We start from the raw sequence: 119,996 nt of genomic DNA, 5'->3' as shown, positions 1-119,996 counted from the left end.
AGACAGGACACCCTCGCCCTGTTAGTGTCTTAGTTAAGTTCAGCTGTGTTCCCGTTGGCACGTCTTTCCCCGCAAATGCTTGGCTACCCACCAAGAGTAGATCTGACTCCACACCCAGTGACTGTTGAGGGCCCCCCCTCAACGGCCTTCCTGGCTGCTGAGATTTCAGGGTAGCCAATACAAAAGGACACCTCTTCCCTGCCCGAGGTCTGGCCCAACTATGAGGCATGCGAATCAGAGAAAGGGAGAGAAATTTACCTCCATTCTTTCAGTTCACACAGTCTTTGTTGGAGAGCATGTCCTAAGGCCTGTGGGCTTGGTAACACCTCTCATCCACCTGCAGTCACCCAGCCAGAGCCAGGGAGTCCCGACAGCCAGAACACTTTGCCACATAGGGATCCGCCTCTTGAGTCTAAGGGCTGAAGCAGCTGAGAATGCTTTCTTTCTCCAGGCTCTTCCCAGAGAGAGAGAGGAGCATGTGAGACACACACATCTCCCAGAATGGCTGAGGTTCCCCCTCCTTCATTTCCGTGGAGAGAGCCCATGGGACTAGTCCATGAAAACACGCTCCTGGTGGAAACAAGAAGTCCCCATCAAACACCTAGACAGACAGGGGTAAGTCTCGGCAGGTACCAAACCCACACAGACACACGCATGGCTACTGATGCTGTGGTTATGTTTTGTCGTGCTGGGATTTGTGACAACTTTGAAGTCTGAAGGGCACGCATGCACTCATGGAAAAAATCTCCCAGGTGAGGACTGCCCTCAGCAAGGGCAGTGTTGATCGCCAGTCCCATGCGTCAGGATCCCAAGTCCCTAGCCCAGCAAGGACGTTAAGCAGCCATAAAATTATCCCAGGTCTCCTAGCCACCAGGTGTTCTGTTCCCGAGGATGCACCTGCTCCTGTCCTGGCACATGTGTAACATGGGAGGTGAACTTGGAGGGGTCCCTGAAAAGCTCCTGTCCATGTCACAGAGGCCCGCAGATGGGTCCACCTTAAGAGAGGATATGAGTGTTTTCCTACAAAATGGAAAAACTGTGGACCAGTCTTCTGTCGCCACGTAGAACTTCTAGCATCAGAGGATTCATCTAAGAGTAGACCTGGTGAAAGTGAAACAGAAGGGTGGAGTGGCGAGCTGAAGGGTTGGGAGTTACTGACTCAACCTGGACAGCACGTAGCCAGGGGCTTCATGACACCTTAGTGACTCAGTGCACTGACCACTCTGGGACAGATGCCCCTTCTCTCTACTGTCTGCTCCCCGTTCGCAGCAAGGAGCCGGGCACTGTGACAGAGTGACAGACACAAAGACAGGTGACTCTGCCTCTGACCCTCAGGGAGACTCCAGCAGGCTGGGCAGATGCTTGGATACGGGTTGTTACATGCAATGAGAGAGGTGCTGAGGTACATAGAGGGGCAGGCGTTACGATGCAGTGTGGGATGCTCAGAGCCCACACTAGAGTGCCTGGGTCCCAACCCTGGCCCCTCTTCTCATTCCAGCTTCCTGCTAATGCTCCCCCTAGGAGGCGGCCGGTGATGGCTCAGGTACTTGGGTCCCTGTCAACCACATGGAAGATCCTGGCTTCATCCAGGACCAACATCAGCTGTTAGAGGCATTGGAGTAAATCAGTGGATGAAAGATCTCTCTCTCTCTCTCTCTCTCCCTCCTCTGCCTTTCAAATAATAACAATAACAATAACAATAATAAAAAAGTATGGGTTCTTAAGCAAATAAATACAAGGAGCATTCAAGGAGCCCAGAGGATGGAGTGCTAAGTTAGGGAGGGAGGTAAGGGGTCTCAAGGGGCTCCTCTGCTGGGTCCACAAGAAACAGACTCAGAGGCAGATAGCTCTGTGTGCCAGAGATTTCCTGGAGAGTGCTCACTTGTCAGGGATGAGGGATGACGGAGTGGGCAGAGGGAGGGATGGTGCTGACAAGAGGCCTCCGCTGACCCCAAGGGGAGCTGGCTCTGAAGCTGGCTTGGCCTTTCAGTATCATCCTTGCTGAGACAAGGCCAAGCCTGCCCCACACGGGAGAGTGTTGTGGCTTTGGGCAGCGTTGCTCCCTTGAGCAAAGGGCAAGTCCAGTATGGGAGCCCTCTATGAGCCAGCAGCAAGCAGTACCCCAGTACTGAGCAATGAGTATATTGGGGCTAAAGGGGCAGTTGGGGCAGGATGCCACAGCATCCACCACGGGAAGCTTGCAGAAGACAAGTGAGCTGAGCTGTGTTCTGGAGTGTGCAAATACAGACAAGGAGAGAAAAGTGTCCTGGGCCAAAAAGGCAACAGTGAACACCACTGGAAAACTGCCAGTCATCCAGCAGGACTGGAGGGTGGGGCCAAAGGAGGAGAGTGAGGAGACGGGCCAGGAAAGAAAAGCCTACTGCCAGCTAAAGGCTCCGGATTCTTATCTTGGAATCAAGAGTAAGGCCAGTGAAGAATTCTCACCATCACTTTAAAGTTATTTTCTGTTTTTTTTTTTTTTTAATGTTTGTTTATTTGAAAGAGAGAAAGACAGGAAGACAGAGAGAGATCTTCCATCTGTTGGTTTACTCCTCAAAATCCTGCAAAAGTCAGGGCTAAGCTTGGTGGAAGCCAGGAGCCTGGAAATCTATGCAGGCCTCCAACATGGGTGGCAGGGGCCCAAGGACTTGAGCCATCATCTGCTTCCCCCGAGGGTGTGCATTATCAGGGCTCTGGATCAGAAGCACAGGAGCCGGGATTTGAACCAGGAACTCCAGTATGGGATGCAGTTGTCCCACGCAGAGCCCTAAAACGCTCCACCACAACACCCACCCTTATTTTCTAATTTACATGGTTGAAAATGTGGAAAATGAAGTAAGTACAAAGGTGAAAAAAATGTACCTATAATCCTGCTACCCAGAGTAACTGTAATTTTGGTTTCCTTCCGGTATTTTTCTATTTCAGAGATCTGTATCTAGGCAGAGAAAGTTTTTTTAAAAACTCAGACGGATTTTACTATAGCACCATTTGTACCTTGCTTGTCTGATTTATATATAAGTGTCTTCATGACAATAAATATTTTTCGAACACATGATTTAAATAATGGCAGAGTGTTTTATTATCAGATTTACCTATTGCTTCCCTTATTATTGGACTATTAGATTTCTTTCCAAGTCTTTGTCTACAATTCTTACTATATTCCTAAGATAATCTTCAAAAAAGAGAATAATCGAGTTGAAAGAGAGGAAGCTTTTAAAGCTGAGAACACCAATGTAGAAGGCTGAAGAGATAAAGCAGGATGCAAAGAAATGGATTTTCTTTATTTCTTTTTGGTTGTTTACTCACTCCTCCATCTCTAGTAGAGAAGACGGGCAGAGATCCATCACTGATGGCTGTTTCAGTTAGCCGAGGCATTGCGAAGATCATGTAAGGTATTGTCTAACCTGCTTATGAAGCTTAGTCTGCCCTTACCATCACAGCTGGAGTATTCAGATTTCAAGTTTCCCTCCCTGCCGGAAAGGCTCTCAAAGCCCAAAGCCTGGCATCAGCTGACCTTTGGGGTCCCTTCTCCTAAAATCCTTGCACACTGTCTCTGCAGGTGTCCCTCATAAGCAAGCAACATGATTAGCAGGGCTCCCAGCATAAGGCTCCTTCCTCTAAGGCAGACAGAAGGAAGACTCTTTAAGCCTCCTATTGACATAACAGAAATTTCCCCAAATGCTCTCAAATTTATCTTTATTTGTGCGGCTGCCTATAAATTACTTTCTCATGGGATGTGGTTTGAATTACAGCAACAATTCCTTCCTTCCTCCATGGACTGCCAGCTCTTCCCCAGGGTCGCGGGGTGCTTCTTTTTGATGTTCATATCCTAATTTTAATCCAACTGTTATGTTCTGTCAATAGTCCCTGGAGCCTCCATCAGACATAATTCTCGGGCAACAGGAAGCTAGGTTCCGGTAATGGGACCAGTTCCGTTCGTTAGGACCCTTCTCATAACAAGCTCTCGTTGCACAGCCTTCTCGACATGTGTTTATAATCACTCGGAGCTATCTCTATGGCAGTGTGAGTTCCCCTCCCTCTGAAGCTGCCCGTGGGGCAGTGCTCAGAAGTTTAACCTGTCCCTGGGTTTGGTTTTGTTTTCTAATCTGGCATCTCAGGAGGCAGAAAAACAGAAAATCAGTATCAAGAGGTCTAGATTCCTGGCAGGGTTCTGCCACTAATGTCCAGGAGGCATTTGCCTTCCATGCACCTATCCCACAGACTCGTCCAGAGGATAAAACAAAACGGGACGACTCATCGAAACAGAAAGCAACACGTACGCTTGCATGGATGCAGATGCTGTCGGACTGCAGTAATCTTGTTTATAGGAGTAGAGTGAGCAATAATCTAGTCCTTAAATGCATTCATTCAAAAAATATTTGTTAAGCCTACCAGGGACAGCAGCAAGCACTTGGAGAACAAAGGAAAATGGAATACATCCCATGTGTGCCATCCAAGGGTGCAGAGACCAGAGGGGTAGAGCAGACAGAAAAAGCCAATGTAGCAATGAGAAGGCACGGCCTGACCTTTGCAAGGTCACGTGGGAACTCAGAGAAGGAGGCCACTAACCCTGCCTGAGGAGGTCAGCAGGAGTAACAGGCTACAGGTGATGTCTGAACAGACTCTCAGAGGACCAGAGAGATAATGCCCAGGCAGAAAAATGAGGAAAGAAAGCATCACTTGCAACGCCCCCAGAAAGCAGCAGCAAGAAGCATATGGCACAGTGAACTTGATCGTTTGAGAAGAGCTTGCTTATCAAGGGATCATGTTCAAAGGTAGGGGCAGGGTGGAGGGAAACCACAAGGGGCCCTGTTGTCTTCCTTAGGCTTGGAAGGGAAAGGAGAGAAACATTACTAACACTTGGAAGAGAGGGCGCGTGGGGAAGGCGCTCGGCTCGGAGCCATCAGCATCACAGGAAGCAGCCAGCCTGCGGTGACTCTGGGGAAGGAGTTAGGGGGAGACGTGACTCTACCGGCTTCCACCTCGTTGGTCAAACCCAGTGAGAAGACAGAGGGCAGAAGGCTTCTGGGGAGAAGGAAATGGAGAAGGGCAGCCCTGCAGGGACAGGGCAAGCTGTCTAGCCCTAGACAATAGTGCCTAGAAAGCAAGCAAGCCTCGCTTCCAGCCTTGTTACTTCCTGACAAGACTGACCAGATTGGGACTGCATGAATCTCACTAGAAGAAAGGGAGCTGCAGGAACAGCTGGGGGCAGAGGAGGGCGGTGAAGGCGTGATCCAGGGGAGAAATGCCCCAGGATGGCATAAAAGGTGGCAATGAGGAGGAGGAGTGGATTCAGAGAACACAAGGCAGACACAGTCCAAGGGGCTTCCTGGCTCTCTTCTTTCGTTCATGTTGAGCCCATCAGGTGATAAAACAAGGGACCAGGGTGACTCTGTAGGACAGATGCTGATATGTTTGGTGTCTGAGACACCTTCCCTTGAGCAGGTCATTCAGGTGCTACCCAATCCCTGGATTTGGAAGCCAGGACCCTATGACAAGCGGTTTCATCCATGTCAATTATGTCCAAACCCATCATCTGACATGCAACACATGGCGACGTGCAGATTGGATGATGGCTTCAAAAAAAAAAAAAAATGTGTCCAGCTCCCAGACACTGAATGAGACCCCATTTGGGCAAGCGGTTTTTGCATATGTAATTAAGTCAGGAACCTTGAGATAATTCTGGATTATCAGGTGGGCTCTAAATCCAACAGCAATGTCCTCATGAGAGCCAGAAGAAAAGAAGACACAGACATATACAGGGAAGGAAGTCAAGTGAAGGTGGAGGAAGAAATTAGGGCTACACAGTTCCAAGTGAAGGAGCTACTGAAGCCACCAGAATCCAGAAGAGGCTGGAAGGATCTAGAACATTCAGAGGGAGCACAGCTCTGTGACAACTTGATCTCAGACTCCCAGCCTCCAGACCAATGAGACAATACATTTCTTTTTTTTTTTATTTTTTTACAGGCAGAGTGGACAGTGAGAGAGAGAGAGAGAAAGGTCTTCCTTTGCCGTTGGTTCACCCTCCAATGGCCGCCGCAGCCAGCGCGCTGCGGCCAGTGCACCATGCTGATCCGAAGCCAGGAGCCAGGTGCTTCTCCTGGTCTCCCATGGGGTGCAGGGCCCAAGCACCTGGGCCATCCTCCACTGCACTCCCGGGCCACAGCAGAGAGCTGGCCTGGAAGAGGGGCAACCGGGACAGAATCCGGCGCCCTGACCGGGACTAGAACCCGGTGTGCCGGCGCCGCAAGGCGAAGGATTAGCCCAGTGAGCCATGGTGCAGGCCGATGAGACAATACATTTCTGTTGCTGAAGCTATACAGGTTTATGGCGCTTTGTTATGCCAACCCTAAGAGACTAACGCAGCCCTGAACCAAAGAAAACCACATTCTGGGGACCTGAGGTCTGGGCTCTCAGGGAAATGAGGTCCAACTTCATGCACTATTTTTTCACTGGTATCATGGCTGGGGTCACAGCTGGCTAAAAAAGTCCAAGTTTTAGGTCGACTAAAGCAAGGTAGCAAAGTATTCAAATTCCACGTGAATACACCTTAGGTGTGCACAGCACTACAGGACATGCACCACACAGACAAGTGAAACCAGCTGAAACTGCAGGAAATTTTTGCAGCTCTACTAACCTTCACCCTTACCCACACCCAAAGCAATCTCACTAAAACACCAGGAAAGACTCTTTTTAAAAAATGATTTATATATTTATTTGAAAGAGTTACAGAGAGAGGGAGAGACAGAGAGAGAGGTCTTCCATCTGCTGGTTCACTCCCCAGATGGCCGCTATGGCCAAGACTGGGCCAGTTCACTCCCCAGATGGCCGCAACAGCCAGAACTGCACCAATCTGAAGCCAGCTTCTTCCTGGTCTCCCACATGGGTGCAAGGGCACAAGGACTTGGGCCATCTTCTGCTTTCCCAAGCCATAGCAGAGAGCTGGATCAGAAGTGGAGCAGCCGGGTCTCGAACCGGTGCCCATATGGGATGCCAGCGCTTCAGGCCAGGGCTTTAACCCACTGAGGCACAGCGCTAGCCCCCAGAATGACTCTTGACCCCACACAGTTTCCACCAGGCTTTGCCTAAAAATTCAGCTGCCTCCATATCACACAATCATTCGCCCTAGAAGAAATATATAAGAACTAAACTTTTTTTTTTTATGTCTCATGTTCTGGGTACTACAGTTGGTCCAAATAAAATAATATTTACAAAAAAGCCAGGTAGTCATAGACACCTTGAAATAGGCTGCAAGGTGATTATAATTATGTGGATATCAGCTTTCAGTTTGCCAACTAAGCTTCATGCCTTTATAGGAAAGAATGTCAGAGATACCCTGGCATACAGGATGCTATGGTTTAGAAGCGGTTTGTCTCTGCCAAAACTCAGGTTGAGACTTGATCTCTCATGCAGAAGTGCTGAGAGGCAGTGGGGCCTCTAAGAGGGATTAAGGTCTTTCTTGCACACTGGATTAATTCTAGAGGGTTGTTTCTAAGGGAGTTGAACTTTCTGGGCTTTTTCTGATTTCCTGTCTTGTCATGTGAATGTCTGCTACTTCACAACCTAACAGGAAGGCTCTCACAAGAGGCTGCACAGATGTGGGTGCCATTCTCTTGGACTTCCTAGGCTCTAGACAAGAGAAAGATCATCGTGCTTTCTTTATAAATTGCCACTGTGTGTTATTTGGTGACGACAAGAGAAATTGTACACAGGTATTTGGTTGCAAGAGATTGCTAGAAAAGATTTCATGCCGTTGCTTGGGTCTCTTTGCTTGGATGGTGTCATTGAACAAACAGGAGGACCCAGTGGAAGAGCATGTTTGATGATGTTGAACTAGTAGATAATAGGGATCATTTTCAATTATGATGAATTTAAAATAGCTGAGGTCACCAACTACAACTGGAGCTCAAGAGTAAAGTTTCAGTGATCATTCCAGCTAATTGTTGCTTTCCTCTGCAAAAGCAGAACTTATTCACATTCTTTTGCTGTCTTTCCAAAAATCATTACCCTATGAATCACAGATTCTGATTTCACTTTTTTATAACTCAGGGTCAGTCCTTACCAAAAATCAAGGTTTCTGTTTGAATACACCTTGTTCCCCACCCCCACTCATGTAGCTAGTGAAGCCCATTCCTAGCTCCCAGAGTATGCTCTTGGTAGTCTAAAGTTATAAGAGTAATTGTATCCTCCTGTTAGGGATAAAATTTGCCTTGTGACTCAAGTCTGGCCAGTGAGACAGAAGGGCTAAGCTGAGAAAGCAGGTGCATTGCTCTTTTGGAGAAGGATTGGACACCAGCTCTCACACTCTCTGGACTACAGCACTGGCGATCATCCTAGACCTCCTGGAGGGCCTGCCCCAGGATCGAGTCAACGTGGAGAGATACAGACAACCTGGTGCCTACAAGCATCATTAAACCACCAGATCAACCTCTACCGAGCCTTACTGCCTAGGCATTTTCACACATTCTGGTAATCGCCAGTGCAAGCACTCTAGCCCCATGAGTGGGTGTCTTTTGAAACCACATTACCTAAGACCTCTCCTGATAAGGTTCCTGTCACTTGTCAGTTGTCACTTCTCAAGGACTCGTGAGACCACACACATTAAAGCCTCTGGCCACTGCTTAGCGCACATTAGGTACTCAGAGAAGTAGTTTCCGTTGCTTTGTCTTGCTTTTCAGTTTGAGCACTCTCTCTCCCAGATCCCCACCACTGCTTTGAAACATTTTGGTGTAACAGCCAGGTCCCAGCAGGCCTCCAACAGTCCAGTGGTAGGATATCTCACCACCTGGGGGTTCCTCTGCCTGGGAACCCCGCGACCCCCCAACCCGGTGGATGCACTCCTTGCTTAGTGCACTGCGACCGTGGTTCCTCACAGAGGTTCTCGCCGTTCAAAAGGATTCGCGTAATGAAGAATAACAGACACCTGTCTGACTATAGGCATGTGAAATGCGGTTTCCAATCACTCAGGGGCAGTTCAAGGTACTTCCAGCCTCAGTCATCATTGCCAGTAGCGGGCTTCACGCTGCAGCTGTACAGAAACGCCGGTGACTAGAGATTTCCACTACTAGATGTGAGATGAGCAGGATCCGGTATTACTAATGAAGGCCAAGAACTCTGAGCAGTAATTTGCTAGAAAATAGGAGACCAATGGATTTCCCCCTCTCCTTCCTGCTACATGGCCTACTTCTGGGATCTGGCCCATCAGAAGATGAGGGCGGGCGGGAAGGAGAGGGGAAGGGATGGAGAGTCGTAAACGGAGTCAAACTCTCCCAGGCTCTAACACTGCCCATAAAGGTCTGCTCTATAGCATGTCCTGAGAAATCCTCCAAAAACACACTCGGGCTTCTTCTGTTGCCTTTAGGGTTAAAATCCATCCCGATCTGATACATCCTGGACTACTGGGCATACAAATGCAGGTCTGAGGCCAGCAGCCTGGCTGGAACACTCCCTCCCATTCTTGCTGGTAACTCATGACGGTGATTCCGGGCTTGTCATGCAGAGATCCACGGCGCCTGTCTTAGCTCACCTTCTTCTGCTTCTTTGGGGGGATGCAGAGACCCACGAACACAGAGACAGATAAAGGATCAATATGCTTCCAGCCTCTCCCCTCCCCACACAGGCTATATACACAAGGCCCTGTCACTTCCCACGTGTCAAGGAGCATTGACATTCAAGAGAGAATTGACATTCAAGAGAGAATGGGAGGGTGGGACACTGGAAAGGGGTGTCGTACTTTCACAAAGTTAACTAAAACTGAACGCCCTTAACAAGGCAAAGAAGACTTGGAACTTCATAAAATAAGAGACTGCTCTGATTATTGTCTTAACTACCAAAAGTTGCAATGTTCTGTGAGCTTTAAAAAAATGTTGTGGCACAGCAGGTTAAGCCACTGCTTGAAATGCTGGCATCCCATGCTGGAGAACTGGTTTGAGTTCCAGCTGACCCATTTCCAATCCAGCTTTCTGCTAATGCCTCTGGGAAGCAGCAGAAGATGGCTCAAGTCCTAGAGCCACTGCCACCCACGTAGGAGACCTGGATGGAGTTCCGGGCTCCTAGCTTCCCAGATACTGCAGCCATTTAGGGAGTGAACTCGTGGGTGGAATATATTTTCCCCACCCCCACCCCATCACTCTGCCTTTCAAATAGATAAATAAATCTTAAGAACAATCTTGCTATGCCTGTCCAGATCTTGGTTTCAGGTATACTGAATGCCCTTTCCCCCAGAAAGGCCTTAAAATAGCCTGTAATACTTAAATAGACGTTTATCCCTCTGTGACATAGTCACTTCCACCTGGACTTTAGGCAGTGCGAGAACACTTCACACATAAAATGAACCCAAGCTACTCACAGAAGGGAGACCTACAGCATCCTTGGTTACTGCGGGCCAAAATCTACCAGCTGACCAGAACCCGGATACAACCAGCCCAGCCAGCAGTCAGGAGTTCCCTCACAAGCACACAGAACGCTAAACTCATTTGGAAAAAGATCCCATGCACATTTTTCTTTGACAAAGGCCCCTTGGTGACCCGGCCTCCACGTCCAACAATGGACACTCAGCAGATCCTGCCTCCCTCGAGTGCTTAGTGCTTAAGAACTCCAGTTTCAATCCATGTTGCCAGAAACAATTTGATGGCCTTTCTGAACAGTCACCAAAGCTCTTGTAACCACACAGTCATTTTAAATTAACATCCTCATTTAAAATAATTAAACCGTATTCTTGTTTGTGATCAAAATTGATATTGGAACAGTGCATTCACCCTAGGCAGGGCGCTGACAGACAAACGAGAACTGCAACAGGAGGTGCACGTCCAGATGCGAGAAGGCAAGGCTGCTGGCGCCAAGGGAACAGTTTCTCCACACTGCTAATCACTCTGGATTGAACCTAAGTCTTGACTAGACAGAAGAACCAGTGGTAAATCCTCCTCCTTCAAAAGACTTCCGTTGCCAGCAAATACCTGCTAGGAAGTAGAAACCTGGACAAAACAGAAGAGGAAGGCAAAGATTATTTGTTAAGCCAAAAACTGGAAACCACCAGAACAGCCTTTAGGAGGCCAATGGGGGTTCACCCATCCCGTGGGAGAGGCCCCACCCAGCAATAAAGAGGATGGAACTGTGGTCACACCACTCGGATGGGCTGCAAGGTTTTATGCCGGAAGAAAATACAAGCCAGTCTCAATGACTCACATGCTGCACAGTGTCACTTCAAAAGCATTATCACAACAACAGACGTGTAGGTTCTAGAACAGATCAGTGGTGACCCAGGGCTGGGGACTGTGGGAGGGTATGACGACAAAGGGGCACAAGAGGAAGATCTGTGTGGTGGAGAAGGAGCTTTCTCTCTGGATCGTCCGTGTTTGGGATGAAGGGGCGTAGTGTACCAGTGTCCACTTCCTGGCTTTGATGCAGAACAACGATGACATAAGAGTAATCACTGGGGAAACCAGGTGAGGGGGTCCATGGGACCACTTAGTACTATCTTTGCAGCTTTTTGCAAATCTATAATCTTTCAACATTTAGAAGCAAAGAGAGAGAGGAGGGAGCAAAAAAAAAAAATAAGGGAGTAAGAAAAAGAAAGAAAAGGAAATAATATAGTATAGATATTGACAACCCCAAAGATGAAAGGTGACAGAGAAGATTTCGAATAAGGAACAGCAGAGCAAATATTACAGGTCACAGTCAGGCAAACTGACAGCCAGAAACTGTTTAGATTATAAATTGTGAATGAACTCAGTGGACAGCGAAAGGGAAACATGGTTGAACTCTTCCCCTGAATGACAAGGGTGGAAGGGAGGCACAGTGAGCAAGAAGACACGGAATAAATGTGGCAGCTGTAGCCGTGGGGAGGCCTGGTGGGCAGGGGCAGGGGCAGGGGGGAGGGCACGCTCCTTAGGATGTGACGTGCATCACAGGAGACGGAGAAGCACAGCTGGGGAAACTGTCGGATCTATGCAGAAATACTGGAGGAGGCTGCGCCATCGAAATCAGAGGTCAAAGGAGAAAAGGCAAAAATGCTTGGGCGTGAGCAGAATTACTGATGAAATCATGATAAGGTCATGAGGGAACATCACTGTCAGGTAAGTCACAAGGAGGAAGAGCTATCTCAGGTTTAGAAAAATGACAGAAAGAAAAAAACACGGTTCTTCAGGGAAGAAAAATGACCTGCGACAAACCTCAATGACTTCTGGAAACGTCTTCCCTATGCGAGCCTACATACATTTCCCAGCTTTAACAAGTATCTTTGCTATATCCTAGCACATACCAAGTGTACAGCAAGCCCAATTTTCGCTCCACAAACATGATCTTAATGAGCACCATTCTTGCAAGAACAACACAAAAGTTCATGAGACTGGACTGCAGTAGGAAGGAAAGCATTGATGACCCAACTTTTGAGCAAACATCTCGCAGTCCTCCAGGACAAAGGACTGTGGTGCAGGATCCCATCCCAAGAGCATATGCACCCAACAATATTAAAATCTGCACACCGACGTAGTAATTCTAGGGGCCAGTGCTGTAGCATACAGGGTAAAGCTGCCACCTGCAGTATCGGCATCCCATATGGGCGCCGGTTCAATTCCTGGCTGCTCCATTTCCAATCCAGCTCCCTGCCAGTGTAGTAATTCTAGGATCTTGAAGTCTGAGATTGAGTGTCCATACCCAGTGCAAACCCAGGTTCTTGCCCTCTCAAGGACAGTAGCCCCTAAACAAAGGGAACAAAGAAAGGCAGCTGGCCCTCCTCCTAAAAGGAGAAATTATAAAAACAAAGCCCCAGTTTCTCTCCCAGCTCTGGAAACACCAACTCCAGATGCTTCAGAAACTTTCACTTATTTCACTGATCCCATCCCCAACATGTGGCTGGACAGGAATCCATTCATCTACACTGCTACCGAGTCCAACCTCTAACCTTAGGGAAGACAGCAAATCACCTGAAAATGAAGAAATCCAAAGCATATGGTAAGCTTTGCCAGATATTATTTCCTGGTAAATTATGTTCCTGCAACAACACAAAGAAAGCCTTGTTATTCTTAGCAGTTGTTACACAAATCCCTTGCAAGGAAAGGTATGCATTTTGGGGTGATGCTTTGAGAAACCAGATCTGATCTAAGAATGAGCTTCCAAGTCCTGTGGATAGCTTGGTGCCAAGGACTGACAAGGGGGGCAGGAAAAGCTAAAATTTTCTGCAAAAGAACCATGGGTGGGTTGGGTGGGGGTGGATATTCTAGAATGGAGAACTTAAGATGCTACTTGTGTTTTTCCTCTGTTCTGTTGTTGCTTCTTCCTATGGGATATCCCCTGATAATAGTTCTTCTCTCTGCAAAATATGTTGTTTCACTCTTTTACCAAATCACCAAAGGATCTCATTGCCACGACTTAAGATGCTGTATTTTGCAAAAAGGTTGGCCAGTGTAGCAGGTGAAACATGGAAGTGATATCTACATCCCTTTGCAATTAAATTTTTTGAAAAAGGTTTATCTATTTATTTGAAAGGCAGAGTTACAGAGGCAGAAAAGCATGTGTGGGGAGAGAGAGAGAGAGAGAAAGTCTTCAATTGCTGGTTCACTCCCCAAATGGATGCAGGGCTGGAGCAGGGCTGCTTCAAAGCCAGGAGACAGGAGCTTCTTCCAGGTCTCCCATGTGAGTGTGGGGGTGGGGGGGGCAAGGACTTGGCCCATCCTCTGCTACTTTACCAGGCCATAGCAGAGAGCTGGATCAGAAGTGGAGCAGCCAGGACTTGAACCAGCGCCCATATAGGATGCGGGCACTGCAGGTGGTGGTTTTCCCCGCTACTCCACAGTGCAGCCCCTGCAATTAAATTCTACTGTGGAGACGGACTAGATCTACATGGTCACTTATGCTGAATCCAGGCTGTAAGTATGCTTTGTGTTAGAAAGCAATGTAGTCGACCACACACACATATGCACATGCGTACACACACACACACACACACACAAAAGCAATAGGTGGATACAAGTCACACTGGTTCTGTCAACATGTGCATCTGTGCGCCTGGGTGGGCAGTGCACAGAGCGGCTTTCCCGCAGGCCTGCAGGCAGCCTGGGAGGGGGATGAGACGTCCAGGAGTGAGGAGGCCTGTCCTCCAGTCCTGGCTCTGCTCTTACTGCTGAGCACCCTCCAAGGTATCTCAGCTGCCTGAAAAGTCACGGCAACAGAAGGAAGTGCGCCTTACAGACACAGAGACAAAAACATGAGGCACACAGCGGATGTTGAATCCAAGTCGCTCCTAATTCCCAATCACGTAAATCTTCATCGATCAGAAAAAAAAATGCTAATGACACTACTCCCCGTTTAATCTACTTTTTCGCTAATCCCTGTGTCATAAAAATGCTGTCCTCTCTCCACTCAGCTCTGTCCTCTGGTGTTTCAACACCCCCTATAGCATATCATACTGCCCAGTTCTCAAAGAAACAACATGACAGTCATCTGTCGTCATAACCATGAGTGCCAGGGCACCTGATCTACGTGGTACAAGGTCACTGAGGTTATTGGTGGAGGACGGATGGCAGGATTGGGTGTCCAGTGCAGGACACTGACCCCATCGGGGCAGACAGCCCATTATTTTCCCACTTATCAAAGTGGCTTTATGGGGCCGGCGCCATGGCTCACTTGGTTAATCCTCTGCCTGTGGCGCTGGCATCCCATATGGGTGCCGGGTTCTAGTCCCGGTTGCTCCTCTTCCAGTCCAGCTCTCTGCTGTGGCCCGGGAGGGCAGTGGAGGATGGCCCAAGTGCTTGGGCGCCTGCACCCGCTTGGGAGACTAGGAGGAGGCACCTGGCTCCTGGCTTCAGATCTGCATAGTTCCGGCGGAAGCGGCCATTTGGGGGGTGAACCAATGGAAGGAAGACCTTTCTCTCTGTCTCTCTCTCTCACTAACTCTATCTGTCAAATAAAATTTTTTTTTAAAAGTGGCTTTCAATGTTCCACCCTCTCTCCCACAATACCTCCAGAACAGTCTTGGTAAAATCTCTTTTATCATGCTCTTCCCACTCAAAAATGTATCAGTCTTTGAATCCACAAATACCTATTGGTTGGTACTCAATTATCAATACTGGTGATGGGTGCTTTACCCTTACAACACGAGACAAAAGCACACATGATGCCTCAGGGCCCCCCTTTGTGTCAGAACCTTTAGTTTGCAGCTCCAAGGGCATCTCCAGGGCTCTGAAGTAGAACCCCCTTTGCAAGAGGGGGACGTGCATTTGGTGCAGCAGTTAAGACACCACTTGCAACACCTACACCCTGAATCGGAGTGCTGAGATCAAGTCCCAGCGCCTCTACTTTGGAGGAGCTTCTTGTTACTGCACACCCTGGGAGGCAGCAGGCAATAGTTCAAGTACTAGGGTCCCTACCTTTCACACGGCAGACCTGGAGGAAGTTCCAGGCTCCTGGCTTTGGCCTGGCCCAGCCCTGGATATTGTGGACATCTAGGGAGTGAACCAGCACATGCTTCTCTCTCTCTACCTTTAAAATGAAAAAAAATAAAATAAAAAGCAAAAAACATCATTAAAAAGTTGTAAATTTTTAAAAAATCACAAGAAAGAACTTTTAAAATATCAATCTGCTTTTCCATTGATCTTCAGCCAACTTTGGGCTGTGGCCCTTCCTCTGCTCTTGCGCTTTCTCACCAGGCACAATACTGGTTCCATCTCCCACTGCTGTGAGCACAGACCTTCACAAATATGTGGGTCCAAGTTAGACATGTAATCTTGATTCGACTTCTCCTAGGATCTCCGCAGCTTCATTGGCTTGATTTTTAGGCCTTTGGGTGACCTGATGGATAGAGCTGCTGGATCTAGCAGGTGAAAATCCGGGATCCTCAGGCGAGTGTTGTGGCACAGAGTTATGCCGCTGCTTGGGACATCAGCATCCCATGCCAAAGTGCCTGGGACCGATTCCCACTGCTGCTTCCAGTCCAGTTTCCTGCAAATGGACACACTGGGAGGCAGCAGGAGATGGCTCAAGTACGTGGGTCCCTGCTATCCATGTGAGAGACACTGGAGGGAGTTCCTGGCTGCTGGTATCAGCCTAGCCCAGTCCCAGCTCTTGTAGGCATTTGAGGAGTAAATAAGCAGATGGAAGGTTTCTCCCTTTCTCTCTCTGACACTCTGCCTTTCTTTCTGAGAGAGAGAGAGAGAGAGAGAGAGAGAGAGAGAGAGAGAATGAATTTATTTGAATAGTAGAATGACAAAGATAGAGATATCTTCCATCCACTGATTCACTCTCCTAATGGCTGCAATGGCTGAGACTGGGTCTCCCACATGGGTTGCAGGGGCCCAATTACTTGGGTCGCCTTCCATTGCTTTCTCAGCAGGGAGGGAGCTGGATGGGAAGCAGAACAGCAGGGATTCGAACTGGCGATCTGATGTGGAATACCGGCATTGCAGGCAGTAGCTTAGCTCACTGAGCCACAGTGCCAGCCCCCACCCCCTCTTTAAGGATGTACTTTTCTCTGAAGGGAAGAGAGAACTTCTACTTTACCTATGTCCCTGTCTAAATACTGATGGAGTTTGTGGACTCAAAAAGCTTCCACAGCCTTGGCAGCTCATTTCAAGAGCCCTGGGTGATCACTGACATCATAAATAGGAGTGTCAATTGTTAAATCAACAACAGGAGTCACTGTGCACTTATTCCCTGTGTAGGACCTCTGTCCTTAATGAGTTGTGCTATGAGAATTAACAGTAAATCTTGTTTTCAAACAGTACTTTATACTTTGTGTGTCTGTATGGGTGCAAACTTTTGATACGAAATCTAAGTAAATTTTTACTTAGTATAAAGTTCATTTTCTGTATATAAAATGAATTAAAAATGAATTTTAATGAAGAATGGAATGGGAGAGGGAATAGGAGGTGGGACAGGAGTGGGAGTGGGAGGGCAGATATGGGGGAAAGAACCACTATATTCCTAAAGCTGTACTTATGATATTTATATTCATTAAATAAAAGCTTTCTTTAAAAAATTGACAAAAAAAGATTTTATTTGAAAGAGTGACAGAAGGAGAGAAAGAAACAAAGACAGAATGATCTTCTACCTTTTCCCATTGATTCACCAATCAAATGGCTACAACAGGCAGGGCTAAGACGAGATGGAGCCAGGAGCCAGGAACTCCATCCGCATTTCTTTTCTTAAAAAAAAAAAAAGATTTATTTTATTTATTTGAAAGGTAGAGTTACAGAGAGAGAGAGAGAGCTCTTCCATCCACTGGTTCACTCTCCAAATGACTGCAATGGGCAGAGCTGGGCCGATCTGAAGCCAGGAGCCAGGAGCTTCACCCATGTGGGTGCAGGAGCCCAACCAGTTGGGCCATCCTTCTCTGCTTTCCCAGGCACATTATCAGAGACCTGGATCAGAAGTGGAGCAGCTGGGTCTTGAAACAGTGCCCATACGGGATGCTGATGTCCCAGAAAGTGTCTTTACCTGCTACCTCACAATGTCGGCCCCTCCACCCGGGTTTCTCACTTGGGTTCCAGGACCCCAAGTACTCGGGCCATCAACTGCTGCTTTCCCAGGTGCATTAGCAGGAATCAGAAGCAGAGCAGCTGGAACGTGAACCATCGCCACTCTACGGGGTATCACAAGCAGTGGCTCAACCCACTGCACCACAACACTGGCCCCCAACTCTTCCAAATTAATAATTAAAAAAATACAGGATGCTCAGTTAAATCTGAGTTTCAGATAAACAATGAGTAGCTTTTATACATCTCATCCAATATCGGAGGCATATTTATGTGGGAAAAAAATCATTGTTTCTCTGAGCTTTGTCTGGAAGCCCTATTAGTGAGTCACCTGAAACTGAACAAAGGGTTGGTTTATGTGCTCAGTGAGTGACAGCAGGACACCAGAGATGGCTTCTGCACAGCAAAACTGTGATAGTCACCAACTACAGGGAAGGGGAAGAGAGAGTACAGCAGCCCTGGCAACCTGTGTGGGAACGGTCTATCTGACACAGGAGGGCTTTGCCCCTTGCTGCTGAGTTAAGCTACTGATGGCATCTCAAGTGACAGTGCAAAGTAGTGGGATGGGATCAAGGAGGGAGAAAATACCGCAGAACAGTGGCAATCAACAACTGCCACCCTTCTGAGAAAGTGAACTGCCCCACAATGGTGTCACCAGCCCTGTCTTGTACACCTGTCCTCAATCCAGGTTGAGTACAGGCGGGAAGTATGGTCCAGTGGGCTCCCAAATCATCACTGCCCACTAGGCCATCCAGACCCTGGAGTCATAGCCCTGGGCATTTTGGGACAACTGAAAAATAAGCACCCACTCCCGTCTCAAGATTCTGAGCAACTCCCACAGTATTCAAGAGAGTCAACCATGTGTTTTTCTACCTGGAGAACGTGGGCACCTTTTCTTTGTAATATGATTTCTTGGCTGGAGAGGAACAATTAGGTACCCTGAGATGCTCTGTAGAAATGCAAGATGATATTGTATTGTATTAATGTCACTTAATGGTAGCTGTCAATGATAGTGATGGAATAAATATGGAAAAGGAAATTACTGTAATTGATTGACAGCCTGGAATCTTCCATATTCGACCTAATGAGAGCAACCCCTGAACAGCAGCTTCCAGTGCAGGCTATTAATGCAAATCATATGCATCGTACTGGTATGCTGAATTATGCAATGCCATGCGAATGTCTAATCCATTTCACCAGGCTTGTCTTTATCCAGAAAAAAAATATTTCACTGACATGCTGATTAGTATATTAGGAGAGTTTAAGAAGTTTGGTGCTAAAGTAGGTGCCATCGTAGTGTTATTAATTTAGTTCAGAACAAGACAAACAGCTCTGTGCAGCCATCAAAACCGCTACGTAAGTCTACAAGATAACTTTGTCAAGACTGATGGGAATTTACAGAAAAGTCTTGTGATTTGTGGAAGGAATTAGCAAACAGATAAGGAGCACATTGTTCTTCTAGAAAACCACTGTCAAGGATTCGGTCCTCATGCAGAACCAGACACCTGCCAAGATGTCGACAATGCCTGTGCAACCGCTGTTTCTCAGATGTTCAGAAACTTGTGGAAACTTCTAATGGAACCAGATGTGGGAGGTCAAGGCACCAACATGTACAAATAAGGTTTAGGACCTACTTTGGAAACCCCCTGGAGACTTAAGTACTGCCCAGACATCATCATCAATAGTAAAACCCTGCCTGTTGGAATACACTTTATATGGGAAGAGGTCTGTTGGGGTAGAATAATAAGTTACCAATTACCCATTACACATCTCGAGAACTTACAGCCTTGAGAATTCAGAACCCTAAGCTCTTTAACCCCTGCTCATACCAATCCTTTAAAATTCGGATCAATCGACGAAGTGCCTGGACTTCAAACTAATGTATCCTACACCTTCCTACAAATTAGCTCTAAAACACTGGAGTGAAAGAGACAAGGTAGGGAACACTGCATTTTTCCACGACTGGTCTCAAGAGGGTCTTAGCCAGTGTAAGCAAATAATGAAGGATAGAATTAAAAGGGAGAGAATGATCCTGCAGGGGAAACAGGACACACAGCAGACTTATAGAATGGCAGCACTCCTGCCTCAGAATCAACCCTTGGGACATTCGGATCTGGCTAAAAGGTCCATGGGAGTCTCACAGGCATGGAAAGCCATGACACAGTGGCAAAAAAAACAATCTAAATGAAAGATCCTGGTGAACAAGACCCCAGCAGAAGGAACAGGCCATCAAGGAGAGAGGCACCTTTCTCTGAAGGGAGGAAGGAACCTCCACGGTGATACGGCCTTGACTAAACAAGTTCAGAGTTGGTGAACTCAAGGGGCTTCCATAGCCTAGACAGCTCATAGCAAGAGTCTCGGGTGATTGCTGACGTCATAAATAAGAGTGCCAATTGTTAAATCAACAACGGGAGTCACTGGGTACATGCTCCCCACGTAGGATCTCTGTCCTTAATGTGTTTTACTATGAAACTTAAAAACAACACTACTAGTCGAACAATACCCTATACCTTGTGTGGTTGTGTGAGTACAGCCTGTTGAAATCCTTGCTTAGTATATACTAAGTTGATCTTCAGTATATGAAGGTAATTGAAAATGAAACTCGATGAAGGGCGGGATGGGAGAGGGATTGGGAGAGGGGAGGGCCACAGGAGGGAGGGAGGTTGTGGTGGGGGGAGCCACAACAATACAAAAATTGCACTTTGTAAATTCACATTTATTAAATAAAAAAAGATTATATAACAAACAAAAAAGAGGAAAAAAAGGAACTTAATACTTTACCCTTTTAGTATTTTTTATGTTCTACTTAAAACTATTGGTTGAACTCTGTAATTAATACACAATTACTCTTAGGTGTTTAATTAATGCTATAACTAGTACTCAAATAGTATTTTACACTTTGTGTTTCTGTGTAGGTGCAAACTGTTGAAATCTTTACTTAATATATGCTAAATTGATCTTCTGTATATAAAGATAATTGAAAATTAATCTTGATGTGAATGGAAGGGGAGAGGGGAGGGTTGTGGGTGGGAGGGAAGTTATGGGGGGGGAGCTATTGTAATCCATAAGCTGTACTTTGGAAATTTATGTTCATAAAATAAAATAAAAGAGGGTCTTAGGTTGGTATACAGATGAACCTTTCATCCTACAAACATTTTTTAATATCTTTCACATGCTGGACCCTGGACATAGAAGCACTAATCCTGTCCTCCTGAGGCTTCCATTCTGGTGGAAGAAACACACACGAGGTGAGAATTACAAGAGGGTGGGAAGAGTGTCACGAAACAGGAAGTGCAGTTCTACGACAGAGGGGTTGTCACTGAGGAAGGCCTACCCTAGGCAGGGCTCCATGGATACTGGGGGTATTTTTTAACTGACAAATAAAAATTGCATACAACATGGCATACAACATGATGTTTTGAACTACATAAACACGTTGGAATGGTCAAGCCAAACTCATTAACATACACATTATCTCATATACTCACCATTGTTTTGTGGTGAGAACACTCCAAGTCTGCTCTAGGAACAACTTTCAAGCACGCGGTGCCTGATCCTTAACCATCATCAACATGTACAATAGGCCCCCTGAGCTTGCTGCTCCTAGCTGAAGCCTTGAACTCTCTGACCTACATCTCCCCTCCTGCTTCCCTGCTGGCCTCTGGGGTCCCCCGGTCTGCTCTCTGCTTCCCTGATCCTGCATATAGCTGATGCCATGCAGTGCTTGTCCTCCGGTGCTCGACTTATTTCTTTAGTAAAATGTCCTCAAGGCCCCTTCATGTTGCTGCAAGTAAGAGGATTTCCTTCTTTTTATGGATGAATTTTATATACAAAATGCAGAGAATGGTCTATTATTATATATTTTCTTTATTTAGTCATCCAGTACTTGACACTGAAGTTGATTACATATCATGGCTATTGGCCGGCGCCGCAGCTCACTAGGCAAATCCTCCGCCTTGCAGCGCAGGCACACCGGGTTCTAGTCCTGGTCGGGGTGCCGGATCCTGTCCGGTTGCCCCTCTTCCAGGCCAGCTCTCTGCTGTGGCCCGGGAGTGCAGTGGAGGATGGCCCAAGTGCTTGGGCCCTGCACCCCATGGGAGACCAGGAGAAGCACCTGGCTCCTGCCATCGGATCAGCACGGTGCGCCAGCCGCAGCGCGCCAGCTGCGGCGGCCATTGGAGGGTGAACCAACGGCAAAAAGGAAGATGTTTCTCTCTGTCTCTCTCTCACTGTCCACTCTGCTTGTAAAAAAAAAAAATCATGGCTATTATGAATAACACATAAGTGAACATGGGGCTGCAAGTATCTCTCTAACATATCGACTTCATTTCCTTTTGATGTATGCCCAAAAGTGAAATTGATGGATCATAAAATAGTCCTATTTTGAGGTTTTTAATTTTGTTTGTTTCAGAAAACTCCATACTGTTTTCTATAACAACTATACCAGAAACTGGTTTTATTTTTTAACAATCACATAGTTGCATATAGATATGCATTCAAACTAGACAAACTTATTTTATTGTCACAATGTATACCAATACAAGCTCTTCTTAAGTAAACCATCTTAAATGTGAAAAGTGAGTCGACTTAAAGAAGATTTTTTTTGACAGGCAGAGTGGACAGTGAGAGAGAGAGAGAGAGAGAGAAAGGTCTTCCTTTGCCATTGGTTCACCCCCCAATGGCCACTGCGGCCGGCGCATCGCACTGATCCAAAGCCTGGAGCCAGGTGCTTCTCCTGGTCTCCCCTGCGGGTGTAGGGCCCAAACACTTGGGCCATCCTCCACTGCACTCCCGGGCCACAGCAGAGAGCTAGACTGGAAGGGGAGCCACCAGGACAGAATCTGGCGCCCCGAACAGGACTAGAACCTGGGGTGCCAGTGCTGCAGGTAGAGGATTAGCCAAGTGAGCCACGGCGCTGGCCAACTTAAAGAAGATTTTAAGCAAATCATAGAGCAATTAGTATTCAAAGATGGCGCAGGTTGTGAACTTGGTATATGAATGACTGAAGTTTGGGAAACCTAGAAGAGGAAGGGAAACAAGAAAAGGGAGGGGCAGCCCCAGAGGAAAGGGGCCAGGGACACAGGCAAAATAACAGAACCAAGAAGACGAAAGTCGGTTCAGAAGTTTCCTCCGTGTGCTCTCACGTGCACTACTTCCTTCTTTCCCGCCACCAGTCCCCGGTGGCGTAATGTGGTCTCGTGAAACTTTCCATAGAATAATTGAGGGCCTTGCAAAGTTAAGTAAAACTCTAAAGGTCACCCTGCAAATTAGCAGTGCAGGTAGAGTTACAGCCCAGGCCGGCCTCCCCTCGCCCAACTGGGGGCTGTGTCTCTCGCCTCCGAAGTGCCCAGTGTGTGGCAAGCTGAAAAGTGAAACTTTATATAAAACAAACTGAGCAAAATCGGACACTTCTGAGGGGATGAATAAAGGCTGCAGCTGGCTTGAAAAACATAACCTTGTTTTCACTACCGAGAGTCCTTTGAAATGACCCAGCCCGAAGGTCCTCAGAGCAGCTTATTGAATATAAATTCTGTCTCCTTCCAAAAAAAAAAAAAAAAAAGTATGTTCTGCCTCTGTCCCTAAAAAAAAGCAATGTTGGTAACACTGGAGGAGGCCATGTCCCACCGAAGCTCTCCCAAGAAGTGACTCCATGGAAGGTGAGTGTGCCCGTCTCAACACCACTTCACACAGCCATGCACGGTGCTATGACATTTTGGTCAATGACCATCTGAATATACAACAGTGGTCACACAAGGTGATCACAGAGCTAAACAACAAAAAATCCCAATGGCCTAGGGGCATGATTGACATTGTGACATCATATTACTGTCTATTACTCATGATTGTGTGACACTGATGTAAACACTCCCACTTGGGCTGTCACAAGGAGGATTAGCGTGTACAATTATGTACAGTACATCATACTTGATGATAATAAACCACCACATGGCTGGCTCTTTCATTTATTCTACTAGACGTATCATTATTTTAGCAGGTACTCCGCCCGCTTATAAAAAAACAAAGAAACATTCACTCTGAGAGTGTGCTGTGTCACAGCCACAGCTCGTGTTTACCGCATCTCTTGACAGCATCAAGAGGCCATGTGGAGTGATTGACCTGCTTCATCTAGGTTTGTCAAGTGCACTCCAAGTTCACACAATAATGAAATCAACTAATGACGAAAGCGCATCTCTCAGAACGTGTTCCCCTCACTAAGCACTACATAGCTGCAGCGTCTCCATCTTGCCCCCAACTACTCTAAAAACCCCTGGAAAGGCAAGCCACTATCTTGGCTTGTCTGTGCATCACAGGAGAGTCACCTTTATTTCCCAGTATCTAGCATCAAGGGAATAATGCAAGCCTCAAGCCCATTCCCTGCGGTATAAAGAGCACCGAAGGTTCTCCCAGGATTCTGCACACCGTGCTTGCTTGGGCTGCTCAGCCTGGTAGGACCAGCCACCATCTCCCCTCTGCTGTCTCTTCACCAACTCCTTTCTGTCCCTGTCCCTGCCCATCTCTGCATTTCCTTCCTTCTATCTCTGACTCCCAGCTCTTATAGATTTCCAGTTTCAAGGTTCCTGATTCATGCATGTACCCAACATTTCTTTTAAGATTTATTTTATTTATTTAAAAGTCAGAGTTACAGAGAGAGAGAAAGAGGAAGAGGGAGGGGGAGAGAGAGAGGTTGATTGATTGATTACATATTCTGCCCATTCCCCAAATGCCCACAACAGCTAAGGCTGGGACAGGCTGAAGCTAGGAGCCAAGAACCCCATCTAAGGTCTCCCATGTGAGTGGCAGGGGCCCAAGCACTTGGGCCATCTCCTGCTGCTTTGCCAAAGGCATTCACAGGGAGCTGGATCAGAAGCAGAGTGGCCAGGACTCAAATCAGCATTCATATGGAATACCAGCATTGCAGGCGTGGCTTAACCCGCTGCACAACCTTGGCCTCATGTGCCCAACATTTGGATGTGAGCACTCACCACACACCAGGCTCCATTCTGGATCTTGGACAACCAGACCCACTCCTTGCTCTCACCAAGCCTGTACTCTCAAGGGAGGAGAGAAACAAATCAACTAGTAGGTTAAAAAAAATTCAGCAGTGTCAAAGCTGTCCATGCAGGAGTATTTTTAAAAGACTAAAGTGAAAGGAAGTGAACATGGAATACTCTACTGTCTGTTAGCCTCTCTGAGACCACATTTAGGTTGAGCTCTAAACCATGAAGAGCAAATGGACAGCATTCCAGTAGAAGAAAGAGATGATGCTTAGATGCTAGGTCAGGGACAATGTTCACAGAATCAAATGGAGGCCACTACGGTGTAGCGATGCTTCGCGAGACTGTCCCATGGAGTGGTACTGTGGCATAGTAGGTTAAGCCTCTACCTGCGGCTCCAGCATCCCATGTGGGTGCTGCTTCCTGTCCCGAGTGCTCCTCTTCCAATCCAGCTCCCTGCTAATATGCCTCAGAAAGCAGTGGAGTGGGGCCAGTGCCATGGCACAGTAGGTTAATCCTCCGGCATCCCATATGGGCGCCAGTTCTGGTCCTGGCTGCTCCTCTTCTAATCCAGCTCTCTGCTATGACCTGGGAAAGCAGTAGAAGATGGCCCAAGTCCTTGGGTACTGCACCTGCTTGGGAAAGCAGGAAGAAGTTCCTGGCTCCTGGCTTCAGATCAGCGAAGCTCCGGCCATTGCAGCCATTTAGGGAGTGAACCAATCGAAGGAAGACTCACTCTCTGTCTCTCCCTCTCACTGTCTCTAACTCTACCTCTCAAATAAATACATAAAAATCTTAAAAAAAAAAAAAAGCAGTGGAGGACGGCCCAAGTGCTTGGGCCCCTACACCCATGTGGGAGACCCAGAAGAAGCTCCTGGCTCCTGGCTTTGGCCTGGCCCAGCCCAGTCATTGCAGCTATTTTGAGGGACAGAACAAGCAGATGGAAGATTGACCTCTCTTTGTCTTTCCTTCTCCCCCTGTGCCTTTCAAGTAAATAGATAAATCGTCTTAGAAAATGCTGGGAAAGCTACTAGTTCTAACTACCGAAACTGCATGTGTGTACACACACTCACTTTTCTCAGTGCTGTTTGGGTAGCTGAGGGGCTGAACCTGCCAGGAAACACTAGAACACAGCAGGTGTTGTGCTGTTGTGCACAGCTCAAGTGGAGTCCAGAGAGGACGGTGAGCCCAGCTCACACCAGGTTACACAGGAGTATTATTTTCCTAACAAAGTTCCACGCTTTCCGTGACTTGAATAACCACAGTGTTTCCACTCACCTTTCTGGAGACTGGATGCCCAAGATCAGGGTGCCAGCAAGTTCTCCTGGGGGGTGAGAAAGAGGATCTGTTCTAGGCCTCTCTAGTTTTCCATGGCGTGGAAGTCCTGTCTGCTTACCTCTGCAAGTCTGTCCACCCTGCTGACCTCTGCCTAACTTGACCATCAGCAAAGACCCTCTTACCAATAAGGCCCCATTCACAGGTACTTAGAGCCTCTGCACTTTTCTGGGAGGGCACGATTTAACCCCTAATACAGAGCAAAGAATTTGGCTTTTATCCTAAATGCGATCTCTTGAAGAACTAGGGAAACTTTCGTCTTCCAAGGGCCATTTGGAAACTTAAACCATCATTCAGAAGCCATCAGAAAAAGATCAACTCAAAAATTGGCCTGCTACAGGTTTATTGAATTTCAAGTTCCGCCCATGGTTGTCTTAATAGGGCCAGACCCATTGGTTTTGGGCATTATATGGGCCTCAGGCCAGACATTCCCCACCCCGTTAGAGGACTCTAAGCAAGTGAGTGATGTGATCTGATTTCTGCTTTTCAAAGATTATTTGGGTTTCCATGTGGGGAATGGTTTACTGGAGTCAAGAGCAGAAGCCAGGACAAACTCAAGGGGTGCTGGGGGCCTGGACGGCAATGTCCTGGTAACTGGTCAGGACTACTCAGCATTTGGCCAGGTGGGGCCTTGTGGGGAGCAACTCGGACTAGACTAAGTTACTGGAATTAAGACTTATTCTATGCATCTGCTTTCCCACAATATGGCGCTGAGAAGGGAAACAGCTTCTACACAGCTGCCTCCAGTTCAACCAATAAACTGTAGGACTTGCTCCTGATTGGAGGAGAGCAGCGTACTCGGCGTGTGGGTAGCAGAGTTGGGATTGGCGGAGGAGGACTATAAAGGAGGAGAGAGACAACATGCACCAGGAACATCTAAGGGGAACACCTGTGCAGCCCCCGAGAGAGCCGGCCAGTGGTGTGCCGCTCCCCCGCGGAAGTGGGGAATGTGGCAGGGGGAACCGCCCTTCCACCGAGGTGGAAGGGTCGGTAGCCAACCCGGGAAGAACCAGCAGCAAACCTGGGGAGGGCCGAGAAGACGAAAGAACAGCGCAGGGTCCTGTGTCGTTCCTCCACGAAGACGGGGAGCGACAGGGCCTCCCAACTGGGAAATGAGCTGACACTGCATCCAGAGGACTTGCTCACAGACAGGGAAAACTGGGGACAGTTCATCTAACAAGGAAACTATGGAGAGACCAGAAATGACCTGGCCAGCTTTCTGAGGGCAGAGGGTAGAATTTGATGGTTTCCCAAATGCTTGTCTGCCTACAGGAGTGCACAGTCCTAACAATTTCCATGCTGTCGGTCAAGACAAGGATTGACCTCTACCACTTCGGTCAGCTCAGGCCGAGAGGACAACAACACCTGTGCCTTGTCCTCACTCCATGCCTCTCTCCAGCTGCTAACGGTGCACTCCCGGGCCACACACTACCACTTCCTTTCAGCATGGTAGCCACGTGCATCCCTTCCAAGGAATGAACACTTCCCTCTCGGTGAACAAGAACACTGTGGGCTACCTTCCAGGGTTTGTCTGCTGACAGATTCGAAAGTATGTTAGCCGGCGCCGTGGCTCAATAGGCTAATCCTCCACCTTGCGGCGCCGGCACACCGGGTTCTAGTCCCGGTTGGGGCGCCGGATTCTGTCCCGGTTGCCCCTCTTCCAGGCCAGCTCTCTGCTATGGCCAGGGAGTGCAGTGGAGGATGGCCCAGGTGCTTGGGCCCTGCACCCCATGGGAGACCAGGAAAAGCACCTGGCTCCTGGCTCCTGCCAGGATCAGCGCGGTGCGCCGGCTGCAGCGGCGGCCATTGGAGGGTGAACCAGCGGCAAAGGAAGACCTTTCTCTCTCTGTCTCTCTCTCTCACTGTCCACTCTGCCTGTCAAAAAAAAAAAAAAAAAAAAAAAAAGAAAGTATGTCAATATGGCTCTATAGTAACAAATGTTGCAAAGCAGAAGCCTTTGTTTATTTTGATTTGTTTTGTTTTCCCCAGTTTCTTGGTCATATTGATGAACCTACACCTGCATCTGTGGAAAAGTGGATGGATCAGGTGATGTCAGCCTGACCCGGACCTGGTGTTTGAAAGTGTCAGCAAATTGCAGCTGTTAGTCAACCGTTCACTCTTTCCAAATTCATCAGCCAGGGGAGCAACAGCAAGTGAGTGGGTGTACACTTGATTACGCAATCTGGAGTGATGACATGGTTGTCATGAGGTGCTCTTTTAAGTGGCAGAGTTTTAGTTTCAACCTCAAATGAGGAAGATCGCACGGAAGATGACAGAGCAGGGGTGGCCAACCTCCAGCGTCAGGTCCATTCAGTCATCACCTACTTGGTGCAACCCCTGAGCTAAGAACGGTTTTGCATTTTGAAAAAGCCAACAAAAATTTAAAAAATTGCATTTCCTACCATGAGTTGTGGGGAGCAACTCGGACTAGACTAAGTTACTGGAATTAAGACTTATTCTATGCATCTGCTCTCCCACAATATGGCGCTGGGAGAGGAGTAAACAACTTTTACACAGCTGCCTCCAGTTCAACCAATAACCTGCAGAAGCTGATCCTGCTCCTGATTGGAGGAGAGCAGCGTACTCGGCGTGTGGGTAGCAGAGTTGGGATTGGCGGAAGAGGACTATAAAGGAGGAGAGAGACAACATGCACCAGGAACATCTAAAGGGAACATCCGGATAACATCTGAGCAGCCCCTGAGAGAGCCGGCCGGCTGTGCCACTCCCCCGCGGAAGTGGGGAAAGTGGCAGGGGGAGCCGCCCTTCCACCGAGGTGGAAGGGTCGGCAGCCAACCCGGGAAGAACCAGCAGCAAACCCGGGAAGGGCCGAGCAGACAAAAGAACAGCGCAGGGTCCTGCGCCGTTCCTCCGTGAAGAGGGGGAGCGACAATGAGACACATTTCGTCACACATGAAAATTAAAATTATACACAAGTCACGTTCCAGTGTCTATCAGTGAAGTTTCATGAAAACATGGCTGTGCTTATTTGTGGACAGGTTGTCTGTGGCTGCTTTCCTGAAATAACAATAACGTTGAGTAGCTTTAGCAGAGACTAAGTGGCCTACAGAGTCGACTAAATGACCCTTTGGAGTACAAGTCTGACAGCTCCTCCTCTAGAGTTTGAGAGAGTAGCATGCTGAGTCCTGTCTATAGTCTTCCTGCGTTTGCCACTCTGCTAACCCCGTGCAGGAAATCTACCATGAGCCCCTCCTACGCCCGGGCAACATGCAAGGTCCTGGGGTACACTTGTGAACGATAATGCACAGTCGCTGCTCTCAGAGTTCCGCGTCCAGCAAAGGAGCAGGTGTGAGTCATGGAGCCGGATGAATGCAGTGCACTGGAAACCAGACCATGGCAGGCATTCCAAAAAGGAGGCACATGGAGCCATATAAGCACAAAACAGGGGAACTGATCTCCTGTTCTGGGATATCAAGTGGCAGACGCCAAAGTGCAGATGAATGAGCAATCTGGGGTTTGAAGGAAATGTTGAAGTCATTCAGGGGAAGGGGAAGAGAAAAGGTAGCTTATTTCAGTGTGGGGAGCTGGGGCAGGCCTTGGCACAGCGGCTATACTGCCAGTTCCATATTGGAGTGCCTGTGTTCAAGTCTCAGCTCTGCTCCGGATTCCAGCTTCCTGCTCATGTGCACCTGATGTAGGCGGCAAGTGATGGCTCAGGTACTTGGATCCCAGCCATCCATGGGAAGGCCCAGATTGTACTCCTGACTCCTGGCTTCAGCTTGGCCCAGCATTGGCTGGTGCAGGCCTTTATGGAGTGAACCAGTAGATGAAAGAGATTCTCTCCCCGTCTTTCAAATAAAGAAAATTAAAATTTACAAGGAAGAAAGGAAGGAAAAAGGGAAGGTGGGAGGGAAGAATGAGGAAGAAACAGGCAAGGACAGAGAGTCGGGGAGGGGATCATGCTGTGCAGAGGTAGTTGCCCTCACCTAAGAACAGTGGGAAGTCGCACACAACGTCCTCAGCTACAGTGGTCATCAGCAAAATTCCGAAGCAACCAAAAGGCCGCTAGAGACCAGACGAATAACTGATGGTACATTCACACAATAGAATATTAAAAAGTGGTGAAAACAAATCTGCTCCATGTACAGCACAGGCAACAATAATGGATGGGCCTTGGCAATATAATATTAAACAGAAAAAGCAAGTCCCGTAAGAAACATATAGCATGAGAAACTTTTCCTAATGTTCAAGGTAACTAAAACTCAAGAAGACACGTTTAGGAATACATTTATATAATAAAACTGTATTTCCATACAGCGAGGAGATGAATACAAGATTCAGAGCAGCGAGTTGTCAGCATGATAGAGCGGGGGAAAAGAACTCTCAGGTAGAAGAGCATCCTGGCTAATGCTCCACTTCTTGTGGGCACTGGGTTATAGGTATTTATTATATTAAAAATTAAAAATAGCTGTAAGAAGTTATTAAGGCAATTTATAACACAGGGGTGGCATGATCTGTTTTGCAGTTCAAAAACATCTCTCGGGGGGCTGGTGCTGTGGCATAGCAGATAAAGCTGCCTCCTGCAATGCTGGCATCCTGCTGCTCCACTTCTGATCCAGCTCTCTGCTGTGGCCTGGGAAAGCAGTGGAAGATGGCCCAAGTGCTTGGGCCCCTGCACCCACGTGGGAAGACCTGGAAGAAGAAGCTTCTGGCTCCTGGCTTTGGGTTGGCGCAGCTTTGGCTGTTGGGGTCATCTGGGGAATGAACCAATGAATGGAAGACCTTTCTCTCTCTCTCTGCCTCTGTCTCTCTGTAACTCTGCCTTTCAAATAAATACTTTTAAAAAATGTTATTAATATAATAGAAATGGACCACAGTCCTCCTTTCTGTATTAAATTGTACCTATCAGTTTAAAAAGACAAAAAACAAAAACACCTCTCTGCTGTACCCTTGAGACATTGGGGCAAACATGGAAGCAGGAAGGCCAATCAGCGGTTACTGCAAATGGACAGCTGGAGAGACAAGGGAGGCCAGAGCAGGGCGATGGTACAGAGACACAGTGTCCCTTTGCTCAAACTGACCTGCTGTCCATTATCACATCAGCGTTACAGGAACAGCAGCTCAACACTCCATTAAGTAGATGGTAGGAGAGAAAATGGATCGAGACAATGCCTTTGACCAAGAGAATTCCAAGCCACCTGTCTAGAGAAGGTGCCGCCAGGTGAGTAAACATGGACCACTTCTGGAGACCCTTGCACGTGTTGTTCACCCATGTGTGTGAGAGGGTCGCAAGAAAAAGGGGCACCTGTGCGATTGAATGAGGGAAGAAACATAGACGAGCGCCTTGGAAGAGACCAGCATTTACACACCCCAAGTCTTGCCTGTGTCCCCAACCCTGTGAGTGTGGCCCTGCCTGCCCCTGAGGACACTTCAATGGCATCTTCCCAGCCCTGCACCCGGGGGGCTATTAGGTTCAATAGCATTGTGCTGATGAAGCCCCCCCACCCCGCCCCCAACAGAGAAATTTCACCAATTCCATGCCCCCGAGGTCCTCCACCCCGCAGTATCCCAGAAGAAGCAGAGGAGAGGAGAAACAGAGCCCATGCCCATAAACGCTCCAGTCTGAATGCACACGGCGCTCCTGGATCTTTGCTGGGATGCCCACCTGTCCTGTCGGGTGTATGCCCTTCAATACACATCCCTCGCTTGCTCCCTGCCCCTCTCTGTCTCACATCTGCAATCCTTTTCTTGCTGGAAGACAAGGAACCTCTGTTTCAGCTGTCATTGGCTAAGGGTGATTTAGGGACGCTCGGAAAAAACCCTCTTATCTCCTGGAAGAAAAACTAACGGGAAAATCATGACACAGCCCCCCTTGGGCAACACACATACCCTCTCAGGACCCTCTTCTCTGCTCCCTTCTATTGTGCCATTCAGCATGGCAGAGGGTGGGAAGACGGGAGGCTGTCACCACCAAGAAGGGTTTTGGCGAGCTTCAGCCCTAGCCCCCAAGTCTGTAGGGAAAGCAAACCCAGTTTGAGAGAAGTTGATGTCATTCCTGATCGTTCAATATTGGGGCAGAGAAACATCACAGCGCCTCCAGGAGGGTCCAAGGACAAAACTAGCATGATTTAGTTCGAAGATCTTGATTGGCCATCTTCTGATTCCAGAATCGGACACTGTTTCATTCCATAAAATAGAAGTGTTCTCGTGAGCGCGGCAGAGGGCATTAGAGAAGGGCTGAAGAAAGCGGAATGAAACAGCAGAGTGGTCATCCGAGTTATTTTCCTTGCACACAAAGAGAGAAAGAACAAAAGAGGGATCTCTGATTGGGTCCCCTGAGGTTACATCCGGTTCCAGGCTTAGTGTCAGGATTAAGGCAGAGGGCACTTTGTTATCGTGGGGATGGGACACTTGGCTGTTAGCTCTCTCCTGGCCTGGAAGGTCCAACCTCCACAAACACACTGGAGATTTTTGAAAGTGGTGATTCTGGGAAATCTGATTTCCCAACTGGCGTGTTGAGTTTGGCTAGCTCCTACTTTGTGACTGCAACTAGAGGCTCAAGGGTCAGAGTTCAAGATCAGCAAAGGGCCAGCGCCGCGGCTCACTGGGCTAATCCTCCGCCTGCGTACCCTGGTACCCCGGGTTCTAGTCCCGGTTGGGGTGCCGGTTCTGTTCCGGTTGCTCCTCTTCCAGGCCAGCTCTCTGCTGTGGCCCAGGAGTGCAGTGGAGGATGGCCCAAGTGCTTGGGCCCTGCACCCCATGGGAGACCAGGAGGAAGCACCTGGCTCCTGGCTTTGGATTGGTGCAGTGTGCCGGCTGTGGCAGCCATTTGGGGGTGAACCGACAGAAGGAAGACCTTTCTCTCTGTTTCTCTCTCTCACTGTCTAACTGCCTGTCAAAAGAGAGAGAGAGAGAGAGAGAGAGAGAGAGAGAGAGAGAGAGAGAGATCAGAGCAAAGGCAGGTGGAGAATGTGGATTCTCATTCTCCCAAGGATGGTTGGCACCATCAACAGGTGGCTGCCACTGTGCCTTCATGAGGCACCACTGCTGAGGCTACCCCAGGCTGTGCAGTTTCTTGGCCAGGAACCACCCAGCCAGCGAAGTGGAGCTTGGAGTTCAGGGCCGCTGTCACAGCTCTACCCTTCCAACTAAGGCAGCTCAGCTGTATACGGGAGGCGCCCGTCCCTAAGAAGCCATCTCAAAGCACCCTTACACGCTGTTAAATACAAATGACAGGAGAGAACCGCACTGGAATAGGTTCCTACACAACAGACCAGACTGAAAATCAGAATGGAATCCCTCGTGCCAAAGCTGTGCCTCTACAGGCTGACCTTCCAGGCCAGGAGAGAGGTAACAGCCAAGTGTCCCATCCCCACGATAACAAAGTGCCCTCTGCCTTAATCCTGACACTAAACCTGGAACCGGATGTAACCTCAGGGGACCCAATCAGAGATCCCTCTTTTGTTCTTTCTCTCTTTGTGTGCAAGGAAAATAACTCGGATGACCACTCTGCTGTTTCATTCCGCTTTCTTCAGCCCTTCTCTAATGCCCTCTGCCGCGCTCACGAGAACACTTCTATTTTATGGAATGAAACAGTGTCCGATTCTGGAATCAGAAGATGGCCAATCAAGATCTTCGAACTAAATCATGCTAGTTTTGTCCTTGGACCCTCCTGGAGGCGCTGTGTTGTTTCTCTGCCCCAATATCGAACGATCAGGAATGACATCAACTTCTCTTAAACTGGGTTTGCTTTCCCTGCAGACTTGGGGGCTAGGGCTGAAGCTCGCCAAAACCCTTCTTGGTGGTGACAGCCTCCCATCTTCCCACCCTCTGCCATGCTGAATGGTCTCTCTTCCTTTCCCCCTCTGCCTTGGTGTCTCTTGTTGCTCGTTGGTTCTCACATCTGCACAGCAAACAAAGTAAAGGAAGCACAGAAGCGATCATGGGTCATCCATCGTCCCCTCCATCACACCCCATCTCCTGCACCCACGGACCCCCGCCTCCAGAAATGGCCATGCACAGTGCACGGCACTGTTTACAGAACCAGCTCCACAGCTTCTGGCTTGAAAACCTTCCACGTGAGTACTGACTCTGGGGACCCAAGATAAGCATCTGCACCTCGGATGATGCGGGTAACAACAATGATGATCTTTGAAAACTGCCGGCACGACAAAGGCTGTGAAAGCCCCAGAGAACAGCCAAATTTTAATTCTGAGAAATCTGCAGGGTGGTTGTTTCTGACAGCCTCACACATGCAGCCCCCCGGACTGGCTGCTGGTGGCGGGTGGGGAGTGGGAGGGGTCTCACTCTTGAGCTCCCCAGTGGAAATGGGAATTCTGCACTCTGGTCACCCTCACTGCATTACAGAGAACTCATTCGCATTGAAAGTTGAGCAGGTTTGCCCCAAGTTAACAGAGAAACACATTTACAAGGGTTGTAAGGGCAGAGAGCCCACAGATGGTCTAACCCAGCCCACTCAGGTTTTAGGAAAGGTAGCTGAGGGCCAGCTGTACCCAGTGGCTCAGCTGGGGCTCAGATGTTACTCTCCAAACCCTTCCACCTCCTCACTCCTCTGAACTTTAGTGAAATTATCCTGTTATCTTACAATAGATAGAAAATCAAGGAGGGAAACAAGATGGAGAAAACAAGAGATTGAAACGGAGAGGAAAGGATGGGAGAGATGAAGAGTGACAGAGATGGCAGGGGAACTGTCTGCTCCATCCGTCTTCATCCTGCTCCGTGGCTGTCGGATCACGTTCCTTCCCACAACCTGCCTCTACCTCACGTCCCCCCAGGCTGGCTCCCAAGAGAGTTCAGCAGTATTTAGTTTACTCCAAACACTTTTGAAGAAGGCAGGACGCTGGTGGGGCTGAGAATAGGCGGGAGGAAATTTGCAGTCCTTTTGCACCGCGCCCACCCCTCGCCCATCCCACCCCTGCTGGTGAGGACTCGAGATCGGATTGACGAGGCCTCCTGGCACGGCAGAAGGCCATCACCCTGCACGGTCCCAGCTGCAGAATGGGGACCTCCATCCCACACCTAGGGGCCAAAATGCATTTCAAGGAATGGCTCACAGGCACGTAAAGTTTCTTGGGGCCTGCATAGCAGGTAAAGCTACTGCCTTTTGACCCCAGCATCCCAAATGGGCACTGATTTGAGTCCTGGCTGCTCTACTTTCAATCTAGCTCCCTGCTAATATGTCTGGGACAGCAGTGGACAATGGCCCCTGGGCTTGGGCCCCTGCACCCATGTGGGAGACATGGAAGAGGCTTCTGGCTCCTGGCTTTGCTCTTGCCTAGCCCTGGCCATTGTGGCCACTTGAGGAGTGAACCAGTGGATGGAAGATCTCTCTCTGTCTCCTCCTTTCTCTGTAATTCTGACTTTAAAATAAATAAAATAAGTCTTAAAAAGTTGGAGCCCCAACAACATAGAGAATATCAGAAAGGTTTCTTTGTGAGCCTCCTTCTGCCGCAAACTTTACTCCAGTCCTGTGAGGAAGACAGGACAGAGACAAAAGAAACTGAGTGAGATTTACAGTCTTCCAAAAAAAATTTACTTATTTATTTATTTGAAAGACAGAGTTACAGAAACAGATTTCCCATCTACTGGTTCACCCTCCAAGTAACTGCAATGGCCAGGGCTTGGTCAAGCTGAAGCCAGGAGCCAAGAACTCCATCCGGGTCTCCTACGTGGGTGGCAGGGGCCCAAGCACTTGGGCCATCCTCCGCTGCTTTGCCCAGGCCATTAGCAGGGAGCTGGATCAGAAGTGGAGCAGCTGGGCTGGTGAATCAGCACCCACAGGGGATGCTGGCATCACAGGCCACAGCGCCAGCCCCTGCACGGTCTGTTCAGTGCTCATATCCATCCTGGGATATGCCTCTGGAATGTTTTGTTTTTTCTTTACTTGTTTGAAAAGCAGAGTCAGACGGAGAGAGAGAGGGAGAGGGAGAGGGAGAGGGAGAGGGAGAGGGAGAGGGAGAGGGAGAGGGAGAGGGAGAGAGAGAGGGAGAGGGAGAGGGAGAGAAGGAGATCTTTCATCCACTAGTTCACAGCCCAAACTGCTGCAATGACCGGGGCTGGGCCAGGCTGAAACCAGGAGCTTCATCCGGGTCTCCCATGTGGGTGCAAGCGCCCAAAGACTTGGGCCATCTTCCACTGCTTTCCCAGGTGATTAGCAGGGAGCTGATCACAGGTGAAGCAGCCAGGACTTGAACTCGTGTCCATACAGGATGCCAGAGCTGCAGGCTCTGGATTAACCTGTGATGCCACAACGCTGGCCCAAGATAAATTCTTTTTAAATAATTCATCCTACAACACTTGCAGTTTGGTCTTTCCTTTATGGCCACACGACATCTGTGACAACTTCACAAGGATTCTTCTCCCAGGTTGAGTTTTGCAAAGATCCAGAGGGACATCGATTTCCAGTATTTCCAGCCACTCTCCAATCAGAAACGTCGAAACAGCAGGAAGGACTTGCCCTCTCCGGAGCTCCCGACCTCGCCGAAAAGGGGCGGCCTACCGGCACTGAGTAGGAAGGCGTGCATGGTTTTGCGGTTTCACAAAGGCAACCTTGAAGCCAGTGTTTTCTAATGAGCAGCCTGGTGGCAAAATCCTAATGAAATATTAGCAGGAGAGGATTTCCAGGTCTGCTTCAATTAGGGGAAAACAGACACAGAGCAGAAAGCATACCATGCAAAAGCATTTCCGGCTTTGAAGCTGGTGAGGGCCTGTTCCTGACAGAGCCTGATTCTTCCCACATGTCGCATCATCCCACGGGTCCTGTCGAGACTGACAAGGGTTTCGGGTTAAAGAATCCCTTACCGACATCATGGGGAAGCCACGCCCTTTGATCTGAATGCACGCGACCTGGAGAGGTGCCCTACTTAGCACACCTCCATTTAGGCTGTTCAAAAGATCTTAGAAAGGGAAGCAGAAAGGGGGCCCAGAAATGTAGAAGGAGGAAGCTTTAAAAAGAGAGAGAGAGAAAGAGGACATTCTAGAATGTGCATCCTATGAATAGACACTGCCAATGTGTGATGTGTAAAAAGCATTCTATACCCTTCACAGGTTTTCCCTAATCTGCACATTCTGCCAGTCGCATTCGTATTTATAGCCGCATGCAACTCTTCACAACACAAAAGCTAAAACAAAGGCCAACGCTTTTACATTGGAGATTCCAAATTCTGCTGTGTTCTTTCTGCACCCACCCTCCTACACACACACACACACACACCACCACCACCACCACCACCATAAAACAACCCTGCTGCACCCATCACAACAATCATATTCGTTCATTCGGTGAGCATCTCAGCACAAAGATTTCAGCCACCAAGACTGAAGCCAGCCTCACTCCCAGCTCGCCCTGGCCCTAAGGAGAAGAAGATGTCAGGCTTGGCTTCTGAATTGGAAACACTCAGGGAAATAAAGACTTCAGGATGGCGGCAAAATTCCCGGTTACCCCCTCACTTGCTGCAACCCAACCATAAAATCCCACACACATGTGCGCACTCACACCCGCAGCTGCTTCCGAGGCCTTCAAACAATCTTCTCTGGCTTTGTTGGATGTGGGACCCAGCTTCGCATCACTGAAGCCCACGCTGGTTCCCCTCTGCTGCAGATGTGAGTCGGCTCCAGGCAGCATGAGTGACTCTCGGATCAAGTCTGAAACCACAGCTCTGCACCGTGGACAGGCTGCTGGAAGCTGTGGGGGTATTTTTGCCTCTTTGAAAGAAGTCTGGGAAGAAAAAGATGTGTTGAACAAGAAACAAGCCCTCTGGAGTGGAAGGCAATGCCACTGTCGTTTTGCAAATATGTGTTCCAAACCAACTACCAGGCAGGTTCAAGCAGTGTATCTTACTTTCCCGCCAGCCTGCCTGGGCCCAGCAGCCAGGTGGGACTTTCTTGGACTCCCTGGCTTTGGGGAACAGGGGACAGTTCTCTGTAGAAGCCTCTGGACAGAGGAAAGGATTTCTTTTAGGAAGGACATCTTTTGTTTATCCATCTGTTTCCTCTCAGAGCACAACTCGGGGTTGGCTCAGGTTGCACGGCCCTGGGAAGGGTAGTTCAGCACTGGCACCAATGGGGCTGTGTAGACAGCAAAGGGCTCACTTCTGTGGCTCTCACCACACAGGAGTGCACAGTGAGGTGAACACGCTCCCCCTGTCTCTATCTGAGGATCTGAGGATCCCAGACGGGGTGAGTGGCTTTTGAAGGGTGCAAAAGGCACCCCCAAAGCAAAGAGTGTTAATTGATTTTGTTCACAAAACCTGCAAGTCCCTGTCTGTGCTTAAAGCAAACGAGGTGTTGAGGCCTCATGGAATCTGCCTGCCCTGGACAATCCCCCACGTGGAAGGAGCCCAGGGTCCTGGGTCCCTTTCTCACAGCTGCAGTGTCTGTAAAATGGATGGGCTTTGGGGTCTTCCAGTTCACACTTCCAGGACTCAGCATGGAGCCGCAGGAGACTGGAAACTTTTTTATGAATCCAGGAAAAGGAGAGGGAAAGACAAAAGGACTTCTTGCTTAGCTGCTGAAGAAGGAACTGCCCAGCTCCTCGCCATCTTCTCGGGGAAAGGGATGGGGATGAGTTCCCTGACGGGAAAGGTAATCAAGCTGAAGGTGAGATGGCTTGAACACAAGCCACACAGCCTCCGCCACCTCCACACCAGACTCTCTGGCCACAAACCCACCATCAGGGAGGCCCCTCCCTCTTCTGCTGCAAAATCGAGGGGACAGGAAGCAACACCGACTACAAACATGGTCTAAATATAGTGCTAGAGAGAAATTGAAAATAAAATCATCAACAAGCAAGTGCTCCTTGTAAACAATAACTAGGTTTTCACAATACTTTGTTCCACCAGGAAAAGGAGAAGAGGAAATGGGTACAAAAAGAAAAACAAACATCTACTTAATGGATAGGTAAGTTTTCCAGATGGTGTCCAAAAAAAAAGAAAGAAAAGAAAAGAAAAACTTGGAGGAAATAAAAAAAGTTAAATGTAAAAATTCAAAATGATGTAAAAATGCAGCTGTTCATAATCCATATTAGAATAAGTAGATGTTACATCTAAATATTAAATATAATAAAAATGTTTAGTAACAATTTTTTAAACATAAGGGCACTTTGGAAGCAGAGGCGTTTGCTGGACCAGCTACAAAGCTCTACCATTGGCCATGTCGTTCAAACCCAGGGGCCAGTGTGCCTGCATGGGGCAGTGAGTCCTTGAGATTTCAGACATTATTTCTGCGCACCCTCCTCTGCTCAGTCGCCGTGACTGCTGCCCTCCCCCCAGGAGAGGGAGAGCCACAAGGCAGGGAGTGTGGTTGGTGGCCTGGATGTGGCCAGGCCAGGTGCTGAGACCCTCCACGTACACCGGTGGTCACAATCAGAATGCTTATGTTCCCTCAAAACCCCTGGGTGGAGCCCTAGCCGCCCCCCCCCAATGATGGTGACTGCAGGTGGGCCCTTCGGGAGGTGATCAGTCTTAGAGAAGGTCACACAGGCAGATGCACCAGGATGGGACTGCTGTCTGCTACAGTCCGCATGGTACAGTCCCTCAAAATTCCAGGGGTTGAAACTTTACCCCAAAGTGATGGCCTAGGGTGATGATTAGGTCAGAAAGGTGGAGCCCCCTTTTCCTGCAAGAGCCTGGAGAGAGAGCCCCCACTCCTTCTACCACGTGACAACACAGTGAGGCACCATCTTGGAAGCAGAGACCAAGCCATCGACAGACGCTGAACACACCCGCACCTTGATCTCTGGCCTCCAGAGCTGACAGCAATAAACATGTATTGCTTGCAATGTAGCCAGTCTAAGGTATGCCGTAACAGTAGCCACACAACCTAAGACAGTGCAGAGTTAGACAGAGAGAGAGACAGAGAGACAGAGAGAAAGGTCTTCCTTTGTCTGTTGGTTCACCCCACAAGTGGCCTCTATGGCCGGCGCTGCACTGATCCGAAGCCAGGAGCCAGGTGCTTCTCCTGGTCTCCCATGGGGTGCAGGGCCCAAGCACTTGGGCCATCCTCCACTGCACTCCCTGGCCACAGCAGAGAGCTGGCCTGGAAGAGGGGCAACCGGGACAGAACTGGCATCCCAACCGGAACTAGAACCCGGGGTGCCAGCGCCACAGGCAGAGGATTAGCCTAGTGAGTCGCAGCGCCGGCTGACAGTGCCCTTCTAAGAGCAGGCTGTAGTACCCTGTCCCTCTGCCTAGGCACACGCACCCAGAGCAAGGGCCAGGTGGGTGCAGACAGTGGCAGCCATGCCGTTCCAGCCAGGGACAGAGCCCCCCCTGGAAGGCACGTTCACAGACCTCCAGCCTCCAGAACTGTGGGAAACAAATTCCGACGGCAGCCTGAGCAGACCAAGACACAGGGTGACTCCCATCTGACTCCGTCCCTCCAGTCCCGGCGAGCTGGTCTGCAAGGTCACCGTCCCCTTCCCCTCCCCTGCTGCACACAACCCCGCCTTCGCCAGGTCCAGCTATCTCATTTCCTCCCTTCCTTCCACCTGAAGATTTTGGGATAGCGTGTCTGACTTCAGGGGTGTGTATGTGTGTGTGTGTGAACACCCTGGGCAGGGAAAACGCTAGGAAGACTAGCCGACAGCAGGCGTGTCTTTACCAGCAAGTTTCTAAGGCAGACGTGCTGTCTGCAAGTCTGCTCAGCCTCCCCCAGCACGCTCTGTGCCACATGTGGGCCATGTCTGGTTCTTATAAATATCCTCTCGAAAGGGGCGGAAAGGTCACCCCTGACTCACGTCAGCAACAACAAGAGGGCATTGGCGGGAGCCTGGCTCCATCAACGGTATATTTTAGGAACCTCCTTGGCAACACCAGGCCTCTTTGTTATCGAAGGGAAATGTTTTGGAAACACAAACACACATATAAAATACACCGAGTCCGGGTACCCAGACACACAGAGCATCCGCGTTGGACAAAGCAGTTACTTGCACTGAAGGGAACATGGAGAGGGTTGACAGGGCAGACAACAGAAAGGCAGGGCTCCAACTGAGCTTCCAAGTCCACTCTACCCACACCGCTCCCTGTCCCTTCCACTCTAGCTGGAGACGTCAGCTGTAGCCTACACAACGCGATCGCTCTTGGTTTTCCCAAGGTCAAAAGCTTCCTGTAGAATGTTACTGTAACTAAACATTGAGAAAGCATCACCCAGGATGTTATGGTAACCAAAGCCACGGTTGTCATCTTCCCCCCGCACACAGGAAAGTAGAAGGAAAAGGAGAGAGCCTGGGCCTGGAGGAAGCTTGAACAGAAGAGGTAAGGGCTGAGGAACGGGGCGGGTGTAGCTCAGCCCCAGTCCTCCCCGGGAAAGAAAGGAGCAGGCCTTCCGAGCAGATGGGAAGCCAGGAGGAAAGATCAAAAATAACCCTATGTAAATTGGGCCATCAGCAGTACTCACGCGGGGACACAGGTGTTCCCTGCACATCCGTGCAAACGTGTGCTACCATCTTCTAGACGGTGGCGCTGGGACACAGAGCCCCACAGGCCACGTGCTGCTGTCCACACAGACCTTGAGGGTGTCCGGGAGGGACCTTTGCAGATGGTGTTTGTCAAGTCAGAACTGCTAGGAGTGGTGAGGTGCTGTGTGACAGGTGCATGCGGGCGGGAGAATGGACGAGCATGGAGCACGCCCTTCTTGCTCTGGTCCTACCATGTATAGCCCTTCACAGGCCTTCAGCCTTTAAGCCCTCTCATTTCCCTCTTCTCCGTGGTATGTCCCCCCAAGTGGTGACCACGCTACATCCTGGCCCTCCTGGCTGCCCACTTCCCTCTCCCCGCTGCTTGCACCCAGGACCCCCTCCAGAAATTCATAGTCCTTGGCTTCTCCTCTCTGTGGTGAACCTTCATATGCAACTTTTTTTTATTTTTACCTTATGTAAAGGTAGCAGGTGCCTTGTTTCTGTTTCCAGGAGTCTTTCTAGATAACCCTGGAGGCACGGATGGAACTCACTCTTGCCACCTCCTGAGCTGGCACTGGGTATTTCTCTGCTACTGCCCTAGCCCACGGTGACTCCACCCACTAACCCACAGCGCAGCTAATGCCCACCAGCACCCCTCATCCCACACTCATCCCGCTTCACTTCCAAATATCACTGGGATGGTAGTCAACTGCCTTCGAAGCCTCCTAACTTACTGGTCTTCATCACTCAGCTCCGATGGACACTTAGGGAATTTCGTACTGGTAGATCAGTTAAACCTTTCTCTACTGTTAGCTGTGGAGCCCCAATGGATATAACTAGACATTATAGCTCTTGATACAGGGTCATCTTTGTCCATATCGTGGCCCTTCTCTTGTCTGCCCATCTCCTTGTTGGCCTCATCTATCTCCTTTGATCCCATTTCTTACCTCCACTAACTGTCCATAAGCAATTATTCATATGTATTTAATGTGCATCATTTTGCATGTTTTCTTGTATAAAGCTTACTGCTCTTTGGAGTACATATATTTTTAACTAGCAGAAATAACTTGTGTTACACATCTGTCCTGCTTCCTGCTTTTTTCCATCAGCATTATGTTTTAAGAGAATTCACATTACTGCTGCACATCTAGCCCGTTGCTTCTAACCATTGTATAGGATTGGCATAAATGACGTACATCAGTCACATTTTATCTGCTAACTCCACTGGTGATTGACAGATGCCCTCTAACTCACCATCAACACAATAACATGGTAATGTGTTAGTAGGAAAATTCTTATTTATTTCCCTGTACACACTGTGGTAGTATTAGATTATTCTTGAAAATGGCCACACATTCATCTAGACTCCTACCTGCAGTAGGAATAGTAACCCAAACCACATTCCCTACCATCAATGGACATCACCCAGCTTTCTAAATTTTCCCCCATCTAAATCAGAACAAAGCAAAATCTCACTGGCATTTCTCTTGTTACATATAAGCATTCCTTTATATGTGTACTTCCTTTTGCATTTTCATCCCTCTAACATGCCTATTCATAACTTTTGTTCAGTTTTCTATTGAGTTGATTGGCAGGCCTTCTTTGCATATCCCACATAGCAATCCTTTGTCAGTTTTAAACATTGCAAATATCTTCTTCCATTCTGTCATCTCTTTATGAACTTGGTCTATAATGCCCTTCCATGAAACAAAATTCTTAATTATGATATGGATAAATATATCATTCTTTTTGTTGTGTGGTTTGTATTTCTGAAGTTTTATTTAAGAAGCCATTTCTTACCTCTCTCAGATATTCTCCTCACATTTTCTTCTGTTTTCTTTATAGCTTTACCTCTCACAACTGCAGACCTCAGCCCCAGATCTTTAATCTGTGTGCAGTCCACTTTTATATGTGGTATAAAGCAGGGATCTCGTTTTCTGCACAGTGAGTCATTTTTCTCAGTTATCACCTCAGCAGTTCACCTAATCCTCTCTGATTTGTGCTTCCTCATCATTGCTGCTAATGCAGTCAAGGTCTGTGAGTTTCTCTTCTGTTGCATTGGTCTATAAGCCATTACTGCATGCAATTTGTATTTCTATGGCTTTGTTGCATGTTCTAAAATCTGGGTAAGTCTCCCTATTTACTCTAGTTTTAATTTTAATAACAACTTAGATATTTATGAATATTTATTCTTTCAAAATTTATTGAGCTCCTGAAATTCAAGGGAAAAAAATATAGAATTTTGGTTGAGTATGTTGACTTTATGAATTGCTTTGGGAGAGTCACGATCTTCATAATATCAACTTGCTCATCCAAGAACATGATATCTATTAATTTCATATTCTACGTCTTATTAGACTTACAGCTTTTCCACCTTGGAGGTCTGAGGTAATCTTGGTTAAATCAGTTCCTAAATACTACATTGTATTTGTGACTACTGGAACAGCATCTTACTTCCCTGGTGTTTTCTGAACAAGTTCAACGTGAAAAGACCAGTACAGCAGAGCAGACACTGAAACTGCCACCTTGGCCAGCTTGCTTGCTCCTTTCCGCCATCAAGACAAGGGTCTCGCAGAGCTCGGGCTCGGCCAGCAGCAGGTCTAGTGGGGAAGCACTTTCTCTTGCACCTCCCACTTCCTTCTCTGCTGTTCCCGTGCCCTCTGCAAATTCCACTCCTCTTAATCAGCACAAAGGATTCCCACTTGCTCCTTCGAAATGCCCCAAGCTCAGCTGGCCTGAATGGAGGTTCAGGCATGAGACAGGCAAGGGATGAGTCCAGTTCTGTGAATAAAACTGGACACCAGTTCCGTCTGAATATGTTAATCTCCACTAAGGCGTGCTCTGGCTATCTCCTCCCAACTGGTTTCCTTGGAACACCTGGCCAAGTCAAGGCTTCATTTTCCTTGGAAACATCACAATGCTATCTCAAGTGAAGAAAGGACATCCCTGTAGTCAACGTGACTTTGACCTTTCTGCTTTAAAACAAGCTCTGGCAAGATTGTGCGACGGAGCCTGTAACTCTTTCCTGAGCATTGTATGCTTAGAAACAGTCATCACAGTAGACAGAGACAGCTCTTTCCCATCATCCCCACTGGATAGCCCAGCTCTGATTAAGTTTTTCTGAATCGCTTTCTTTAGATGTCAAAGAGTCCTCTCTCAGGTCAGGTCAGTTTGAACCACTCTCCTAACCCTGGGAACACTATTGAAAGTATGTGATCTCAAACTTTCTTCCATGGCCAGTGCCGCAGCTCACTAGGCTAATCCTCCGCCTGCGGCGCTGGCACCCCGGGTTCTAGTCCTGCTTGCTCCTCTTCCAGTCCAGCTCTCTGCTGTGGCTTGGGAAGGCAGTGGAGGATGGCCCAGGTGCTTGGGCCCTGCACCTGCATGGGAGACCAGGAGGAAGCACCTGGCTCCTGGCTTCGGATTGGCACAGTGCCGGCCACAGCAGCCATTTGGGGGGTGAACCAACGGAAAAGGAAGACCTTTCTCTCTGTCTCTCTCTGTCTCTAACTCTACCTGTCCAAAAAAAAAAAAAAAAAAAAAAAAGAAGAAGAAGAAGAAGAAGAACTTCCTTCCTGCCATTCTAGATCAACCTAGCAAAGACAACTTCCTGTGGATAAATTTCTGTAAGCTTAGAAGAACCAGGAATGAGAAGACAAAACACTCCAAGGCCCAACTTATCAAACCGAGGTTCAGCCTCCAGGGAATTGAATTGTTTAAGGTCTTAGCCATTTCCTAGACAAGGTCATGGAAACTGCGTGTGCACTAGAGCTAGAGGACACCTCACAGAGGACATTCCCTCCGCTCATTCAGAGCTGCATTGCCTGCCCGTGCCCTAACCAGGATTTTCCTGGTGTCAGTCAATGACTCCTGAACTTTTGTAGGCAAAGCCACTCCTGGTTGAGGACTACTAGGTCAGAGAAGCAACATCAAACTATAGAGTATACAGTGAAATTCAGCTGCATCTTGAAAAGCAGCTCCTTGAGGGCCCTTTATATGTCCCTGTTCTCACAACAGAATTTACCACTTCCTCATCTAAATCACTGCAGGCCACTCTGGTGCCAACATTGGAGACTCAATTAGGAAAAAAAAAAAAAAAAACACAGGAATCTCAAGGAAATCCAATTCTCTCCTTCTTCCACCCTCCTTGGTACTGACTATGGCTATTAGTGATCCTTATTTGGGCTTCTTCCACCTTGTGTCCTTCCTTCAACCTGTTCACCATTTGCCCTGCACTTTGTGTCAAGCACCAGGCTGTGTGTTCCCCTCGTCTCTCCAAACACAGTGGTATGGCCTTACTACTTCTCAGTTCATTTGGGGTGAACTAACCAACAGATCCCTTTTCTGAAACTTGATGCAGATCTAGGGTGTGATGGCCACCCTACAATTCAAACCTGGTTTTGTGGGCCAGCCATTGCCTTCAAGGACAGGGTACCACAGGTCAAGGGAGTGATATCTGCATTTTAAGTCAGAACGTCTGTGTAGTTCCTGGATCCCTGGTGTTTTGCCTTTTCTCTCTGAAGAGGGCATTCCTGTTTCACAGTCACTGTCACATAAGACACACTCCAGCATCTATAGTATGCACCCAAGAACCAGATATTGCGGCTCCAAGGATTGCTACGCCCCCTGATGAACATATCATTATGCGTTCACAATGGTGAGGTGCGTTGTTATGTTTGCAGCAGCCTGCACAAGAAGCCGTGCTGAGCAGGATGAAGAAGGTCTCAGCAGTTAATTGGTAGAGTTGAATTGTTAACATCCGCCCGGAGCTGCTGCGTGCAGGGCTCTTGACTGGCCTGCTAGAGAAACAACCAGGGGCGGGGAAAAGCGTGGAGGGTATAGCAGAGGAGAAACATCTCTCATTAAAACCCCAAATCAAGCCATTCTAGCACTTTTCTTCCCCACAAGGCAGTCGCTTTGAGTCCAGAATCTTACACTTGTTGAATGTGATTATCATAACAAATCTCGGCTCTTTCCTAAAACTGGAATTGTTTGCTTTCCTTGGAAGGTTTTTGTTCGGAATGTGCATTGGAAAGCGCACATGCTGGTCCCCAAGAGATCACACGTGTGTGCTACAGAGTCTTGGATGATTCCCTTTTCTGTGCAAGGACTATATATGCATGGATACTGTGACAGAGGGATCAGGGACTCATTATAAACACATTCATGGTTATATTCATCTCTCCCTACCATTTTTATTTTATGGAATTGGGTGAAAAATGGTTGTATATCTCAAAAGTGATTAGGTAAGTGCCTAGACAACCTTTTCTTATGTGAAGATTTCTGGGATTGTACGTGTGTTACATGCTAGATGTCACACTGGACTGCCCGCTATGCATGCCTTGGTCACAGGGAGCTCCTAGCAGCCTTGTCTGTTCAGTGTGATCCTACATTCCCTGCCAGGTAGACTGGGACAACAGCAGGCATGAGGCATGTTCCCAACCAGGGAGAAGAATCTTGAATTCTAGACCCTAGGTAAATGGAACAAGAATTCAAAGGGAAACTCTAGGGTCTGGCTGCATTTTCCACCAAGTGGATTGAAAGAAAGGTGAGGAAAGAAAGGAAAATAAAACAAGCTTGTAAAAGGAGATAGAGCCTTTTATATAGAGCCGCGGCTCACTAGGCTAATCCTCCACCTGCGGCACCGGCACTCCAGGTTCTAGTCCCGGTCGGGGCACTGGATTCTGTCCCAGTTGGCCCTCTTCCAGTCCAGCTCTCTTCTGTGGCCCAGGAGTGAAGTCGAGGATGGACCAGGTGCTTTGGCCCTGCACCTGCAGGGGAGACCAGGAGAAGCACCTGGCTCCTGCCTTCAGACTAGCATGGTGCGCCAGCCGCAGCGCACCGGCCGCGGTGGCCATTGTGGGGTGAACCAATGGCAAAGGAAGACCTTTCTCTCTCTCTCTCTCTCTCTCTCTCTCTCTCTCACTGTCCACTCTGCCTGTCAAAAAAAAAAAAGGAGATGGAAAGGAGAGACAGGGACTGCTGCCCACGTGCCCAGTGGCCCAACCAATGGCCATCCCCTCTCCACAACTGACTTGTCCAGCTGACCTCTGCATTCACGGAGTGAGGAGCTTCTCTTGGCTACGCAGAGCCAAGGAAGAAGTAAGGAAATAAATTCAGGAACCTAAGAAGGGAATCCTAGAAAGAAACAGGATCCTGAGAAAGGAGGAACCTTCCTCTGAAGAAAAGCATCCATGTGTCTCTTGCATTGTTTCTACCTTCTCTCGTAGTGAACTACCGGTAGTAAAATGGGAAGGGGCTTTGAAAAGCTCATGGCAGCTAGGATGCCAGTTAAAACACCTGCATCCCACGCGTGAGGACCTGAGTCTAGGGCCTGGCTCTGACTCCCAGCTACAGCTGCCCGCTAATGCACACTCCAGGGGCTGGCCTTGTGGCCCAGCAGATGAAGCAGCCCCTGCGATGCCGGCATCACAAACAGGCTCCAGTTCAAACCCCAGCTGCTCCACTTCCGATCCAGCTCCCTGCTAATGAGCCTGGGAAAGCATCGGAAGGTGGCCCAAGTGCTTAGACCCTTGTACCATGTGGGAGACATAATGAAGTTCCTGGCCCAGGCCATTGCAGCCATTTAAGGAGTGAACCAGCAGATGGGCGATCTCTCTGTCTCTGTCCCCCTTCCCCCTACCCTGCCTTTTCAAGAAATAAAATCTTAAAAAAAAAAAAAAAAAAAAGCACACCCCTCAGAAGGCAGCAGGCAATGGCGCTCCATAGGAGGCCTGGATTCTCTGGGTGCACATCCCAGCCCCAGTCATTGTGGGTATCTGGGGAGTGAATATGCAGATGGAAGCTCTCCCTGTCTGTCTCTGTCTCTCTGCTTGTCTGCCTCGCCTCGCCTCGCCTCTGCTCTCTTCCTCTCCCCTCCCCTCCCTCCTCCCCCTTCTCCCCTCTCTTCTCTCCTCTCCATTCCTTGCCTCTCATCTCCTCTCTTCTCCTCTCCTCTCTCTTCCCCTCCCCTCCCCTCTCTTCTCTCCTCTTCACTCCTCTCCTCTTCTCTTCCCCTCTTCTCTCTCTCTCTCTCTCTCTCTCTCTCTCTCTCTCTCTCTCCTTGCCTTTTGAATAAGTAAATAAGAAGAAGGAAGAAAAGCAACCTGATGAGGAGCAGGTGTGGGGTCACCACTTGGAACACCTACATCGATAGAGTGCTCTGAGGCCCAGCCACTCTGCTTCTAAACCAGCTTCCTACTAATGCGTGCCCTGGGAAAGCAGCAGATGATGGCTCGAGTACTGATGTCCCTGCCAGCCACGTGGAAGCCCCAGATTGAGCTCTGCACTCCCGGCTTTGGTCTGGCCCAATCCAGCTACTGCAGACATTTGGAAAGGGAACCAGCAGATGAAAGATCTCCAACTGCACTTTCTGTCTCTCTGCCTGGAAAATAAAAATGAAAATAATCTTTTATAAAGTTTGCATAAAATGAAATTACAAGATAATGCAGGGCTTTCACAAACTTTCTGAAGTTCCTTCATCTATCTTCAAAAACTCTGAGGACAAGCAGCAGTGCACTGTTGTCATGATGCAATCTGGCCTTTATTGAAGTAGGTGAATAGATATTCCGTGTGCTTTTACTTATCTACCCATCTTATGGAGAAACCGACGAGGCTAAAGCCTGGAGGAGATGGCTACACCTGCTTCTAAACATACGCAAGGCATCTCTAAATAGTGATATTTCACAGAGGTGAGGTCATTTGAGTGGCATTGGAAGGACTACTTGCCCCAAACCTCCCAACTCTTCCTAGCCACCTTGTCACTATCTATAAATTCCATGATTTTTTTCTTCCTTTTTTTTTTAATTCTGAGTCTCCAGTTCAGGCCATGGAAGCCTCGCCTTCTCCTTCTCATGGCCCTGGGAGTCTTCCTGGCTTCTCCCCCTCATCCCAATCTCCAGGCCTTCTGACTGCCCACAGCTGAGCTTGAGACAGGAGCCGGGAAACCCCTCCAGTCTCTTGCTTTTGTTTTTTTAGATTTATTTATTTGAAAGGCAGAGTTACAGAGAAAGAGAGAGACAGAGAGACAGAGAGAGAATCTTCCATCTGTTAGTTCACTCTCCAACCGGCTGCAATGGGCAGAGCTGGGCCAATCTAAAGCTGGGAGCCAGGAGCTTCTTCAAGGTCTCCCCTGGGGGTGCAGGGGCCCAAGGACATGGGCCATGTTCCACTGTTTTCCCAGGCCACAGCAGAGAGCAGGATCAGAAGTTTAGCAGCTGGGACTTGAACTAAAGCCCATATGGGATGCCATTGCAGCCATTTGGAGAGTGAACTAGCAGATGGAAGACTCTCTGTCTGTCTGTCTGTCTCTCTCTCTCTCTCTCTCTCTCTTTCTCTCTGCTTCTGCCTCTCTATAACTCAGTCTTTCAAATAAATAAACCTTTAAGACCGGCGCCGTGGCTCAATAGGCTAATCCTCCACCTTGCGGCGCCTGCACACCGGGTTCTAGTCCCAGTTGGGGCGCCGGATTCTGTCCCGGTTGCCCCTCTTTCAGGCCAGCTCTCTGCTGTGGCCAGAGAGTGCAGTGGAGGATGGCCCAAGTGCTTGGGCCCTGCACCCGCATGGGAGACCAGGAGAAGCACCTGGCTCCTTGCTTTGGATCAGCGTGGTGCGCCCGCCGTGATGGCCATTGGAGGGTGAACCAATGGCAAAAGGAAGACCTTTCTCTCTGTCTCTCTCTCTCTCACTGTCCACTCTGCCTGTCAAAAATAAAATAAAATAAAACCTTTAAAAATTAAAAAAAATTTAAAAAGCTCTTAACACATAGCAAGGAATTCAAGTTAAACACATACACACACAGCCCCTGGAAACTTCGCTAATGCTAACTGACTACCTGCTGGCCAGGGAAAACAGGCAGTGCTGAGAGGAACCACTAAGGGATTGTCTCTAAATTCTCACTGGGAGGAATTCAGAGGGCTGGCCAAAGGAAAGCCATGTGGCTTTTTCTGTCTGACTTTCTGAATCCTGGCTTCCAAACCCCAAGGTCATAAATATCTTCTCACGAGTTCTTTCTTCTAGCTTTGCTTACTTACACGACTTCCCACAAATGTGTACAACGTCCCTGTAACACTTCCTCACAACACTTGTAGCCCTGTTTCTGAAACAGAGTGACACGGGGTCACTCCGTGGTTATTACTGAAGGTTTGCTCGGCCCTCGAGCTCGCCTAGCTCATCCAGCCTCCATGACGTCCACGTACGTGTTCTTGGTGGTCACAGCATCATGCAGCAACACGTACATTAGGCTGAAAAGCCACTTCTAATCGCAATCATGGACTCTTTTAGGGCCATCCAAAACCAGTCTCCATCACACGCTCTGGAAGAGAAGAAATCAAAGGTTTGTTTTAAAGCAAAGCTAACTAACAACAAATTGGAAGAAGATTTGGCAATGTTTAACTGACAAGAGACTAGGATCTGGAATGTACAGAAAGTTCATGGAAAACAAAATTAAAAATTTATTTTGGAGCAAAAATGTTTGATAGCCATGCTAATGGGGAATCTTCAAAAAGTTTATGGAAATGCACATTTTGAAAAAAAAAACTATGCAGAGAATTTAAAAATTCTTTGTACCAAAATAGACATCTTTTTTTTTTTTTTTTTTTTGACCGGCAGAGTTAAAGAGAGAGAGAGAGAGAGGTCTTCCTTCCGTTGATTCACCCCCTAAATGGCCGCTAAGGCCAGAGCTATGCCCATCCGAAGCCAGGAGCCAGGTGCTTCCTCCTGGTCTCCCATGCAGGTGCAGGGCCCTAGCACTTGGGCCATCCTCCACTGCACTCCCAGGCCACAGCAGAAAGCTGGCCTGGAAGAGGAGCAACCGAGACTAGAACCCGGCGCCCATATGGGATGCTGGTGCTGCAGGTGGAGGATTAGCCTAGTGAGCCATGGCACTGGCCCCTTAACTTATCTTTTAATTCTATCTTTCCGGAAGCTTTTGAAATATCCTCACATACAACCTACAAGACTGGGGCAGCCATTTTAAGAAAAGTTTGGCAGTAATCAGCCAAAATAAGCACAGGGATGCTCTGACCCAGCAATCCTGACCCGACTCACAGGACACGCACACCACTAATTCTTAGGGATTCTCCCATAGGTTAACAAGAGCACATGTACTAGGTTGTTCACAGCAGTGTTCTCAGTAAGGGGGAGTTGGAGACAGTTTGGGTATTCATTCATCGCTGTGGGAAAGATGAAGAAAACAGAATTGCACACACTGGAATACTACACAGCAATGAAAAGATGCCAACTCAGTATCCATGGCAACACAGATCATGATACTATGCCAACAGAAAAAGTCAGGAGGAAAATGAATTTTTTATATGCCATGTATATAAATTTAAGACATGTTTACAAACAGGAATATATGTCTTCTAAAAATGCAAATCAAATATGGTAAGAAACACAAACATGCTAAAATGAGTACCTAAAGAAAGGACAGACATAGGAGTGGGGGAGTGAAAATAAATGGAAATCATGCAATCAATCAAGATTGATGAGACTGAGAAATTTGCAGTATGCCATGCTGGTCCCTTCTGTATCACAGGTGCAAAAACTAGCAAAACAGGGCCGGCAAAGCAGAGGACCTTAGGGTCGTTCAGGCGGGAGCACAACAGGCTCTTCCTGAACCGCTGGCAGTGCCCCGCACTGTGTCCACCTTCAAGCAATGTCTACCCTTTGAACAACAGCAATTTGATCGATCACTATCTAGACATATGTAAAAGAAGCAATAATCTAACAGAAGAGGCGGAGAAACAGGGAGCCCTTCTCCAGGAATAATTACCAATGCCCTCTCACATGCCGGGCACCATGGCCAGCCCTGGGAACGATGAGTGATGAGGACCGTCCTGCCCTCTGGAGCTACACTGAGCCTGGAGAACCCATGATCCAAGTCAGCAATACGTTGTGTGGACAGCCGTGCCACAGAGAAGAACGGGGGCCCTGGTACACCAAAGGAGGCTCCTCACCTGATTGGGAAAGTTCAGGAAAAGCATCCCAGGAGAAACTGATGCCTGTACTGAGTCACAGGGGGTAAGCAGAGCTGCCAAAGCCCAGAGGAGAAAGAAAAGTGGGGCACCAGGAGCAGCAGAGCGCGCACAGGCAGTGGGGCCTGGGGTCCGAGCTTCACTACGTTACTCTGGGACCTGACTTCCTGGCCTGAGGACATACCACAGTAGTTCCTTTGACAGGTAGAGCCACACGCTATCAGTAGTGATCTCAGGCCTCTTTATGGAAGACTTGATTGCTGGGTAAGCAAGAAAAAGAAAGAATAAATGCATGGAAAAGCTTCCATTGTTTTCTCACAGCAGGCCAATATGTACTTCCAAGTGGATACTGCCTGGAGTGGCCGTGCCAGAGGGAAGGACTTGCCTGAGTTCTGTGAAGTCACTTTGACACAAGAACAAGATACAACTTAGAACAGAAAGGCTGTGAGTCTGTTAAGCTGGTTCACATCGCCACAGTTTTCCTGTTGCTACAGGATTATAATGCTTTGTGTATCGGCACAGATGCTACACTTGACAATCTCTCTCTGGAAAATCTCCCTGCATGTGTGTAGGGCTTTGGGTTTGAACTGACTTGATGACCTGAGACCAAGAGCCATTTAAAATGTCAGTGTTACAAGGAGCACACAAGATCATATATTTCAAAGGTTTCAAGCTCGAGCCTGCACCAGCATTTCCTGCAGCCCTCATCAAAACAACACTCAGCAGTTAAGATCCCAGTTGGGTCACCTGCATCCCATACAAGCATGCCTGAATATGAGTCTCTGGCTCCACTCCTGACTCCAACTTCCTGCTAATGCACACCGTGGAAGGCAGCAGGTGATGGTTCATGTGGCTGTATCCCTGCTGACACATGGAACACTTAGATTCAGTTCCTGACTTCTGGCTTAGGTCTGACCCAGTGCCAGCTATTGTGGACGTTTAAGGAGAGAACCAGTAGATGGGAGATCCGTCTCTCTGTTTCTCTTTCAAGTAAAATAAGTACTTTTTTAAACACAGAAGGCTGGATTCCTCCCAGTATGTGTGATTCAGTAGGTCTCCATTGGGATTTATTTGCATTTTTTATTTATTTTTAAAAATATGTATTTATTTACTTGAAAGTCAGAGAGGCATAGGCAGAGAGAGAGAGAGAGAGTCTTCCATCTGCTGGTTCACTCCCCAGATAACCGTAACAGCCAGAGCGGCACCAATCTGAAGCCAGAAGCCAGGAGCTTCTTCCAGGTCTCCCATGTGGCTACAGGAGCCCAAGGACTTGGGCCATCTTCTCCTGCTTTTCCAGACCATAGCAGAGAGCTGGACCAGAAGTGGAGCAGCTGGGACTTGAATTGGCGCCCATTCAAGCAGCTTTACCTGCAGACCCCTATTTACTTTTTTTTTTTTTTTTTGTCAGGCAGAGTGGACAGTGAGAGAGAGACACACAGAGAAAGGTCTTCCTTTGCCATTGGTTCACCCTCCAATGGCCGCCGCGGCCGGCGCGCTGCGGCCGGCGCACCGCGCTGATCCGATGGCAGGAGCCAGGTGCTTCTCCTGGTCTCCCATGGGGTGCAGGGCCCAAGCACTTGGGCCATCCTCCACTGCACTCCCTGGCCACAGCAGAGAGCTGGCCTGGAAGAGGGGCAACCGGGACAGAATCCGGCGCCCCGACCGGGACTAGAACCCGGTGTGCCGGCGCCGCAAGGCGGAGGATTAGCCTAGTGAGCTGCGGTGCCGGCCCCCTATTTACATTTTTTAAAGACTTATTTATTTGAAAGGCAGAGTTACAGAGAGGCAGTAGAGAGAGAGAGCACAAGGTGGTGGTGTGGGGGCGGGGGTGTCTTCTATCTATTGGTTCACTTCCCAAATGGTCACAACAGTCAGAGCTGGGCCAATCCAAAGCCAGGAGCTGGGAGCTTCTTCCTGATTTCCCACATGGGTGCAGGGCTCAAGGACTTGGACCATCTTCTGCTGCTTTCCCAGATGCATTAGCAAGGAGCTGCCTCCGAAGCGGAGCAGCTGGGACTCAAACTGGCACCCATATGGGATGCCAGCACTGCAGGGGGCAGCTGTGCCCTCAACACCACAGCACTGACCCCTGTTTGCATTTCTAATAAGCTCCTGGATCATGCTGATGCTGGTGGTCCAAGGCTGACACTTTGAGAACCACTGAGTTACTCCAATGTTACTGATGAAGATACTGGAACCTAGAGAATGCAGTGACTTATGTAAGATCACACACATTCTTAGTGACCAGAAACCCAGGTCTTAGGAGAATATAGTGGATGGGGAACAAAAAAACTACAAAGATTTTTCAATCAAAGCCCTTCCAGGTGCAGATGAGCTGTCCTATGTGGTTCTTACAACCACCTTCCCCTTTCACCCCAGCCTGAGAAGTACCATCAAGGAGTAAGTGGGGTTGCAACAGCAGCAAAGAAGGCAGGATCCAAGCATCCACCGAGTCCTAGACACCACTGCAAGCCAGATGCTGGTGCTACTTAGTGCTGTACCTCCCAGCACTCTGCACACGACTCAGAGCCAATGTCAGAACTGTGGGAAATAGAAAGGACTCCCCAAGAGCTTCCTGACCCGTGCTTCTTGGAAAACGCAAGCATGTGTAGCTGCAGATGGACCTGAGAACCTGCCCCACCTGTCCCCCAGTCACTGCAGCCAGACGAATCCTCTGAGACACAAAGGCGTTGTGGTCAGCCTCCCTCTCCCATTGTCACGCTGCCACTGTGCAGGTTGTGTTCGCGGAGAATGATGGGCAACAGCAGTTGTAAGACTTCCAATGCTTGAGACAAATAGGGGAAGGGAGGAGAACTCAACAAAAGCAGCAGCAGGCCTGTCTACCGAAGGCCCAGCTTAATGGGCTTCAAGATAAAGAGCAGGAAGTGAGTGCTTTCACTGGCATTTGTCAACTCGCCGGTGAAGAGCCCAGAATAGACAAAGATTCTGGCTTCCCCCCTTGTCTCTCTGGCCACCCCTTCCCTCTTTTTATGAGGGATTTGATGGGGGAAGACAAGTAAGTCATCACATGGGGCCGTTGCCATCAGCAATGTCAGTTACTGAGTCGAGGGTGCATTGTTTAGGCATTAGGGGTTCGGAGGTCAAGTCTCTCTGACTCTCTATCATATCCAGAGCCCAGAATCCTGCAGACATCTCCAGCTATCACGCTGGTGACTGATATTTGTCGTGCAGAGCAATCGAATCATTGTCAGGTGATTTTTTTTTAATCAATTGTATCATGATGCGTTATTAAGAAACTGGAAACATCTGGCTTTGAAGGATGTTTGATTCCGAATGGCAGCAAAATGTAACTGCTCTGTTCTGTTGAGCAATTCTGCTTGATGAGATGTCACAATTACACCAGCGTTGTTCATCACTAGTCACAAGATTAAGCTGATAGTTCATTTAGATAAGTTAGTGCTGTTAAATGTTGCTTCAAAAGCCCTTTCAAAACTACATGGCTATGAGGGTGCTTCAAAAAGTTCATGGAAAATGTGTATTATGTAGAAGCTATGCCTGGATTTCAAAAATTTTTTGCACCAAAAAAAAAAAAATCCGCCTTCTAATTCCATCTTTTAGGTTTGGTTCATTCATAATCTACATTTTCCATGAACTTTTTGAAGTATGTGGTTTTTTTCCCTCTAGAGTTGTTTGGTCATGGTGTGATCTAAGAGCAGGGTTTATTTCATTCCAGTGTATCCTAGTCGAATACATCTTACAGAAGATGCAGTCACAATGAGAAGGCGTTTGCTGATTTCATGGCTGTACAAACATCGCAGGGTGCTCTTACACAAACTTCAGTGGTGCAGGCCAGTCACTCCGTGTGCGAGAGACCCAGGAAACAGGAGAGGCATGAGGTGCACCTGGCAGACTGTTTTACAGTCAACTTTGTTTTTATGAGCAAAAGGAGTACACTCTAAAGCAAAGACAAAAAGTATAGTAAATAAACCAGGAACAGAGCGGTTTATCATTATCTAGTACTAAATACTCTACCTAGCTGTACTGCTTTGCTCTTATGACTGGCAGTGTTTTCACCAGCATCACACAAACATGGCAGTGATGCTTCTTACTATGATGTCACAATGGTTGTGATGTCACTAGGTGATAGGAACTTGCCAGGTCCCTTGTAGCCTTCTGGGACCAGTATCATATATTTGCTCTATTGTTGACTGAAACACTGCTGTGCATACATGACTATATTTTATAAAACACTCAGATTACTATCTAAATCAACTGTCTATCTACTTACTTTTAAGAGCTATTAATGAATGATATAGCGACCTGACCAGCAGCCTGAACTGCAGGTCCCTGGACCCTCTCAGAGCACCACCAAATAGGCTGAAGGAATCAGCTAAGACTCCATCTGCTAACCCTGCAAAGATCTTTGCCAGAAAAATGGGAGACACGAGGGCTTCCAGGGCTGGATCCAGAAGAGTAAGTTCCCTTGCGTTACTTTGGCTCATAGCAGCCTAGCTGGGAATGCTGAGCTGTACGTGTTCTCGGAACAGCAGCACACTCCACGCTGAGCACTGTCTCATGGTGTGCCATAGAGACAAACGCTCCCTCCAAAATTAAGTCCATGCTTCTGGCTTACACCCTTCTGCCTGCTCTCTCTGCCCCTAACACCGTGCACCCTAAGGTCATCACCTAGCCCCCCAAGACTTATATAAAAATACTACCCATGAAACTCTTTTATTTTTAACTGTGAGAATGGCTGGTTTACTCCCAGAGAATGTTCAGAGATTCTCAGAGCTGTGCAAAGAGGCATAATTATTAATAATTGCCAAAGCAGCTTAACCCTTATGTAAAATATTATGCATACAAATGGATTTATTTTGAACCAGTTCACACTATTAAACCTGACTCTGGCTCAGGCTTTATCCCCAGGCAGTGCTCAATACCATCACAGTAGCAAACACCTTGGCTATATCTCTTCCTATTTGGTTGGCTCGTTTTATATCTCTGCATGTTTAAATAGGCAATGGGAGTGCTAATTAAAATGCAATCATGCAGACAAATTATACCATATTCCTAAAAAGGTAAAATGGAAGCCCTTTTGATTTCAAAATCTTTGTGACATCCAAAGCAAAAGCAAAGAGTGATCCTGAACACAGAGGGAACATTCACTATTATTGCAAGTTTAAAACCAAAATCCCTTTCCAGGTTTGTCTGTTACATATGGAATATAAAACACATACATTGTGAGCAATTTCTCAAGAGAGTCAACACTCAGGGTTTCTCGCACAAATGTTCAAGTTTTAGGTCATTCTGCATAATTTTGATTGTCTTGTTCTACCTGTAAAGTGGGAAACATAGTGAACAGCACAAACCTACTTCAATCTAGCAGTGATGGCAACCCCAAACCAACAGGCAAGGCTCGCCCAATAGATTCCACACTGTGCTGATCGCATCCCAGCTCACAGATGAACTTGACTGCCAGCAACCTAAGATAAAACAAGTATTCTAACACCCAGTCCACCTCATCTCTCTAGACCCTGGCTTCTCACCCTGTACCATGAGCTTCATTAGAACGTAATTCATTGCTTTTGAGATGATAGACCCGTTTGAGAATTTGATCAAAACCATTTATGTTGTTCCTGATTAGTAGTAACTGGGTGCATCCCCATGAAAGGGCACATACAAATCTGCTGGTCCTCTGATACACAGCCCTGGGGCTCAGACTAAGAACCCCAGGTCCCTGCCAGCACGGAGAGTCCATGTGTCTTCATCCAGGACCTGGTGCTGAGCTCTGATCTACATCTGTCACACTGCATGCACTCACACTAAAACCAATCATGGCCATAAAATCATAGAAAATTCATCTTTCCTTCAGCATGAAGGTATGCTGCTACATATCCTATTACAACTCAAGAAATAGCTGGAAACCATTTAAGTAACACAACTAGTTCTGAGTCAACTATCCAGTTTTGGGAGTGTTTTTTTTTTCCCCCTACTATATTAGATAAATCTTCTCAAGATGCTTGAATAAAACATTCTTTTTTTAAAAAAAAATGAATCAGCCAGGTATCCATAGCCTCTGATTTGAACAAACAGCAAAGTCCCCATCTCCTTCCGAGTCCGTGAATTCATGTAGAATCCCCACTCTCACTAATAATCTATTCATTCTATTTCACCTACAAGACCTAGAGCCCTCAGGAGGGCAGAGCCCATTGCATGTGGTAGTCTCAACAGCCAGCAACATCAGATCACAGTGTCAGGAGCTTCAGATTGTTACAACAGGGTCTCCTAATTCAAGTCTGTGATGGTGCTTTTAAATCACAACAACGATTAACTTATGTCACTTATTGAAAGAATGTCCACTGCCCCCAAGGCCTCTGGGCATGGGGACAAAATCGTGCTAATAAGAGGAATCCACAAAACATCAAACTTAGTGAAATAAGCTAGTCCCAAAGGGACAGATACCATATGTTTTTCCTGATCTGTGAGAACAAATAGAGCACCTTAAACAAAATAAGTAGAAGAGAAATTGACACTCGAGAAGGGATGACTTGAGCTGCCCTTTTCTTGACTGTCATGGAACAGTTTCATTTTTTTCAATTTTTTTTCATACTATTTGTTGAACTCTTAACATAGAGTTAATCATATGTGTATAAAGTCAATTGAGGATGGATCTCAGCAAACAATAAGAGTGAGAATAGGAGAGGGAGGAGGAAGTTTGCAACTGTAAAACTGTATAGTTCTGCATACATTCCTACAGACTTTGGGGTCCCATGACAAGTTTTTAAGTTGCACCCTTAGAAGTCTAAGGGTGCAACTTAAAAACTTGTCATGGGACCCCAAATCCCATTAAGCTGGGTGGTAAAAATGCCATCTAAAAGTTAAAGGGATCATATTAAGTGCTAAAGTGAACATATAGATAGGATTAAGTGTTAAACTGATCATATAAATAGGATCAGTGTCTGATAATAATAATAGATAGAATTAAAAAGGAGAGAATGTTCCAACATGGGAAGCAGTCCACACAGCAGATCCATAGAATGGCGATCACTTTAAGTAACATTCTGACCTCAGAATCAGCCCTTATGGCTTCTTGGTCTGGCTAAAAAAAACCATGAGAGCATTTCAGGCATGGAAAGCCAAAAATGTTCTACAAGAAGGATCTCTGTAAGGGAAACCCCAACAGAAAGAAGTGGCCATCAAAGAAGGATGTACTTTTCTCTAAGGGGAGGAGAAAACTTCCACTTTGCTTATGGCCTTGTCTAAATATTAACAGAGTTTTTGGATTCAAAAGGCTTCCATAGCCTAGGCAGCTCATGTCAAGAGCCTCAGGTGGTCACGGAATGTTATACTTAAGAGCATCATTAAATTAACAACAGGAGTCACTATACACTAACTCCCCATATAGGACCTCTGTCCTCATTGAGTTGTATTATGAGAGTTAACTGTTAAACTAGTTCTCAAACAGCTTCTGTGTGTGTGTGTGTGTGTGTGTGCAAATTGTTGAAATCTTCAGTTAGTATAAAGTTGGTCTTCTGTGTACAAAGTTAATTAAACATGAATCCTAATGGAGAATGGGACTGGAAAAGGGAGAGGGATTAGAAGGAGGGGTGGGAGTGTGGGTGGGAGGGCAGGTATGGTGGGAAGAATAACTATATTCCTCAAGTTGTACTTATGAAATTTACATTCCTTAAAATAAATAATTAAAAAAAAGAGGAGTCCACAGCAGCTCTCAGTGATCAGCTAGCTGCTCATTATCACGCTTTCACCAATGAGACTAAGCACCACAACAAGGATGCACCCTAGGAAACATATGATTCTTGTTCACACTTACATAAAGTAGTGACAGTGCTGTTAGTAATTAGTTTCCAGATCCTCAATTGCTTTGTTCTTTGGCATTAGTAATATGCCACTTGAAGTTTTACACCAAATTAACATTACCCACTTTCAACTGTTTCAAAGCCATTTGAAAATGTGCTATCCTTTAGGCAAAGAGACAAAGCACCTGACAGTGAGACGGGCTCATATTTGAATTGTTCTCTTCTTGCCTCAAATTAAAAATGTGCAGAGACATCCTTGTCCACCTTACCCACCTTGGTACAGAATCCTACTGTTGTGATATTACTAACTGGGGCTACGGGGCTGGTCCATCATTATGAAAGATGATTTCACTACTCAAAGCTAGCACACCTGTTTGGGAAATGAGTTTATTAATGTGCAACTCTGTCACACTCTCAGGCTAATAGATTAAGGTGAGGGACAGCAAATCTGAAAATAACTTCTGCAACGAAGGAGTCTATCTGGTTTTATGTTCAGCTTGTAGATAGAAACCTAATGCCAGAACTGGGGGATAATATTAAAAGGCCTCTGGAATAAAAGGGAATTAATGTGGATGATGCAAGATCTCCCAAGCAGGCTCCAAATTTTGTTCCCAAAAAGTGTATATCTATACTATTAAGTGAAAAAAAATAGGGGCTGGTGCTATGGCACGACAGGTTAAGCCATCGCCAGCAATGCCAGCATCCCGTGTGGGTGCTGGTTGTAGCCCCAAGCTGTTTCACTTCAATCCAGCTCTCTGTCCTGGAAAGCAGCAGAAGATGGCCAAAGGGCTTGGGACTCTGCACCCACCTGGGAGACCTGGATAAAGCTCCTGGTTACAGCCTGGCCTAACTCTGGTTGTTGCAGCCATATAGGGGGTGAATCAGCAAATGAAAAATCTCTCCCCCTACTCTGTAACTTTGCATCTCAGATTAATACATAGATATCTTAAAATAATAACAATTGGATCTAATTTCATTTGTGTTAACTACCTACACATTGCCTTATAAATGACTCACAATGTATATAATAACTAGAGATTATTTTGTTCATGTCTCACTGACACTATAAATCAAATGTTTTTCATTGACATTGAAACTAGAAAATGGGATCTAAATTTTCTCAGTAGCTAACACAGCTTTATAGGATCTGGAGTTTTGTGGTTTCATTTTCACATCCGCCTGAAATTCCCACAATTTTGACTACCCCTTTCCAACTGAAATGAGGTGTGTCAGTGAGTTGTCTGGCTGAGAGCACACATCAAATCCAGAAGCACCACATTTTTCCAGAGTATTAAATGTTTAATACACCATAAATGCAGATTCTAGAATTAGTCTGTTTTTCCCTATATTCTAATTTAATCAAATATTGTTGTTGAATGTATTCTCTTGTATGTATGTAAAATTCTCCTGGTTCATCAGTAGAAAAATATGCTCCTGCAGGTTTCTCCTGGTGGAGAGAAACTTCATGGCATTAGCCACCATTTTTGGCCAATTCTTCTTGCAACCATATGGAAGCTGACTGGTCAGGCTAAAGGGGCCCCTCTGTTCAAGTGGAAGAGGTTAAGTTGGGGGAGGGGTTATATATTAAGTAACATGAAATAAATTTAAATTCATGATTTTTGATTCTTATTACCATGATATAATAAGCTGAACTAATCATCTCAGATATTATGAGAATGGAATCAAACATTTATTGGGGGGAAATATTACCTTAAATATTTATTTAAAGAATATATTCAAGATTCTAATAAGTCGCCCCTGGATTGGCAAACAGAAAAGAATTACAGGACTGGCAACAAATGGTTTGCTCCTGTAACTAATTATTTCACTTAGAACAAAATACCCAACTTTTTTCCCCTCCACAATGTAAATTCTTCACTCCTTTTGGATAAAAGGCTGAGATGATCTCTTGTCTTGAGACAGAATGACTGCATATGTTCAATAATACATCAGTTTCATCAGCCGCCATAGAATAGGCACATATAACGATAAATCATTTTGGGAACTTCCTGAATTCCAGCCAAGTTGTAGACAATAAAAGATCCTCCTTGTAAAGTCAGCTATAAAAGTTAATTTCATACAGGTTCCCCAGCACACATGCTACGGTTCAGTTCCAAACAGATGTGATCTTGGAACAGAAATGGAAAATGGCATGAAGTGTTTTCACTAACTTTCCATATCAAGAGACCCACATACTTGGTGTTTTGTGTAACCTTTGGTCATTAACACATTGCAGCAGGTTTGAAAAATGAATTCTTCAAGCTTTTCTAACGCCTAAGATCCAGTTGTTGCCAGCCTGAAGTATTCCTCCACGTTGGAAAGATTATCCATCAAGCCAGACATGAGAAAATGCTCACAGAGCGCAGTAACAGGCGGGCGGGCATTTGGGGCTGCGTTCGGAAAGAATCTCCTGTATCAAGAACTTGTATTGATTTCCTTCTTCGCTTTTGCTTGCAGCTGTCCTCACAGAAAGCCAGAGACACAGCCAGCCACTCTGCTCACGGAGTGGACAGGAAGAGGAGGTTTGCAGGAAAGGAAAAGGTTGGGTTTCGGCAACATGAGCCCAATTACATAAACTGATTCAAAGTGTATCTTTGTCAAAGACCACACTTCATCCTTGGCCACGCAGGATCCTAGAAACTCCACCAACTCCTGCCAGGGAGGGCTCCTGTCTACCCTTATTCATTCCTAAGACTCCCTCTTGATTTTAGGCTAACACCAGGCTTCTCCTGATTTTAAACCATAGTTGGGCTCCTAAGCAGTCACGTGCTCCTTTGAATTTTTGTAATTTACGCCATTTTCCACGCACTAGCAGAGCTTCCTATTAAAAGGTCTCTGGAATCAATTTGCAACAATAAGGATCAGTCCTTTGGTTTATCTTTCATTGGAATGGAGATTTTCAAAGTCTAATAAAGAGAAACAATCAGCAGAAAAGCCCTGCTGAGCTTGAGAGCACAACTGGCTCAGAGACGCTGGAGGACAATGAAGGGCCCCCGGCTGAACAAGGATGTCATTAGCATATTAGTCATACACCTGAAATTAATTAAGGCCAACCTAGGGATTAAGGTGCTTCGGGCCAAAGGAAAAAAAAAAGGGGGAGGGATGGAATGATGATGTTACCTGATGGATATTTATATCATCACGTCTTATACCAGCAGAATGCTTTAAAATTAGAAATGACACTTGCCACCCATTATTAAATGTCAGGCCAACCTTATAAATTGATGAGATTCTTACTTCGAGGACACACAGGCTCTGCGATACTGAGCGACTGTCTTAGTTTATTCCTGCTACTATAACAAAATACCTTAGACTTAGTAATAGAATTTTTTTTTTCCCTGAGAAGTCCAAGATCAAGGTGCAGGCAGACGGGGTGTCTGGGAAGAACTCACTTCCCACTTCCAAGACAGCGCCTTCCTACAGCGTCCTCTGTGCCAGAAGAAGCAGAAGGGCAAACAAAGAGTGAACTTCTCCCTCAGGTCCTTTTATGAAGGCTGTCATCTCATCCATATCTTCTCTTTTTTTAAGATTTATTTTAATTATTTGAAAGAGTTACAGAGAGAGGGCCTCCATTCCATTGGTTCAGTCCTCAAATGACTGCAACAGCCAGAGCTGTGTCAACCCAAAGCCAGGAGCCAGGAGCTTCTTCTGGGTCTCCCAGGAGAGTGCAGGGGCCTAAGGACTTGGGCCATCTTCTACTGCTTTCCCAGGCCACAGCAGAGAGCTGGATCGGAAGAGGAGTAGGCGGGACTAGAACCTACGCCCATATGTGATCCCGGCACTGAAGCCTGGGGCTTTAATCTGCTGCATGACAGCCATCAGCCCCCATTCATACCTTTTTTTTTTTTTTTTTTTGACAGGCAGAGTGGACAGTGAGAGAGAGAGACAGAGAGAAAGGTCTTCCTTTGCCGTTGGTTCACCCTCCAATGACCGCCACGGCCAGCGCCCTGCAGCCGGCGCACCGCACTGATCCGATGGCAGGAGCCAGGTGCTTCTCCTGGTTTCCCATGGGGTACAAGGCCCAAGCACTTGGGCCATCCTCCACTGCACTCCCTGGCCACAGCAGAGAGCTGGCCTGGAAGAGGGGCAACCGGGACAGAATCCGGCACCCCGACCGGGACTAGAACCCGGTGTGCCAGTGCCACAAGGCGGAGGATTAGCCTAGTGAGCCGCGGCGCCGGCCCATTCATACCTTCTAATCATTTAGTGAGCCTACTCCTCCAAACCTCCCCTCAAGGGTCAAGTTCAAACACAGAAATTCTGGATCCAAACCCTAGCAGTGACAATCTCAAAAAGGACTGAGAAGGCAAGGACGTGGTACCAGGGGCACGGCCTTGAAAGGGCAGTAGAGCTGGGGTTATAACACAACTCTAAGCACCATTCACAATGTACCAGGACTGTGCTCCGTGGGGATGTTTGCACAAGAGTGATGGGGAATGGGGTTCTTCTATATCAGGTCGCCACTGACCAGCTATGGTTGTTCTAGTCCCTTTAAGTCTTGGTCTTGTCTTTCCTCATCTTTAAAAGTGAGAAGAGTAGACTAGAAAATGAATCCAAAGGTCTCTTCAAGATTTGACCATCTGTGTGAGCCCTCTGGAGAGAGATGTTAGAGGTGAACAATATTTGTTGGCAAAAGGGCAATAGGATAGGCCGGCGCCGCGGCTCACTAGGCTAATCCTCCGCCTAGCGGCGCCGGCACACAGGGTTCTAGTCCCGGTCGGGGCGCCGGATTCTGTCCCGGTTGCCCCTCTTCCAGGCCAGCTCTCTGCTGTGGCCCGGGAGTGCAGTGGAGGATGGCCCAGGTGCTTGGGCCCTGCACCCCATGGGAGACCAGGAAAAGCACCTGGCTCCTGGCTCCTGGCTCCTGCCATCGGATCAGTGCGGTGCGCCGGCTGCAGCGCGCCGGCCGCGGCAGCCATTGGAGGGTGAACCAACGGCAAAGGAAGACCTTTCTCTCTGTCTCTCTCTCTCACTGTCCACTCTGCCTGTCAAAAAAAAAAGGGCAATAGGAAATATGCTTTGGGAGCCTTGGCCATATTTTATCACAAGTACGTGGCATTTTTAACAAACAGGCACTTAAGTGTCAAGCCATAAGTGGAGTGAACCCAGAGGCGGTAGATATTTGTACTTGTACCAGAGACCCCAGTGCAGGTGAGTGAAGAGCAGAGAGGCCAGAGAAGGTCAGGTTCACGACTTCTGTATAAATTTCTGTTGGCATCTCAGATTACTGGTTGGTTTTCTCAGAACCAAGTATATGTGGTTTTACTTCACTAAGAAGACCAGACCAAATACCTGGGTGCTAACTTAATCCACACCTGAGGAGCTAGGCCTATTACAACGTCTCTCTGGATTTCCTACAGCCTCCACCATTGACCAGCAGGACTAGTGCCATAGCAGCTTGCTATCCCATCCTGTGCCAGTGGCCTTTCCTCTCTCTTCCAATTCACAATTTGGAACACTGCAGGTGCCTGTTGGCAGTTTATCCATTGTTACTGAAGATCGCAAATGCTCTAACTGTAGTCAGTGGCTGGTTTACTCCCCAAGTGGCCGAAACAGCTGGGGTTAGGCCAGGCCAAAGCCAGAAACCTGGAACTCCACTGGGTTCTCCCAAGTAGGTAGCAGGGGCCCAAGAACTTGGGCCATCCTCTGCTGCCTTCCCAGGTGCATTAGCAGGGATCTGGATCCAAAGTGGAGCAGCTGGGACTCAAACTGGCACCCATATGTGATGCCTGCATTGCAGGTGGTGGCTTAACCTGTTACACCACAATACCAGCCCCCTGTGGCTCTTATATGCCTCCAGGCAGGGGGATCCACATTCTGGGTACAGCTCTGCACTACCAGCATCCATGGGGTTACAGGTGGCTTACAAAATGTACTCAGCTGCTCTGTTCCCCACTGAGCCCACTGAGCACCAAGAGCTTAGAGCTGTCAGATCAGGGCCTTAGCCTAGAATGCCCCTAGAGACTTGGCTCAGCGAGAACAAAGACAAAAATGTTTGGCCATCAGTTAGCGGTTGATTGCCTATCTCTGATTAGAATTGTAATCTGTATCAGTTGGTCTCTCAAAGTTTTAAGACGAGAAATCAGGGTTACATGAATGAATGTTGGCTTGAAGGGAGGCAGGCGAGGAGGGGGAAAGGAAGAGACGGGGCGGGGGCGGGGAATAAGGTAGGGAGGAATAGAGGAGGAAGGAAGGGAGAGAAGGAGAGGAGGAACGGAATAAGCAAAGGGACACAGGAAGAGACAGGGCTTATGCTTCTGGGGAAACAGGTCGGGGATGAACAGCTTAACGTTAGAGCACTTTTTTTTTTTTTAATTTTTATTCACTAGGAACTGGTAAATAGCATCAACATATTCTTTCTACTCTCTGCCACAATTTTTTTTTTAACTTTTATTTAATGAATATAAATTTCCAAAGTACAGCTTATGGATCACAATGTCTACCCCCATAACTTCCCTCCCACCTGCAACCCTCCCCTTTCCCTCTCCCTCTCCCCTTCCATTCATATCAAGATTCATTTGTTAGAGCACTTTTTACACGAGTTTTCTCACACAGTGCTGTTCTCTGGGGCATCCAGTACAGGGCAAGGATCTCCGACATTATAAATGGGAATGGCATCCTCACAGAGAAATCCACCCCGTCTCCCACTGCGTCTTCCTCCCTTCAGGTTTGCCCAGTAAAAAAAAAGTCCACCCTGGGCTGCAGTCTTGTGGGAAGCCTTCCAGCTCCCCTGGGAGTGCACCCGTGCTGCCCTGGCTCCCAGCTGCACCCGGGAGCTCATGCTTGGCCTTGCGTGTCCTCCACCAGCCAATGGATGGGCCAGCCTGGAAACCCAAGCCATATGTTTTCCATTTCCCATCCCCAGCCTTCATCAACGGGGTCCTGTTACCCTGTTACAACAGTCACCCTCAGCCTCCTCACATGGCCTCCAAAGGCTTGGGGTGTCGTGTTCTCGGCCTCTCACCACCTGTTCCCTGGCTCAGCTCCAGGTCACCACTGGAGAGGGTTCCCTGCAGAGAGAGGGAGCTTCTCCTATGCAGTTAGCTGTCTGAACTTTGTTCCCAGCTCCTCTGGCTGGCGTAGCTGCCCTGGGATTTTGTTCCCTTTAGTTACTTGTGAAGGAGTTAAGAGTATTAATGGGTAATCACACAGAACATTTAAGAAGGCTCATTCCACCTGCTGACAAGGACAATGCTAATCCCCTTTGAAAGGAAGGAAGAGGGAGGGAAGAAGGCAGAGAGGGAAGTTTTACTAAGCAACTGCTACAAACTAGACCCTGCACCAGGTGCTTTGCCTCTTTTATTCTTGGGAGCAATCCTGCAGTGGAGAGGGTCTTATTTTCTGTATTTTGCAGGAAAGAGAGCTGAGGTTCAGTAAAGCCTCGTGAGTGCATGGCTGCTCGGTGGTAGAGCCCACTGTCCAATCCAGGAGAACTCTGATTCCCAGGAGAGCTCTTCCGAACTCCCCTCCCCCACCCCTTCCCCCTCCTCACTCTCATCACTACACTCAGGCTCCACCCTTCCCGAATCTGTAAGAATCTGCTAGCGTGTGAACTTTTTCAGACCCTTTTGTGTTTAGAGAGAAGTGAGTATCTTTCATGTAAAAACTAAAATACAAATTCCAGACCCCCACATTTAAAACCGGATTTCACCATGGAATCACAGAAATTATAAGTGAGTCATCATATCAAAATAGGCAAAACTACTGCACCCAAGATTGATTTTGCAACTGAATCAGATGAATGGGGAGGCTCTTAGGGAACAATTACCTTAGGGACTACATCAGAGGCTACGGACCCCACTAACATCCATTTCTACCACTTTTAATAACAGAGCTCCTGAGCAGTACCTGGGCATAAGTCCTACAGATCCCAGCCTCCCTTGCAGCTTGGTAGAACCACGTGACCAAGCTGTAGCCAATGGGGTGTGTGATATCACTTCTAGGTCATGGCCCTGGGGAAGGATCCAAGGCCACACTCCTGGCGCTTTTCCTCTGTCCTGCTCTCTACAGCTGTAGCCTTTGCCCTGTATCCAGCTCCAGTCCACTAACCCCTGGACTGTTACATAATCAAAAAGGAATTCCAGGGCCAGCATTGTGCCCTAATTAGTGGGTTAAGCCACTGATTGTGATGCTGGTACCCCAAATAGGTGCTGGTTCTTGTCCTGGCTGCTGTACTTCAATCCAGCTCCCTGCTAACGGCCTGAGAAAAGCAAAGGAAGATGACCCAAGTGCTTAGGCCCCTCTACCCACATAGGAAACCCAGAAAAAACTCCTGGCTTAGGCCTGGACCAGACCTAGCTGTTGCAGCCAACTGGGGAGTGAACTAGCAGATGGAAGATCTATCTCTCTGTAACTCTGACTTTCAAATAAATAACCTTTAATAACAACAGGTGCCGGGTTCTAGTTCCCGTTGCTCCTCTTCCAGTCCAGCTCTCTGCTGTGGCCCGGGAGGGCAGTGGAGGATGGCCCAAGTGCTTGGGCCCTGCACCCCATGGGAGACCAGGAGGAAACACCTGGTTCCTGGCTTCACAGTGGCGCAGCGCTGGCCATAGTGGCCATTAGAGGGTGAACCAATGGAAGTAAGACCTTTCTCTCTGTCTCCCTCTCTCTTACTTTCTATAACTCTACCTGTCAAATAAAAATAAATAAATAAATAAAAGAATAGAAAAAAAATAACAACAGCAACAAAAAGGAATTCCAATTCTTTTTGTTTTGTTTTGTTTTTTATTTGAAAGAGTTACAGAGAGAGGTAGAGACAGAGAGAGAGGTCTTCCATCCACTGGTTCACTCCCCAGATGGTCGCAACGGTCAGAGCTGCGCCAATCCAAAGCCAGGAGTCAGGAGCCTCTTCCGGGTCTCCCACGTGGGTACAGGGGCCCAAGGACTCGGGCCATCCTGTACTGTTTTCACACACCAAAGCAGAAAGCTGGGTCGGAAGTGGAGCAGCTGGGACTAGAACTAGCACCCATATGGGATGCCAGCACTTCAGGCCAGGGCTTTAATCCACTATGCCACAGCACCAGCCCCCCAATTCTGTTTACATCACTATATTTTGGCGGTATTTCTGTTTTAACACTTTGGCCTATGCTCTAACAAATACAGGGGTTCAAGATGTTCAACTTAGAGTACAAGTGGCAGGCAGACACCTAAACACTCAACTGAGTGTTTAATCACACGTCAATGGACTCATTGATCAATTACTGTCTCTGAGTGTCTGCTCCATCCGAGGCACTCCTGCTGAGCACTAAGGTTTATGTGACAGTATCCTGCCCTCGAGAAGTTTAGCGTCTAGCCATGGAGCCCAAACAGATGATAAAATACGCTGATGCACATTGCCCATAGTTAATGGGCAAAGGTAAGGCAGGCCTCCTGGATCTCCATCAGCGACACTGTTCTAAGCCAAGAGGCCTCCCAATTCGAAACGAGATTTTTGTGCCATTGAAATCCATTTTCCCTTCCTGCAATCACTGATACTCCCTCTCCCTCAAACTGTCCAGTTTTGCAGTGGTCCCAGTATGACTATCCAAGTTCTCATTCCTTAGACTTTAGGAACATGTCCTCCCCTCACTGGTCCTAGACTACGTGGAAATGCACCCAGCCCATTGCACTGATAGTTTTGGAGATAATCTCTCAAGTCTTCCTTTGTCGCTGTCCTAGTCCATGTGGTGCCTCAAGCTGGAAGACTACTTTCCAGGAGCCAGGGAAACGCAGTAAATTGGCCTGGATGCCCAGTACCGAAGTAGACAAGGAAAAGGTAATGAGGCACAAGCAAGCTCAGAAGCCAGACTGACACAAGGAAGAGGAACAGAGCCTGATCTCACTCTGTGTTGTCGGCAAGTAAGTCTAGACCTGATTCTTTAGACTAATGAGTTGCCTCATTGCTCACTGATGGGAAGGACGATGTTCATCTACAGGGTCCACTGAGATTAAATAAGGCGCACCTGCATGAACTAGACTCAGTATCACTTGGGATTCAGTACCTCTCCATGCTGGTTATGTGGGGCACTAGAGGAACATCCAAGTGTAGGAACTGGAGGGTGGCTTAGAAAAGAGAATCTGATGTTGTGTTCGTGGAGCTTCTCAACCACTTCCTACGAGTCTAACTTGCTAAGAGATGATATTTTCATGTGTAAAGACGGGGTTCCAGGCGGGGCTCCTCTGTGTGTTAACTGATAAACACCTCGCAGCGCTTGACCCAGCACACCTCAACAGGAGGATAGCACCGCCAGCTCAATCAGAAACGGACACTTAAAGAATGCTGGCGTGTGTTCTAGAAGGCAAGTGAGAACCAAGGGCGTCGAGCAGGGAGGGGCTGCCGGAAGAGGACACGGAACGACAGAACGTGACCCTGCCTGGGTGGAGACCGACCTCCCCTGAGAAGGACAGATTTCAGAAAACACAGAGCGCTGCCAAGACCCACACGGAGGAGCAGAGCGCTCTGAAATCAGAGGGGTCTCCACGGATACAGACCCACAGAAGACAAGGAACAGTTCATGGAGTTCTTCCACCAGCGGGACAGTAGACGGAGCTCAGCTCAACAAAGACTCGGGGGAAGGAATGGCAAAGTGGCCGAGTGGTTAAGGCGCCGGACTGCTAATCCAAAGACTCGGGGGATACCCGGGGGTTATTCTCAGCTGTACCAGAGGGAGGAGACCTGTGGAACCGGTCAGTGACCAAGATGGAGGGACACCTATGAACAGGGACTGAAGAGGGACATGTTGCAGGAAACACAGAATACAGCTCCATGTTCCTGTAATTTGCTGATTTCTCTGTAGAGCTGGCCCCAGGAGACTCCCACAAAGCTGTGTAAAGCCCCTTGGGTGGTATTTCAGAGATGCCAGCTTTGGTAAGGCAGCTGGGGGCTGCTGGGGCAGTCACACTGTGTGACGGGCATGGGTGACGGAGCTGTGGGAGATTTGGCATCTCGTTCCTTCTCCCGGACTAGCAAACACCCCGGATCCTGCTCTCTGGGCCATGCTGAGCCAGTGTTGGCCTTAATTTAGAAAGAATTAGGACATCTGGATTCCACCAGCCATCCCCTCTCCGGAGCGTGGCAGTTTTGTCAACGCAGAGACAATGGGGAATCTGCCCACAAAACAGAAAAATGACTCCTCTAAGGGCCTCCAGAGCTCCTGAGAGATAGACAGCAAGGGAAAGAAGAAATTCCTTCCCCAGACCCCTGCCCCAAGGCCACAGCCACGGCCATGATCAGACACGGTTCTGCTTTGCTTTTCTCTAGCGATTCTGGCGGAACTCCCAGCCCATCCCACCCCTTGCCCACACCTCGGGGACAGGGAGGGCAAGGAACCCCTCGGAACAGTGAAGCACCATGAATTATTTCGCTGCAAGTCTCAGCTTTTCCTTTCCTGTGCCCCCAGTCCTGCCTCCTGCCCAGCACCCTGCACCCCCATGCTTGCCCAGCCAACCCAAAGTCACACACACAGTGGAGGAGCGGCGACAGAGAGGACAGCACCGTTGAACCGAAAACAAACCCAGGCAGGACTGTGATCTGACCCACAAGGGATGGCCAGATGGCTTTCTCTGCCTGTATTTCCCTCAGATGTAGCTGAGGTCTGAACACTAAGAGGGGAGACCAGCCACTGCAGACAAATCATCGGCTTGCTCTCACCACCCGATTTCAACAGGGCTGGGGGGCCCCAGCACACCCCTGCCTCCCTGGACGTTCAAAAAAAAAAAAAAAAAGCCCTCTGAGCTTATTTATTTTCTTTTGCTTACTTCTCCTCTTTCTGCCATCAGGACAGTCTGAAGTCAGAAAGCCTGTTCTCAGGGAAGAGAAATGTTTCTGCAGCACACAATGTTTTCTCCAGCACGCTGCCTGGGGAGCCTGGCCTTGACTTTGACATGTGCTGGAGGTGTGGTGTCCAAAGTAAACCTTTTGAACTGTTTTTTTGGAACCTCTGAAAAAGCCCCCGCACATCAAAGGGGATCGGATCCCCCCTCGCAGTGCGCATGGCAGGGATCGTTAAGCACTTTGTATGAATCAACCAACCACCTTCAGAAAAAGAAAGGAAGCCGAAACTCAAAGCACATGGCCAGCCCGTGGCCCCAGCCGTGGCCCCGGCACATGCTCACCACCTGGCTTCCCCGGGTTCCCTGGGATCAAACCCTACAAACACACTGGGGCTCCTCCATCGAGAGCTCTTCGCTGCACTCTCCCGGGCCAGATACAATGGGGCCATTTGTCGGAGCAGCCTCCTAGCTCTCGCCTGGGCCTGCCCTGGGGTAGCCCACGCAAGCTCCCACTCCAGTCTCTCAGGCAGCGCTGCTGGGCTGCCCCCTCCCCCAGGCACCAGGAGGGGACACAGTTAGGGCTGAATAGGGTCCTGTGTGAGTCCCTGGCACCAGGCCCAGAAAGTCACATTCTACTGCAAGCACCAGCGTTGAGGGCCTGGGTGGACGATTCCAGAGGAAGGTAGCAGGGGGTGGAGGTGGAGTCTGGGGGCTTTACACTCGCTGTTGTCTGCCCTCTGAAGGTTCCTGGGGCTCCTTGCAGGCAGGCATGATGACGAATGCAGCGTGATGATAGGTGTGCAGGCCACAGAGGCCCAAACAGCTCCCAGACCCTGTGAGATCCTCTCCTGACCTGCAGGAGTAGGGAGGCGGTCTACTTGCACCATCCGAACGCGCCACCTGCAGAGAAGCAGCTGCCGGCTGTCACCTGGGGGCCAGCTACATCCTCTCCAGCCCCGATTGACACCCTTCAAAGTGCAAGGGGACACACAACACTGTCATTTCACTGCGGGGTCCTGAAGACGTTTTTAAGACAAGATGCTCCCATCCGTGGCAGCTACCTTTTTAAAAACCATCTCCTCTGGAAAGTAAATTCCAAAGATAGGGAGGGGGGAAAAGGGGGTTTCAAGTCACAAATGCAGCCTGATAACTTTTAATTAGCATTTCAAAAACTGCCCACATTCTGAGTTTTTAACTAATCTAATCTAATCGGCACAATTCCCAATGAGCTCTATTCAATGGGAGCTACATAAAACCAATGAGTGGGTGACAGGATTCCATTCAAAAAAGAACTAGAAGGGAAAACGCTGCATTAGGAGGGACAACAAGTGCAAGTGCACTGGTCCTGTGGGGTTTTATCTTCACAGATACGCATTGTTGCCAACATCTCTTCAGCCCTTGAGTTCTATGGGCACCTTGACACCCTGAACTATGAGCCCACACACTGGGCATCCCGGCCAGACACCAACTGAGCATGCTGCAGGCTGGACACCATGCAGGACAAGGTCAAAGACACCAAAATGAGAGAATTGATATGCACTCTCCAAGAAGCCCGTAGTCTTGCAGAAAGTAATTGTGTCAGGAGAAACAAGTGCTATCTGACTAGACTGTAAGTCCCACGAGGGAAGGAGACAGTCATTCATTCACAGATACCTGTAATCCAGACAAGGTTGAAACAGAAAAACCAATGACAGGCATATCTTATTTTTATTGTGTTGTATTTCATTGCTGTTTTCAGATGGTACATTTTTACAAATGGAAAGTTTGTCCACACTGAACAAATCTATTGGCACCATTTTTCCAGCTGCTTATTTAAAAAATGTTATCTATTTATTTATTTGAAAGGCAGTGTTAAAAAGAGAGGGGGGTGGGAGAGTGAGAGAGAGAGAGAAGGGGGCAGAGATCTTCCATCCTCTGGCTTCCTCCCCAAATGGCCACAACGGCACAATGTCCAGGGCTGGTTCACGATGAAACCAGGAGCAAGGAACTCCATTGGGTTCCCCCACATAGTGCAAAGGCTCAAGCAGTTGGGCCATCATCTGCTGCCTTTCCAGGTGCATTAGCAAGAAGCTGGATCACAAGTGGAACAGTCAGGACTCAAACTAGCTCTCATACCGGATGTCATCTTTGCAGGCGGCTTAACCTGCTGCACCACAGCACCATCCACAATTGTTAGCATTTTTTAACAATGAAGTGTGTTTTAATTGAGGTATATACATTTTCATACATAATGCCAATTCACACTTAACCGCCTATAAAATACTGTAAGCATAACTGCTAAAGTACCAAGAAACAAAACAAATTCATGTAACTCACTTTAGTATGATATTTGCTTTTCAGCAGAGTCTGGAACAAAAGTCACAGTATGTTAAGTGTTTGCTGAATAATACAGGGTGCATAATGTTTGCCTCCATGTGAATGGTAGTGGCACAAAGGATGTAAACCAGATGACAGTTACCTGACATATTTGAGGCAAAGCCAAATGAGAAGTTCTCCGTGGCACCTGTCCTCTTTACGCAGAACCCACAGATCAACTGCTAAATATGTTTTTATTATCATCCACTCTAAAGCAAAGCCCTGGAGCAAAGGCTTAAAGAACAAATGATGGGGGGGTGGCTGGCACTGTGGCATAGCAGGTAAAGCCACCGCCTGCAGCACCGGCATCCCATATGGGCGCCGGTTTGAGTCCCGGTTGCTCCACTTCTGATCCAGCTCTCTGCTATGACCTGGGAAAGCAGCAGAAGATGGCCTGAGTCCTTGGGCCCTTGCACCCGCACTGGAGATCCAGAAGAAGCTCCTGGCTCCTGGCTTCAGATTGGCCCAGCTCTGGCCATTGCAGCCAACTGGGGAGTGAACCAGTGGTTAGAAGACCTTTCTCTCTCTCTTTGTCTTTCTCTCTCTCTCACTCTCTTGCTCTCTGCTCTCTGCTCTCTGTAACTCTGCCTTTCAAATAAATAGATTAAAAAAAAGAAGAAGAAGAACAAATGAGTTTCCTAAACAGAGACGATAGGAAGGCACTTCTGGACAGAAGAACCAGTGCCAACAAAGGCAAAGAGACCTGCACTTTGCCAAACAAGTTGGGGATTTCAAAGAGGGAGGCTGGGCTGGGCACACAGGAGCCACACTCCGCAGTCTCGCCTGTCACATATGGCTGCTCAGCCTTTATCCTGAAGGTGATGGGGGAGTTGTCAGAAGGCTTTAATCAAAAAGAGACTCAAGCCCTTTGATGGTAAAAGAGACAGATCTGGGAGGAAGAAAAAGACATGTTCAAAGGCTTCAGAATGGGCCAACGGCAAAACGTGAGGGGTTAGAACTGAAGTGCTGGCTGTGGCTTAGAAGAGATGCATGAATATGGGGTTATTGGGGAGTTGGCAATCCGCACACCAGATGCAGGAACCTGGGTCTTGGATGTGGAAGATTAGAGGAGAGGACTCAGGCCCTCGGGGAGTGGTGGTTCCACTGATGTGGGAGGGAACCAGCCCAGGTAAGCTGGCTCCAGGGACGTGATGAGTTTTGGAGGGACACTTGTTTCCTTTGCCAAGCAGAGGAAGCAATCCAGTGATCCAGTGCAGGCCCTCGCCTTCTGGAGCTTGGGCAGGTCTGTCCTAAAGCCAATGACCTCTACTGCTCTGGAATATGCACGGGGTGTTCTGTAGTCTCTCTCTCCCTCCCTCCCTCTCTCTCTCTCTCTCTCTCACACACACACACACACCCCTCTGGAGACATCATCCTAAGAACACTCCCATGCTTGATGAACACCGGTGCTAACATATAAGTCGCCACAGGAAGCAGTGCACAATCAGGAGGCAGCTTTGGCACCGACAAGTTACAGCCATGCTAAAGCTGACCCAGGAACACTTCCAAACAGGGAGAAATGCTCCAGCTGCATTTCTCATGTAGGAAAGAAACCCTAGTGCTCTCAATAACCTTGAGGAAACGTGCCCCCTTTTAAAGAAGAAAAGAAAAAAGAGAACAAGCTTCTTAGAACACATCATCAAAGCCTCAGCCAACATTCAACTGCTCAGGCTAACACCCAGCAGCCTTCCAACACGTACGATGTTCTACCTGTTGAATTCTGAACAATGAGTAGACAGGTGCCCTTGCTATCTTCTTCCCTTCAGATATTTTTCTTATGCTCCTGGCTTCCCCCAAAGCCAAGCAATTTTTACTAAACCTTCCCATCAGTCAATGTGCCTGGATTCAATGAATCTATTCCTATCTGTTTCACGCTTTCCAGGCATAAAATCATGTCCCTCCCCTGGAAAAATCCAAACCTATATAGCCACAGCATAGCCAAGTGATTTTCATAACTGACCTGATCTTCTACCTGCCCCACCTGTGAATTAAGTCAAACTTGTTCTCAGGGCCTGTGCTGGGGTATAGAGGGGGAAAGCCACCACCTGCAGTGCTGGCATCCCACATGGGCGCCAGTTCAAGACTTGGCTGCTCCTCTTCCAATCCAGCTCTCTGCTATGGCCTGGGAGAGCAGTGGAAGATGGCTCAAGTCCTTGGGCCCCTGCACCCGCGTGGGAGACCCGGAAGAAGCTCCTGGCTGCTGGCTCCTGGCATTGCATCAGCACAGCTCCAACTACTGCGGCCATCTGGGGAGTGAACTAGCAGATGAAAGATCCCTCCACCCCGCCACTTGGTAATTCCACCTTTCAAATAAATAAATCTTAAAAAAAAAAAAAAAAAAAAAACAAAAAAAACAAAACTTGTTGTTCTCATTTGATTTTGTGGTTGGAACACAGTGCAAGCAAGCAACTTCCACAGAACCACACAGCAGATTTGCTGAACCAGCTCAGCTGTCAGCATGCCCACTTAGAGTATTTAGAGAAGTGAGTTCTAGCCATCCTGCCAAGGGAGCAGGCTGCGTGTGTATTACTGGGCCAACTCCCTCGACTTCAAATACGTTGTGGACAGAAAGGCCAGCCACCAGGTGAACTGCCCAGGAAGAGGCACTCACAGTGAGGGGTCCATGGGCCCCCTAGCTCAGCTGGACCTTGCGTGTACAAATATGGAGACGCAGTTCCGTCTACGAAGTCACCCCAAACACAGGTAGGTTCCTTTGAAACTCCAGCTACATTTTCATCAACTGATTAATACAACTCCTTGTTGATGTGTGTTTCTGTTTAAACACACCTTATTCTTGACCCAGTAACCTGGAACTCACAGCCATCACCGCTACGGCTCAGGTCCCAGTGAAGCTCACTGAGCGCCTGCCTGTTAGCACGCCACTGCCTTCTGATGCTTACGAACACTAGACAGCATCCTGCTTAGGGCCTCGCTAAACAGCAACAAGCACAAGAAGGTGCACCCACGGCACCCAAAGGACGTTCATGAACAGCAGAGGAGCAAGGAGGCAGAGCCTGGTCTTGTGCGGCCTCAGTTGGGGAAGTGTCTATTTTTGGGAAATTCAGATTTGCCCCACCCTGTGCATGTCCACAAATGGCCAGGAAAGCACAGAGAACATCGATTCGAGGGTTACAAATAAATGTTAGCAAGGAGGCAAATTTACAAATACGCAACCTGCAAGTAATAAGGATCAATCACAGGTTGACCTGGTCTCCCTTCATGTAACCCAGCTATTCCACAGAGAGCCTACACTAGGCGCTCATACACACATCGCCATTTAAGGCAGTGTGCCCACTCCGATCCCTTTCATCCTTTGAGATGGTAAGTAGGAGGGTACTTCAGAAGGTCAACAGGAGGGGAAGGCCTTTGGCTTATCAGTTAAGACAGTGCTTGGACACTCACATCTCATACCAAAGTGCCTGGGCTTCAGTCTCAGCTCCTCTGTTTCCTGTTCTAGCTTCCTCCTAACATCATGCTAGGAGGCATTGGATGACGATGGGCATGATGGCTCAACTACTTGGAACCTTGCCACCCACATGGGATACCCAGATTGAGTTCCTGGCCAAGCCCCAACTGCTGTGGGCATTTGTGGAGTGAACCAGCAAATGAGAGATCTCTTTGTGTTTTGTCTTTTAAATAAAATAAGTGAATAAATTAAAAACTTCTTAAAAAGCTGGCAGAAAATGGAATTAAAAGATAAGCTTATCTTGATGCAAAAAATTTGAAATCCACACAGATTTTTTTTCATAACACCCATTTTCTATAAACTTTTTGAAAAACTCCTCATATGCATGGGGTTGAACATTTATTGCCCCCAGATAAATTTTTTTTTAAAAAGATTTATTTTATTTGAAAAACAGAATTAGAGAGAGAAAGAAAGGGACAGAGAAGAAGAGAGGTCTTCCATTGCTGTTTCACTCCCCAGATGGCTGAAATGGCAAGAAGTAGGCCGATCTGAGGTCAGAAGCCAGGAGCTTCTTCCAGGATTTCCCATGTGGGTGCTGGGCCCCAGCCACTGGGGCCATCTTCCGCTGGTTTCCCAGGTGCATTAGCAGGGAGCTGGATCAGAAGTGGAGCAGCTGGGAGTTGAACTGGCGCCCATTAAGGGATGCTGGTGCTGCCGACAGCAGCTTAACCCACCACAACAGAGCGCTGGGCACCCCCCTACTTTCCACCAACTTTCTGGAGTATTCGCATGTATTTTCTAAAACAGAAATAAAAATAAAGAAATGTCCAACAGGGCTATTAAAAATGTAGCACATTTGAAATGGTTCTATTGGACAAATTAATGCTTTTAACTCTCAACACGAATGTAATGCAACGTAATGGGCACTGATCATGAGATGATTAAAGGGCCTTTAAAATATTAATTCATAGATCATCCCGGAGTGGTATGACAGAAGAACAGGGGGTTTGGGATTACAGGATGACAGCTGTCTTTCACTCTGCTTGTAGCCAATAGGGAAAGAATCCCAGTGTCTGGCACTTGAAACCCTTTGCAAACAGGCAGCTGTGGTCACGTGACCCTCTGGGTCCTCCCTGCCGGGGACCCATAAGTGAATGATGACAAGGTCTCTTCAAAGAGCGACTACTCCCCTCTCTGGCTCACGGAGTGGCCAAGGGAACCCATCATTCTCTCTGCTGGGAGGCTAAAACAGAGTCCCATGGGAGAAGAGAGGCCTGCAGGAGGCTCAGCACAAGCTTGGGTGCACATGGAGGGAGTGACCTGCCACAGGTCAGTTTTCTCGAGTGTAATTTGAAGCCACTTTTATCCCAGGGCCTGGCAAACACTTCCCAGCAAGATCTAAATAGCATTTTAGGCTTTATGAGCCAGGAGGCAAAACCAAGTCTACTTGTAAGTACTTACAGAACAAGAAACAAGACAAATTTCCATTTTTTCCCCCAGCCATTTAATAATGTAAAAACCATCCTGCACCCGTGGGCTGCACAGAAAGCAGCAGCTGGTGGGATTTGGCCGGGGCTGGGGGACCAGGCAGCACTGTCCAATGAGACGGTCTGTGGCCACAGAGTTGCTCACGCCTGTCCCTGGCTTGTGTGACGCAGGCGCTGAACTTCTGGTTCTATTTTCCTTCAATTTATTTAAAGTGAAATAGGCTCTCGTGGCAAGAGACCACACACAGCTTTAACCCCTCTGTCCACTTCCTCAGACCCTAATGGTTCCTGGTCCTACATGTCACAGCTTCTGCCTTATGAGACGTGCGAGTGCGGACGGTGGATGGGGATTTTGCTCACGTTGGTTCCTTAGCCTCATTGACTTTCTCCTCTGGGGCTTCTACAGTGTTCTTGTCTGCCTTACTCATTCTAATGCTAAATCCCAAACTGTGTAGGGAGGCACCCCATGAAGCCACAACAAACTCCAGGAACACGCACACAGGACTTGTGGTTCTAAGACAGCACACGGACTACCAGGCTGACCCACGACTACCTCAGCCCATGCCGGATCATTAGTTTATGGCTTCGTAGCTAGTCCACACTCCTTTCAGTGAGGTCCTATTTTTGCAAAGCCGGGTTTTCAACAGCTGCAGGGAGAAGATGCGAGAATCACCCAGGGAGCAGGAGATGAGGGCAGGCAGCGTCCAGTCGGATCCCCAGGTATTCTCCAGGGTCCACTTCCATCCCTTTTCTTTCTTACTACCTCAAAAGTTCTCCTTCAATTTCCCTAATCCACAAAGAACTCGACCATTTACTTTAGGAAATTTCCAATACTAGTCAGTGCAGACAAGGACAATGTGAACTTTCTCTGCCAAAAGCTGGCTGAGGGAAGATGATGAGAAAACCGAGCTGAAGTGCCTGTCTCACGGAAGGCCAGCCTCCTGCGCCTGCTGTCAGGATGTCGCTGCTTTATTTTAGGATCTGAAGAGGAAGTTTGGTTTTTCCTTCTTCTTTTTTAATTTATTGACTGCTGTTCCTCTCCCAACTGTCAACATTCCACCTTCGTTAATTCTTCTTCATTTAAACTTGTTTTTATTGGAAATGCACAAAACGAGAAAGAGATACCTTTCATCAACTAGTTCACTCTCCCAAAAGCCTGTACAGGCAGGGCTGGACCAGGTTGGGAGGCTGAGAGCTGGGAACCCTATCTGGGTCTCCTACGCAGTGGCAGAACCCAAGTCTGTGAGCTTTCACGTGCTGCCCCCATCACATTAGCCAGAAGCTGGAATCGGCAACCAAGCCAGGACTCAAACCCAAGCACTCTGAAATAGGACATATATAGTGGCACTTTTAAAACTTAATAAACTTACTTATATTTATTTCATTTGAAAGGCAAAGAGACAGAGAAAGAAAGACAAGACAAAGAGCTTCTATTTATTGGTTCATCTTCCAAATGCCCACAACAGTCAGGGCTGGGCCAGGCCAAAGACAGGAACCCAGAAGTCAATGGGGGTCCCCAAACAGGTAACAAGGGAACCACTTGGGTCATCACGAGCTGCCTCCCAGGATGCACATTAGCAAGAAGCTGAATCATAAGCAAAGTAGGCTGGACTCAATCTGGGCACTCTGCTATGGGATGCAGGCATCCCGAACAGTGATTTAAACACTGCGTCAAACATTCCCCCACCCTGTTTCTTCCATGGAATCTCCATCTCCATCCCAGCCCATCACGCCCAACATTTGCTCCCATTTTTCGTCGAGGTTCACGGTGGAATCTGTTTGCTAGTGGCTGCCATTTGCACCCCACCCCACCTAAAAAGAGAGTGGGCCATGGGTACAAGGAACCACCAGGGCTGGATTTCTACAGTTCTGGCTTTCAGTCTATAATTTTCCTTAGCTCAGATTATGCCCACTTTTTGTTTTTATTTTACTTGTTTGCTTGGATGGCAGAGAAGGGGGCTGGCATTGTGGCACAGTGGATTAAGCCGCTCCTGCAATACCAGCGCCCCCTATCAGAGCAATCGTTCAAGTTCTGGACTCTCTGTTCACAATCCAGCTCTCCACTAATGTAGCTGGAAAGGCAGTGGAAGATGGCCCGAGCACTTGGGCCCCTTCTACCCATGTGGGAGACCTGGATGGAGTTCCTGATTTTTACAGGCATTTGGGGAATAAGCCACAGTCTGCCTTTCAAATAAATAATTTTAAAAAACAAAGGAAGAGAGACAGACATACAGACACACACACACACACACACACACACACAGATCTTACATCTGCTGGTTTACTCCCCTAATGCCCTCAATAGGCAGGGCTGGACCAGGTTGAAGCCAGGAGCCCAGAACTCCAGCCGGGTCTCCCACATGAGTACTAGGGACTAAAGTACTTGTACTTGGTCATCACTGCTGCCTCCCAGGATATGCACTAGCAGGAAGCTGGAATCAGAAGCAGAGCCAAGACTGAAACCCAGAAACTCCCATATGGGATGCAGGCATCTTAGCGACTGCACCAAATGCCCACCCCGCAGCCCAGTTTTCTTAGCCAGTCGCCCAGTGTCATCCTGGGGGTGAGTGGCAGAGGTGGAGGGCAGGAGGGGAGGAGGAGGGGTCTCTTTCCCCCACTAGAAATAGAGTCCATGAGATCCATTTTACCAAAAGTAAGACCTTGAGTCCTCGTAAACACCTCTGACTTCTGGTGTCTCTGCTGATTTGCTGGGGGCAGCAGGAAGTGGCAAAGGGACATCCCAGAATGCGCCAAGGGCAGTGTTTCCCAGGCTCTGGACTCGTCCCCCACCTCTGGGCTTCCCCTTCCATCTCTGCCACAGCCTTCTTCCTAAAATGCACTTCTCTTTAAACCATCTGGTAGCTGCTCACAGCGTGGTTTGAAAAATGCCCCACTGTTATCACGGCTTACCTTGTGCAGCCTCAGCTGAAATGCCACTCTGTTCTCACCACCAAGCCTAGCTGACTCCTCCAGGCCTGAGTTCAAGGTCACTGCCAAGGAGGGTGCTCTTCCCAACACCCCAGGCTGGGCCAGGCATTTCTCCTGGCACACGTGACTGCATGGCATGGTAATGACAGACTTACTTGTGTGTACCCCCAAAGGACTGTCAGCTACTGAAGAGCAGGACCTCAATAAATATTAGTGGGAGGGAGCAGGAGAGGATGGGAAGACTGAATCCTGGGAAACACGTAAATGGAAGAAATGAACTAAAGAAGAAGTAGAGAAAAAACCAGGAAAGAGTCAACAAAAACACACAGGAAAGAGCCGTTTCACGCAAGCAGGGCCTAAGAGGTTATTCAGCAGGGAGCCGTCTCACTGTTAAGAGAAGTGCCCAAGAGAAATCAGACAACTGATGATGAAAACTGGGCTTCTTGGTCCCTCTTTCAGACTATGGGCCTCTTTGACAGTCTGGCGAAGTCATGGACACCATTGCAAAATAATGTTTGGAGCCCGTGTTGTGGTGGTTTAAGTCACCACCTGTGAGGCAGACACCTTGCTGGTTCAAGTCCCAGGTGCTTTACTGCTGATCCAGCTCCTGTTACTGTGCCTGGGAAGGCAGAGGCAGATGGCCCAAGTGCTTGGGCCCCTTGCCACACACATGGAAGACCCAAATGGAATTCGAGGCTCCTGGCTTTGGCCTTGCCCAGCCCCAGCTGTTGCAAGGAGTGAACCAGGAGATAGAAGATCAATCTCTCCCCCACAACTCTGACTTTCAGATAAATAAATCTTTAAAAAATAATGACATGACAATGACTTCCTGGAAAAGACCCTAGAGGTGCAGGCAGTCAAAGCCAAAATTAACTATTGGGATTGCATCAAATTGAGAAGTTTCTGTACTTACCAGGGTTTTACTAGTAAAGTGGAAAAAACCCATAATATTAAATAAAACATGCTTCAAAAATTAAAAAAAATAATGACATGAAATACATAAAAGACAATACATGCAGTAATAAATAAAACTACTTATGCTGAAATACTTACTGAAATAGTAAAATACTACACTATAGTCACATGTGTGCTTCTTCATTAAAGTATTAAGTAACAAGATCAAGCAGGAAGTCCATAAGCCAGCATAATGTCCCAGTGGTAATGAAAGAAAACAATACTCAGGGTACCTGCAAAAGTGTAACATGATACTGAAATAGCTGTGGATGCCGTTAATGCTACCGTGGTCTGTTGCTTCCATTCATAATTAAAGGAAACACTACTTATAAGTTAGAGGCTGGTGAAAATAAATTATCTTCTCCTTGCGAATTCAGAGCCTCGGGGTTAGGAACCCCTAACTATGCCATCAAATTGGCAATGAGATCCTTGCCGACTTTCGCCAGAGCGGTGTCAGACAAGTGACAAGGCAAACACCTGTTTGGAGCAATGAGTGATTGGGAGGAGCAGGAACGGAGGCGGTGATTATGGGTTCCTTTCTCCAGATGCTGCTGCGGCCAGCTGGATGAAAAGGCTTGGAGTGGCTTGGAGGAGGAGAGTGCCAAGGGGATATAGAAATAGAACATGCCATGTCCTTGGGACCCACAGAGTAACATCAAGAAAGCAGCAGGATCACTGTAGGAAGAGATTCCTGCAAGATGAACCCAGAGTGCCAGAAGTTGGGCAGAAGTTGGTTATTAGTGCTGTTTTTAGCAATACAAGACGGCAGAGATCTACACAGCCTTGGAGTGAGACCCGCAGCGTCACGGGATTCTCCTTCCCTGAAAACCCACTGCTGTTGCCTGGGACAGGACACGTGAGATGCTGCACTTTGGAGTCTGTCCGAGATCCCGCTCTCCATGTGCCGCCGGTGGCAGAGAGAGTGGCTGGAAGGATTCCTCTAATCTCTGGGGAAGATGGAGTCTCCCCAAAAGCTGCTCCAGAGACAGCCTTTCTGTCCAGATGACAACCAAAGTTAGTCGATCTATTTTTCTGGGTCAAGACTGAGTCCTGTCAAACAGCAGTTGACACAGGAGGCACCAGGCCCTCAAGAAAAAGAACATCCACCTAAGAACCACGTGCAAAATTCAACAGCGTGGCAGGACAGACCCAACAGTTATTAAACACAGAACGCAACCAAAACAAAAACAGAAAACGTTTTTGTTTCTTAATAACCACCCTTTTCTAGCCAAGGCTTTGGGGGAAAAAAAAACACTCTTGATTATCTGATGGCTGTGCGACAGAAGCCTTCAAGTTTGGAGAGAAAGTGAACAGAGGGAAAGCCTGTGTGGATATGCAAATTCCCTATTTAAATCCAAGCTTTGAGTTTTCTTGCAACTGAGGGTAATTAAGTGGTTAGAGAACTGCCTTTGAGACTCCCTCTCGCCTCAGAAACAATCACGGATTTGTTGCCTAGTTGACTTCATCCGGCCTAACCGGGACGAAGATAAATCAAATTAAACGTCTACTGACACAAAAACAGAGCTGGAGCATGGATGCAGTGGGAGTGGGGAAGCTGGACCCCTCCCTCACTGCTTTGTGCTCTGGGACTGGGGCTCATCCAGGTCCTCGGGCTCTGGCAGAGCCTCAGGGGACAATGACGCCATCCCTGAACCTTGTTTGTGAAGCATTGCTTGCAAGGCTTTTCTGTGCAACGAGTTCAAAGCCCTTTCCAGAAGCGACCTACACCAGCCCCTCCACAGCTCCGTGCACTGCACCAGCTGGTTTTATCAGCCCACATTCCAACTCCACAGGGAGGGACCCATGGGATTTTTTTCAAGGTGACCCGGCAGACAGAGGCCAAGCCTTGGGTAACACTAACCTTGTATCTTATCGTGCTTGGCACTACTTATCTCAACCTGTGCCTTCCAGGGAAGTTGCATTAAAGTAGCTCTTTTTCAGGAGTATTCAAGGTCATCCCTTGTGGGACCCGACTGGAATCCTCACAGGCTCTCACCCAGGGGATTAAGAAAAGGAGATCAGGGACCAGTGTTGGGCACAGCACTTTTTTAAGTTGCTTGCTTGAGCCCTGATGCAACTCCCTGCTAATACACCTGGGAAAGCAGTAGAGGATGGCCCAAGTACTGGGGCACCTGCCATCCATGTGAGAGACCCAGATGGAGTTCCAGCTCCTGACTTCAGCCTGGCCCAGCCCTGGCCATTGCAGCCACTGGGGACTGAACCAACTTTTCTCTCTCTCTTTCTCACCCCTCACTCCCTACTGCTCTTTCAAAAACAAACAAAATATTTAAAAAGAAAAAGATTACAATTTCCAAACCTAGCAGTTCGGCCACCTAATACCCCACCCTCTGGCTGCAGAGCACAAGCCAACACTGGATTCCTGGAAAAAACATGAACTGAACACAGTATGTAAACTAGAAGGACCATGGACCCTGAGGGTCCCTCAGCTCCCCTCTTTGGGGTAACTCCAGATCTCAGGGGTCAGGCATCTGGTGGCTCACAAGGCACAGGTGTACTTGGCTCCAACGCGCTCCCAGCAACCTCACAGCAGTTTGCAGCTGGCCTGGAAGATTGCTGGCCTCTCCACGCACCCCTCTCTGCTGCGGATGCACAAGCAGACGGAGCTCCCACTCCTGCTCCCGCAAGCCGGACAGGAAGGGAAGCTGGCCACTCGGACTTGGGGAGGACTTTGCCCAGGCTAGGTGCGTGTGCTTGGTATCCAGACCAGAATGCTCCCCCCACTCCCCGCAGCCATGGACTTTGACACACCTGTGCACAGCACATCTGCTCTGTGCGGCAGAGTCATGTTTAATGAGGGCCTGAGAAACAAACATGTTCTGTCTGAGCCAGCCCTGGGAAGAAGACAGTTCAGTGGGAGCAAAGGGACAGGACAGGGACAAGGGGCTCTGCAGGGTTCCCTGTCCTTACCTGGAGGCTCACCTTCTCTTGTCTTCTCCCATCTGTCTCTTTTGCTCATTGTCTCTGAAACTCAGTCAGAAGTCTGGTGCCAACAAGATTTTGCACCCATCCTTGGGCTGTGGGCCCCTCGCGTCTGCCCAGAATGTGCAAGCACGGACAGCCAGCATGATTTCAGCAGGCGTCTCCTGTATCTGTGGGCATTGCTTTTGTCTGAAGCCAAGGCCTCCTCCATTCTATAAAAATGCCAGTGAGGTCCTGCGGGTACAGGCCCCAGATGGAACTAACGAAAGTGGAGAAAGAGGAGCTAGCCACAGCCCAAACTCACAGACCACGAGGCACACGCTCCCAACCAGCAGCGAGCACAGCGGGCGCTGATTGCCGCCCCTCCCCTACACAATGGCTTTAGAACCCCGCTAGGGCTTAACAGGGCCATAGAATCCAAGAGTCCAAGGGCCAAAAGGAGCCAACCCTGTTTTCACCACCTGCTCTTTTAAAATGAAATGGTCTCCTGGAGACACTTACAAAGTGATTGCTAAATAGGCACTATGGGAAGCTTGCTAAGGAAGAAGTGGGGCGCAAACCTCCCTGTCTGCCCTGGCCTTCCCAGAGGTGCATTGTCAGAGGCTGCTTTGCCTTCTTAAGACCCTGGCCAAATCCTGCATGCCAGTCACTGAGGCAGCCCCCCCCCCATACACACACACACGCATGCATGCATGCACGCCACCTTCCTGCACTCTTGCTAAGCATAAGAGCCTAGGGGAAGAAACACGCACACGGCTCGGCCTGCTCTCCACAGGTCAGCAGGCACCTGTCCCATCTAGCTGAGTACATAGCCCTGGGAGTCTCAGAGCTCCCTCCAAACCTTCCAACCCTTGCCTCCAGCTGAAGCCTAAGCCTTGCCCTCTGCTGACATGCCCATGCTGCTGGGCTCCTCTGAGCCCCAGAAGTACAGAAGACACTCTTGCTTCTAAGGCCAGCCCCCTCTCGTGCATTGGCTCCCTGTGCCTGAGTGCCTTCACGTCCACCACCTCCCTTCTCTGCACACTGACTCTGGTCCTTTCTATGGCTGCTGCCTCTCTGCCTTACAGCTCAACCTGCCATCAACCTGTCATCAGCGGCTCCCTGTGACGTGGTCACCTCCTTCCTGTTCAGCCAAGCTGGGGCTCACGCCTTCTCCACCCGCATTGCTTTTCCTCGGCACTCACTGCTTCCTCACCCTCAGGAAGCCTGGCCCACATCTCCACGCAGCTCTGAAACGGACAGTCTCAAAGGTTAGCTGTCACCTTTGAACACATCCAGTGATAACATTTTCCCATTTCCCATTTCCCTTGGACTCTTGGAAACATTTCACAACCTGGTCCCACCCACTCCCATGAGCCCCTTTGGATTCCTACAGCACTCCTGCTCTCCTGGGTTCATCCCTACCTGGTCTTTCTCTTCTGTGCCCTGCAGTCACACTCTTCCAAACGTGTCAGCAGGAGAATGAGCCATTGCCAATGCTTGGTTTATTCCTCATCCTTGCTTCATCTGCACTGAAACGTCCCAGGGGGCCTCTGGGCCTCCTATGGATGTCTATAATGAAGGCATCTTCCCGTCCCTTGTCATAGGTTAACTAACAAAACCCAACTACGGATACTGGGAATTACCTGTGACTGGTAATGACGTTTGCATACGAATTTCAGGAGCCTACTGAAAGGAGCTGACTCGGCATGGCAGAGCTCACACTCAGCTAAGGAGCAAGCCTGCAACCCTCAACTGCAAACAGCCGAGCTCCATTATCAAGAGCCGGCCACCTGGTTGAGGCCCCAGATTTCCCCCAGAATCCTCAGAACAAAGCCTGAACATCTGCTTAATCATCAATTGACAGCAGCTACCCCTTCCTTTCAAAAAAGTCTTTTTGCTGGCTTGTTGAGCGGAAAGGCCATGTTTTGGATCCAGAAATCATTCTTTCCCCAACATTGCCAGCTTCTTGAGATACACCCGTTCATCTTACTATTCTTGTCTCTGCTGCACTGGCTGTCCAGTAATGAGCAGCAAGCACCTGACGGTTTTGTCCAGTAACAACAGAACACAGTTCCAGATCATTACCCCAGCCACGAGGTCTTCCTGATGACCCTACCAGCAGACATTGCCCCTCATGCTTCTCTCCCATTCCAGCCAGCCTGCTTCCCCACTGCTGCTCCACAGCTGTGAGTGCCTTTATCAATGAGAAAACTACTTGGCCTTCACCCTTTCTCCTTCTCTCTTCTCTGTCCAGATACTACTCCTATTTAGAGTGGAGCTAAATTCTCCTCGTGCCCTCACTTGTATTATCCATGCACAGAGAACAGAGACATCACTCCTTCCCTTGGATACGCCCTCACAGCCTATGGTATACAAATGGAAATCAAACAAAGCCAAACATATAAAGGGTATTACACAAACTCATTCAATAAAAGTTTACTTAATCTATACATCTTTCAGCTTGACCATCACAGCAGTAAGCAACATGTGATACACAGTTTTGCTCAAATCTTTCTTATTTTACAAACATGAGTGACCATCGTATCTATTGTATACATTTGGTTTCATAGGTTTCGGTAGACAAATTCAGTACTAAATAAACCCGTTTGTTTCCACCTCCTTATTGGAGGACATTAGGGTAAGCTGTCATCAGTTGGTGGTGGTTTGTCAAGCGTGGCTGTGCAACCCAAAACAGGGCAGATCATGCTAATGACAAGGTTTGTCTAAGATGGAGACAAGTAGCTTTTTCCTCTTTTTTCTCCCAAACAGAGTACTTTCTTAAAGCATCTAAAATTTTTATAAATTAATTAACTAACTTAAAAGGCAGATTGTCAGAGACAGAGACAGAGAGAGAAATAGAGAGAGACCTTCTATCTGCTGGTTCACTCCACAAATGGCTGCAACAGCCAGCTCTGGACCAGACCAAAGCAAAGACCCAGCAATGCCATCATGGTACCCCGACATGGGTGGCAGAGCCCAAGTACTCGGGCCATAATCTACTGCCTTCCCAGGCACACTCGCAGGAAGTTAGATCAGAAGCAGGGTAGCTGGGACTCAAACTGGCACTCTGATATAAAATGCCAGAGTTGTAAGCAGCAGCTTAACCCATTGTGCTACAACACTGACTCTAGCACCTAAATTTAAACATCTAATAATCACCCCAAATACTACGTTTAACAGACTACACTAGACTGACATACCATGAGAGAAAACAAGTCGCAGGGGAGAAAAATTAGTATCTTCCATACTCATCTTTAATTATTAATAACTTAATCTATACTTTTATTCTTATTTCACACATTGATTAGAATATCACTCTACAAACCACATCCACTGTGCCCCTCAGGATCTAGTCTCTTCTTTAGCAACAGAGCCCTCAGGCTGCAGCTGGCCACCATCCACCTGCCTTTCAGGTAGACACAGCCGGTGACTGGTGTGGGGAGCAGGGCCCGTCTCCCATAATATGGCAGGACACGTCGCCCAGGAGACAAATAAGTACTAAGACAGTGGACAAATAAATACTGAGGACAAATACTGAGATTACCGAGACTAGACTAAATTACTGGAACCGCTAAGACTAATTCTGTTTATCTGATCTCCCACCATATGGCGCTGAGAGGGAGTAAACAACTTCCACACAACTGCCTCACCAATTCGACTAACAAGCTGCAGGAGCTGATCCTGCCACTGATTGGAGGAAAGCAGCGTGCTCAGTGCATGGGGAGAGAACGCCAGCAGAGTTGGGATTGGTGGAAGAGGACTGTAAAGGAGGAGAGAGACAACATGCAGGAGGAACATCTGAGGAACCCCTGAGAGAGCTGGCTGGTGGTGTGCTGCTCCTCCACGGAAGCGGTGGGGGTGCTTGCCCCTCCGCGGAGGCGGGGGGCGGGGTGGCAGCAAACCCAGGAAGGGCCGGGCAAAGAGAACAGCACAGGGTCCGGTGTCGTTCCTCCACGAGTGGGGGAGTGACAGACTGGGACTGGCCAACAGAATCTAAGCAGGAAGGTCGTGCGCAACTTCAGGGAAGTTTCTAGCAAGGGCGGAGAGTCTTTTTTCTGCCAAGGGCCATTTGAGTATTTATAACATCATTCAGGGGCCATACAGCATTATCAACTTAAAAATTAACCTGCTATACACTCACTGAATTTCGAGTCCCACTTGCAATTGCCTTAGCAGGGCCAATGATTGCACAGGCCTTTTATGGCCCATGGATTGGACATTCCCCTCCCCTGATGTAAAGGGAAGAAGTGCCTCCTTCTCTCCTTTTTCCTCCTCGCTGATGGTGACGTATAGAGGAACGACACGCACTCACAAGCCTGTTGAGCCATCAAGGGAAGCAGGGTGGAGGAGGACAGACCCAGCAAACAGAGCAGCCCTGGTCCTCGGCTTTGACAGAGCAGCTGTCATAATCCATAATCCCAGCTCCCAGATTCATTTCAAGAGACAACAATAAGTATCTACCTGTTCAGATCACTGTTATTTAGAGTTTTCTGTCATTCACCGCAAAACCTAACTTACCCGATGTATATACTGAGAATCAGTGCTTACAACCAGTTCATAACCTCCATAAATTCCAAAAGAAAATCTGTGTATAAATATGGCTTTCCTTTCTTTTCACATTAAATGGATCCACAGTTCTTTCCTGCTGAATACAATTAGTATTACTGTTGATCCAACCTCTGCTCTTCTTTTATGATTTTCCTTACCCGGATGAAAGAGGAGCCAAGTGGTAAGACAGAACTGAATGCAACGTGGAATGTAAGAAGCAAAAATTGACATTCATCTCTGCCCTTTCAAAAACTGGGGTGAACAATTTCTATTTTACTCCTCAAACCCCTATTGGGGTTATAGTGAGAATTAAGTGATATAAATACGTTAAAGAGCCTGCCAAGTGTCTGACATGTGGGTATGAGGAAGAATTTTAATAAATGATCAAGAAATCCTTCAGATTTCCTGACCACAGGTCATATAGCTCCCAAGTGATTGACTTCTAATCAATTAAAATTTCCTTCTTTAAGCTGCTAAGAAAAAAATGCTTGCCCCTCACAGTAGGCATGAAGGTCTCCTGCAGGCCTCATGCTGAGGTTGTGGCCTTGAGACTTTGGGACTGTGAAGTCCAGCTCCTCCATGGGCAGTAAACACTCATGGGGAGCCTAAGATAAGAGCCATCTTCTGGTGCAAGTTCAAGGGTGTGGCAAACAGTTGCAAAGGCAGCCACCTACGTGTGCATGCCTCAAGAGGGGACTCTCCTCCCTCCTCCCCTACTTCCACCTGTCTGACCAATAGAACGCAGCAGAGTAGCCCTGTGCAGCTCACAGGTCAAGCGAGGGGACTTGCTGGTTATTTCTGCTTCCCTGGAAGCCAGCACCATGCAAAGCAGCTGAAGGCAGACTATTTATTGAATGATGGGAGAACTCCTGGGGAGAGGTCATAGAGACGAGAACCACAGATGCCAGCTGCTGACACTCAGCTCTAAGACCTCAGTCAATGACCTTCCTGGCTGTCCCAGCTCCAGGCAAGTTACAGATCAGTGAACCCCACGGCCCTCAGCTGACATCAGGAGATGCAGAATGTCCCAGCTGACCCATGGAATTGTGAGAAATCGTAAAATTGTCGTATCAGGTCACTTAACTGTTGGGATGGTTTGTTATACAGCAGTGAGTAAATGCCATGAAAGAGGTATCCCGACGGTTCTTAGACCCAGGATACAGGGTCCACAATCGCAAGGCCTGCCTCCAGAAAACCCCCAAACCTGTGACCTGGAATTTCAGCCACCTCAGCCCAAAGACACTGGATTCTTCCATACCCAACCCCTGGAGGTAGCTGCTTTAACATGCCTTCTTCTCGTTTTCATTGCTCTTTTTCTATCTTTTGTGTATTACCATTAAATGGCAAACAAGAAATAACTTACAGGGGCAGGTGTTGTGTCAAAGCCTCTGCCTTTGACGTCGGCATCCAATTAGGGCACCAGTTTGTGTCCGCGCTGCTCCACTTCCGATCCGGCTCCCTGCTAATGGCCTGGGGAAAGCAGCAGAAGGTGGCCCAGTGCTTGGGCCTCTGCAGCCATGTGGGAGACCTGGAAGAGGCTCCTGTCTTCTGGTTTCAGCCTGGCCCTGTTCTGGCTGCTGCAGCCATCTGGGGAGTGAACAAGCAGATGGAAGACCTCTCTTTCTCTCTCTCTTTCTCTCTCTCTGTAACTCTAAATTTCAAATAAATAAATAAATCAGAGAGAGAAAAAGAAAGAACTTACAGGGAAGCACCATGGAGATAAGCCAGGCCCAACAAAGGAATCTGGGTAATTTTCTACCCATCGATTGGCTCTGCCAACTCTATAGTTAAGTTCCCATTTTCCACTGCTAAGTGGGTTTCTTGTTACTACACTCTGATAAAAATAATAACAACTATCATTTATTGCATTCACACCATGTGTAAGGCACCGTGCCAAGCATTTCAAAAGTATTACATCATTTAATATTTTAAATAATTCTATGAAGCAGATTCTGTTCAGCATTTATCAAATATTAACCAATGAGGCACCCCTCCAGGCACTGAGGACACGGAAATCAACAACACAGACATTCTGCTCAGAAGGGGTTTGCATTCCGGTGCTGGAGACTGGCAAGGCACCGCGTGGAGGCTGGTAAGAAATGCAACCGCGCAGGGAAAAGCAGAGCAGAATAAGAGTCTCACTGATCAGGTGACATCTGAGTGGGAAGTGGGGCTCTGTGTGTGTGCTGAAGAACACTCCGGGCAAGGACAATTCCTGGAGCCAGGAACATGCTTATTGTGTCCTGGGAATAGAGAAGAGGTCAGGAAAAGAGTGATTAAAGGTGAGGTCAGAGAGGCAACCAAGAACCACATCAAGGAGGGCCTTCTAAGTCACGGCAGGGACTTTGGCTTTGTCTGAAGGAGCTAGAAAGGCGCTGGGGAGCGTTCAGCTCAGTGTTTTGAAGAATCACCCTGGCTACTGCATGTAGGAGGAAGTGGGACCAGTCCAGGGACTAAGGTAATAATCCAGGTGGAATTCGGTGGTGACTTGGACCAAAGGGCAAAGGAGGAACTTGAGAGGACCAGCAAGCTTCCAGACACAGAAGTCAGAGTTGCCCAGATTTCTGGGTGTGTGGAATGTGGCAGAGAAGAGAGAGAAAGCTCTATTATTGTTGGTATCGTTACTCCTGTTTTAGAAATTCAGAAATTACAGGTGGAGTAAATTGCCTGAGGTGATAGAGCAAACCAGTGCAGAACACAACTCAAGTCAGGACCCGGGTGATCCAAGAGTGCATCCTCGTCACCAACCACCCTACTGCCTCACTTTCAAAACCTCTGAGCTACCGAAGTTGGAAATTTCACAGGTCAGACTGTCCCAACTCCATGCTGTCCCTTCCATGCATAAGACAGAGCTAGGTCAAGTATCAGAGTCAATTCACCAGATTACTGAATTAGTGCTGTGCCCTGTGACTTCAATAACTCTTCCCCTTCCCAGGAAATACAAGATTCAAAGCCAAACCCTTGGACATGGACAAGCACATGACCCTGGCCACAGCAGGCTCCTCCACTTACCAGGGGCTGCTTAAAATCTCACAGAATGGCTTTTCTCTATCATAGAGGCTGCCAAACAGTTTCTCCCAACTGATTACTTCAAGAGATCAGAATAACAATGTCATCAAACCATCAGAGAAAACTTAAACAGCACCTGTTCAAGTGTTAAAATGATCTTATCATGAGCTGCCATTCAGCAATATCAAATATGATGCTGGGAATGAAGTCTCCAAGAACACTTGCCATGAACTGAAGAGCTTGGATTCACGTATTCTACATAGAACTTTCCTCCTAAGCCGTTTATACCAAAGAGAGTCCCTGTGAGGAATTAGTATTATGGTGTGAATGTGATTTATCCCCCTGAATTCATGAAGAAATTTACTCCCCAATGGCTTATGTTAATGGTATAAAATGGGTAGAGCCTTAATCTGACTATGGTGTTTAGGAATGAGGTCTTTGGGAAGTAATTATATAGAATATAGAAAGTATTAATAGACTAGAGCATTAGAGTGAGGCCCCTTGATTGAATTTTTGTGGCCTGGTAAGGAGGAGGGGTACAGAAAGAGACCACACATACACAGACATGTGTGTTCCCTGTCTCTTGCCATGTAATGCTCTGTGCCACCTTGAGACTGCCAACCAGAAAGCCATTACCAGTTAAGGCACCTAGACCTTGCACTTCTGAAACCATGATCCAAAATAAACCTCTTCTCTCTCTCTCTCTTTTTAAAGTTTTTGTGTTTTTTTTTTAAGATTTTTTAATTCATTTACTTAAGAGAGAGAGTTGCAGATAGAGAGAGGGAAAGATAGAAAGTCTTCCATCCCCTGGTTCACTTCCCAAATGGCTGCAATGGCTGGAGCTGGACCTATCCAAAGCCAGAAGCCATAAGCTTCTTCCAGGTCTCCCCAATGGGTACAGGGTCCCAAGGGCTTGGACCATCCTCTATTGCTTTCTCAGGCCAAAGCAGAGAGCTGGATTGGAAGAGGAGCAGCCAGGACACAAACCTGTACCCATATGGGATGCCGGTGCCACAGGTGGAGGCTTAACCCACTATGCCACAGCGCCAGCCCCTAAACCTTTTCTCTGCCCCAGATATTGCATTATAGTGACAACAAAACAATACAAGGTGTCTTCAAAAAATTCATGGAAAGTATATATTGTGAAAAAGTAAGCATGAGTCTCAAAAGTGTTCTTGCACACAATAAATATACTCACTTGTTACACTGTGTGTGAACAGTGTCAAGTCTGAGGCAGTGGGAAGGATAAGACAGCATTTTGAAAAGAGTCCTTATGAGAGCAACATGAATTCTGCTAAAACTGAAGCAAGAACAAACCTCAAAGTCATGGTGAAGTTTGGGGGTTAGGGGAGAATGGTGAAATCACGGGTGCTTTCTGAGAAGTTTATAGGGACAATGTCTCAAAGAAATCATCGGGTTACAAATGGAGAACTTACTTTAATTTTTTAAAGATTTATTTATTTATTTATTTATTTGAAAGGAAGAGTGACAGATAAAGAGAGGGAGGGAAGTCTTCCACCCACTGGTTCTCTCTCCAGGTGCCTGTGACAGCCTGGGCAGGGCCAGATCAGAGCCAGGAGCCAGCAACTCTATCTGCAGCTCCAGCCTAGGTCACAGGTACCCAACTACTCCGGCTGTCTCCAGGTGCCTTCCAGGTGCCTTAGGAAACTGGATGGGAGGTAGAGACGGGACTTCCACCCAGGCACTCTGGCACAGGAGGAAGGTGTACAAAGCAGTGGCTTACGCTGCTCTGCCACAACATCCACTCCAGATAAGCTGCTTCAAGAAGGGACGAGCCAATGTTGAAAAATGGAGCCATAGCGGCAGACCATCCAGATCCATGGGTAAGGAAAAACATCCATCATTTTTGCCCCTTAAGTGAAGAGGAGTGGCAGTTAACAGCAAAAGCAACCGCTAATACCATAGACTTCTCAGCTTAAACAATTCTGACTGGAAAATTAAAGTGGGGCAAGCTTTCTGCTTCACGGGGACCAAACCTAGCGCACCCAGATCAGCTGCAGACAAGACCAGGTTCTCCATGGAAATTTTCAACAAGTGAGATCAAGATCCTGAAGCATTTCCTGAAATAATCAATACCGGAAACAAAGTACGGTTTTACCAGCATAATCCTGGAGCAGGATCAAAGCAGTGGCTTCCAAGAGGTGGAACTGGCCCAGTGAAGGCAGAGCAGAGCGCTCCCAGTGGAATTCAGGGCCGCAGCATGTCAGGATGCTCACGGCGTTTTGCTATCAACCTTTGGGAGAGCCAAAGGAAGACAGAATCTGCTCCTGAGGAGAGTGCTTTGAGCCAGAGCATTAGCCCAGGAAATCCTCAGGAGAGCTGCAGAGTCCTTCTCCACCCTAACCAGGCTGCCCATTCAGCCCCTCCAGCAAGGGCAATTTGGTGAGCGTTTGATAGGAGACCATGAGGCATCCACCTTACAGTCTTGATTTGCCTCCTTCTGACTACTTTTTGTTTCCTAAGCTTACAGAGTCTTCTTATTCAGTTAATAATGTGGGAAAATGGCACATGCTTGCTCACATCCCTGGGACCCTCAGTTCTGTAGGGTGGACTAAGCGGCTGGTATCATCACTTACAAAAGTGTGTTGAATACCATGGCACTTGTAATAAGAAATAAATTTTATACTTATTTTAAGATTGTATTTATTTATCTGAGAGGTAGAGCCACAGAGAAAGGGAGAGGCAGACAAAAAGGTGTCTTCCATTCAATGGTTCACTCCCCAGATGGCCACAACGGCCAGAGCTGGACCAAAGCCAGGAGCCAGGAACTTCCTCCAGGTCTCCCATACAGGTGCAGGGGCCAAGGACTTGGGCCATCTTCCACTGCTTTCCCAGGCCACAGCAGAGAGCTGGACCGGAAGTGGAGCAGCCAGGACATGAACCAGCACCCACATGGGATATTGGCACCTCAGGTGGGGGCTTTATCTGCTATGCACAGCGCCGGCCCCAGTTTATACTTTCAATCTTTTAAATTCCATTGTCCCACAAACTTTTGACGTCACCTTGTGCAGTCATAACCCTAGTGTACTTAGCTTTTATTTCCTTTTATTAGTATAAGGCCTCACTAAAATTCTCTAACATAAAATATTCTTAATAAGAGCCAAGGTCCCTTCCCCTATTTTCAAATTTCCTGTCACCAAAGTTGAAAACAAAAGGGCCTTCATCTCTCTCTCTCTCTCTCTCTTTCTCTCTCTTTTCTCCCTCCAAAGCAAAGAACTTCAAGATCTGCAGCTGCAAATCCTCAGAGATCCCTGAGGTCCAACAGCAGGGGGCCAGCGTTGTGGCGCAGCGGGTTAACACCCTGGCCTGAAGCGTCAGCATCCCATGTGGGTGCCGGTTCTAGTCCCAGCTGCTCCACTTCCAATCCAGTTCTCTGCTGTGGCCTGGGAAGGCAGTGGAAGATGGCCCAAGTCCTTGGGTCCCTGCACCCGCGTGAGACACCCCGGGGAAGCTCCTGGTTCCTGGCTTTGGATCGGCACAGCTCCAGCCATTGCGGCCAGTTGGGGAGTGAACCAGTGGATGGAAGACCTCTCTTTCTCTCTGTCTCTCCTCTCTCTGTGTAACTCTCTGACTTTCGAAGAAATAAAATAAATCTTAAAAAAAAAAAAAAGAACAGCAGTTTCCCACTGAGGAATCACAAGCAATGAGAGGGAAGGGTAACCAACACCACAATTTATTGCCCCCAAAACAATCTTCTTAACTCAAGGCGAAATCAAAATCATGCCTGTGACAGCTTGATTGAACTACTTAATTATTCTTTCTCTAAGCTTTTTCTTATCCATAAATTATGGATAATAGCCCCCTGATTTGCTGTAGAAATTTTTTTTCCTAATATAGATAGATGATATATAGGTAGGTAGATATTCTAAGAATACTTATACCCATATATAGATATTTAGATTTACATCCTATATATAAGTATATATGTTCTAAGAATATATGTATATTTATAGTGAGATATACATGTATGTGCACTTAGGAGATTAGGCATTCCTCTGGCTCACAGGCAAGGCCTCTTAGTATTCACAAACACAGGTTTTGTGTATTCAGAAGCAAAGCTCAGAGGAGCAAAAGAGAGTGAAAAAGATCTTCAGCGTGGCAAGTGTACCCTTTCCATCACGTTTATCCTATAAAGTCACAATATTAGGAGTTTTTGGAAAATTCCCTACTAAGAAAACAATCTCGCCCAGAGATAAGGACAAAGATGGAACACTCTTTTTCTTTTAAGTGGGTCCCTATCTATCAACATCTCCTGGTCACTAATTATGGCTTACAGGAAGATAGAACTCGGGCAAAGGGAAACAATGCTAATACAGCTTTAAGTCACAGAACGACCTGGACCTAACCTTGTCAAAGCTAGTCGATGGAGAGAGTCTTAAATTCTTGGATCTGAGAGAGCTGTCAAGCATGAAAGGTAACACAACACTGTGAGATAAGCAGGCGTCTAAGAGTGTGCTCGGCTGACACTGCCAGCAGAAGAGGCTCCAGAAAGAAATTTTAGGAAGCTCTGAGACCAATTACAGAAGAAATGGAGGGAACTGTAACCACAGACCAGTCATGGGCCTGGGACCATGGACAGGGCTGTAAGTTACAGGACAGGGTAACTGGTAACCTTTGGGTTTCAAGGAATTGAGAAATAAATTTTTAATATGAGTATGTTCTCCAAATTGCATGAGCATACTTGTGCCAGAAATTTTATCTGCTATTTGACATTTAAACAGAACTGGGGGGGCCGGTGCTGCGGCTCACTAGGCTAATCCTCTGCCTGCGGTGCTGGCACCCAGGGTTCTAGTCTCTGTTGGGGTGCCGGATTCTGTCCTGGTTGCTCCTCTTCCAGGCCAGCTCTCTGCTGCGGCCCAGGAAGGCAGTGGCGGATGGCCCAAGTGCTTGGGCCCTGCACCCGCATGGGAGACCAGGAGGAAGCACCTGGCTCCTGGCTTCGGATCAGCACAGCGTGCCAGCCGTAGTGTCCATTTGGAGGGTGAACCAACGGAAGGAAGACCTTTTTCTCTGTCTCTCTCTCTCACTGTCTAACTGCCTGTCAAAAAAATATAAATAAACAAACAAACAGAACTGGGCACACTGTATCATTATTTGCTAAAGCTGACAACCCTGGTCATCTGTTGCTTTGGTTCACAAAAAGCAATACACAGAGAGACACCCAAAAATGGTTTGAAAAGTCAGAGAGAAATTCAGGGCGTACATTGCTCACTTTACCCACAATGATTCCAGAATATTCCCTCATTCCCACGCTCAGGCAGGACCAAGTGGCCGGGGAAGAGGGAGCGGAAAAGAACACAAGTGCCGGGGTCCTCACAAAGTGCATGGATGATGCCTATGACGGAAAAGCTGTGCAGGGGTTCCAAAACATTTTTTGCACCAAAACAAATTTATCTTCTAATTCCATTTGCCGTGACTTTTTGAAGTACCCTCATAAGTAGGAAGAGAGACAGTTAGGGGGTGAAGGGTGGGAGGGAGGAAACAAGGAAAAGAACAGCAAAAAAGAGAACTGCAGGAAAGGAAGAACAGGTGGAAGGAAGCAAGCAGCCAGCCAAAGCCCTCCTTAGCTTGCACCAGATGATCCGGGCATGAGATCTGCCATGGGCTATTTTCTCTTCTGTTTTTTTTATTAATAAAATAAATCAATCAATTAATTTTAAAGGCAGAGAGAACTAGGGATCTCTTTACTGTCTGAAACTCCAAATGCTCACAATAGCTACTGCTGGGCAAAGCCAAAACCAGGAACCTAGAACTCCATCTTGGTTTCTGACATGGGTGGCAGGGACCGAAGTGCTTGAGCCATCACCTGCTGTCTCCCAGGGTGCATAGCTCCCAGCATATTAGCAGGGAGCTGGCATCAGGAACGGAGCCATGACTTGAATCCAAGCACTCTGACATGGAATGCAGGCGTCCCACTCAGTGTCTTAACCACTTTGCCAAATGCCTGCCCCTGGACTAAATTTTTATAGTGTAAGAATGGATGTGAAACTCATATCCTGCCTCCAGATGCTGGAGAGAAGTCTGCCTTCCACTTGCCCTTTCCAGGACACAGGGAGTTAAGGAGAGGGGTTTCATGGTCATTGCAGCCTCGCTAAGCCTCTCGGGGCCTTGGGACGCGGCTCAGGTTCCACGAGCAGAGGCCAAGCCTTCAGCACGAGGATGATTGCTTTTCTCCAGGAACCTCGTGGCACTGACCACAATGGCTAGGCCTCCCGCCACCACCTGCTCGGGCCCTGGGCGGCTCCTCCTGTCAGCCAAGATGTAGCTCACACCTGCAGGTTGTCAGCAGCGATTTCCCCTTCCCCACGGCCTGATCTGCAGGCTCAGCTGGGGAGAGTATAACAGGGGCAGGGGAGGCCTCCCTCAGGATTCGTGGTCATGCGCTAAATGAACATGCAGAAGAAGACCTTGAAACCTTCAAGGAGCAACGTGCAGATGAATACAAGATCAACAAAGTAGACGTGAAGACACACAGCCTCCAGGCCCTCCAGGCCCCAGAGACTGTTCAGTCATTGTGGCAGCTTCAGACTTTCCCCACTCCATAAACAGGAAGGAAGCTGGACCCAGGAATTCACAGGACAAAGGAATCCCATGGCTCCCGGCAGAAGCAAAACAGTAGTTTGTTAGCTGCAAAGAAAACACGGACCCTTCCTGCTGTGGCAAATGCGAAGCTGATGAAGCCAAGGTCCATCAGCCATGACCCACACACATCACTGAGCGGAAAACACAAGGCTGAAAGTCAAAGGCAGAAGGTATGGGAGGAAATTGCAAGGTCAAAGCGACTGCCTGGGACGTCTGATTCCTCCACGTGTTTAAAGCATTATTAGCTGGCCTGCAAGCAGTAGGTGTAGAATGAGAGGGGGAGGGGCACACAGAGCTGCAGAGTAAGAAGGGGCTGTAAACCTGAGAGGACCCTCCTGGAGTTTTACTGAAATGCCTGCAACACCCCGGGGTCCAAGTTAAGAGGGGGCAAACGGGTAAGAAATCAGCTGGCCAAACACAAAAGGAAAGGAGTATGGGCAGAGGTTAATTGTGGCCGTCAGAGATGAGTGGTTACATGGGGAGATTCATTTAAAATTAACGAGGCATTGGTTGCATTTTATAGGTCTCCCTATGTTGGAAGACCATAAGCCACCAGGGCAGAGGAGGAATGGCTTCTCAGAAACTTTTCCTGACCAACCCTTCAAGCCAAATAGGCAGACACCGCGTCTCCACACCAGAGAAGCACAGAGGTGCTAGCACGCCATGATCCAAGGACAGGAGAGGGGTCCTAGCCAACGTCTACAGCCTGGGGTCCATGCAGAAGAGGGATCAGCAGTTCTGTGCAGAGACGCAGCTACACGGCCCTGAGGGTCGGCATGCTTGAAGCTCCAGGCCAAACCACTAGCTCTGATCTGAGATCACACTAAGAGACGGACCTCAGTAACTGAGCCCGGCTTAGTGAAAGCAACCAGCAATGGGCTGCATATACAACAGGGGTCCCTTAAGATTCCTTGGCCTCGTGACATAATGGCCTACTTGGTTTGTGTGAGTGCTCTCAATGAAATTCACACAAAGATGACTCCGAATAATGACGCCTCCCTCGGACCAAGTCCCTATGGAGCAGCACCACGCCACTGGGCTGTGGTTGACCTCTTCTCAGTATTGCCACGCTCAGAGTTAGAAATGGTGGACCACTCACCCAGGTAGCCCAATAGCTCCTTGGCTCAGATGTTTCTAGAATCTGACTTCAGCAGGAGGCGGGGCAGGCCAGCTTCTCGGGGCCTCTGTCAGGAAGACTAAATGAGCAAACTTGGCCTAGCAGATACCAACTGCTGAAGAGCCCTGGGAATGCCCATGCAGAGAGAATTACATGCTTCTCTGTGCATCGTGCTCATAAGCCTGCTATATCCTTTGTCTTATTTGTTTAAACTACATTGGACTCAGAAGTGAGAACTTTGTCTCATTTTTTTTAAAGATTATTTATTTGAAAGGCAGAGTGACAGAGGAGAGATTGAGAGGGTGGGGGAGAGATCGACTATTCATTGGTTCACTCTCCCCATGGCCACAATAGCCATGGCTGAGCCAGGCCAAAGCCAAGAACCAGGAACTCCATCCAGATCTCCCACATGGGTGGAAGTGGCCCAAGTACCTGGGCCAAGTTCCACTGCCTTCCCAGGTGCATTGGCTCGGAGCTGGATCGGCAGGGAAGCAGCCCACACTCGACCTGGCGCTCCAGTATTGGATGCTGCCATTGCAAGGAGCAGCTTAACTCACTGCACGCAATGCCAGCCCTGAACTTTGCTCACTCACATCCTCCCACACACATAGCCTTGCAAAAAAAAAGTTCCTCGTATGGCTGGTAAAGAAATGAGAAGACAGAGTCCATCTCTAACTGCAGCCACTACATAGAGATGTACCAGCGAAAGGAAAACTCGGCTAAGAAGGAATGAGGGTCTTGGCAATGGGCCAGCTGTCCAGTGGCATTCTCCACACCACTGGAGCCTACAATTGCATGCCCTGGGAAGAGGTTGGAAGGTTGGGGGAGGGGAGATGAGTGAAGAATAGTAATTGAAATAAAAAGACAAAGTACTCATAGAGTATGAAAGTTCCCCAATGCCAGGAACAGAGGCTGAAGAGAGCATCAGGAACCAGAAATCATGCAAATGACCGTAGTCTTGGCTAAGCCCAAACGCTCTGGCCTTCATGCCAAGATGTCTAAAATTGTACCTGAGTGTTCATCAACTGATTGCTCATCAAAGCTACACAATGAAGAAATCTGAAAAAGTATAAGAGTACTGACAGGGATTGAGCCCTCCCCCTCTTCTTCTCTAAAGGAAGATCCTGCAGGAGGCAGACAATAAAGCAGTTAAGACAACACCTGGGACGCCCACATGCCACATCAGAGTGGCTAGGTGGAGTCCTGGCTCTGTTCCTGATTCCTTCCTGCTGATGTGTACCCTGGGAGGTAGCAAATGATAGTTCAAGTATTTGGGTCCCTACCACTCAAGGGAGAGACCTGGATTGAGTTCCTGGCTCCTGGCTTTGGCCTGGCCCAGCCCTGGAGTAAACCAGCAGATAGAAAATATAGATTCTCTCTCTTTCTCTCTCTCTCTCTCTCTCTCTCACTTCTAAATAAATAAACAGGGGCACGTGTTGTGGTGCACTGGGTTAAGCTGCTGCCTAGGATGCCCACGTCTCATATCCGAGTGACTGGGACTGAGCTGTGCCTCTGTGTCTGATCCAGCTTCCTGCTAATGCACACTCTGGGAAGCGACAATGATGGCTCAGGCACTTGTGCTCTGTCCACCTGCAAGGGAGATCCGGGGGAGTTCCTGTCTCCTGGCTTCAGCCTGATCTAAGTTAATCCTACAGATGTAAGGACTCACAGCAGTGATGCACGGGTACAAGGGGCTCAGTCGCAATGCTTAGCTCCGCTTCAGAAGACCCAGGACTGCTTCGGGATTTCAAACACAAGCCCTCTTCCTCTGTATTCATCCCTTTTTCCACCCACACAGAAACATGTCCACTTTGCACCTCCTGGATAGGGAAGGAGCATCTTCTCTTTCCATCAACTGGTGTCTGGATCGAGAAGATGTGTTCTAGATACATGATGGGATATTACTCAGCCAGACAAAGGAACGAATCCCTGATGTTTACAACAAAATGGGTAAAACTGGAGATCTTATGCTACACGAAATAAATCAGACCCAGAAAGACAAATATCACATGTTTGGGGAAGTCCATGTATATACACAGAGAGTACAAAAACTGTGAGGATATCATACTACCTGCTGTATAGTCGTAACTACTGCTTCGCTGAATTATACCATGCACATGACACTCTACCCTGTACTCACATTACGATCACTGTCATGCTTTGTGACAGCCCAGTTTCGAGAAAAAATCAGTATATATGCATATGTATATGATATTTACATGTGAAGTGAATGTGATAAAGTGTTATAAAACATAAAATCAAAAAGATAAACTTCACCAAAAAATGTTTCTGAAAAGAATGTCTTATGTTTACTTTATATGCTCCCTTTCCTCCTGAGAAAGGCCAGGCCACTGGTGGGAATTCCCGGCCACACATCTGAAGGTGGGACAGATCGTGTGGAGGATGAGCAGTTCAGGGGCAGCTTTCTGAGTGACAGCCGAAAGAGCACACAAGTTGAGTGGAGACGACCAAGGAGGCCACGTAGGCCGGCACAGCAGCTCCCTAGGCTAACCCTCCACCTGTGTCGCCGGCACACCGGGTTCTAGTCCCAGTTGGGGTGCCGGATTCTGTCCCAGTTGCTCCTCTTCCACTCCAGCTCTCTGCTGTGGCCTGGGAGTACAGTGGAGGATGGCCCAAGTGCTTGGGCCCTGCACCCACATGGGAGACCAGGAGGAAGCACCTGGGTCCTGGCTTCGGACTGGTGCAGTGTGCAGGCCGTAGCAGCCATTTGAGGGGTGAACCAATGGAAAAGGAAGACCTTTCTCTCTGTCTCTCTTTCTCTCTAACTCTGCCTGTCAAAAAAAAAAAAAAAAAAAAAAAAAGGAGGCCACATAGAAAGTGGCTTCATTTTCACACGCTAAAATCAGGGAGCCATTCAGGGGGACCCCAAGGCTTCACCTCAGATGAGTTTCTCTTCTGAGGGGAGACTTGAGGGCAGTGAGACCGGAGGCCACTGTGGTAAGGCCAGCTAGGGCGGAGGGGCACTGAGCCAGGCGGGCCTGTTGTGTGAGCAGAGAGGAGCGATGGGAGCAAGTTGTATGCCCGACACTGAGCTAGGGCTGCAGGGCACACACATGGCCTACACTGGCCCTCCCTTTAGGCTCAGGGGAGGGCCCAGACCGAGTTGCTTGTGGATCCAACAGTCATTACTAGATGGTCTCAGCTGACCTTGGAAGCCAGACTCACCTTGTGGGCCAAGATAGCTCTTTCTCATTAAGGAACTAAATGTCCCTGTTCTCAATCATGTTGGGCCATAGAGCATAGGTGGACCTGGACTGCGGATGGGCCAGGCCATCTCTGCTCTGCAGGGCAGAGTCCCACGGATACATGGAGAAGTCTATAGGAGCTCGCTGGAAGCCAAGCAGCAGGCTGGTATCAGGTGATTCAAAGTTGAAGCTAAGTATAGGATCTTGGAGAAGGTGATGCAAAAGCAGGAGTAGAGAATGAAGCTGGGGCCCAGGCCTCTGAGCCCCAAGAGAACCCTAAAAGGAAGACAAGTGGGCATGCATGCAATGTGGGGGGTTCCACAGGAAATTTCCTGGGAGAGGTAGCAGCAGAGCATAGGAATGAAAAGGGGTTTGTTCCCGCAGCAGGGGTACACAACAGGAGCCCACCAGGCTGCACTTGAGGGACCTGTTAGCCTTCACCACACCACAGAACGCTGAACTGGACACCATGGGGTGTTCAGACTGACTTTGGTTTAAACATTACAAGAAATGTGACTTTACTTTGTTCTCTAAATTGGTGAAGTGAAGCATTCTGGCTACCCTAGATTTTATCAGTATAAATGTTCTACACTCTAAGGAGTGACCCTACCACCACACATCAGTCACATTTCTTGTTTGAGGGGTGGGAGGAAGCAAGGTTAGCCAGAACTCAGAGGAATAGTTCCAGCTGGGAGGCCCAGCAGGTGCCTTTGCTCCCCCGGAACCCTGAGATCCACTATAAAGTCCCTGCCCAAGTGACATTTCCAGCCGTGGAACTGCCATAGAAAGTTAAAGACACAGGCTAAGAGGTGGGCTTGATTCAATTCCACCTGTGCTCGTCCCTCCCCCAGCCCAGTTTCTCTTGGCTTTATTATACATGAACAAGTGCATCTGAATGAAACCGTCTCTAAGTCCTCATTTTTATTTCATGCTGACAATATTATTTTTATCAAGCTCATATTTCAAGAAGCTTTATTCTGCTCTGACTTTTCTGAACCAGGGGAAATTATTCTGTTCCTTCCCCTGGGTTGGAAAGAAAACCTTTCCATAACTAATGTTTATCAGTGGCACAATTTCTTTTGCAAAAGATGGAAACCTTCTTGACATAGCAAGACAAAAAATGCAGGGACTGAGAGGATACAAAGACAACCAGGAGAGCAGAGGGGAGTCCACGTCTCCCAAGTGCTGTCCTGCGTATTCTTTCCTGGGAGCACTGACCAAGCTGGAAAAGGGAACTCCTGGCTGGATTCTGGCTGGCCCTGCTTTCTCTCTTTCACTTCTAGACCAGGAGGTCTCTGAAAAGGGGCAGAGGAAGCCTGGGCAGCAAACAGGGAAGATAAAGCTCACTAGAGATCTCCAACAAAACAGAACCAATAGAGTATTTACAAGGAAACCTCAAGAAGTTTGTGGGAAGTGGAATTAAAAGACATGTTTATTTCGGTACAAAATGTTTGGAAATCCATGCAGTTTTCTTTTTTTGTGCTATGAATTTTCTAGGAATATTTTATTAGAAAGGCAGAATGACAGAGAGAAGGGAGAGAAAGAAAAGGGAGAGAAAGAGAAGGGGAAAGGAGGGAGGGAGGCAGGGAGAGGAAAGAGATCTTCTATCCACTAGTTCACTTCTCTTGGCCAAGGGTCAAGGCTGGGCAGGAGCCTGGAGATTCACCCAGGCCTCCCACATTGGTGGCAGGAGCCCAAGCACTAGGGCCATCTTCTGCTGCTTTCCCAGGCATGTTAATTAGATCAGAAGCACAGCAGTCAGGACTCAAATCAGAGCTCATATGGATGCTGGCATCTCAGGAGGAGGCATAACCCAGTGCATCACAACACTGGCCCCTCCAGGAACATTTTTGAGCCCAAGTGTATACACAGAGAGAGACAGATGAGAGAGCGAACTGGATCATGGAATTATAGGGGTTTTGTTTCACTATTTTAATTTTTAAAAAATTTTTATTTATTTATTGAGACACATACACATAAACACACCCAGAAAGGTAGAGTTTCCATTTTCTAGTTCCTTCCCAAATGCCCACAAGGTTGTAAGAGCCAAAGCCAGGAATTCAATCCAGGTCTCCCAAGCAAGTGTCAGGAACCCGACTTCCTGAGCCATCACTGCTGCTCCCAGAGTCTACATTATCAGGAAGCCGGAGTCAGGAGCTACAGCCATGTATGGAATCCAGGCTCTCCCATGTGGGACATGAGCATGTAAACCAGCTTCTTGACCATTGGGCCAAAAAGAGGCTGGTGGTTTGAAGCCTGTAGGCCAGAACAACAGGCTGGGGTCTCACGAGGGATTTGATGCTGTAGTCTTGAGACCAAATTCTTCTTCGGAGTCTCGGGGTTTGCTCTTACTGCGTTCAATAATTGTAAAATGCCCACTGCCACCATCAAGCGTAGCCTCCTTGACTTACACCCAGCTGAGAGCAGTCGTTAACCACATGTACAAAACACTTTCACAGCAACGCCTGGATGAGTGACTGTCTAAGTACTGAGACTGGACACACCGGCCTCGCTAAGCTGACATCTGACTAACTACCACCGTGGGGCTGGGAGGAGTGGGAGAAGGGGAGCGGTCACTGGGGAGATTGAGGCAGCCACTGTGCACGACCCTATATGAGAGTACGCCAGTATCTTAGACAGTAGCACGTTATCTCCTCCCTAACTGGCACTTCTATAAAAGCTGGTTGTTCTTTTGTGGTTGCAGCCACAAAATTGTCTTCTGATTCGGTGACACAGCCCAGTAAGGATTAGAGGAGGGTGTAGAGCAGGGAGCAGGACAGGGAATGGGAGACCCAAAGGGGGCCTGGAAGACAACATTCTTCCCTCAGAATTCAAGCTGGTCCCAAGTCATCCAGGGGAGCTGCTAACAAGGGAAGCAAATGCACTGCTACTATTATAGCAAGAGCAGCTCCTATTTATTGAGAGGCAACTAAGCAATCTCACGAAAACTTCATCGTTTCAATGGCAACGGTTCTTAGACCCCCTTCTACAGATTAAAAATTAACAAGGCTTCAAAAGGTTAAGTGATTGGTCAGGACCATCTGGGTAGGAAGTGTTCACATCACAAATCCATGTTCTAGGTCCGGCCTGAACCTAGCAGTTAACATGCCCGTGTCTCAAATCGGAGTGCCTGAGTTTGACACCCAGTCTGGCTCCTGACTCCAGCTGCCTACCAGAGCAGATCCTGGAGGCAGGGATGATGACTCAGGTAGCTGAGCTCCCGTCGTCCATGTAGGAGACCTGGACTGACTTTGGCCTCGTCCAGTTCTCACCATTGCAGGAATGTGGGGAGTGAACCAAAGGATGGTAGATTGATTCTCTCTCCTCTCTCTCTCTCTCTCTCTCTCTGTCTCTCCCTCCCTCCCTGCCCCTCATATAATTTTTTTTTTTTTAGAAAATTAAACCAAAAAGAAATCCATGTTCCTCCCACAAAGCTGTGGAAGCAAATAGACATGATTTATAGAAGTTGATCTTGGGTATCTGGGTTGTACTACTGTGAACAGCCTGCTAAAGGAAGCCCAATGTTGGCCGGTGCCACGGCTCACAGGCTAATCCTCCACCTGCGGCGCCAGCACCCCGGGTTCCAGTCCCGATTGGGGTGCCGGATTCTGTCCTGGTTGCTCCTCTTCCAGTCCAGCTCTCTGCTGTTGCCCGGGAGTGCAGTAGAGGATGGCCCAGGTCCTTGGGCCCTGCACCCGCATGGGAGACCAGGAGAAGCACCTGGCTCCTGGCTTCGGATGGGAGCGCACCGGCCGTAGTGGCCATTTGGAGGGTGAACCAACGGAAGAGACCTTTCTCTCTGTATCTCTCTCTCTCACTGTCTAACTCTGCCTGTCAAAAAAAAAAAAAAAAAAAAAAAAGGAAGCCCAATGTTAAGGACTGGCAGTTTGCCCCAGAGCAGAAGAGTGGTTCCCACTGTCAGTAGTTCATCTCATAACCAAACCTCAGGCATCATTTTAGAATTAATTTTCCAGAAGACATATGAACCCTTGGTTTTATTTTGGTCCTACCAAATCCTTAAGTTTCCTTCCAGTTCCAAAATTCTAATGCAAAATTTATAATAGACTGCAAGCTACAGTTGTTACCCTCATACATACACATAACTTTTTATTAACAATGCCAAACATAACTACAAATTTATCAGCATGTTTTGCTGCTGTATTGTTCTGAATGGCATCCTCCTTGCCCCCAAAGCAATAATACTTTGATTGCAAACTATTTCCCCTACCAGAAAGACTCCTTCCCACAGAGAGCTGCTACCATGGAAATCCACACACTAGATTCACTTTTGTGGCACTGCATATCAAATTTGACAACATAATTTTGACATTTGGTAAAAGTACATCTTTCTCTACATCTTCATAAGAGGACTTGCTTAATACCATTTTTCTCAAATGTTCCTGCAAGTACATATTTTATGCTGACATCAAAAACCAAGGGAAGAGGTGCAGGGAGGGTATTGTCTTGTTTTCGGTTTTGCTTCATTGTTTTAGATGCCTAAAAAAGGAGTTTTCACCGAGTTAAAAAGGTGCCCTGTGAAGTGAGGTTGAGATGAAAAATCTTTCGTAATTCCACACAGTGTACATAATTATCAATTCAGTAAACAGAGACGAATCTCCCTCTTGCTGTACCTCTAACCACGTACGTTTCTTAACATACTCCCTGATGCCAAACTACTTTGGAAAGATTATTCTGAATTGGATTCATGGGAAACAAATTGGACTTATTTCACTCCAAGAAATTGGAACCACATATAATAAAATAATGCCAAATTATGCTTGGAACTAGGATATGCTTGGTTCTGATTTCTTGTGACAAAATAGTTCCAGATTACAACCAAAATGTACAATGTGGAATAAATCCTTTCTTATTTTTAGATATGCCAAGTATCTCCAGCATTGTTATTTGGAAAAAAAAAAAAAAAAAAGCTCTTTACTTTATTCTGGGCCTTCACTGCATTACTAATTCCCCAAAGGGTAACATTTTGTGTAAAGGGGCATCTTAGACATCATCCAAAGGGTTTTATCCATTAAGGTTGCAAAAAGGCCCTGTGAGGAGGTAGTTTCATAGTTGATTCCAAAGCATGAAACCCAGGTTTCAAAGTGGGGCCCCAGTGAATTCACTGTAAACATCTATTGAACTCAGTGTTAACAGCTTACTATTGACAAAGCAATCTGTCATTTTCTTCTCTACGCAGATGAATATTGCCTCAAGGTTACTTCTGTTTTAATCTTATACATGAAGAAGAGTAAAGAATGGAGACCCACTTACTGGCAAATGAATGCATCAGATACTATATTTCAATTTAAAAAAAAAAGTCTGTCACTGAAGCTACTGCTATGTTTGGTTCATATATATCCACATTCATGCTTTGGTGTGACTTGTGATTAGTCTGAGCTCAAACAAAAGGCTAAATACAAGTGATGTCCTCCATTTGTTTCTGCCAAAATATTGGCAGAGCGGATCCTTGCAGGGGACGATGAGTGAGTGCTCTAGTTTATCACTTTTCTTCCCATTGATCACTGCCTTGATCCATCCATTGATTCATCTCATTTTCCTGATGGATTTCAAAAGAACTTGCAGACTCACTCCTACATACATCAGCATGCATAGCATCAACTGGAGTTAGATGCAACGGAGGATAGCGAGCAGGGAGTGACATGATCAAATCTGGAGATGAGACAGAGCCCCCTCAGGTCAGTGTGGAGGATGACATACATGAGAAAGAATTAGAGAGTCAGAGGACAGCAGGCGGCCATTGCCAAAGGTCCAGAGAGAGATGATGAAAGACTCTACCAGGGCAGGGATGGAGTAGGGAGGAAGGGACAGACAGGCCATAGAATTGCAGCTCTTAACAACTGATGAATTGAGGGGGGCAGGAAAGAAGCCACTGTAACTTCTAAATGTCTACCTTGAGCAACATGTAAGCTGTGGAGCTACATGCTTAGTCAGGAACTGGCTTTTAGGATGGTGAAACACTGGGGTAGGGGAGGGGACCGTGTGGCACACTGGGAGGCCAGCGTCCCCCGCTCTTCTACTTCTGATTCAATGTCATGTTAATACATCCTGGGAAGCAGCAGATGATGGCTCAAGTTCTTAGGGTCCTGCCACCCACCTGGAGATCCAGATAAAATTCTAAGTTCTTGGCTTTGGCCTGACCCAACCCTTGCTGTTGTAGACATTTGGGAAGTGAACCAGGAGATGAAATATTTCTCTCTCGCTTTCTGTCACTCTGTCTTTCAAGTACATGAAAATAAGTAAACATACTTTGCAACTTGAATTTTGGATGTAATTTTGGGGTATTCAAGGGACATCCAGACATACTGTCCAGTCAACAGTAGGTTAGAGAGATCTTGGTTAGAGATACAGATTGAAGAGTCCACAACACTTATGTGTTAAAATCTTTTTCATGGAGAGCAAGTGCATGCAGTCAGGGCCACACACAGAGCTTGAAGCAGCACATGGGTCCTAAGGGAAGGTGGGGAGGAGACTAGGAAGAAACAGGTGGTGAGTAAAGACGAGAACTAGGGAAGAATAGCGTCTTGGAATAAGGGAAAGAGAAGTTTCAAGTAGAGGAACTTGTCTATAATAAAAATACTGAGAAGTCAAGAAAGATGGTGGGGCTGAGAACAGTCTACAGGATTCATCAACTTGAAGCTTGATAGTGACCTTGGCAGAAAGCAGTTTACCTAGAGTTGGGGAAATGGAAGCCAAATTTCAACGGGTTATGGATAAAATGAAAGATGAGTAGGTGAAGGAAAATTGTTCCAGAAATTTGGCCATGAGAGGAAGGAGAAAGAGGATTTGCCTTGGAAGAGATGCACTTTGACCATACACAGATGAAAGCCAGTTCTACTAGCTTCAAAACTACCATGCATTGCCTTGGTGGCCTGCATTGTGGCACAGTGGGTTAAGTTGCTGCTTGTGGTGCCAGTATCCCATACTAGAGTGCCAGTTAGAGTCCCTGCTACTCCACTTCCGATCCAGCTCCCTGTTAATGCACGTGGGAAGGCCCAAGTGCTTGGATCCTTGACACCCAAGTGGGTGTCCAGGATGTCCTTACTCCTAGTTATGGCCTGACCAGTCCTGGCTGTTGCAGCCATCTGGGGAGTGAACCAGCAGACAGATCTTTCTCTTTGTCTGTCCCACTCTGTCACTCCACCTTTCAAATGAATAAATATTTTTTTAAAAAAATACATTGCCTCATGCTGACAACTTTTATTGGGTGCATACAGGATCTCCCTGATCAGACATTAACTTCTACAAACCAGTGGACCAAGCGCAGACCTCAGAGTGTTATGGAATGTAAATGCTTAAATGTGATGAGATCATCTACTACATCTCCTTATTTCATGGTTGAAGAATCTAAGGCCAAAAAAGACTGTGAAGCTCAAGGTCATATACAGAAATAGCTAGCAAAGAGCCCGAGGGGAACTGAACTCAGAATTTTTCAGAAAGGAGGAAGGTATTGTGTTCCGACTACCATATAAAAATTCTAGCCCAAGAACCATATCGAAGGTATAGCTCCTGATCAGTGGGTTTCCTTCCTGTGTCTAACAGCAATGGGGTCATCTTATTCCTAGACGAAACAAAAAAACAGTCTCCATTTTCAGTCCATCCTGGAATTGACTTGTGGGTACAAAATTTTAGGGCAATGTACTTTTTTTGTTCCGCTCATCACTCTGCTCATTTCTGCTCTAGTTAAAATGAATGGGAGTATTTGCTGGTTGTTAAAGGTGGACTCTTCCTGACTTTTGTGCCTGTCCATAGCAAATGTACAGCAGAGCTTCCAAAGAAATACTCACTCTGGAGCCCACAGTGTTTGGGGTATAATATTCCACAGGTTCATTCTGGATTTTAGGTGATGAATGGGCACAGACCAAGCCATTAACCTTTTCCAATTTCTACTCCTGCCTCCGCAGCTCCCTCTCCAGTTCCTTTAATTAGCTAAACCTAAGCTCTTTGAAGCACCCAATGTCAGACACATGTAGTTGCCCTCTGCAGAGAAAAGAGTAACTGAGTTTTCAGGCAACTGATTTATGACATGCAGAGAAACTTCTTGCCAGCTTCCCAAAAGTTATCTCTTCTCTAATTATTTGGAAAGCACAGTAATTTCCCACTTATTCTTTTCTGATGTAAAGCAGACTTGTCTGAAGCCCAAAGGAAGCTCCATTTTGCACTGGCATTTCTTTTATTTTTATTTTTTGTCCCAGTAGACCACTGCAATCACTTGGCTGTGCACGTCTATATTGGACTTGGCTACTGCATGTACTGCACTTGCAAAAATGTTCTTTTCTAGACATGGCAAGAAAAAGCCTCTACAAGCTGAACTAATACCATCTGCCTCTCCAAAATGCCTTAATTGTATTGGCAAAAAGAGCATTTCTTATTTTTTAAAGCCTACTGTAACTAGATTGTTAGAGCTGCACCATTAAAAGGATTATAACAGTGCTACCCTCCCATGGATTTTCTTAAAATTAACTGCTTGTCCCTTCTGAGTGCTGGCGTGAGTGGCACTCATGAGATTCGGATGGGGTCAGCAGCTTCTGTGACGCTGCCCACCAGCAGACTGTCTCTTCCTGACCCACTCTCTTTCCCTTCATCCACATTCAGCCATTTTCATTAGCCATGGAAACTTGTTCTTGTACCTATATCACAAACCAAGCTCCCTCTCCCTCCCCCTCTTCTCGAGGCAAACAGGTAGCTGTCTCATTGAGTCGGTGATTGTTCCTTCTTAATTTTGCATTGCTGAAAACATTTTTTATTCTGGGAGTCAAACAAACATAGTTTTGAGAGCACCAGAATTTGACAGGTTGGCCATGAAATCATAGGTTTGCACATTCTGCATTTTATCATTTATTATTTTAATTATCAGTATTATCATTATTTGAGAGAGTGCTCATTAACTGGTTCACTCCCCAAATGCCTGCAAACAGCTAGAGCTGGACTAGGGCAGGAGCCAGAAACTCAATCCAGGTCTCCCACATGGGCAGCAGGAACCCAGTTACTCCAGTCATCACCTGCTGCCTCCCAGTGTCTGCATTAGCAGGAAGTTGGAATCAGGCACAAGAATCAAACCCAGGCATTCTGATATGGAACAGGAGCATCTTAATGGCTAGATCAAACGCCTGGCCTCTTCTTCTTCTTCTCTTAAGGGAACCTAAGAAGTGTGGCAATGACCTGCATTAAGAGAGGGTATTCAACCCCTGTTGGAATGGTGCAGAGTCCAGAATTTTCTAGGCTGTTATTCTGGAAGAGCAAGGTTGACCCCAGGCTGTGGATCTGAAGCCCCAGGGAACTGAAACCTGTGTCTTTGAAAAAGGAAGGTGCTAGAACCAAGGAGAAGTCAAATCACAAAACCAAGGAACTGAGAAGGAAGGGAAGCCAAGAGCTTAAAGAGATTTTTAGAGGCAACTGTCGGCAGGTAGACAGAATATTTCCTAGCCATACTTTGCCCTTATTCTGGGCAAAAAGGAAGCTGTGTCAAGAGTCAGGAAACCACATTCATTGTTTTATTTTATACCCAACTCAAACTAAGACAACCCACAAACTGGCACAGAATCTCATAATCTAAACAGTGCTAAACAGAGCTAAACAGTGGTAACCTATATAGTCAGAGAGTGGAAGGCATTTGTTTAATTTTGTTGATGCTGGCCTTCAGTTCAGCTAATGTCATTGGACTGACAGTTCACCTCACCACCACCCCCACCACCGAGTTATTCCACTAATGGCTTACATAATGGGAGTATCAGGTTCCTCGCTCTGTCCCTCTGTTAAGCGTCATATTCTACATACAGGATGGAGCCTGTGTGCATCTCCCTGAGTGATGTGCAGAGGGTGGATGAAAGAAAATTGAAACACGTTTCCGCTGTGTTACCTTTTCAACCCATTTGTTTACCATTTATCCACCACTTACAGGTCACAAAGAAAACTCGCCACCATTTATTGCTTGGGAAGATGATGCAGAGAGTTTGAGAGAATCACTAATAAACTGATGGAGAGGTGCTTTGTTAGTATAGAGTGCCATTGAAATGCATAATGAGAAAGGGCCCCTCAAGGTCACTCTCCCAAGAAGAGGCTAGAACTCTGGACGCCTTGCTCCTCCTTGAACAGACACTGGCATAAAAGCCTGAATAGAGGACATCTTTAACCCCACTAAGGCATTCCTGGAAGGAGCCCACACTCTACTTCTACACAGCAATCTAGATTCAGTTAACAAAGGAAAGCAAGGCGTGCGACAGAGTTTCTCAGGATTGGATGTGCAAACAAACCACCTGTCAGGAGAGGTGTGATTCAGTGAATTGGAAGTGGGGCCTGGGATAATGCATTTCCAATGCCAATGCCACTGGTCCAGATGTAAGCCGAAAGCACAGGTAAAAGTGTAGATTTCTGTAGGCACTAGGATTCCAGTATGCTGACCAAGACCATTTTGGAAGAAGGATAAGGCTTGTTTGTTTAGTGTTGAAGATACCAAAAAAAAAAAAAAAAAAAAAAGGCACTCAACTTGCGGTGTCTGGAAGGCATCTGGAGCTGTGAACTCAAGTTTAGGAAGTGACTACGGCTGTGCGTGTTCTGGGAACCACTGACAGATGTGTCAGTTGATGCCACGAGTGTAGATCATTCCACAGATAAAAGATGAATAGATGAAATATGTAGAGGGAACCTCAAACTTCTCAGTTCAGAGCACATTATCCTTGTTGGCTCCTGCAAAGCACCATTTTTTTAAATAAATAAATTCGTTATCATTCATGCATTCCCTTTTATCTCTATCTTCCCCTTCACAAGCAATTTCCTAATGTGTTTGATGTGTATCCTTTTATTTTCATAATTGTTCTTATAGAACCTATCTTCTTTCACATGCAAGTATTTTTTTAACTAAGGCATAACATTGCATCCAGTAAAGAGAAATAATCTGAAGTATGCAGTTGGTGGGATTTACAGATGTGTATACGTCTGTGCAACCACACTCAAATCAAGACCCAGAATATTTTCAGTGACTCTGTGCTTCCATTTACATATGTGACCTTCTGCAATGGAGATCACCTTATTTCTCACCTCATTCCACGGCACAGTGATTTCAAGGTTCATGGATGTTGCTCTGTTTATTTGCTTTCAACTACTTCATAGTAGCCCACGTTGTGCATTTGCCACATTTCATGTGACATTCCCCCAAAAAGGACATCTAAATTGCTTCCAACTCTCTTTACCACAAATAAGACTAGAATAGGGGCTAGCGCTGTGGCATAGTGGATAAAGCCTACGCCTGCAGTGCCACCATCCCATATGGGTGCTGTTTCGAGTCCCGGCTGCTCCACTTCCAATCCAGATCTCTGCTATGATCTAGGAAAGCAGTGGAAGATGGCCCAGGTCTTCAGGCCCCTGCATCCGTGACCCGGAACAAGTTCCTGGATCCAGGCTTCGTTCAGATTGGTGCAGCTCTGGCCGTTGTGGCCAACTGGGGAGTGAACCAGCAGATGGAAGACCTCTCTCTCTCTCTCTCTCTCTTTCTCTCTGCCTCACCTTCTCTGTGTAACTCTGATTTTCAAATAAATAAATAAATCTTTAAAAAAAAAACTAGAATGAACATCCTCATGTATACTCTCTTTTTTTAAAAAGATTTATTTATTTATTTGAAAGTCAGAGTTACACAGAGAGAGAAGGAGAGGCAGAGAGAGAGAGAGAGAGAGGTCTTCCATCCACTGGTTCACTCCCCAATTGGCCACAACAGCCGGAGCTGAGCCGATCCGAAGCCAGGAGCCAGGAGTTTCTTCCCCGTCTCCCACACAGGTGCAGGGGCCCAAGGACTTGGGCCATATTCTACTGCTTTCCAAAGCCATAGCAGAGATCCGGGTCTTGAACCAGTGCCCATATGGGATGCTGGCACTGCAGGCCAGGGCGTTAACCTACTGCACCACCATGCCGGCCCCATGTATGCTCTCTTATGGACTAAAATGAGATTCTTCTTCTGGGGTATGTAACCAAGAAAGTTAGTACTGAGTCCTCAAACATACATATACTTACTTTAACAAGGAACCGCCAGACTGCTTTCCAGAATGACTGCACCCATCCTACTTGCAAATCCTTTTTTCTAGAATCACCTTGATCTTTCTTCTGAATGTTCACTAGGTGGAATCAAGGGGGCTGGGTTTTATTCGGATTCCATTTAGTTTTGGCCCATGAATGGCAATTCATTCATTCACAAAAACGCTCTTTGTTGAGACATACTAGATACCATGCCCTGGGAATACAGCTGTGGTAACTAATACGCAGAGTATAAAAAATGTAATGTATATGAGCGAAATTGATATTTTGAGATTTGATTATTGTTTACAGCCCTTGTCTCTACTCTTGAGGAATAGCGGTTTTTCTACTTACTACTTGTTGAATTCTTTATGTGGTGGAGGGTAAAGCTTGTGATTATAAAATAAACTGAAAGTATGGCATTGCAAAATTTAAAAGAAAAAAATCAGAAAGCAAGGAGGAGGGAGGGTGGGAAGGATCATTATGCCCTTAAATCTGTATGTGGCCGGCGCCGCGGCTCACTAGGCTAAATCCTCCACCTTGCGGCGCCTGGCACACCAGTTTCTAGTCCCGGTCGGGGCGCCAGATTCTGTCCCAGTTGCCCCTCTTCCAGGCCAGCTCTCTACTGTGGCCAGGGAGTGCAGTGGAGGATGGCCCAAGTACTTGGGCCCTGCACCCCATGGGAGACCAGGAGAAGCACCTGGCTCCTGCCATCGGATCAGCGCGGTGCGCCGGACGCGGCGGACATTGGAGGGTGAACCAACGGCAAAGGAAGACCTTTCTCTCTGTCTCTCTCTCTCTCTCACACTGTCCACTCTGCCTGTCAAAAAAAAAAAAATCTGTATGTATGAATTACATAAAATTTGTTCACCTTATGTAATATTTTAAAAAGAAGATAAAATCTCAAGTGACCTGAAACTTCTTTTCTAATCATCAAACTAATTAGTGGATGAGGACACTAATAGAACAAGTAGGGAAGAAAACCAAGGGCGGAATCTCCAAAAAGCAACAAAAGATTACAGGCAGAGAGAAAGGAACGGCTAGATGGAGATCATGATTGTTCTGAGAAGTTTCAAGAGAACCAGGGGAAAAGTGATGATTCAGGAACCCAAAGAAAATAGTTTCAGGGAGGGCATGGTGTTGGAGAAGGAACACAGTCAGGAGGTGGTGAGCCAGCGAGAAAGCCCCACTCAAATTGCTGATGGAGACGCCCCCCTAGGGCGCCAGCAGTGGCCCTCAGCCAGGCACCTCCACCGCCATGAAAGCAGCAGGGGCCCTGCTCCCATGCCACAGGACGGCTCTCAGACAGCAGCAGAGAGGAGCCGAGGCACATGCTCCTATCTCTGCTTCCCATCTCTCTTGTCCTCATTCTGAAAGAGGAAATCAACTTTCACTACAGAGCATGTGTCTCATACAAATGGGCTCCATCTTTGTCTCCGCAACTACGGCCAAACCCAGGAGACTCTGAGAGTGTTCGAGTCTTACAAACAAACAAAGGAAAAAACAAACCACATCCGGGACCACAGCCCCTGCCATTGACAAGACACAGAGATAGGCAAGCGGGCATTTAAAGAACTTGCAGCTTCATTATGTCAGATGAGTGACATTTTTGTCTTTCAAACAGTAAAAAATATTTCAACATCAAAGACCTGGTTTTGATAACTGTGCCATGAAATGGACACTCCCATGTCATGAGCTGCCACAGAAAATGCAAACTGGGGCTAGCTTTGTGGTGCAGGGGGATTGATCCACTACCTAGGAAGCTGTGATCCCATAGGAACGCATGTTAGAGTCCTGGCTGCTCCTATTCTGATTCAGCTCCCTGCTAATGCACCTGGGGAAAGCAGAAGAAGATGGCCCAAGTGCTTGGGCCCTTACCACCCATGTGGGAGACCCAGATAGAAGTCCGGGCTCCTGGCTTTGACCTGACCATTGAAGCCATTTGGGGAGTAAACCAGAAGATGAGATTCTCTCCCCTTCTCTCCCTCCCTCCCTCTCTTCCTCTCTCCCTTTCTTTCCTCCTCTTTCTGTATCACTCTGCTTTTCAAATAAAATAAATCTTTAAAAACACAAACAGAAATACAAGCTGGAATAATGTCTCTGGGAGAAGTTTGTAATTTTACCCCCAGAGCCTTCCCATTTCCTGATCTGGCAGCTCCATTAGGACGAGGTCTCTTAGAGCATGTCAGATAAGCACTCGAGTATTGAACAAATAAATAGCTGATAATAGAATGACTCAATAAAATTTAGAACATGCATAAATGAAAGCTTACTATAGTCGGAGAAAATCAGGTTTTCCGAAAATGCTTGCATGAACTGGGCTAGGCTAAATTATGCTGCAGTAGTAACCTGAGCATCTCAGTAGCTTAGCATAGCACACAGGTTCACATCACACACACCAGCGAGATCCAACAGACAGGAGTGGGGAAGGACCCTGCACCCAATCACCCAGCCACCCCAACTCTCAGAGGATATGTGGATACTTTCATGTGTGTGCAATTCAGTGAAGGAAACCCATCAAACTAATGCAGGAATCTGAGTTGTGAAATCATGGATGGTTCCTATTTTCTCCTTTAAACATTTTTTAATTTTCTAGATTTTGTACATGGAGTACATTAATTTCTAAAGTCAAGGAAGAATAAATTTTACATTTTAGTATTAATCATATGTGCTATTGCCTCTGGAAAACAAATGTTTCCTCTCCCCAGCTCAGCAAATTCCTTCTAAGATAGAGCTTGCTCTGGGGGCCACTAGAAAGAGGATTGGTGGCACTGAGTCACCACATGTGAACCCTGCTCCATCCATAAAATGGAAAGATTGCTATTTGCTCTTCTTCCATCCATGAGAGGCAAAATGAGAAGAAACAAATATGTGTTCATTTAAAGATACTTGCATCTGGGGGGAACCACACTAATGAAACACAAACCACTGTGACATTTCCCCTAGACTTGACCTAAATTGTATCCTTCTATCTACGACATTAGTGTCTAGCTGCCAGTTAGCCAAAAATAAGTCCAATTCTCTTGATTCCCTGAGGAAGTACAAACCTTCCTACAGAGATTGGACTTGGGGAGTGGGGAATAGCTCGGAAGATTCACTCTTGAGTGCATGGATTTTTTTTTTTTTTTTTGACAGGCAGAGTGGACAGTGAGAGAGAGAGACAGAGAGAAAGGTCTTCCTTTGCCGTTGGTTCACCCTCCAATGGCTGCTGCGGCTGGCGCGCTGCGGCCGGCACACCGCGCTGATCCGATGGCAGGAGCCAGGTGCTTCTCCTGGTCTCCCATGCAGGTGCAGGGCCCAAGGACTTGGGCCATCCTCCACTGCACTCCCGGGCCACAGCAGAGAGCTGGACTGGAAGAGGGGCAACCGGGACAGAATCCGGTGCCCCAGCCGGGACTAGAACCCGGTGTGCCGGCGCCGCAAGGTGGAGGATTTAGCCTAGTGAGCCGCGGCGCTGGCGAGTGCATGGATTTTTATTCTTGATGCCTGTAAGTCTTCCTTAGCTAACTCGGGCTCAAGAAATTGCCTTGTTCTGAGTCCTCGCTGTATCACACCAGCACTGAATGCCTGGCTTCAGGTACCCATCTCCAGCATCAGGGTTAACTTCCAAGGAAGACAGGACCCTGTCAGTTTCTTTTATGGCTCCCTTGCATTTAGTCTTAGCACTGCTTGAAAAGTACTCACTGATGTGACCAGAGACAAAGCACGTTATGGGTGTGAGCCTGCTGCCCTTGATCGAAACACTCCTGATGCAATGTCTTTAC

At 47.6% G+C, this 119,996-nt stretch overlaps 2 long non-coding RNA genes across 6 annotated transcripts; both read right to left on the bottom strand.

The window, feature by feature from the left end:
* Positions 1–10,471: 10,471 nt before the first annotated feature.
* LOC149126814 (uncharacterized) lies at positions 10,472–87,664 on the bottom strand. 4 transcript variants are annotated; one of them, XR_016234793.1, is made up of 4 exons: positions 87,151–87,664; positions 50,369–50,484; positions 37,272–37,493; positions 35,757–36,544 (listed from the first exon to the last, which is right to left on the bottom strand). It is a non-coding gene; the product is annotated as an uncharacterized LOC149126814 (long non-coding RNA). The 4 variants fall into 4 exon arrangements; XR_016234794.1 differs by having other exon boundaries at positions 37,272–37,460; positions 87,151–87,663; XR_016234796.1 differs by lacking the exons at positions 35,757–36,544; positions 37,272–37,493 and adding an exon at positions 10,472–10,973 and having other exon boundaries at positions 87,151–87,658.
* LOC149126815 (uncharacterized) lies at positions 77,889–84,798 on the bottom strand. 2 transcript variants are annotated; one of them, XR_016234791.1, is made up of 3 exons: positions 84,668–84,798; positions 82,906–83,039; positions 77,889–78,235 (listed from the first exon to the last, which is right to left on the bottom strand). It is a non-coding gene; the product is annotated as an uncharacterized LOC149126815 (long non-coding RNA). The 2 variants fall into 2 exon arrangements; XR_016234790.1 differs by lacking the exon at positions 77,889–78,235 and adding an exon at positions 79,598–80,246.
* Positions 87,665–119,996: the final 32,332 nt, after the last annotated feature.

The sequence above is a fragment of the Oryctolagus cuniculus genome, chromosome 5 (assembly GCF_051225735.1).
Source record: "Oryctolagus cuniculus isolate XC-2025 breed Fujian yellow rabbit chromosome 5, ASM5122573v1, whole genome shotgun sequence".
NCBI lineage: Eukaryota > Metazoa > Chordata > Mammalia > Lagomorpha > Leporidae > Oryctolagus > Oryctolagus cuniculus.
This window is presented reverse-complemented; position numbering and strand designations above follow the sequence as displayed.